Genomic DNA, 144179 nt, shown 5'->3' on the forward strand with positions numbered 1-144179 from the left:
GATGTGGGTGGGTGTTTTATATGGTGATGGGTGTGTGGGAGTGTTGTGTGTATGTGTATCAGGTGCGTGTATTTTGAATTGTCCAATGTGGCTGTGTTTTGTATGGGTGTGTGTATTTTGAGCGCGGCGGTGTGTACCGCCAATGGAATACCGCGGTTGAAAGACCGCCGCGTGGATTCGTGGGTCGTAATGGCATGGGCTTGTTTGTGTTGGCGTGACGGTGGAGGTTTGGTCATCTCCAGTTTATCGCTGACCGCTGATGAGGCGGCCTTCCGTGGATGTCGGGTTTTTGGCGGGTTGGCAGTTGCGGGTCAGAATGACCGTGGCGGTTTACCGCGGCCGCGGCGGTGTTATGGCGGTCTTCTGAACGCCAGTAAGCGCATTTTACCACCGAGGTCAGAATGACCGCCAAAGTCTTTTGGCTTGTCCTCAACTCAAATTCATATGAAACTAATGCAAAATATTGTGAGCACTAAGTAAAAATCAATACACAAATTGTCTGCTTACTTCAGGTAGGGTAACACAATTGCTTCAGAAACCTTTCTGATTTTTCACTGACAGTCTTTTGCTCTAAGAGCTACTCTTTCTTTCTCAGTTTCGCTGATTTGCAAGCAAAATTTGACTCGCAAATTTCACTCTCAACTGGTCATTGGGTCTGTCCTGGTGCACATAGGACTCGTCAAATCTCAGTCGGAAACACTTTCACTCACTTTAACACACACTCTTGAGTGTGTCAACTACACCCGCTTGACCTATTAAACCAGACAAATTTCAACAATAAACCAAGTGTCTCATACAGTTTTCAATACTCCAGAGTCTTAGACCATGCAGGGTCTGTAAACCAACAACCAAGTGGACAATTTTTGAGCACAAAGCGCCACACACGTGTAGTTCGATCACTTCCCTACTCGCACACTTCTCAGCACGCAAACCCCTACAACAACTTCATTTGGAGTAAGCAAATTCCCTAAAGCCTCATTACAATTCACCTGCAATTTGCTTAAGCTGTGCAAGCACAACACCTATTTCATTCACACTGTCACTAGAGTGCTGAGAACATCCTCAACCAAGCATTGGCAAGCTCCAAGGTTCTGGCAAAGTCTATGTAGGTTCTTAGGGTGACATTTTCTTTTCACTGTGTATCATCAAATCTGAAATCGTAACCTTTACCGCTTTTTCTTACCTAATCTGCGGCTTTTGATCTCTCAAGGAAAGTACCCATCCAACTCTTTTACCATCTCTATCCTGCTATCATTTCTAGAATGACTGGCTCGTAAGAAGACAAACCGTCAAAGACTCTATGATGGCACCCCAAGGAGATGAACCATCCTACTCGGTTCTCATTTCTAAAAAGCAAAAAGGACTTTGTGATAGGCTCTTAGGAAGACTGACCATGCACCGGGTCTTTAGATGGGCTCTTAAGGAGACTATCCAGCCTACTCTGCTACCATTTCTGTTAGCACGTCTGTCCTAATTTGGTCTTTTATAGGTTTTGATGGACCTTTTGACTACGCTTGGAGTGATTTCCACCATAAATCCCAAATGCCACACCTTTCATCAAAAATATCAACAAACAACATTAATTAGCTTTGGAGTCAGTAATCTTCACGCACCATGACCCATTAGGTCACAAATAACCATACCTTTATGTAAAGTTAGAATGTTTATTTCCCTATATTAACAATGCTAATGTCGCGTAAATTAGTCTCAACACCATATGGTAAACATACAAAAACAACACTAGTTGACCAAACCTTCTAAAGAATCTCAATTTATTTAGAGCATTTGTCACTAAACATTCGAGAGTAACAGTACAAATGAACAGTAAGAATAACTGACAATAGAAATAGCACACATCTAGGCTCAGCAACTAAGCAACATCAATTGTTATTAAGAAAAATCTGTTAACATATCAGAACTTCCCTTACTAACCTTCTGATTAGAATAGTATGTTTGGGCTTCATGCAAAACAAATTTTAGTCAACATAAATTTGTTTAACATCTAGTTATGGCTCTATCAAAATAGGGGTTGGGACCTAAAAACAAAACACAACTCACATCAAGAAAAATTGCATTTTGTTATAACTCTCCTCATATAGATCAGCAAGCAGTGATTATCTTTCTCAGTTGGACATCAGTTCGGTCAGCATCAGCAACAGGCCATGAAAGGGAATGGTTCAGAAACGGGGACTCTGAGCTATCCACACCATTCAAATCAATATCTAATAATCAGCATTCAGCATCAAAGTCCAAGGAATAAAGTTAAAGATAGAAATAAAGTCATCAGGAACTGTTCAGTTCCTCAGATAGAATAGAATGAGTGCGCTTCTCCTCTGTGCAGTCGGGCTAAGTTAAAATCACCTAAAGAACTTCCCATGTTGCCATTGGTCAAAGAATTGTACATTTACAATTAGTCCAATAAGGATTCATTTCCAAATCTAAGATATAACTAAACTGTCTTTCGCAAGTCGATGATTGGCTCCTCTTCTCCTGTTCCCACCGTCAGGCTCGTCAGGTAACATTTTTTTATCCATCTGTACTCCAGTCAGTGCATCCATTGTTAGCTCCTGGGAACATTGCTGTCTCACGCATCAAACTATACATTGTATCATCTACTAGTACAAGACATTCTAGCAAGCAGTTCTCATGAGAAAGTTAAAGACATCTGCTAACGTTTAGTCAACTCAGTGGAAAACAATACATTAATTAATTTCTCTAGTAATACATTCCCGCAAATTTTAATTGAGCAGTGCAGCTTAACATGAAGCTGTGCAAACTAGGCCCAGACCTCGCTAACTCAAGGCCTACAGTTAAAGAAAGCAAATACATAATGCAAAATTATTAATATATCACTCTACTACATTTTCTTTAATGCAGATACTTCAATTAATATTATTAAGCTTTTAATAAAGACACTTTGTGATTAATTGTGGCCACTCAAGTGGGCACATTTTCCAAGCCACACATTATTTTCTATGTCAGTCAAATCATAATCCAAAATACATAAAATTCTTTAATAATAAATTCAGAGTTCACAACATCAATGAACAATCTCACACCTCCTGTAGAGTTCCAGAAAGAATGCAGATGAGCAGGCAGCCCTTTCTTTATATGCTGAAAAAGCTTTTGATAGATTGAAATGGTACCACGTGTTTCACACTCAAGAACAGAAGGCAATATGATCAATTTTCATAAAAATTATTCTCTGTCTGTACCGCATCCTGACAATGGTAATCATTTACAATGGTTTCCGGTCCAAACCCCTAAAAATGATCAGAAGGGCTTGGCAGGATAGCTCCCTGTCCTCCTTGCTTTTCCTACTCACCTAAGAACCAGTAGCCATTACCATACATGAAAACAATGAAACAGATAGAATGTATCCGTACGCTGGCAGGTAAGTTGAAAAACAAATGTTATACGCTGGTGACGGTTATCTCTTCCAAAATGGGGGGGCGGAGCCAAGCGCCGTGAAAGATGGCGGCTCTTCATTAGAGCCGGGTAGAATGGAGACGGGGAATCGAGCCAAAAGTTACTTCCCCGGCATTACAATCTTCAAAAAACAGGAAAATACTTCATCAGAAACCTAACGGATACTACTAGACCTATAATCCGCGATCCACTTGCTCTGGAACTCCTTTAGAAACAATATAAGTGAGAGTGGAGCCAAACGCCGTGGAATTTGATGACTCTCCCTTAAAGCCAGATGGAACGGCGATGGGGAATCAAGCCAAAAATTACTTCTCCGACAACTAAGCCTTCAAAAAACAAGAAAATACTTAATCGGAAACCTAATGGATGTTATGGGACCTATAAGCTGTGATCCACTTGCTCTGCAACTCCTTTAGAAACGATGTAAGTGAACCAACGTCGTGGAATTCGATGACTCTCCCTTAAAAGCCAGATGGAACGGAGACTGGGAATCAAGCCAAAAGTTACTTCTCCGACAACAAAGTCTTAAAAAAACTAGAAAATACTTAGTTGGAAACCTAACGGATGCTATTGGACCTATAATCCATGATCCACTTGCTCTGCAACTCCTTTAGAAATGATGTAAGTGAGAGCGGAGCTAAACGCCGTGGAATTTGGCGACTCTCCCTTAGAGACGGGTGGAACAGAGATAGGGAATCGAGCCAAAAGTTACTTCTCTGACATCAAAATCTTCAAAAAACAAGAAAATACTTAATCAGAAATCTAACGGATGATATTGGATCTATAATCAATGACCTATTCGCTTTGCAACTCCCTTAAAAATGATGTAAGTGAGAACAGAGCCAAATGCCGTGGAACTTGATGACTCTCCCTTAAAGCCGAATGGAACGGAGATGGGGAATTGAGCCAAAAGTTACTTCTCCGACATCAAATTTTCCAAGAAAGAAGGTCACAATTAATCGGAAATCTAATAGAAGCTAATGGACCTATGATCTGGGATCCTCTCGTTCAGAAGCTCCCCTCTTCCACAAACAAACAAAGAGGAAGAGAAGAAGAAAAAGAAAGAAAGAAAAAACGATGTAAGTAAAATTGAGCAACGAAGTTGAAATGACGGACATATCTGGACTCTAAATATAAGGGCTTTTCATTTCATTATATTGCAAAAATGGGAAATGTGATTAATCTGTATCTACACACTTCGCCTATATATATCAAACACTGACCCCAATTCTCAGAGTCCAATAGGCTTACATTTTAATTCAAGCACTGCTCAACATGGCATGCTCCTAAAATATTTCAATATGCCGTTTTGACTGATTTTCATACTTGGTCTTACCACACAATTTTGGGAGTGAATGCCTTATTTTTTTCTTATTTTTTTCAAAAAATGTGATTGCTAAACATCAAAGAGCAATGTAGTATCTAAGACAAGAATAAATCTGATATACATGTCAAAGCAGTAGTATTCTGACAAAAAGCTGACTATATAAGAATAAGGTAAATGATACATCTGTACAAAGAACTTGAAACATTTTTATCTTTCCTTCATTAAAAAAGATTCACCATTGACCTTGCAATGAGGGTTCTATATTGCTAGATAAACTTTAATAGTTATTGTAAACGAAATCTTAGAAGATAATTGAAGTTTCCTATGTCAGATCCTCAAGCTGTAAGACAATTGTCGTATAGTGCAGCCTTGAAATCCATACCAGTTATCACTGAACCCAAACACATAATGGCTGACCCCATTGAATCACCTTCAACAGCTATGGATACTATCTTAAAAGAACTATTAGCCATAAAATCCTCCATTGCTTCCCTGGAAAATACAGTGCCTACTAATGTTACAGAAGTCCAAGGCTTGAGGAATGAAGTGGTCAAATTTCAATCTTGTATGCAATCAATGGACAATCGACTGACAGATATTGAAATCCGCATGGAGAAGACACCTGAAACTAGCCAAGATATTTGGTATCTACAGCAAAAAGTGATCGATTTAGAGGACTGGAGTAGAAGGAACAATCTTAGTCTTCCAGAGCAAACAGAGAAAGACAATATTCTAGACTTTTTGACTACTTTTCTCCCAACCCTGATGAACATTACTTTTACAATGCCATTAGAATTTCAGAGAGCTCATCGTGTTCGCTCACGTGGAATAATCCAATCCAAAAGACCTAGACATATTTTAGCTTGCTGTTTACGTCATCAACAAGCTCGTCAAATTATTATGGCTGCCAAAAAACATGGTCCAGACGAATATGAAACATCCCAGGTAATAATCACAACAGACTTTTCAACACCTACAAATCTCAAAAGGAAACAATTCTTAAATCTACGCAACAGATTAAAGAAAAGAGATATAAAATATGGTCTTTTGGATCCAGCTACTATGATTGTGACTTTTCAAGGGAAAACCAAAGAATAATCAGACCCCAACGACTTGGAATCCTTTTTGAATGACTTAGATGACAAAGACTCCGAGATGGAACATAAGACTTCCTCACCCTCAACAACTAAACAATTCTCATCTCCTACTGCTCAAGAGGACTAGATCAAGGAGAATGGGAGACTGTTCAACGACAATGGACACATGGTGGTAAATTTAAAGCATAGAAAAAATATCAACCAAGAGATAAATCTAGATCTCCTTTAAAAACTTGAATAGAGAGGAAATACTATTGCTTTATTTACTTTCTATTCATTATATATTTCACTACAAGATCATACTTATTTATGATGTAGGATATTTCATATTCTATGTTTGAAATGGTTTCATTTTCTCCCTTCTCTATTCTCCTCTTCATGACTCTTTGGCTTATAACCCCAGATAAAAGTTTAGGTGTTAAGTGTACAAAATTGTCTTATCACTTGTGTTGGACAATTTATTTGATATTTGATAATTTTAACAAGTAATAATTTTATTTTACTAAATTATTATAAAAGTCACACTGATTTAAAAACTCACCTATAATATAATTGCATATTGACATATTTGAAACTTTACAATTTATCTTATTTTTCTTCTTTCTCTAATTCTTCTCTTTATTCTTCTTCTTCTTATTCATCTTTTTATTTTCCTTCTCAATCTCTCTTATTATTATTAGAATTTAGATTGATATTATTTTCTTAGTTTTCAAATGTCTATTAACAAGTTAAAACTTTTAAATGTTATTTCTCTGAATGTTAATGGTTTGACACATTTTATCAAGAGAAAGAAGATAGTTAATTTTCTTGGACAACAAAAAAAAGATATTGCTTTAGTACAAGAAACATATCTTAATGAATCAGAAAGTGAAAAACTGAAAAGAGACTGGCGTGGTCAAGTTATACATGCTAGCATAACGGAAAATAATTCCAATAATGATGACACACCTATCCGGAAATGTGGAGTAGCTATTCTTTTTCATAAAAATTTACCATACAAAATTATTCAAACATGGTTAGATGACGAAGGCAGATATGCATTTGTTAAAATTCGTATTAGAAATTCTTTTATGATTATAGGCACGATATATGCACCCAATGATTCCAAAACGATATTCATCTCAAAGATTAGTAGATTATTATCTTCCTTTGGGTCTACAAAAGTAGTGATTGGAGGAGATTGGAATGTTACTATGGACCCATTCATTGATAGATCTGGCAAGCCAGATACTCATCATTCAAACGATAGATATATCTTAAAAGATCTTATAGATGATTTTGCAGTACAAGAACCATGGCATCTATTACACCCAGATGACAGAGATTATACCTTTACATCATGTGCACACTCAATTTGCTCCAGAATAGATTATTTTTTAACCTCATCTGCAATGATACAATCAGTAACATATGCAGGAATTGTTCCTTGTAGCATCTCAGATCATGATTTGGATTAACACAATCTCCCAAAGCTATTTGGAGATTCATTACTTCTATGTATAAGACACCTCAAGCTAAACTGAATCTCTGTCAACATGTTGATCAGTTCCTTATAGAGAATAAAGGCTCAGTTACAGATGCTAGCGTATTATGGGGAGCAGGCAAAGCAGTCATTAGAGGAATGATTATAAGAAATTCATATCTTCTAAAAAAAATTGAATAATGAGAGGAACTCATTGGAAAAAGAAGTTATATTACTTTCAAAAGATTATAACAAATCTGAATCACCTGAGATTCTAAAAAAACTGTTATCAGTTCAATTCAGACTCAACAATCTGTATACCTCTCAGGCCGAAAAATGTTTATTTTTAATTCAACAACGTCACGATGAAAGGGGGGAGAAAGTGGGATGTCTTCTAGCTTATCAATTATGTCAACAGGAATCATCCAGAGCGATACCTGTTATTAAAAACTCTTCAAATTACTTATTTACTTTACCAACAGACATCATTACACAATTCCAAACTTATTATGAAACACTTCATACATCATTGAATTGTAAAGATACAAAGGAGGAAGATGATTTCTTCACTAATCTAAAGATCCCAAGACTAACTCAGGAACAGAAATTTAGAGTAGAAGGGCATATATCAAAGGAAGAGATTGCAAAAGCTATTGATTGTTTAGCTACAAACAAAGCCCCTGGAGAAGACGGTTTTCCCACTGAATTTTATCAAATCACAAAAGTCCAAATTATTCTATTATTACAATCCTTCTTTAATGAAGCTTTAAAAAAGGGTCAATTTCCCCCAGAATTTTTGCGAGCACGTATTACTGTAATTCTCAAACCTGATAAAGACCCACTGGAATATTCCAGGTATAGACCTATTTCTTTGATAAATTCTGATATTAAAATTCTGGCTAAAATACTTGCGATACGATTAAATTCAGTCATCACATCACTTATCCACCCTTCTCAAGTAGGTTTTGTTCCATCCCGATCCTCCTCAAACCACCTTCGAACAATTCTACATTTATTATGGCAAGTAAATTAGAAGAAAATATCATACTATCCTTGGATGCTGAAAAGCCATTTGATAGAGTAGAATGGGGATATTTATTCCGAACTATGAAGAGAATGGTATTGGTACTGATTTTATTACTTTAGCTAAGGCAATGTATCAATCTCCCACAGCCACGATTACATGCAATGGTTTTACATCTCTTTATTTAAAAATTCTACGCGGGGCTCGACAAGGATGTCCACTCTCCCCTTTGTTATTTCTTATTGCACTAGAACCCTTAGCCATTGCAATTAGACAAAATGCTAACATACAAGGTATTGCTACCTCAACAGGTGAGGTTAAAGCTTTTTATTATGCAGACGATATTTTACTCACATTATCTAATCCGAACTCCTCAGTTAAAACTTCGATTAATCTATTAAATAAATTCTCTGCATTTTCTGGATATAAGATTAACTGGTCTAAGTGTGAAGCCTTACCAATGAACAATAATACTACTTCATCCGTATTAAGTAATTTATCATTTAAATGGAAATCATCACATCTGAAATACCTTGGGATTCTGCTTAATACAGGATTGAAGAATATTATGTTGGATAATTTGAATCCAATTATAGATAAACTTAAAAGAGATTTTACTAGATGGTCTCAACTGAATATATCGTTAATGGAAAGAATACAGATTATTAAAATGAATACACTTCCAAAATGTAATTACGTCTTCAGTATGTTATCACTTCCTATTACTTCTTATTTTTACAAAAATACAACATCTTTGTTAACTCGTTTTATCAGGGGAGGAAAAAATCCTTGTATAAGTGGTTCCAAATTGTATTCATACTCTTTAAAAGGAGGCCTTAGACTTCCACATTTAGAAAATTATTGGATAGCACAACAACTATCACACTCAACTTATATGATATCCAAAAAGGATAATACGCCCATATGGGTGAAATTAGAACAATTTCTATTGAAAACTACCACCCCATGGCTATTTATTATACTAAATGTCCAAAATTTTCACAATTCTCAAATCCAATCATTTACTCTTCCCAATTGGCTTGGCAAAAAGCACATAGAATTATAAACTGTAATATTCATATACACTTAAATGCTCCAATATGGCATAACTCAGCAGTTATATATAGAGGTAAAGAGCTTAATTGGTTTGTTTGGAAAAATCTTAAAATTAATATTTTATCAGACATATATACACGGAATAATTCCTTGAAAACATTTTCACAACTACAAGAAACGTATAAACTCCCAAAATCACAATTTAATAATTATGTACCATTATTGTCAATTCTTAACCCTGTCACAAATCTAAATATAGACTCTATGATACATTCATCTATCATTCGTCATATCTACATGTGGAAAAACTTCAAAGGCATGGTATCTGGCTTATATTCTTTATTAATTCATAAATCCTTTTCAGATGATACATCTAGAAATTTAAAATTATGGTGGTCAACAAGACTTAATATTACTTACTCAGACAAGGAATGGACTAAAGTCCTGGAGAATTATAATCAGGGCCTTCGTGATGTAAGGTTGAAATTTAATTACTTCAAAATTCTACACCAATGGCATTGGTCACCTTCTAAACTATACTCTGCCAAACTCAGTACTAACTCTGATTGCTGGAGATGTCATCAAACCAACTGCGATATTGTACATATCTTATGGGAATGTACTGAAATACAACAATTTTGGGTACAAATATCACAATATCTGAGAATTGTTTTTCCCAATATTCCATTTCAATCACCTCGCTTATTCTTATTACATGATATTTATGGTCTAGGTAAGCTTTCTTCACAGTTGTTTAGATGGCTTTCTACAGCGATTAGTGTAGCTAAAATTAACATATTACGTTTCTGGAAATCAAATGTTTTACCAACTGTCCAAACCTTGTTAAAGGATATCTTTGAAATTGCACAATTTGAAAGAATGATATATAAACTAAACGATAACCTACAACAATTCGACCACATATGTAATGTATTCCTAAATAACTGAACTCCTTTTTTCCCCTTTTCATCCTTAATGATGATCAATAAGAAATAATGTCTTTCTTAAAGTGTACTAGGATTGTATAAAGTAGTGATGGTTTGCTTAATCACTTTGAAATAATATATTTTATGTTCATTGCTCCTTTCAGTAGTTTCAAATGGATCATAGCTAATATGGAATGAATATGGAAAGTACTTACCTGTTTTTTGGTACACTAGATTTCCTTTTTTCTTTTTCTTTTCTTTTTCCTTTTCTAATTCTTTTAAAATATTCATTGTATAATTTATATTGTTAATGAACATTTTATATTTATTTTATGTTTATAAAAGTTTAATAAATAATTGAAATACAAAAAAATTATATCTCCTCCAAAACATCTATAGTTGCTCTCCTGGAGGCCATTCTTTGCTCTCTGCTTTTTGGATACAAGATAAACTGGTCGAAAAGTGATGCACTCCCCACATCACCACTCACCACAGTGCATTTTATACATGGCCTACTGTTCCGCTGGATGCTGATGAAAATTCAAGTATTTAGGTATTCTCATTAGCTGCAAATTATATGTGATGGTAAAAACAATATGGAAACTGTTCGGAAGCAGATGCAAAGGGACTGCCAAATAGAAATATTTACAAATTACGCTTCGGGGAGGGTGCAAAGAAGTAGTAGTGGTGCCACCGTTTTATTATGTTTTTGGAATGTTACACTTTTCCACACCCCTAAACAACTTTGCCAAAACGAGGACAGATCAGGAAATTTATCTGACAAGGTGAAACCCGAAGATTATCAAAAGCATATATGTGGCTACGACAGCTGGAAGTCTGCTACATTCCAATATAGAACTGTACCATATGGCTACAGTTCTGTCACAACTAAGCTACTGCTTCCACACAGACCTGGAAATCCCTCATTGGGAACTCTTGGACAGTCATATATTAGGGAGCCTCAAAGTCCCCTCACTTATCTCCAGAAAGTATATCACAAAGTCAGCAAGCCAAAGCCCTATTTAAACATGAACTAAAAACAATATGGAAAATGAGTCATCTACAAGGGAGTGGGGGCTCAAAGGTACCTCACATTTTTACATAGCATACATCACAGAGTTGGCGAGACAAAGTTCTATTTTAAAAAGAACTAATAAAATGTGGGAAAGTAGCCAAAAACTTCTACAGCACATGGCCGCACCCATTTAAAATTATACAGTACTCAGAATAGACAGAGAAACACTAAATTACCTGTGCCAGCCAGATCCTCCAGGATGGCACATTAAAAACATTCAAAGACCTGAAGGTGGAATTTCATCGAGAGCCCGCACAATTTATACGATATCTGCGACTAAAGCAAAGTATACTTTGGAAACTGGGAGGTATCCCTGCCTACTTACACAGTTGCCCCGCGTCTATCTGGTAAAGTAGAGAATTTACAGGAAATTACTTTCAGGTCTTCATGAAACTATAATCAATACTCTATATTCCATACTTGCTTAATGCATCTCTACAGGTGAGTCATATTTACAAGAGTCCACTGATTAAGACGACTGGCCTGACAGTTGTTCGTTTTAAAATAATATTTTAATCTTTTTTCTACCATTGTTGTTGAATCTGAATTGTGCCCTGCATTCTTGTACTTTAGACAGGAGCTGAAAAGTGGGAGCAGCTAAAAAATGTTTTACCTAAAAATCTGCCTTTTTATGGGCGAGCGCAAAGCGCTCCGTCCATAAAGTAATCTCTCTTTGGGCTTCAAATCACGCCCAAGTCACGTCAGTCTCTTCCATTGGTTCCTGGGCTTGCTATTTAAGTTCTGCTTGCTTTCATTTGTGAAAGGCATGCATACGGCATGCCTTTTCTGGTGTTTAGCTCGCCTACACAGCACCGGTAAACTACTAGAAACATAAGAGGCATTATGTTTTGAGCCTGGTTTCTGGACTACTTTATCTGTTAATTTTCCCAGCAGCGCGACCACACTAAGGTTTACATAGCGCTCCGTTTTTTTCTTTTCAATTTCAACGCGATCGTGCTGCATTTTACATAGCGCGATCGCTCTGTGTTTCTTTCTTTTAATTTGTGTGGCAAGAAAAGTTAGGTTAGGAGTTTACAACGCAAATAGCTCCAACTCGAGCAAATGTGAGCCCCGTTGCATTTAAAATGCTTGTTGTATATATGTATACAACCAGAGACTCAGTTTTAGGGCAGTGCATGCTCTAATTGTTAGTGACCACGTGAATAAAATTGGGCATGCTGCGCAGACATGCCGGGGATACGCCACCTCCGTGCCAAAGGTGTGTCAAAGGCAAGCCCGTCTGTTCCCGTCCGCGTCCCAGAAAACTTTCAGATCACTTGCTCATCCAGTAGTAGGGACCTTCATCTATGAAGGCATGTAAGAAAGGCAAAGGTCAGTTCCTCGCAGCCCTGATTAATGTCTGCTCGTTGTAGAAGCATGCAGGTAATATCTATGGCTGTTTGAGTGGGGAAACTCTTGATCAGCTGTTCCTGAGAGAGACCTGGCTCTCCCAAACCACTAAATCCCTCCATTTGTATAGCCATTGCTAATGGCTTTAAAATATATACGAAAGATCACCACACCTGCAGGAGAGGAGGGCTAGCCTTGATTCTCAAGGATCATTTAGACTGCCAGTCTTTCTAGATTGAAGGTCTGGTAGGTGCAGAAGCAATGGGATTTTGTGTAACTTTGTCTCATCAGCAATCTGTGGTAGAAGTGTTAGTTTACACGCCACCAGTGCCAGCTGGCCCATTTCTGAAATCTTTAGGAAATGCCGTTGCACATTTAGCATTGAGTTAAGCACACTTCATACTTTTAGGGGATTTTAATCTCTACATGGATAAGGTGGACAATAATGAGGTAAAGGAATTGAAGGAACTGATGGATTGGGTGCCCGGGCCACTACCCCTTAGTGGCACAGCTACCCCCTTACCCTAATACTCTGTTCACCTAGGAAGAAGGTAGAGCAGACCACAGGAAGAGCTTGCCATAGAAGCTAATTCTCATGGCAGACTTGCCCGGTAGAAGCCCTGCTAGGGGAGAGTACCCAGAGATATCGGAGGCGGTCAAGCTAGGCCTTAGTGCAGCCTGCTACTCCAGCACTTTCTAGGCCCACCAGCCAAAGCCAAACCTCCCCTGGGCCTATGCTCGCTTTCCGGCCAAACAATTGAGTGTATGCATGCTTGTGAACCCCTAGACAATGGTCTGCTTCAAGAGGCGAGGCAGCACACGCAGGTAGGCCTGCAGGATTAAGTGAAAACCGCCTGACAACAAAGGCCTAGAGGATCTGCAGAACAGAGCACAACAGGCAGACGTGTGCATGCTTGTGCCCCCCAAGTCTACAGGACAGCCTTAAGGAGTGAGGCAGCTCACACAGAGGGTTAGCTGGCCCATTGTTTGTCAACCAACAGAGTCCCATATGCGCTCCAGCCACCAGATTCTAAACAGGGAACATGAAGTCAGGTAAGGATAGAGGGACGACCTCCACTGCAACCAGGAAAAAGAAAGGATGCAAACTAAACAATGGCTCAAAGTGGCAAAGGTGCCCTTATGGTGACTGCACAGGATATGGAGGTACCAAGGGAAACAGGCGCAGCCAGCGCAGAAGGAGGAGTGATAAGGGTCAAGACATGCAGCCATCAACTGAAAATATATTCAAAGTTCACTTTTTTAAAGGATGCTGGATCAGTGCTCTATTTTAGTAATGATGCGTTTATAAGGCTTCCATCACCCCTGCAACCTAAAGTGATAGACTGAATGCTGGAGGGAAACTCAGGCTCTGCACCAGCCCCCTACATCAACTGCCCCTCCCAAACTCATAGAGATCAGCAACACAGAAGATGCCACAGCAGTCAGTGGCACAAAGGACCACTTCATAGCCCACAATACTCGCATAGCAGAAGAAGCAGCTGAGGCAGTTTCTTTAGCAGCTTGGGGCTCAGAAGTTACCTTGACACAGTGCCCCCCCAACACACGGAGGGGCACGAGGAGATGGGAGTCACTCCTTACAGCCAAAGTCCACCTTGTGAAAGTCATCAAGAATGCCCTGAGGGGCAATCACCAGCTACAGGAGTCCCCCACACAGAGCTCACAGAGCAAGCTAAAAGTATAAAGTGGAAGGTTGCACCCACACTCTATCCTGGTGCCTTCACCCACAGAACCAATCAAACTAAGGCCCATATTTAAAGGAAAATAACGAAGTGCGATGCTGCACCAAAATTGGAAGCACAGCACTCCGTCATTCTCCCAATGCAAGGATGCCCCGTATGTAATTGAATATGGTGCACCCCTGCGTTTTCCCCTGTGCTGGTGTAAATTGAGCTGCCAAGCACCAATACAGGCATCATTGCACCATCGTGCAAGGATGTCTGCATTGAGGAGGAGGATTGTTTATGTGCAGGAAGGGACACCTTCCCACACATATGCAATCATGTCTGACATTTTGTTCTTTCTGTATGTGCTGCAGAATGCAGCACACATAGAAAAAACAAAAAACAAGGAGGAATAAAAGCATTCCTCCTCGTTGCGCCTTACTAACACCACTCCAAGGGTGGTGTTAGATTTTGTCGCTGCTCAGGTTTACAAAAACTTGTAAATCTGAGGCAGCATCAAAATGCAATGGGTGTTGATGTGGCACGCCCACAGCAACACCCCTTGCACGCCCGTACCACGCAAAGGGCTGCATGTAAAGGGGCCTTATTTACAAGGTGGCGTTAAGCCACAAAACGTGGCTTAACGATACTTTGTAAATAGGGTGCAGGGCACGAAAAGTGACGCTCCTGTGGCACTCGGGGCTCATAAACATGCCCCGAAATCTCTAGAGTGCAGCTCAGCACACAGAAGCCGCAACCCCCCACGAATGGAAGAACCCCACAAAAACATCTGCAAAATCTCATACCTAATGACCCAAGAATGGGAGGAACTAGCAGAATCAAATCTACAGAACGCCCTCTGTGAAACAAGACGGCTGCACTTAAAGCAGACTCTGGAAATGTCCTGAAGACCAACTACAAACTGGCGAAGGAACAACAAACCAATACCATTTGGTCATCACTCTTAAACACTATGCAACTCTCAGGAAATACCCTTCAGTATCAGTCCAATAAGATGGACAATCAGCTCTCAGTCCTTAACTGTTTCGCAATCCTAGTTTCTGGAATGGATAGCAAACTTTCAGAATTAAACAGTCTGATTAAACAAGCTCAAACAGATATTCAGGAGTTGCAAGTAGGCTGCTCTTACGCCTGTGGCCCAGTATTAGAAAAACTAATCATGCTGCCTGCTATGACTTATTAACGGAATTAAAATAATCTACAAGCTGTGAGAAGGCTATCGCCCCTACTCAACAATGCCCATTCCATGGTTATTAACATATAGGCTCTGTTCCAGGTTTCCAGGAGGCCCAAGGGTCACAGAGCAGCATCCACCTAGCCCAAGGCAAGACATGGCCAAACGACTCATCCAGTAAAGACCCCAGAACCAAACAACATATCCTGAGGCTGACAAACAAATGGCAATAAAAAGCAACCACTAGCTTAATCAGGAAAGGGAGATAGTGCAATCTGAGCAGCAGAATAATACTGTGTTTCGACGCAAGCAAAAAAGGAAAGGTAGAAACAGAAAGAATTACATAACAGAGTATTTTTAAGAAAACACTACAATCAGGACCGTCATTAGGGAGCCACAAGAGGATAGCATAACAGGCACACCCATAGAACTGGTAGAAGCAAAGGATGGGTCATATGGCAGAACTCTTTTAATGGATGAGGCAGTGGTCCACAGCATCCGGGGCGGACATTGCAATATCAGAACAAGATTTCCCACAAGCTCTAACCATAATCTGGGCCGGGGAAGAAGAAGCCTCATTGTTGGGGGCTGGCAACTTGCTTACTACCTCAGCAGAAGGAAGGGCTCGGCAGGCCACTCAGCCATCAGGGATAGCATCAGACAAGATGCCCTCAGCCCTCCTCAATTTCTCAAACAGGGAATCCACCAGTGCTGATGCAAACTTCCAGATTGCACAGCACAGCATAGTGCAAGCCTGTCCAAAACCACTCCTAGTGAACATCCTAACACAAATATCACACTCTACCTGAATATGAATCACAAGGGAGACAGGACATTTTAAACAGGGGGAACATCCTATGTCTATTAGCAGCAACCAATGACATGAACCACTTAAAATGATCAGACTTGGTGGCGATAGAAATCATACAATCTGGAAACCCATCATGAAAAAAGGCAACTAAGGCCACATGGCCATCAGTAGAGATAGCCAAGAAGATTTTGGAATAACAGGCTCTGTTTAAAAATTGGGGCATAACAGTGGCACCACACTACACTCCTGGCTATACGCAACCTATGCTAGTTACAAAGAGCACAGACAGGGCCCGCAAATTCCAAAACCCACCTTTTCAATTCCTAAGGGAGCGAGGATCACATCTCCGGCAGGCACAATATGGCAAAACCTCCAACACACTTCAAACACACCTACTATGTTCCTTTAGATCTGGGACTGCTTACCAGGTGCAATAAATGGTGTAGCTAGCACCTTATGACAAGGCACAAAAACCACAATAAGTACACTAATCAAATTGAGCTCCCAGGCTTTAGAAAAACAGGCACCCAGCCCAAATTCCCTCAACATGGGTTCCTGGAACATTAACGGTTTAGGAAACAAAACGATCGACAGATAAGTTCTACTCTTTTTACAAGCATTCAACATCATCCCTTCACAGGAAACGTGGATGGAACAGCCATTTCACATGGAGGGCTTTTCGGGATGTCACGTTCCCGCCTGCAAAGGAGCCAGTTTGGGACATTTAGAGGGTGGCACGATCTACACCTCAACAAAAAGCATTAGCAAGGTTAAGGGACTGAAGGTGAAGTCACCTGAATACATTGAGTTGAAAGCAATCAGAGCAATGGTGCGATGCGAAGAAAAGGATCTAGGGATACTGCTCGTAAATGCATACTTGCCCTCCAAAAGCAGGGCAAAGGGTTCGTCGCTACTGATCAACAAAATCAGAAAGGCTGCTGGGAGAAGAACAATCCCCAAATCTTATTCTCTTGGGAGACTTCAATCTACACCTACTGGGCACTATGGAAGATGAATTTCAGTCATCACAATGGTATATTCCACAACAAGGAAAGAACACAATGGGTAAACTAAACAAAGCAGGCAAGCAACTGCTGAGAGAGCTAGGGTTCATTGACTTCCGGGCCCTAAATGGTTGATTCTCGGAGGATAACCCCCCTGCAGCAACATATCATTCTATGAGGGCTATTTCAACCATAGATTATACCTTCACCACCCTGACATTGTTTCATAAAGTTTTTTCCTACCAACTGGTAGAGGATAAATCTCGTGATCATCTCCCACAGGTGTTCACATTTAAAACAAGGCTCGCAGCTGCTTGTAACCGGACTGAAATTCCATGCTCAGTAGATAACTTCAACAACAAAAGAATTACATGTAATATCTTTCCCATAGATAGACTTTTGGTGCTCAAATCTGTTAGTCAAGTGAAGGCCTTCACCAAAGAACTAGGAGACACATTTGCCACTACAGTGAGGGGGCGTAGCACACTTTCATCCAACAAGAGCAAGTAAAGTCACACAAGAGAGTCATAAATCTAACCCTCAGGTAGCTTAGTTGGCACCCATGTGACAATAATCTGCAACAAGAACTGAGGCGGAACAAGGCAGCACTAAAAAAAGCTAATCTGGACATTTAAAATAGAAGGAGAAGAAATGCATGCTCTGGACACAGCTCCTTTGTGATATAAAAAGGAATGACCACTCAAGATTCTGGTGGTAAACTTGTTACAGCGCTATACCCTTCTAGGGGTTAGCTCTCATCTGACCAAAGTTTCTGCAGGAGCACTTCAGTTTTCCTGAGGCGGGGCAGTGGGAATCACAGCAGGCCCCGCCAATAGTACACCGAAGCAGAAAGAGGGAAAGCCAGCAGATGGTCAGCTGTCACCACCGGATCTGATCATGGATACATTTACAGTAACAAGACAATTAATAGGGAAGCAGGTCAGCAAGAGGAGACAGGAGGGGACCCCAGGCTCCACCGGGATATATCCAGCACTCCTTAAGCTGGATGTTAGCTATTGGTCAGAGAATCTGGAGCTGTTATTCCGCCAGGTTCTAGAGGATGCTGTAATCCCAACCTCATGGAAAGGGTCCATCATCTCCATGATTCATAAACACGGCAATTAGAATAGCACAAAAAACTATTGCCTTGTGAGCAACGTATTTAGCCCCGCCATGTAAAGGTTGGTGGAGAGGAGGTGCATGGTGCCTGAAGAGGGCCCCTACACTGCCCATGCACTTAGCATGGGCAGTGCAGGGGCCCCCCTGGCCAGCCCAGTCGTGATTTTAATCTCATTGGGTGCTGCTGCATTGCCATCGGCTCTATTATGAGAAGGTGTCAATGTTGTAGGCCATTTCCCTCTGTGCCAGCGGTCTGAAACTCTATTTCCACCAATTGACCCAGAGGGAAACTCTTAATGGGGCCTGCAGGAAGGGGACTTCACGGGCGGTAACCTGACTGCGGGGATTTGGCAGGCAAGGCTTTTCAATTTGCCAAACTCTTGATGACCCCCTCAGTTGTTGTTCCCATGTGGCAAAGGAAAAGATTTTCCAGGGCAGCTGATTAAAACCTACCTGACAACAGTTTTTCATTGGATGGCGATTTATCAGCTCAAGTGTGATGCTAAAAAAACTGAGATTCTTTTTATCTGCAATGCTTCTCCAGAACCTTGGCAGACTTTCTGGCCCAAATATGCTCCACTTCCAAGCCCTCAGAGAGGCATTGTCAAGAACAATGGGGTCAAATTTGATGATAGCCTGTCTTTTAGGCCACACATGAGGTCAGTGGTTGGCACTTGCTTTGGTGTATTGCATTCCCTGAAAATGTTCCTACACTATTTGTCCTTCAGTGCTTACAAATGGTTATCCAGGCCCTGGTGACCTTGAGGTTGGACTATGGCAATGCCCTCTATGTTGGCCTGCTGGAGAACCTGCTGGAGAAGCTTCTGGTGGTCCAAAGTGCAGCAGGCCATTTTCTTTTGAAATTGCAAGTTAGAGCACGTATGTTCCACTCATCTGCATGCTCTTCACTGGCTTACTATCAGGAAAAGAATCCTGTTCAAGGCACTAGTGCTGGTTGATGGTGCAGTGTATAAAACTGATGCACTCTAACTCAGAACAAGGTTTAGTTTCCATATTCTATTAAGAAACCTGAGGTCTTCAAATAAACTATTAGTAGTGACTCCCAGAATTTGTCGGACTAGAGCAGGTGGTAGATCACTCTTCCATCTTGGACCAACAGCCTGGAATAAGCTCCCTCTTGAGCTCTGCGCTATAAGCAAAGTTGCAATGTTTAAAAAAAGACTTTAAACAGTTTTTTGTGCAGGATTAAAACAACTGGACCTATTTTCATGTTCGACCTGTTCTGAGTGCCGGGACACTCCTTGGAGTAGCTGCATGTGTTACAGGTTGCATTCATCACAATCCTCATCATCATTAATTCCACCCATGGTAAAAGCCTCAGGGAAGCAAGACTTACATTTCTACTTTTTAATATCCTGCACCATTGGCACTGGTCGCCATTTAAGCTGCTTAGAGCAAAACTAGCTCCTAATGCCAAGTGCTGGAGGTCTGGCACATCATAGGACACATTGCAGCGCCACTTTTCTTGCTCCTCTTAGCGCCCTCCTAATGTCACCATGTGTGTGCCATATGTAAGATATGGCACACCATGGCGGTAGTTAGGAAACTAACTTGAGAGTTTTTTACGCTAGTTCAGAGCTTTGCAGGATTAGTGTAAAAAATGTTGATGCTTATCCTGCAAAGCCGATTGAGGCCCATTGTAAACAATGGTGTGCCTCCTTTTAACGCCTGCTCTGAGTATGTGTTAAAAGTGCAGAAAAAAATTACTCAAAGAAATCTCTTAGATTTCTTATCACCACTTTTTCCACCCCCCTAACTGCGGAATGCCCCCTTTGCATATATTATGCCTCGCACAGGCATAATGTAGCGCAAAGTGTTACAAAGTGGTGCAATGCATGTATTACGCCACTTTGTAAATTTGCCACGGTTATTTTTGCCTTGTTAATTCACATTTGCATTAAAAAAATGATGCTAATGTGACAAAAGAAGGTGCTAGGGGCTCTTAAAAATGCCCCATGATACATATCTAATGGTCATGCCCCACAATACAGTTATACTGTGACTCAAATTGGGAAACACTACAGAACACCACAGAACTGTAACTTCAACCTATCCTTGAGCATGCTCTACTGCCTGCCACTCACTGTAATGGTAGGCATAAATAACCACAGAATGAGGTGACTGGATTTATCCATAGCAGTGGCAATTTTATGCATATTGCAACATTAAAAGAGACCTGAGTCCCCAGCGGCAGAAGAACGGTCAACTGCTTACCAGCAGGCAGCATCAGATGGATGGATAATCTACAAACTTAATGATCAGCTGCAAACATTTCAGGGCATGTGGGGGACTTAAATGAACTCAAGTAGTACTACATTTGGGAAGTTGAGTGTAACATACTGTTATGTTTATGACTGATTATGTCTCAGTGTACATCATAACATAATTTCTAAAGAACTGTTATACCTCCACATTGTATCGGGTAGGTGCCCTAGATTTTTGCTTTTGATTGTTTTCAATAACTAGACGAAGTCATATGCAAGGTTTGAATATTGTTCCCAGCCCCTCTCATGTACATATATATATTACCTAATGGCTATAACCAGTAATTGGTTATAGTTAGGACCAACTTTTCCCATATAAAAAATGTTTTTTGTTTTGCTAATATTGTCTGCAACATTCAACACATCTTCACAAAAATTTTAAAAGTAGTGTACAAGTTACTTTAGCTACTGTCTGGACATTTTTGTGGTGATTTGTCAGGCGGATTCCCAGAAAATGAGGGGGTCTCAAAATCCTTTTTCCCCATTGGATGGTCATGGGAATTTTGTCATCTTTAGACACGGCTATATCCTGAACCGCGGAATGGAATTGCACAAATTTAGGCAGGAAGCTAGATCTTGGTTGGCAGATTGTGCGTGTTGTGATTTGGGTAAAACTGTTTAGTAGTTTTGTAGTTATAAAAGGGAAAGTAATATAGATATTTAGGGACATGGAAAAAGTATGGCCCTGATTGGCTGGCCGTAACCTGAAAGGAAACTGTGGCTGCCATTTTGTTTCTTGACAAGGCCCATAAGGAGAAAATTTAAATAATAAAAAACAGATAAGGGGTCAGGTTACCTCTCTAAGGGACCCCTCATAGGCAAACAAACTGACCATTTTTTTTTTTGGGCTGGTTTGTGGATCCACTGCTGCACCCAGCGCTACCTCCAGTATAAATCTGTGATAGATCCACAGATTTGAAGCCCAATGGAAAAAAACTCACTCTCTCACACAGCATACCCCCATTGGGCACGGCCAAAGGCCATGCACAGTATGGTTTTGGGTGCATGTGGAGGGAGTTGGTGGCAAGGCCTGGCCCCTTCAGCCATGCATGGTGGTGGTTGTATTAATGTACAGTATTTATATATTACTTTACGCTAACATAATCATCAAAATTTACTGAATAAAACAAAGGTTACAGGGACGTTATAGTTAGGTTCACGTTTTACCTGCACAAAACCAGAGAAATTCACCAATACTAGTTTCACTTATCTGAAGAAGATATAACTCACTCCAGAAAAAAAAACTTTGGTCAAAAGGTATAGTTTTGAAGCATAGATATAAGTCTAACTATAACAGATGAATTTCTATGGTTTTGTGTGGGTGAAATGTAAACCTAACTATAAAGTCCCTGTAACCTTTGTTTTTTTCAGTGAATACCACCTAGTGGCAGTCGCCACTAGGTAGTTATAGTTAGGACCTAGTTTCTATTGAAAAAACATTTTTTGGTTTGCTAATAGCTCTGGTGCTGTTTGATGAACCTTCACGAAAGTTTCCAGAAAAATACAACGCTCATTTCAGCATCTGTCTGGAACGTTTTGGGGTGTTCTGTCAAACCGGGGCAAAGAAAAAGGGGGAGACTTTAAACGCTTTTCCCACATGCATTTTTCTATAGGGATTTTGAAAAGGAATAGCTCCCGGACAACTGGACGGAATTATACCAACTTTGGCCCAAAGGTATTCTTGGTGCAGAAAGCAAACGTGTTGTTATTTGGTGTAAATCCGTTCAGTAGTTTTTGAGTGATTAAAGAAAACACAAATTTGTTTTTATAGGGACCCCAAGGCTCTGTGCACCCTCCCGTTGCTGTGCTGACATTTTATTGGCTGTCAACACTTCAGCAAGGAAGTTTTGGCAGCCATGTTGGGCCTTAGTTAGTCTCAGAAAAAAAGATTAAAAAAAGAAAAGGGGCCAGGGTAGGGACACCCTGACCCCTTAGCTCTAGTGCTGGGGTTTGCCAGGACAAGAAAGCACCTAAAAAAAAGAAACTTTTTGCCACAAATTTGGGATGAATTTGCATATTTACAGGAAAAACGTTTTTTTTAAAATCACTTGTTTTTGATAAAGCCTCTAGCTGGACCAAGTCCCGGGGACATTATTTAAAAAACTGAGGGGGCGCATGGGCCCCTCTCTTTGGACTCTTGAAGCCCCGAGATCACTACCTAAGCAGGGCTTTATTGAATAAGTATGTGGGGAGGCCATCTGGCTCCCCATATCTGAGGGATGACCACCATCACAGACATAAAGATGACCTTAACACCGAGGGCATCGTGCACCCACCCGCAGCCCCAGGGGCCGCCACCTCTGCGACGCTAAACAATGAATTATTGTTGAAGGCTGCGCAGCACCCTCACACCCCAGGGACCACCCCCTACAGGGGGAAAAGAGGAAACTAATGCACGGGGTCCGTGCAGCACCCCCACAGCCCATGGGACTACCACATCCCCGGGGCAAGGGATGAAATTAATGTGGGGGGCCCAGGCAGCTCACCGACAGCACCGTGGACCACCACTTCCCTGGGGCAATTCATTTCACATTAAGGGGAGGCTTAACCACATTCACAGGGACCGCCACATCCCGGGGCTGAAAAAAGATAATGAAGGGGGTCCATTTTAGCCCCCCGGCCCTGGAGAGCACCACCTCCCAGGGGCAAAGTTTGAGGTTGGAGGGGGCAGAGTTATTTCAAGTAACTATAACTCACAGCCTAAGGTAACTTTAACGCGCGCAAGTTATAGTTACCTTAGGCCACAAGTTCTAGTTACTTGAAATACCTATGACTATAATTGGTGGATTTCTATGGTTTTGTGCATGTAAATTCAGAACCTAACTATAACATCCCTCTAGCCTTTGGTTTTTAAGTATATATATAAAACCATATATATACCCATATGTATAACCAAAGGTTAAGGGGATGTTATAGTTAGGTTCAGATTTAACACACACAAAATCATAGAAATTCACCAGCTATAGTTACCGGAGCTAACTGCAACTTACTCCCCACTATGCAATGCTTATTACCTCGCATTTTACATTACTCATGACATGGTCAGTGACTTCACTTATGACATCCCTGATTACACCCCACATAACATTACTGATGACGTCAGCCATTGAGGGTAACTGCTTTGTACACATTTTTGAGACTTAAAGAAATATACTAAGGCACTAAAAATGTTAAACTAGTATTCTTTCTGTACTACTAATTAGTCATACTATTTCTAACATATGTCATCCGATCGATAATCCTGTTTTTAAAGCAGGTGTATTATTTATCAGTAAACTAGCCTCTACACGTACACATGTCCCCTGATGATGTATGTGTACAGCAGTGCTTTGCGACAGACTAAGCTGTTCGTTGAGAGTTCACTCCACAGTGATGGCTGAGTATAGCTTTCTTTTACGACATACCAACCAGTTTCCTAAGACCTCTCTTGTTTCTGATCAATGACTGTTGTAATATATTACAATAAATTCACCTGTTCACTAAGACCTTTTTAGGGTGATTGCTAAGTGTAGTAGACATTTACAACAGACTCACCTCAATGCTCACACGTTTGTCCAGAATGCAGAATAATTTCACTAGTGGGTTGTGACACAGTGGCCTGTCCGCTAAGGCCTCTTTACTGATTATATATTGTAGTGGTTTGTGTGAATCTGACATTTGCAGTAAATTTTCTTTCCAAGCTCATGAATGGTGTTGTTGTGGTATGCAAAAGACTAGACTATACTTGGGGGGAAGCTGCTTTGAACTCACCTGAACCACGCCACCCCTGTCATCACTGCCACCGCTACCGCCAAGAGTCCAGGGCTGCCATTACCGCGCCAGCAAGTACCATCTCCCGCGTCGCCGCCCCGGGACTTCAACTCCCGGTAGCCTCAGCGGCGACGCGCGGCTCTGACGCGGCGCCAGCGCCAGGAGGCGCCTAAAAATCGCCCAGAGGCCGGCGGGGGGGAAGCTGCTTTGAACTCACCAGAACCACGCCACCCCTGTCATCACTGCCACCGCTACCGCCAAGAGTCCAGGGCTGCCATTACCGCGCCAGCAAGTACCATCTCCTGCGTCGCCGCCCCGGGACTTCAACTCCCGGTAGCCTCAGCGGCGACGCGCGGCTCTGACGCGGCGCCAGCGCCAGGAGGCGCCTACAAATCGCCCAGAGGCCCGCTTCGCGGGACGCGCCGGGCGAAGCCCGGGCAAAGGGCGGGCCGTCTGTGGCTGTCCGGGGCAGGAGGAGGCAGGGCAGGGCCATGGACTATCGTCGAGGTTTTTTGATATAGAGTACCCTGGTCCTTGGGCTGACAGTAACGTAAGCAGCTAATAACATTAATGTTTGTTTTGTGTACGATATAACCGGCTGACGTGTATTGTTGTGGGGGCATTTTGATAAATTGGCAACCAGTCAATTCATTGAGGAATATTTCCATTAGATAATCGATGACTTCGCTGTTCCCATCATGTCCAAACTGAGGTCCTCTAAAATGGCTACAAATAATGACTCAAAGACCTTGGATAACTATCTTTTTAAAGTAGTTAGTAAAATTAACAAAGATAGGAGATCATCATTAAGTAGGGTTAGTCCAGAAACATCTCCCATAAGGCAGTGCTTACCCTCTACATCAATGTCTCAGAGGGTCTCGACTATTTCCAACAATGAGAACGATTTAAATATTGATGTTTCTGTGGTAGAGCAGGTTTGTTGTTCCGAACCTATTCAAGTACAGGATCGGACATTACCATTAAGGTCTCCTCTTATTCAATCTCCCACTAGGAGAGCGGTACGTGCCTGTAGGAAGGGGCCTGTCAAGAAAGCAGGGTGTCGGAAGCCAAAAAAAGCTGGCCCAACAGCTACCAATAGGGGAAATGTCCCTGAGCCCACCAATATTATTGAGAGGACTAGCCTGCACTCAAGTCAAATTGATCTTCTGGTTACAATTTTTGAATCTAAATTGGAAGTACTGATCAGTCCCCTGTTGGCCAAGGTAGAATTAGTGCTTCTTAGGGTTACTAGACTGGAAGGCCTTGTAGAATCTTGTCTGACTCGGTCCACTGTTCCACGGAGTACTCACTTAGACTCAATAGGCTCTATGGATAACCACCCAGTGGGTTCAGTTACACACTCTATAGTCAGTAATAGGGTGGAGGGCTTGGGGGCTACTGTTCAGGCCCCACCTACTGTAAGTGTGCCGACTGCCTCATCCTCGTCTACATCACCAGTAGGGTCAGCTAGTGTACAAAATACTTTTAGTCAACCACGATCAATACAAAGGAGTACTCAGGACACTATAAGAGGGACAGTCATTGATAGAAGAAGTATAACTAGGCGACATAATTCTATTAATCTCCCGCCAGAATGTGCACCATATACTGTGGTTCTAATAAATGTCCCAGAGGTTGACTTGTGCTTGAATGGTTCTGGGGTAGAAACGTATCCTGCCCTTAAAAACAAGACGCTTGCTTGGTTGAATAAGAACTGTGGATTTCCTTGTGCCCTTGCAAATGACATTTTATTTACCCGCAGAGTTAGCTGGATTGGCAATGGCCCTAAAAATAGAGGTGGAGACTGTATTATTATAAATTTTAAACATCCACAACACGTGGCAACAGTGCTTCTGAGAGCTGCAATTTTGCCAACTCTAGAAAATGCGGTTCTTGCTAGACCTCTTGGCTTTTTTTATAATCATGGGGCCAATACTCAATGTCGCTCGTTGTATGTGCAAGGGCAATGTTCAAATGAGAATGGAAGAGGTATGGATGCCTGTACCCCGAATGTATTTGTAAATATGTCCCGGTCTCAAATTAAGGGGGAGTCAAGTCGTCATCAGCTGACTTACAGGCAGACCGTTAACACTTTACCTCTTCACAATCGGTATGCTGCCTTATCTTCTATGGAGGAAAATGATTGACTGCCAAATGTCTTGGGAAATTCTTCCCAGTTTTCAGCATCGTCCATTAAGATTGCTACATGGAACATTGCTGGTTTAAAGAGTAAGTCTGGGATAGCCGAATGGGAAAGGACACTAAAATCTTTTGACGTCATTGCTTTACAAGAGACCTGGGATCAAACAAATAGCTTTTCTTTAGATGGCTTTTGTCATTTTTGCATTCCAGCTACAAACAGTGTGTCAGGAAGACCTAAGGGGGAACTATTAAGCCTTTTTAAACTGGATATGAAAGGCACCTTAACTCAATGCCCTTCGGGTTCAGTAAATTGTCTAATTGTTGAGCTTTCCACCCAGGATAAGGGTAAGATCCTTTTTATAAATTTTTATAACTCGCATGCTAATGATTGTACCAGTCAAAACCTGGATGACTTGGATACATTTTTGTCAGTCTATAGTATAAATGTTAATACTTTTGAGTTAATATTACTAGGGGACTTTAACATACATCCATGTACCCTACCATGTATTAGAAGGGATGAGGAAGGCCCTCCCTTTTCCTCAACTGCTCATCCAGAACATACTAGGCAGGGGGATTATCTTGAGTTTTTCCTCGCTAAATGGAATTTATATGAGTCTGGCTGTGGAGACGGGAATAGTAGGTCCCCTACGTTTAAGGGCAAAGAAAATGGTACTATTATAGATTATATTTATTTGTCTTCTTTTTTGTTAAATAGCGTTGTAAATTATTGTACTGAGGTGTCAGTTTTTAGTGATCATAATCCTGTTGTACTTGTTTTTAAGAACACTGAACTGATTTCTCTCAAATTAGTCGCAGAGAGTGGGGGCTTGAACCTTAAAGTCAAAGACCAGAATCGTAGGTTGAAGTGGACAAAAATAGTCCCTGAAACCTTTTTTCAGGAGGTCTTATCTAAAGTGGAGGATGTAATCTCTATATGTCTAGCAGAAAATCCAGATCCTAAGGAGGTTATAGTAGCATTTGATCAGATTTGCTTGGAAATTAATTGTAGTCTCCAGGCTAAATCTAGCCAGAAGGCGCTAGAGGGCAATAGATGGTTTGATAAGGAATGCTCTAAAGCACATGGTGTACTACGAAAGGCATTAAAAACAATTCCTAAAGATCGATCAAAAATAGTAAATGCTAGGAAAGTGTATAAAATAACTATTCTAGAGAGGAAAAGGACTCTGAAAGATAACGCCTTGGCTCAACTCTTGGATCCAGATACCCTAAAAAACAGTGGTTTATTCTGGAAAATAATAAATCAGCCCTTTTTTTCTGATGAAACTAATACTCCTTTAGAGGCAAACATTCCAGATGAGGGCTGGATAAAACACTTTAGTCAGATATACTCTAATATTGGTCCTCCTGGTGGAATTTTAGTAGATGAAGTTGGGGAAATCTCCCCTGACAAGGATGCAGTTATTTTTGCAGTTGCAGATGTTGAAAGGGCTATAGACCTAATCACAAAAAACAAAGCCCCGGGCCCAGATGGGGTACCTGGGGACGTTTTTAAAAGTTTTCCAAAATTTTGGTCTAAGGTATTATGCAAGGTTTTTAATAATCTTGCATTTGATAAAATCCCGTCTTCCTGGAAGAAATCTATAATTATACCAGTGTTTAAAAAGGGTAATAGGCAAGACCCATCTTGTTACAGGCCGATTTCACTGATTGATTCCTCAGTGAAAATTTTAGGTCGAGTTATTTTAAATAAACTGAACGATTGGTTAACAGAGAAAGGGGTCCTAGCAGATGTGCAGTATGGTTTTAGACCTAAAAGGAGTACTATAGATCAAGGCTTGAATTTGTATTTATTAATAGAGAAATACACGAAGGCGAAGGAGGGTTCCATGTATCTGGGGTGCATGGACCTCTCGTTAGCCTTTGATCTTGTAAATCGATCTAAATTATGGAAAATCTTACTTGACATGGGACTGGACAAGGCTCTTGTTAACCTCTTAGTAGATTTACATACTGACCTAACAGCTTCTGTTAGAGTTACTACTGCGGGGCGATGCACTAGCCACTTTAACTCAGAAAGGGGAGTCAGGCAGGGGTGCATTCTGGCTCCCCTCCTTTTTACTATTTATATAAATGCCTTGGAATCCACACTAAAAGATGCTACCCAGGACACCCCACGGATAGGAGAACTCGGTATTCCGGTTCTTCTATACGCGGACAATGCTGTCCTGCTTTCTCGTACTGATGTTGGTCTTCAACGATTATTGGACGCCTTTGAGGTTTTTATGACTTCCCTGGATTTAAAGATCAACGTTAAAAAGTCCCAGATTATGATCATGGGTAAGGGTAATAAAAATAAACTCCCCAAAATGTTTACTTGTGGGAGGCAAGAACTGTGTAGAGTAGCAATATTTCCATACTTAGGGATCACTTTCGATGAGAAAGGTTCCTGGGGCCCCCAGATAAAAAATAAAAATGTTGCCCTTGTAAAGTCATCTTCTGCTCTTCGGGGTTTTATGAATAAACTCGGGGCGAGGCCAATTGTTAGTTTGCTAAAAATTTATGAAGCAAAATGCCTTGCAATAGCAACGCATGGAAATGCGATATGGGGCTATTGCTCTATGGAAAGTATACAGATCACGGAAAATAAATTTTTGAGATCGGTTCTCTCTCTTCCCCAGTCTACTTCCACACACATTGTCCATACTGAATTGGGTGTGGGCTACATTTCAGACTTGATCAAACTGGCCCCCGTTCTAGCCTGGCTAAAGATCTGGCTGAATCAAGAAATTCCGCTCAACCACTCTATTTTAAAAGATTGCCTGCAGCTGGATAAAGTAAATAAAATAGCGTGGCTAGTTTATATCAAAAATTGTTTTGTTAGATTAGGGAGATCGGATCTTTTTTCCTCCCCGGAATCAATAACTGTTAAAGATATTGGACTGATTAAAAGCATGATGAAAGATCTGTTATGTTTAGAAAGAGAACAAGCTGAATATGAGAAACCATTGGTGCGGGCCAGTATCATTTTGAGTACTTATGTGGGACCTGAATTATATTTGTCTATTGTAAATCAACCCTTCCACCGGTTTCTACTTACACGTTTTCGGTTTAACCTGATCCATCTAACTCTTGGCCACTTTCAAACCTGGTCTCCCCCCGGAAAAAGGAACGCCGTGTAATTGTGATAATTTTTCGATCCTGAATACAATGCATTTTTTGTTATTTTGTGACCATTACGCAGCCTTAAGAAATAAATATTTGTTCCCAATTTTAAAGGAGGAGGGGTTTATACAGGCCAAACCTGCCCTCTTGTTCTTACAGCTATTGCAGACCCCTAGGATTATGTTCCATGTTGCTAGTTTTTTAGTGGGAGCTGTTAGGGTTAAGAAAAAGAAGTTCGCCATCAATTCGATTATTTTATTGTAATGAATTGAGTGATTAATTAACTTTTTATAGGAAAGGTAATTTTTGCGAATCTGGGAGAATATTAATGTTTCACGTTAAATGATGTTTTTAGGATGTTTTATTTTACTGACCCCCCTTTTTAAACATTGTAGATAATATGAATTGTTGATTGTCTGTAATATTTGATTGTACTGTTTTTATGTCTTTTTATGATATTTATTTATCGAAATAAAGTACTTTGACTGACTGACTGACTGACTGACTAGACTATACAGTTAGGCATATTACTTTGGTCATTAGTGTTTAGAGTAATGGTTCAGAAGAGACAGGATTATCCGCTGAGACTGTCTCTTAGGACATAAGAGAATGTAGTAGGTGATAAGGTTACAGTGTGCTCTGTGCTGTACGTCTCTTACCTGTGTCTTTTTACTTCAAAAAAATCTAAATGGTGTTTTATGAAGTATATTGAAGTTTATATGTGTTCTATGTTATTGTGAATAATTCATAGTCTCTTTTCAGAATGTTGTACGTCACAAATCTCCAACACTTCTATCTTGGTGAAGCAAATCTTTATTCAAAAACTTTTCTTATTGATCAATTACTTCATAAAAATATTTATTCAAATTTGAATGATCATGGTAGCCAACGAGTTTCAACCATAAGGACTTCTTGCGGGAAACAAATGTACAACAAACACAACATACATATATATACATACACATGTAAATATTTACAATAAACATTTTCACATAACATATTGCCTTCTAACAATAAATCTCATAGGCGACCGGATATGTTTTAGATGCCTATTTGTTAGGAGCCTCAATAAAAGAAGGGCAATGAACACGTTTAGTGATGTCGACATTCACCATGCCAAAATATTTTTAGTTTATAGAGCACTGAACAGGAGGCAAAGTGAATATTTCATTCTATAGATCTTATACAACATCATATAAACTCATGATTATAATTTCATATTTCCTTAATCAAACCTGGTAAGAAATTTAAAAACATTATACACTCTATTTTCATCTACACAAACTACCTCCCTTAAGTATTAATTTTCTCTTATTCTTATAGCGGCAACTCAACTCGCCACAACCATTAAGAATTATCTCTAAATTTATGTCTTCATTGTATATCCTAAAGTGATCATGAACACCTGAGATTTTTAATAAGCGTCCCAGCAAAACAAAATGAAATATGGCAGACACTATGAAATATAAGGAATGTTTGCTGCTGGGTGTTAGTTTCAGTTATTATGAGAAACTGAGGTGTATTTGGTTGTTCAAAAAACTCACTTTAAATATTATGTATATTTACAACATCAAAGAGATATTGGCCCTCATTACAACCCTGGCCGTCGGTGTTAAAGCGGCGGTAATACCGCCAACAGGCCGGCAGAAAAAAAAATGGGATCACGACCATGGCGGAAACCGCCAACATAGACAGCCACTTTAACAGTCCGACCGCCACGGCGGTAGAAACAAACACTGCGGCAGTAACCGGCAACAGACAGGCAGAGGACAAAGTACCGTCCACTGTATTTCAAGATGCTTATCCACCACCTTTTCTGGGGAGGAACCAATGCGATCTAAAGCACAGCGGAAAAAGTACACAGAAGGGAAAACACTCACCTCTCGACAACCAACGAGGAACCAGGACACCATGGAGCCCGAGTTACAGGTCCTGCCCATGTTGGTGTATCTTCTCATCTACCAGGAGTACGAACGGCGGTGGTGACGACCACCGTGAGTACTGCACCTACAACACAAGGGGGGAGAGAGTGACACACACATGCAACACGCAATACCCTCACCCACAACAACATACACACAAATACATGCAGCAACATTATATATACACCTCCCCACCCCCTGGAAGAACGCAAGGAAATGATTGTAACCAGTGTAATCATGAAATATCAGATAGTCAAAATTCAAAATTCAGTATATACAAATATGTACACCAACTACACAAGTCCGGATAGTGTACCAATCATTGTCCGTGGACCACTGGGCCCAAAATGCATGGGCCAAGCCCACACTAGATACCTGACTGGAAACGGAGAGAACACTGCTGGGGCATCAGTTCGAAAATATACAGGCACCTCAGGGGGAGTGGGAGGGGGGGCAACTCAGCCAGATGAACACACAACGCCACTGCTGCACGAGGGGGCTCCATGCCCATTGCTGTATCCTGGGGAGTGCAAAGCCACAGTCTCTCAAGTCTCTCCAGTGGGTGGGTTGCCCACTGCATTATCCTGGGGAGTGCAAAGCCACAGTCTCTCAAGTCTCTCCAGTGGGTGGTTTGCCCACTGCATTATCCTGGGGAGTGCAAAGCCACAGTCTCTCAAGTCTCTCCAGAGGGTGGTTTGCCCACTGCATTATCCTGGGGAATGCAAAGCCACAGTCTCTCAAGTCTCTCCAGCGGGTGGTTTGCCCACTGCTGTATCCTGGGGATTGCAAAGCCACAGTCTCTCAAGTCTCTCCAGCGGGTGGTTTTCCCACTGCTTTATCCTGGGGAGTGCAAAGCCACAGTCTCTCAAGTCTCTCCAGTGGGTGGTTTGCCCACTGCTGTATCATGGGGAGTGCAAAGCCACAGTCTCCCAAGTGGATGTCATTCTTCACTGGTTCTGGAGGGGGCCTTGTGCCCAGAGTGCTTCATCCTTCCAAGGACTGAGGTAGTGGATGTCATTCTCCACTGGTTCTGGAGGGGGCAGTGTGCCCAGAGTGCTTCATCTTGCCAAGGACTGAGGTAGTGGATGTCATTCCCCACTGGTTCTGGAGGGGGAATGGTGCCCAGAGTGCTCCACGTGCAGTGTGGCCGGGACAATTCCCTCATCTGGGTGTGCGTGCCACGAGATTGGAGAGGTACAGGTAGCATGATACGCCATGGAGGCAGCGACATACCCCACACTGCTACGGCTTCACCTTCCACTTTCAGGTGCAAACAGTGATGGAAGTCATGCCTCATGGAAGCTGCCCAGGGTACAGGAACTCTCCTCCAGCCTTAGACGACTGACCACTGGGGATGGTAGCCGTGTCAGCGGTGGTGCCACTGTCCGAGTATATCGCGGGGCCGGTGGCGGTGCTTGTGGCGGTGTCTGTGGTGACGGTGCTTGCGGCAGTGTCTGTGGTGGCAGTGCTGGCAGCGGTGCACGGGTCAGCACCTGCTGAGGGACACAGCAGTACATCTCCTGCAGCCTCGGACGGCTGCCCACTGGGGAAGAGGCTGGGGACTGTTGCTGAGGCTGTAGACGTGCCGGTGGCGGTGCAGGTGGTGGGGTAGCTAGCGGTGTTCGCCGCCGTACAGGTTGGTGTGGTCGTGGACAGAAGGTGTGACACTGGTCCCTCAGTCGGTGCCACCATGCCCTCTCCTGACCTGCTCTTCTGCTTTTGGCCCTTCCCCACCTTTGATGATGCCTCAGTTGTCTTGCCACTATCCCCTTTTGTTTTTGCTGAGCCCTTGGTGGCTGGTAGTTTCGGCTTCCGCCCCGGGATGTGGGCACCTTTTTCACCTTGGCAGGTGGCGGAATGTCCTTGCACTCGCTACGTGGCACCCTGGCAGCCCTGATGGGTGGCGCACTCGATGACTCTGCAGTTGCTGGCACCACTGTGCCTTGGAATTTGGTGGCTGAGGTGCTGGTCTGGGACCTGGAAAGCCTGGCCCTAGGGGAAGGACGGCGGTAGAGGTGAGGGAAGAGGTCAATGTTAGCCGGGAAGAGGTTTTTAGAGACACTGAGATGGGAAGATGGAGGGGGTTTGGGAGTGGATGAAGTGGTTGTGGTTGTAGGAGGTGTACATCTGCTGAATTTGGGTGAAGGTGCATGGGCCGTAGGCTGTTGTGAGGTAGATGGCTGTTGGGTGGGTGTGTGCCTGCATTTGTGTACTTTGGGTGGAAGGTTCACAGACACACTTGTAGAGGACACAGGGGATGTGTGAATGGTAGTGGGGGTGGTGATTGCACGTGAGCGGTGTGTGGTGATGGGTGTGCTGGTGATGGAGGTAGTGGCTGAGGATGTAGTGCATGCATGTGTGAGTGGAGATGAGACAGGGAGGGAGGAGGAGGACGTGGAGGAGGGGGACACAGTGGAGGCAGTGGATGTTGGTGTGTCTGCATGGGGATGGTGCTTGTGTGAGTGCCTGTGGGATGTGTGGTGCTTATGTTTGCCTGAGACACACTTGTGTTTTGATGTGTGTGCATGCTGGTCTGATGGTGTGCTTGGGATAGGCTGAGGTACAGGGGATTGGGTCTGTGTGGAGGAAGTTGGAGGGGGGAGGCTGGACACAGGGACAATGGCTGCCATCAGTGCTGAGGCCAGAGCCTGACATGCTCTCTGTTGGGCCGCCTGCCCAAAATGAATGCCCTCCAGGTATGCATTTGTTTGTTGCAAATGCCTCTCAACACCCTGGATGACATTCAAAATGGTAGATTGCCCAACAGCGAGGGATCTCAGGAGGTCAATAGCCTTCTCACTGAGGGCAGCAGGGCTGACTGGGACAGGCCCTGAGGTGCCTGGGGCGAAGGAGATGCCCACCCTCCTGGGTGAGCGGGCACGGGACACACACTGAGGGGCTGCTGGGAGGGCAGTGCTGGTAGGGGGTGGTGGCTGTAACTGTTCATGTGGTGGGCACAGAGGTGCCCGCCACCGCAAGGGAGCTCCCATCAGAGGAGGAGTCGCTGTCACTGGTGTATGCTCCTGTCCCTGCTGTGGAGCTCCCCCCTCCATCCGTCCCACTGGTGGCTTCAGACTCCATTGCCTCACCCTCCAGGGCCAAGTGGGTTGCAGCTCCCTCCTGCCCAATGCTCCTCCACCTGATGATGCTATTGCACACAAGAACAGGGAGACCACAAAAAGGGGGGGGGGAGACAGAAGAAAACATGTTCAGTGCATGCAACACCACTACCGTTGGCAGACACAACACACATGGAACAGCGCTCTGCACTACGCCATGCACTAACAGTTCCTAGAAATTTCACCTGACCATGGGGTACGAGGCCTAAGCCCAATTGCTGCACACCTGGAAGTCACAGAAGCCTGACTAGGTGTAGATGGTTCTTACCACTAGTGGGGTTGGGGTGCCACATAGCCTGCCTCACAAGAGACCTTGCCTACCAAGTTCGCCCTGGCCTAGGGGAACCTACGGCCCACCTCCCCCTCCCAGACACCTCGTTATGCGTGCAGAGTCAGCTGAATGAGAGTGTACTCACCCCCTTGTGGCTGCTGTGATGCCCTCAAGTGCCCATCTACCTCAGGATACGCCACCGCCAGGATGCTGGAAATCAGGGGGGTCATGGTGCGATGGGCACCCCTTCCACGTTGGGAGGCCATCCCCAGCTGGGCCTCCGCCGTCTTCTTGCTCCAGCGGCACAGGTCCTCCCATCTTTTACGGCAGTGGGTGTTCCATCTGTGGTAGACCCCGAGGGTCCGGACGTCCTTGGCGATGACACGCCAAATACCCTTCTTCTGGTGGGTGCTGACCTAGAGGAATGGTACAGGGGGAAAGGAAATTACTCACCCATCTGGACCGTCATACTCATTGCCCACCAGTTCTCACCCATGCCCTGATGCACATACACTCACCAGCTGCACATGCAGGCCTCAGCCCCCCCCATCTATCTTCCATCAACACCACTCAAAGCAGGCATTGCCCATGCAGCATGCTCACAGTGTACTTACCTGTTTGTCTGGAGGACAGTTCCGTGTACTGGGGGAGGACCCCATCCACTAGTTTCTCCAACTCCTCCAAAGTGAAGGCGGGGGCCCTTTCCCCAGACACTGTAGCCATCGTCGCTTCCAGACACAGGTCACAGCAGCACTTGCAGTGTAGGTCCTCTCCTGTTGAAGGTCAGGTATCAAGTGAGTGAACAGATTGAAAATGGTGGTCACGTCCGCGGCGGTGCGTACCGTCACCGCCGGGGTACATCGTCATTGGCTCCTGAGACCCATTGGGCCCAATGTTAACCAATGCAGAATTGCGCCGCGGTCTTTGACCGCCCACCGCGACGGTGTACAACGCCAGCACAGTTACCTCATATCCCCTTGCCCCACCTTACAGGTAAGGCAGCCGCCATTTCAGGGGGCCACATGGGATGGATAATAACTGCGTCACACCTATCTAGGCTGGGAATACAGACAGATACCGGCATATTGCGGATTAATAACGTTTATGCAAATAACACATTGTGATACCTCAGTGTTGGATGCCTCTCTGCTCGCTGTTCTCCTCCATAGGGCACGTCTGCTGGGGCAGGTGATGAGATGGCGGCATCCTCTGGTGTACAGACCCCTGGTGGACCTGTCAACAATGGAATAGAGACACATCATAATCACACACAGACTTGATAGTGCAACAATCCTGGAACTGTGTGTCCCAGTTGGAGCCAGACCTGATGTCAGCTATCCTCCATCCCACAGGGATACCCCCTCTAGTGCAGGTTTGGTCTGTACTCCATTTCCTGGCAAGTGTGTCTTTTCAAACAGCAGTGGCCATGGCATCAGGGATGTCCCAGCCAATGTTCTCTAACGTGTTGTCTGTCATGCTAAAACACATGCGCAGCTACATCGTTTTCCCTCAGGTGGATGATTTGCCCACAGTGAAAGGTGACATATCCTCAACATCATTGGTGCCATTGATGAGACACATGTGGCCTTGGTACCCCCGCAGGAGTGAACAAGTGTATGGAAACTGGAAGAGATACCATTCGATGAATGTGCAGATGGTGTGTTTGGCAGACCAGTACATCTCCAATGTCAATGCCAAGTATCCTGGCTCTGTGCATGACGCTTACATTTTGAGAAATAGCAGCAGCCCTTATGTGATGGGGCAACTCCTTAGGCACCGTGTGTGGCTAATAGGTGAGGCCAAGATCCCAATACAGTTGACATAGGTGTCTGGGTATGAGGTTGTCCTTAAGGGTAGTCTAACAGTTGTCCCTCGACATTTGCAGGTGACTCTGGTTACCCCAACCTGTCATGGCTACTGACCCCAGTGAGGAATCCCAGGACAAGGGCAGTGGAACGCTACAATGAGGCACATGGGCTAACTAGGAGGATAATCAAACGCACCTTCGGCCTCCTGAAGGCCAGATTCCGGCGCCTCCATCTGACAGGTGGTTCCCTATACTACTCACCGAAGAAGGTGTGCCAGATAATTGTGGACTGTTGTATGCTGCACAACCTGGCTTTGCGACGCCAGGTGCCTTTTCTGCAGGAGGATTGGCCAGATGGTCGTCTTGTGGCATCTGTGGAGCCTGTGGACAGTGAGGAAGAGAAGGCAGAAGAAGAGGATATCGACAACCGAAACAACATCATCATGCAATACTTCCAGTGAGACACAGGTAAGAAGATGTCACTGCTTCCCACATCTCATACTATTGTTGGAGCTAGCATAAGTCTGCCATTTTCACTCGTGGCCTGCTGTATGCTGCACAACCTGGCTTGGCGATGCCAGGTGCCTTTTCTGCAGGAGGATGGGCCAGATGGTGGTCTTGTGGCATCTGTGGAGCCTGTGGACAGTGAAGAAGAGGAGGCAGAAGAAGAGGATATCGACAACCGAAACAACATCATTATGCAATACTTCCAGTGAGACACAGGTAAGAAGATGTCACTGCTTCCCACATCTCATACTATTGTTGGAGCTAGCATAAGTCTGTCATTTTCACTCAGTGTATGGACACTGACTTGTCACTTTGACCTTCCATTTCACAGATCTGGGTCCCACTTTGTGCCCTCTGCTATGTTTACTCCTGGCCTACAGCTGTGTAACATTGGTATGTGCACAAGTTCATTGACATTGCTATATTTCAGAGATGTTGCAATTACACATTAGTGAAAGCACAGACTGACTCCAGAATGTTTTGTGATTGAAGTGTGTTTATCCCTGTGCAAATAAGTGGAGGTGGTTGTAAAATGGGCTGGGGTGATGGTGGAGGTATGTCCATGGCAGAGTCCAGTCTATTTGTTTCACAGGTGCATTGTCCAAAGGGGCATTGGAAGTGGAGCAATGGCAGTTTAAGGATGGACAGGGTGACATAGTGGGACAGAACGGTGACATTCAGGAGGGTCTTATTTCCTGGTGGGTGTCTTGGCAATGTTCTCTGTCTTGTTCCTGGATCTCAGGGACTGTTTGCGGGGTGGTTCTCCATCTGCAGGGGGTGGGGTGCTGGCGTCCTGTTGTTCCTGTGGCAGTGCCTCCTGTCCACTAGCACCGGCGGAGGTGGAGGGCTGTTCATCGTCCAGGCTAGTGTCAGGGGCCTGTTGGTGTACCACTGGGTCCCTCCTGGTGTTGAGAAGGTCTGCCAGCACCCCTGCAATGGTGACCAGAGTGGTGTTGATGGACTTCAAGTCCTCCCTGATCCCCAGGTAGTGTTCCTCCTGCATCCGCTGGGTCTCCTGAAACTTGGCCGTTACCGTGCTAGTCTCCTGGGAATGGTGGTAAGCTCCCATGATGTTGGAGTGTACCTCGTGGAGAGTGGGTTCCCTGGGCCTGTCCTCCCCCTGTCACACAGCAGTCCTCCCAGCTTCCCTGTTATCCTGTGCCTCTGTCCCCTGAACCGTGTGCCCACTGCCACTGCCCCCAGGTCCCTGATCGTTCTGTGTTAGTGGGGTTTCCTGGGTTCCCTGTAGTGGTGTACACACTGCTTATTGACGTGTCCTGGGGACAGAGGGATGGACCCACTGGGTGGGTGCTGTGCTGGTGTTTCCTGAGGGGGAGGCTCTGTGGTGGTTTGTGACTTTGTCAGGGGAACTGACAGTTCCGAGGTCCCTGATGGGCCGGTCTGGTCATCTTGTCCAGGCGTGCAGAGCTGCTGTCATCACTGTGGGTCTCTTCTGTGGGGGGACTGGATATGTCTGGCACCTCCTGTCCGGTGACGTTGGGTATGGGTCCTGTTGGGGTGTAAATGCATAGTTATTGTATCTGTGTGTGCCATCTTGTACAATGGGTGAGTGACCCTCTACTCCTGTGCTTGCATTATTGGCTTGGTCCTTGTGTGATTGGTGATTTTGGGGCATGAGTGAGTCTCTGTACTGGACATGCTTTGGTGATGAGTGTCAATGCATTGGTGTTACATTGTTACATGCAGGGCTTGGTTTTGGAATGTGTGGGTTGTGCTAGTGGGGTATCTGTGGGTTGTTGGGGTGATGGGTGTGAGGGTAAGGGTGTGGGTATGTGATGGCATGCAGGTGGGGTGTGGGGGATAGAGTAGTAAAGACATGTCTTACCAGAGTCCTGTCCTCCTGCTACTCCTGCAAGGCCGTCAGGATGCATAATTGCCAAGACTTGCTCCTCCCATGTTGTTAGTTATTGGGGAGGAGGTGGGGGTCCACCGCCAGTCCTCTGCACAGCAATCTGGTGTTTGGATACCACAGAACGTACCTTCCCCCGTAGGACGTTCCACCTCTTCCTGATGTCATCCTGTATTCTTGGATGCTGTCCCACTGCGTTAACCCTGTCGACAATTCTGCGCCATCGCTCCTTGCAATGGATGTCTGCTGCACCTGTGATCCGAATAGCTGTGGCTCTCCCCGGACGATTTCCTCCACCATGACCCTGAGCTCCTCCTCAGAGAACCTGGGGTGTCTTTGAGGTGCCATGATGTGGTGTGTGTGATGTGTGAGGTGGTGTCTGTTGTGATGTGTGAGGGGATGTGTTGGTGTGTGTTGTTTGAGGATGTTGTGTAAGTGATGGTGTTGTGTGTCTGTGGATGTTGGTGTTGTTTTAGGTAGTCTCTCTCTCTGGCCTTCTTTCTAAATTTCGGTTGTAAGGGTTAGGGGGTGATGTGTGTGTGTTCTTTATATTGGATTGGGTGTGTGGGTGTGGTGTGTGTATGTGTATCAGGTATGTGTATTTCAAATTGTCCAATGTGGTTGTGTTTTGTAAATGTGTGTGTATTTTGAGCGCGGCGGTGTGTACCGAAAATGGAATACCGCGGTTGAAAGACCGCCGCGTAGATTCGTGGGTGGTGATACTGTGGACGTATTCCTGTTGGCGTGACAGTGGCGGTTTTGGTATCGCCAGTTTATCACTGACTTTTGGAGTGGCGGACTTGTGTGGGTGTCTGTATTGTGGTGGATTCCGAGCTGTGGGTCGTACTACCTGTAGCGGAATTCCGCGGCTGCAGCGGTATGTTGCGGTCTTCTGAACGGCGGAAAGCGGGATTTACCACCAGGGTTGTAATGAGGGCCATTATGTTCTGATTGTTAATATCGTAATATATGTCCAAGATAAAAAAGAAAGAAAAGGAAAGAAGAAACGGACGACCCTCTTTGACTGGTTTCTTAAAAATGTTTACTGCTGTATGTTAGCTTTAGTTATTGTGAGAATACAAAATGTATTTGATTATTCAAAAGACTCATTTTGAATATTATGTGTGTTTGCAACATGGAAGTATGTCAAATTCTTAAAAGAAAAACAGGTGGCCATCATTGACTAGTTATTTGAGTCAAAAAGAATACAGTATTGGGGACGTACAGCTATCTTTAACTGACTTTAGTTGTTTACAATACGATATAAACAATATAAAGTGTCTGTATACACAATTAGGTCAAAGATTCTACAAAATAAGCATAATAAGCAGTCGTGATTCCGTGTTTAGAAGTCTGACAAACAGCTTAAAAACATTGAATACTCTATGTAAGCCTGCACAAGCTCATACCTCAAACATCTGTTTTGTGATATTCTTGCAGCGGCATCCCATCTGATGGCAACCATCTAAAATATTCCTACGGTTATTGCCACATTTTTATGCTCTAAAATAATAATTAACACCTGAGTGTTTGCAAGTGCTGCAGCAAAGCTAAAGGAATAGCGGGAGCCATTTTGAAATGTGATGAAAATGTATGTTTAGAGTATGTATTTGTGTCGTTATGTTAGTATAGATTGTGTTTGATTGCTCAAAGCACTAATTATAAGAATTACATATGTTCACAACGTTAAGCCAATATCATATTTTTATTTTTACAGTTTAATTTTATATTGACTGTGTATTAAGGGCAATATAATGTGTTTTATATATATAATTGCTTGCAATAATATAACTTGTAAATTATGTATATCTCTAATAGACACATAGTATAGATGAAACAGAAATGGGAAATTAGAGGGAACATATTGTTTAGTTGATTAGGAGGATTATCTCTACAAGATCTACTACCTGCAATCTTTCTTATTAAGTTCCTAAAAAAATGATGCAACTCATTGTTGAAGTTCAAACCCTCATGTGCTGTTCATAGACAACCAAATGCACCTCAGTTTCTCATAATAACTGAAACAAACACCCAGCAGCAAGCCTTCTTTCACATTTTTCTTTCCTTTTCTTTCTCTTTTATCTTGGACATATATTGCTATAGTAACAATAAGAACATAATGGGGGTCATTACGACCCCGGCGGTCGGTGCTATAGTGGAGGTATTACCGCCAACAGGCTGGCAGTACCTACCTCCACTATTATGACATTAGCGGTTTGGCCAAAGGCAAACCGCCAAGTCAACACACCGACCGCATCGGCAGTAATGACCGCTGGGCTGGAGACTTCAGTCTCCACCCCAGTGGCTGTCACTAGGCCGCCCATGGAATTTTGACCCCACCCACAGCCATGGTTTCCGTGCTTTCTGTACCGCCATGGAAATCATGACGGTAAGCACTATCAGTGCCAGAGAATTCCTTCCCTGGCACTGATAGGGGTCGCCCCCTCCCCAGAGTCCTCCCCCACCCTCCCACTCCCCCACTCTCCCCCTCACCCTACTAATCCCCCCTCCCCACATACATACACTTACACACACATAGATACACACCCATACACATACATGCATACACACATTCACCCATGCATGCATACATACATACACACTCACTGCAAAACTCACAAACCTACATCCAGGCACACACGCAAGCACACAACACAACATGCATGTACACACACACCCACTCATGCACACATGCATTACACATGCATGCACGCATTCAAACACAGTCACACACACCCACACATGCACACAACACCCCCTCTCCTGTCGAAGAACCTGACTTACCTGCTTGCAGGGGGTCCTCCGGCAGGAGACGGGATGTGGCGCTGCTGCCAGCAGCAGCGTCCACCAGCAAAACACTGCCAGGATACGGTAGGCGGTGTTTTGCTGTCATGGCACTGCTGCTGCCAGCAGCGCCACCTTACCGCTGTCCGCCGCCATGACCATCACTGGAATTCCACCAGCCTTCTGGTGGAATTCCGGCTACGGTCATAATGGCATGGATGGTCAGTAGCCACGGTGACGGTATGTTGGCGGCCGTCGCCGTGGCGGTAGGCGGCATTTGCTGCCAATCTCATAATGAGGGCCAATGTCTCTTTCAGGTTGTAAATATACATAATATTTAGAATGAGCTTTTTAAACAACCAAATACACCTCAGTTTCTCATAATAACTGAAACTAACACCCAGCAGCAAACATTCTTTCATATTTCATAATGACTGCCATAATTCCTTTTGTTTTGCCGGGACGCTTGTTAAAAATCTCAGGTGTTCATGATCACTTTAGGCTACAAAACGCAGACATAAATGTGGAGTTAATTCTTAATGGTTGCGTTGAGATGAGTTGCCGCTATAAGAATAAGAGAAAATGAATACTTAAGGCAGGTAGTTTGTGTAGATGAAAATAGAGTGTATAATGTTTTTAAATTTCTTACCGTTTGATTAAGGAAATGTGAAATTATAATAATGTGCTTATATGATGTTATATAGGATCTAAAGAATGAAATATTCACTTTGCCTCCTGTTCAGTGCTCTATAAACTAAAAATAATATAATATTTTGGTATGGCAAATGTCCACCATCAATTAACGTGTTAATTCCCCTTCTTTTTTGAGACTCCTAACAAATAGGCATCTAAAACATATCCGGTTGTCTATGAGATTTATTGTTAGAAGACAATATTTTATCTGAAAATTTCTATTGAAAAAATTTACATGTGTATGTATATATATTTATGTTGTGTTTTTCGACATTTGTAGCCCTGAAGAAGTCCTCATGGACGAAACACGTTGGCTACCATGATCATAAAAATTTTGATAAATATTTTTATGAAGAAATTGATCAATAAGAATAATTTTTGAATAAACATTTGTTTCACCAAGATATAAGTGTTGGAAATTTTACAATATTCTGAAAATAGACTATGAATTATTCACAATAACAGAGAACACATATGAGTGCTGAGTCTCATAAAAACAGTGGTTTTCAAGGACTTTGTCCTGGTTATTTGAGGACTAAGAGGGCTGGTCCTTAAGACTCGGGCACCACGTACTTGGATGAATTTTGAAATGTATATATCTACCTAGGTGGAAAGGTGCCGCGTTTATCGCCTTGGCCCTTCTTTCTTTTTTTAATATATTGAAGTTTACTTTGCTGGATGATGTTATCAGTAATGTCATTTGAGATGTCTCCAGTGATGTTATCATTGATGTCAATGACCATTTTATGAGTGATGTAATATGTGAGATCATAAGCAGTGCATTTTGGGGGCTTAAGTTATAGTTAGCTCAGGTAACTATAACTGCTGAAATTCTATGGTTTTGTGTGTGTAAAGTCTGAACCTAAGTGTAATGTCCCTTTATCCTTTTTTAGTGAATTTCTGAGATTTATTTAATGCTATTTTCTGACTGTAACAGCCCTGTACTCTTTGTTTTTTTACACTGAACTCCTATGGTTCTTCAATGTTATTTCCTAATTATAACATTCCTGTAATGTTTGGGTTTCTAAGGTTTTTTACATTTTATGTGTGAGTGGCTGTATGAGTCTGTGAGTGATCGTGTAAGTGGCTGCATGTGTCTGTGAGTGGGTTTATGAGTGGCTGTATGGGTCTGTGAGTGGTTGTGTGACTAGCTGTATGGGTGTGTGAGTGGTTTTGTGGATTCATGAGTGGCTGCTTGGATCTGCTGTGTGAGTGGATGTATGAGTCTGTGAGGGGGTGTGTGAGTGCATGTGTGGCTGTGTGAGTGGTTGGGTGGGTCAGTGAGAGGCTGTGTGAATGAATATGTGGGTCTGTGAGTGGATGTGTGAGTGATTGTGTGGGTGTGTCAGTAGGTTTGTGAATGGCTGTATAGATCTGTGAGTGGGTGCTTGAGTGGCTGTATGAGTATGTGGGTGGGTGTATGAATGGCTGTATGGGTGTGTGAGAGGGTGAATGGCTGTAACAATATCTGTATTTAACCTCCGACTCCATCTTGACCACTGACTTCATTTTGTGCTTAGCTTAGCTTCAAACCGCGTCACGTTGGTGGTGCAGGTATTTTTCCACGCACAGCTTGTTAACATGTAGGCACTTTTCTCACTGTAGAAGGGATCATATCCTGGGGATGAAAGCATGATAAGCCTGAATAAGGCTGAGACGTTTATGGTAGAGAAGGGTACAGCTCGGTCTTGGAAATACACCTTGGGATCTGACCAGTCTCTAGTGTGTTTTTTCAACACTGACCTGGTACGGCCAGTGCTTGAATTTCACAACTTCCTCGACAGGAGGGGGGGTTTCTAGAACCTTTCTCTTAAGTTTGTTTGAAGTATATAAGGTGGGGATGCTTGACACTGAGGCTTGATGCTTGAACTCATCTCTGAGGCTGGATGCATTGCTCAGAGTAATCCTATTGGGCTTGTTTTTTTTCTATGTTGTCACGGGTTCCACAGCTTGACGTTGACAGACAAAGCATGATGTTGGTTTCGAGGCCCATGGTGATGCATTTTTAATTCTTAATATCTAGCTTTGCTGTGTTCATGCATAAATATACATAGTCACTATATATATATTCATTGTTGATGTATTGCATTTTCTTTGATTATTATTATTCCACTGCCATGATTAATTTTGAGTGGCATGTGTGTTGCTGCATTCACATTAAGTGATCTTGTTATTATCTTCATGCAACCTGAGAAGTGCCCTAATACATTCATGAATCAGACTAAGAGTGTTGCATTCTTTGCATTCCTTTCATTTTGTTCCCTCTCAGACTGAAGCAAAACAGAACAGTTGGTGGGTTTGTGAGTTGCTGTATGGGTCTGTGAGTGGGTACATGAGAAGCTGTGTGGGTGTGTGAGTGTGTTTGTGAATGGCTGTATGGGTCTGTGAGTAGGTGTGTGAGTAGCTGTGTGTGTGAGTTTCTGAATGGCAGTATGGGTCTGTGAGTAGGTGTGTGACTGGCTGTATAGGTCTGTGAGTGGCTGTGTGAGTGGCTGTGTGAGTGGCTGCATAGGTCAGTGAGTGGGTGTGTGAGTGGCTATATGGGTATGTGACTTGGTGTGTTAGTTGATGTCTGAAATCTAGTACAGCAAAACAGGCGGAGTGTGTAAAAATCAAATCCACCTGTCTACTGTATTGCCTGTCCATCTCCACATAAGTGGAGCAGAGCTAACATTTTGCTCAGTCCGTTACATTTTATCCTTCATCATTTATTGAAGTGCTGTCTGATGGATACAGTGTAAATCAAAACAGTTGGGGTACAATCTTGCACTTAAACAGGCCACACAGGCATCCCACACTGCACCGGATACACTCCTGGGGACTCCTACTATCAACACCACACCAAAGGCCATATAAAGTGCACTGTGCTGAGCCAGGGGACTCTAAGACCTTAAATTGAAAATATATGCATCTGCAAAAGGGCATATTTGTGAGCATTGATTATGTTATGTTTGTTCAGGCTCTGAACTGAATGGGGCTAGCAGCCACACTATGTGGAGTCTCCACTGCCCAAACTACTAGTAGGCAGTAAGAATGCCATGTGCTCTCTTTCAAGCAAGGAAAAAGGGCCTTTCACTCCTGTAGGGGTAGTAAATACAAGAATTATCAGGTTAGGTGAGTTCCAGTGCCATTGAAATTGATGCACCAAATGTAGCTACGCCCTGGAGTTCCGGTACACCGTTTGGCCTTGATGTTTAGATGCGTCAGTGAGTGTGGGCGATTTAGGGGGTCATTCCGACCCTGGCGGTAAATACCGCCAGGGCCGGGGTCGGCGGTAGCACCGCCAACAGGCTGGCGGTGCTCCGCCGGGCATTCTGACTGCCAGAAGCGGAAAGCCGGCGGTGTACCGCCGACTTTCTGCTGCCCATGGGAATCCGCCATGGTGGCGCAGCTTGCTGCGCCGCCATGGGGATTCTGACACCCCATACCGCCATCCTGTTCCTGGCGGTTCGCCCGCCAGGAACAGGATGGCGGTATGGGGTGTCATGGGGCCCCTGGGGGCCCCTGCAGTGCCCATGCCAACGGCATGGGCACTGCAGGGGCCCCCGTAAGAGGGCCCCGCAAAGAATTTCAGTGTCTGCTTTGCAGACACTGAAATTTGCGACGCGTGCAACTGCACCCGTCGCACCTTCCCACTCCGCCGGCTCCATTCGGAGCCGGCTTCCTCGTGGGAAGGGTGTTTCCCACTGGGCTGGCGGGCGGCCTTTTGGCGGTCGCCCGCCAGCCCAGTGGGAAACCCAGAATGACCGCTGCGGTCTTTTGACCGCGGTACGGTCTTCTGGCGGTTCCCGCTTGGCGGGCGGCTCCTGCCGCCCGCCAAGCTTAGAATCAGCCCCTTAGTGTGTATGTGTGTGTGTTTTTTCTATGTGTATCTGTGTGAGTGCACGTCTGTGGTTATGAAAATGTGTTTGGATGTATGTATCACAGTGATCAAGTTTAAATGCCATTGCATCTCTAAACCCTTCCCAGATGGGCGAGTGCCCAGAGAGCTCCCGGCCATTAGCATGCACCCAACCTTCCCCAGTAGTAGAACATGAGTTCTTTGATGGTGCAAAACAGCCACAGTTTTATTCACATCACATGATCAATCAAGGCATTTCAAAAATTTTACCCAAGCACAAAGCATCATTCTCGCTCAAATTGTCGGAAGCTCCAGTTCCATTAGGTAAGTGTTGTGGGAGGCCCTTGAGCCTAACCCGGGCTGCAAATGCCATGTCCGTCCTTTGCTGACCCCTTGCTGACCAATAGCCTGCTCCCCATACCCATGCCATATGGCACACCAAGGACTTAAATAGAGGGCTCCTCCATTGGTTATAGCGCTCCCTATGCTGTCTCTCTGTGCTTCCTCCACCCTCCGCCACCTGATGTCTGTAACTGCAAGGCCTACAGTTTTGGCATGGGTGGGTCAATGGTGAAGGCACATGACCTCCTTGGGGACCCCCCTGTCTTTATAGCCCAGTGGTATTGCCTGGGGGCCCCCTAATGATTGGTCCAGTTGAATCACACTGCCAGTCAATCCATCAATCAATCAATCAGTTTTTGTAAATCACTGCTACTCATCCGTGAGGGTCTCAAGGTGCTGGGGGGGGAGGAGAGGTGCCTCATGCGAAGAGTCACATCTTGAGGTTCTTCCTGATGGTGAGTGATGTGCTTAGTCTGAGGTGTAGGGAGAGGTTGTTCCAGCTCCTTGCTGCAATGCAGGTGAAGGATCGTCCTCCGACCTGGAATTGTCCTGGCTCTGATTCCTCCTTCTTATGGGTTCCTCCCTCGGTAGGGGTTTGTCGCTGGCCCCTAAGCGGTCAGGCTGTCTCCCCAGCCCGCCTTCTTTCTAGCAACTGCCAGACCTCTGGAGAGAACAGGATTTCAGTTTGCAATGCAAAAGAATGCAGTTGCTGTAAGAAAAACTGAATACAATGTGCAGCATATAGGAAACTTGAGGTGGTGCTTATTGCTGGCAGTTATTGAAAGGTGCTAGGTCACCTCATTGGCTCACATTCCTGCAATGCTTGGTCGGAGACCACAGGCAGTCAGAAGGCACATGTGTACAAAACACAACAGGAACAGTTCTTAAACCGCCCACAGCTTTGCTATAATAGGTGTTGGAAAGTGGACCATTGGTAAGGGCATGTAAATACCTTCACCTAGCAAGAAGGTCCTGGCTATCCTGCACCCAGAGGGCCTCACCGGACTCACTGGAGGACTGGACTTGGTAAGTCAACTACAATACCTTAACAGTCACCACACCTATAATGCATGTATCACTCCACCCCTCTCACTACCACCAGGACCCCATCCCCTACCCAGCCACAACACCCACATCCAACTACCCTGCATGCCCAAAATCCCATAAAAAGACCACCATCCAGTCCCCCTGGGCACAGTCACCTACCTCTGCATAGATTCCCAGTGGCACTAAAGCACCCACAATGTACCTCCACCCCCTCACAAAATGCAACTAAATGTACACGAAGGGACCTTGCATGCCATGGCAGTGGAATATAACCATCAAATAGTGCAGAGCAGTGCAGCAATTGCTGATAAAGTACTTGACAATCATCTGTCTATTCCCCCACACACAGGCACCACCACCCATGCCACCCGCATGGAGAGGTCAAGGAGTGCCATCGCCCCACCTGAAGACAGAGGCCCCACTCAGGAGAGTGCAAAGGGATGCCTTGAAATAGAGGACTTCCCAGGCCCATCACACAGTTCTGGACTGTCACTCTCCAGCAGCCCCACCCAGGATACAACGGACACCCCTACCACCCTGCCACCATCGCCACACAGTGTCTCCCGGCCACGGACTGGCAGGCCACATGTACAGAGGCCGGAGTCTCCACCCACCAACAGGCAGGATGATGAAGGGCCCAGTGCATGTGGGACTGCCAGACCTGTGCAGGGGACACAGGCACAGGGGGCTAGGGTCAGAGGGAGGGCATCAGTGGCCCGGGGGGGTGGCCAAAAGATGGATGCAGCAGCCCAGGAGGTGATATCTGAGGTCCTGTGAGCATATCACCATACCCACGATTGGATGTGCCAGATCCTGGCCACCTTGGAGGAGAATCAGAGGCTGCAGATACCACCAGGAGGCCAGGGAGCAATGGAAACAGATCAATGTCACCATGGCCTCCATTGCAGGGGTGCTGCAGCACCAGTACCACAGCCAGTCTGAGACCTCCACCCACCTGCAAGCCCTGACCAATAGGCAGGACACTGCCCTGCCTACTACATCTGCAGCAGCTACTGGACTCTTGGCACAGCCAGAGGACACACAGCAAACCAGCACCCCTACCCCTGAAGCCCAGCTTCACCTTCACAAATGTGCCCTCAAACACCAGCCAAGACCAAGCCCAGTGTCAGGAAGTGACTCTGCCCTGAACTGTCTCCCTTTTGTGCCACTGAGATACCTTGTTGACATGCCACTGCCATCACACCATCTTCCAAAGGCCACATGGACTACCTAGTTCTACCAACAGCTGAGCATATGTACCTGAGTATGTATTTGCACCATGTGCCCACTCCCTTCCACTATCCCAACACTCATGTACATTTTGCCATTCAATAAATACACCTATGCACTCAAATTGTATGTCCCTCATCAATATGAGATATGAATTGTGAGTGTGTGTGCATTAGACAGTTAATCTCATAATCTCTCCTTTATTGAAGGAGGGGATCCAATGGACTGTAGCGTCTGAAGTATGCCACACTGTACACAATATTGGGTTTCCTGGCACATGCCACTTCAGTCATCAGTTAGCATTGTCACTGATAATAGACACCACATTACTTATCACATGAGTCAGACTGAAACTATGCAGTGAATACATCAGCATCATTGAACAGTACCTTAGAGTCACTGGAAGTATAGGCGGATTGGCTGGGTCCTGGAGTTGAGATATTTCCCTTCTCCTTCCTTACCACCAGTCTCATCCCCTCTCTGAGGTTGCAGGGCTGGTTGTACAGCCCTGAAGGAGGATAGCTTTTCTCACAGCCAAGTTGTGCAGCAAGCAGCAGGCCACCACTATCTTACACACCTAGTCAGGGACATAGCTCAGAGATCCCCCAGGGAGATGGAGGCAACAAAATTTAGCCTTCAGGAGACCTATGGTGCGCTCAATCACCCTCCTAGTATGCCCATGGGCCTCATTATAATTCCTCTCTGCATCTGTCCTGGGATTCCTCACAGGTGTCAGGAGCCATTGTAAGTTGGGGTAGCCAGAATCACCTTCAAAAGTGGGCGAAAGAGGACTTGAACAAACTACCTTTACTTGGATACAGCCTGGCTGTTAGCTATGTATTGATCCAGTGTCATACACACTCACCTATGAGCCATCCTCTGTCCCCTTGTAGTTGTTCCATCATGTATGGCACACTGCTGTTTCTCAGGACAAATGTATCATGGACTGATACTGGGAATCTGGCATTGACATGTGATATGCATTGATCAGCAGTACACACCAATTGTACATTCATGGAGTGATAGTTTCTACAATTCTTATACACCTGTTCACTCTTGGTGGTATGAGAGCTAAGTGGGTTCCATCAATGACACCTATCACACCTATCACATAGGGGATTTTGCAAAGGCATAGAATCCTGATTTGATGGTGGGAAGTTCAGTCCTCTGGAAAAACTGGACACATGTTTGCAAGTGTTGAACATAGGCATCCAGGAATTTTGACAAGATGATGCTGAACATTGGCTGCGAGATCCTAGCACCCATGCCCACTGTCACCTGAAATGAGCCCATAGCCAAAAAAATGGAGCACAGATAGCACTTGCACAGTTGTAGGGATGGCATGCTGATTTCGATTTGCCAGTTTCAGAACAGGATCCATTAATGCACAGAGGTCATAAATTGTAGCTCTATTGAGTCTATAGGTGATAATGATGTGACGTTCCTCCATAGTTTCCAGATCTACCAGGGGTCTGTATACAGATGGGGCCCTCCCTCGCCACATGGGTCTGTACCTAGGGGGGAGGAAAAAACACATTCTGTGTCAACTTACACATGCAACCCATGATGTGCAACACGTAGGTAACACACACAAACGGAAAGTAGGCAGTATACCGTCAGGCAAATGTGTGCTGAGTTAAATCTGTCATAATGGCATCACAGTGTGGATACACTTCCAAAAATGGGTACATGTGAGGATTATAGAATCATGTCAGCAAGCGACGAAGGGGAGAGAGATTGGGGCCAGGCTATGGTGACATGGTGGTAGCAAAATGGCAGCCTCCTGCCATCCAGGTATGATAGAGTGGAAGTGACTTTATTCCGCTGGTGTTAGTCAACATGGCGGAAGCCCGCCATGCACCTGATCATTGGATTACATGGATGTTAATAAGGGAACCTGGGCCAATCATGATCGCTGCCGGCGGTTATGGAGCACACCGCTGCGGTACCTACACCATTTTGTCAGACACTTGACTCCTGATTCCCCTGAAGGGTAGTATCCACTGCATGTGCTGCTGTGTCCTGAGTCTGGTTCCTGATATGGCGCAGGTTACAGGGGAACGGGCCCCGGCCTTCAGCGCAGGGGCTGGAGAAGCTGGTGGACGGGGTACTACCCCTGTATGCCAGAGGAGCAGGTGAGTTGGCATCTGTCATGCTTAGATGTGTGTGATTGTGACGGATGCCTGTATGCATGTGTGTCCGATGTGTGACTTCCCAGCTGTAGATTGTCTGGCATGTTCTGCCTGTGAGCTGAAAACATGCCTGTCAACAATGGCCGTCCCATATGGAAAGGGATGGCAATTGTATTTGGTGCACACACTGACGTCTGTTTCTTTGCTCTGTGTGTCCCATGCAGGTCAGCGCCCACCAAAAGAAAGGCCTGTGGCAAGCCATTGCCAAGGAGGTGCGGACCCTGGGTGTCTACAACCGATGAAGCACCCACTGCAGGAAGCGGTGGGTGGACCTGAGGCGCTGGGCCAGGAAGACCGGAGAGGCCCAGCTGGGGAAGGCCTCCCAACAAGGAAGGGGTGCGCGTCGGACCCTGACACCCCTAATGGCCCGCATTCTGGCAGTGGCCTATCCGGATTTGGATGGGTGTTTGAAGGCAGCACAGCAGCCACAAGGGGGTAAGTACTAATGTGGTTGTGATTCCACTTTGGTAGATGAATGTTGGTGCTGTAGTTTGTATGCATTGTAGTGCCAGGCACTTGGACAAGTGTGTTCCTGCAGTCCTGCCCCCTCCAAGTCCCTGGGATGGTGTAAGGGTTAGTTTGGGCAGTCTCTAGAGGCCTATGAGGGGTTCCCTTTCTGTCATCTGGTATTCATTGTGGCCTTATGGACTTGTAAGTGCATTGGCTGGGCATGGTCTTTCATAGGTGTACTCCACACTGTGTATCAGGTTCGCGTTTCATGAGGGTTATGTGGTGTATTCTGGGGTCATGACTACTAGTCAGGGGCATAGTCATTACATCTGTTGTCTGTGCTGAGTGTACGTCATGACCTGAATGGGTGTGTGAGCCAAAATGTACATATTTGCAGGAATTTACGTACTTCTGTCTTTTTTTGTTTCCCCACCCCTGTGCTCTTGTGTCCCTGTGTACATTAGCATCATCTGGCAAGGGAGCTGAGGCACTGGCGAGTGTAGATGCAGCAGCCCACGGTTCCAAGGAGGCAGGGTCAAGAGACGCCAAGATGACCAGTGGGTTGGAGGGCAAAGGGAGTACCACGGGGAGGCAACTACCACTGGAGGTAGTGACTCTGATACCTCCTCCGTTGGCAGCTCTCTGGTAGTGGCGGACCCTACTGGGCCCACACAATCTTTGACATCTTCCAGCACCCCCATACCATAACCGCCCTCCCAGTTGCTCTCCATCCAGTTGCCTGTGCCTTCTCACCCAGGAGGGTGGGTGTCTCCTTCGCCCCAGGGACCTCATCCCCTGCCCCAGTCAGCCCTGTCCCCTCACGGAGGAGGCTAGTGACCACCTGAGAACCATCTCTGTAGGGCAGACAACCATTGTGAATGTCATCCAAGGGTTAGCATCCCAAATGCAGCAATGCATACCTGGAGAGTATTCATGGTGCCATGTCTGGCCTACAGAGATCTTTTCAGGCTCTGGCCTCCTATTTGACAGCAGCCAATGTCCCTGGTCTTTCTAACTCCCTCCCACCACCTCTACCCCTTCCAGCACTCCACTCCCTTCACCCATCTCAAGCACACATACAGACAGCCATGCACACAGATCAACACACAAGAAGCACACTGAAAAACACAAGCACCACACTTCCCGCCACAGTCAGGCTCACACGCAACATACAAAAGCACACACAACAACATCCACTTCCCCTGTGTGTTGACTTCCCCCGCCACCCTGTCTGTCACCTCACTATGCACACCCACACGCACTGCACCCTCAGTCACTGCTGCTGGCCCCATTCATGAAGTCACCACAACATCTGACATCCAGTCATGCACCCTAGACACCACATCTGCACTCACCATGACTACATTGACAGACACTTGCAGCACACTCACCAGAACTGCAGACACCCAGACAACATCCATGTACACTGGGAGTCTGTCTTCTCTCACTGTGCCCACCCCCTCTCCTCCCAAAACACTCAGACATTCACAGACATCCACACCACACACATCCACCACACATAAGCATACTTTACAGGCATCTGCATCCGCGTCCGGCACACCTACACCTGATACGAGCAGTCCCTCAACCTCCACTCCCAGAAGTGCCTCTAAATCCCCTCTAACTGCACCTAAGAAGCTTTTCCTCTCCTGTGTTGACCTGCTTGAACCCACTGGCCCACCACGTCTTGTCCCTAAACGTGCCCATGTCCTTGCCCAGTCCACTCCTTCTTCGTCCAAGCACGCCCCAGTCTGCCCTTCCCATTTCCGTGCCCCTTCCCCAGGGAGGAAGAGGCCACATGTTGCCCCAAGTCCCTCTGCCACCCCGGGTCCAATCCCACTCCCCCTTCTTCCAAGGGCAAGCCCAAAGCCCCTCCACCTCCCAAACCTAAGCACAAGCACCGCCCCTCCAGATGTAAGTCCCCACCATTCCACCCCCTCCCCCCGTTCCCTGAGGTGCGTGGCTGCCCCATTGATGACCCTTTCAATTGGAGTACCCTTTGCACATGTGGGAGTCAAGTTCGGCCTACATTGGCCCTTCTGTGATTTGAGAATAGACTGGCCAATGACCTTATTTGGACATTACGGTTCTTACTTTGCAATAAATTTGAGTGTCCAGTAGTGCTGTTGGTACAATGTAGTGACATTGTTCAGCATTTCACTGTGGGGGGGTGGTGCACACATGTAAGTACTTTGGTGCAGGTCTTTGTTGGCTTGTCTGATTAGTACATTTGGTTATAGTATGTTTGGCTTAGGATGGTGGGTGTTGTTGGGAGTGCGTTGCAGGGTGGGTGGGGTGGGAGTGTAACTGTGCCCTTTCTTCCCATGTGTACTAGGCAGTGGTACTTACCGTCATCGTCTTCGTCATCGGTCACGGTCCTGAAGGTATATGGCAAGGAGCAGCACTGGCATTATTTCCAACTCTCTCTCCATGTCTGCGTCAGCATTTTCTGTGTGCCTTCGGTGAGTGTTTCCTTTTCTATTGTTGGTTTCCGCCACACTTTGGGTGGCAGTGGTTCCCACCCCGGAACTGCTGGCGGTCTGGTGTTTCATTATTTGGTGGGCGGGTAGGTCCTTTCCACCGGCCTGTGGGCAGCCTACTCCATCCTCGTCGGGACTACAAAGATGGCGTTGTGTGGATGGACCGCTACATGTTTTTCATATGCTTCATTATTTGGCGGTCCGGACCATCAGCCTGTTGCTGGTAATTACTGCCACCGCCGGCAATAATTACCACCTCAATGTTTTTTAGCGCATGGAAGCAACTAGTGCTTAAAGGGTTGAAAAAGGTCACACTGAAAAGAGACAAAGTCCAGAGTTCAGACCACCCACAAGGTAACACTGTCACACTTACTTTCAGAAGTGTTTCTTGATTCAGGAAAGTGGTCCACAGCACCAGCCAAGGGTTCAGAGGCTCTGTTTTTTCTCTTGAGGTCTGTCACTACAACTCCCACAATGCACCTCTTCAACTTATGGAATTGCACCAAACGTCTCAAAAACTTCTGGATCTTCTTCCAGAGGTCCGTTTGGGGTCCTTGAAGTGTTCACAACTTGTTCCAAGGTTCCAGAAGCTCTGATTTGCCCCTTGGGAGTTGGGACCACAATTACCAGAGTGCACCTGGTCAGAATCATCAAATGGCCACTGGACGCTGGTCAGCTGGGCTTTGCTTGCAGGACTTGATGTAGGGGACTCTGGTTAGCTCCTTTGTCCATGTAGCAAACAGGGAGTCCCTTCTTAAAGCTGTAGAAGACAAGCAAAGTCATTTTTAGTGGTGAAGCTCAAGAGTGCATCTGGTGCAGTCCTTCATAGTGCAGTGTCTAGGTGGAGGTCTGGGATCCAGGTGGAGTCCTTCTTCTCCTTTGTCTTGTTCCTTGCAGGGATCTGGTTGGGATCTGAGGTGTGGGTGCAGCTCTGCCATACTTATCCTTGCTCCTGGGTGAAAAACAAGGGGGTCCTGGTACCTCAGTCAGATGCAGTGTCCTTCCCCCTGTGTTGACCGCTTCCTGTGAAGTGTGTCAGAAATCAATCCCAGGGAGCAACATTCTTCAAAAATCCATCATGTCTGGAACTGATTTTTGGAGGTTACATCTGGCTGAGCCCGCCCACTGGTGTGGCTAAACATCTTAAACACACCCCAAATCTAATCAAGAGGGCACCTAATTGGGGTTGTAGGATGTGAGGGAGGTGCTGGGCTACTCCAAATGTCCTTCCCTGTCTTTAGAAGACCAGTTTGGCAGCCCTCACTCCTTCCTGGTTCCCCGTCTGCTGGGATAGTTCTCCTCCACCAGGCACATCCTTTAAGTTCAGCCCAGGCCACTTCACACCTCATCAAGGCAGCTGGCCAGGCTGCCAGAGGCTGGCCAATCGAGAAGGGCACTACAGAGCTGAAGGTGGCAACTTTTCAGGTATAGTTTAAAACTCTTTACCTGAACTAGTTATATTAAATCCAACAATTATAAGTTGTGGGAGTGATTATAACAATTAATTTAATACCAAACTTGAGGTATCTGACACTTAAGGGGACTTTGTTATTTAAAATAAAGTCTTCCCATTTTAACCCATGGAGGCCATCCACTACAGTGAGGGATACTCAAATTTTGCTGTTTTGCTTCACCAGCGCTTATAAAACTATTTTATATGGTCCCTGCTCATAGTTACATGGCACTGAACCCTAGGGGCACATAGGGCACACCTTAGGGGTGATTTATACGTAAAAAAATAAGGTAGTTTAAGACTTTGGAAGTACTTTCAATTCCAAACTCGAATTTGCATTTAACTTTAATTTAAAAACATCCAGCAAAGCAGGTCTGCCTTTAAAATGACACTGGGCACCTCAGCAGTGCACCTATGTGTACACTACCTATGCTTGAGGGCCTAAACCTACATGCCCTACCATATACTACGGACTTATAGGTAGGTTAACATAGCCAATTATAATTAGCCTAATTTACATACTCATTTTAGACAGAAAGCAGGCCCTGGGACTGGTTAGCAGTACCCAGGGGACCATCAGAGTCAGGAAAACACCAGCAAAAAGTGAAAGATTGGGGCAAAAAGTTAGGGGGCCTCTGCAATCAGCCCTGTTTTCTCACAATAGAACTAACCTAATCATGCATTATATATTCCATTACGCATCTCATGCTGTGACACTTCAACTTTTAAAAACACCATGCAAAATAGTATCAGTGTAACAGAAAAGTATCAAATTAAACTGTCCTCATAGTCACAGGGCTGAATTTGCTTTTAAATAAGGCTGCAGAGTTTACTTCTCTAATTAGCTGTCTGCACAATACACCTAAGGAAGCATCTTTCCAAAGATAACTCTTGTTAATGATTTTGAAATGTCCCATTTATACCACATTCATGCGCATACCCACCATTGAGGACAGGGAAATCAGTGTGCGGAATAAGCCATAACATGGTAGTCTCCCGTGTGGTAAAATGCTTTCTACAGCTCTACCAACCATTAACAAGTGTGGTCAGGAGAGGCACCTGATTCTGAATGTTAGTTGGATATTAACATAGGTTTCATTCTTGTAATACTCATGACTTCACTGTAACCTGGAAATGCAAAGCTGCAGCCAAGCCACAGCAAACATCTATATCCCGGGGGTAGGCACCCCAGAACATAGCAGGAGCTCCACTTACTTAAAACATTTTTGCCCTGGTTGGGTGATGGTCCCTGGCGTACGGGGGGGGGCGGCGGTCACCCCACTCAGAGTTGTATATTCGCCCTGGGAAGGTGGTGGTCCCCATGGTTGTTGGGGGGGCTGTATGGCCTCCCCCACCTTAAAAAGCAGTTTCCCCCAGGGGGTGGTGATCCCCAGGGTGCGGGGGGCTACGCTGCCCACTCTCTCACATTAGGCCAATTGCCTCAGGGAGGTGGTGGTCCCCGGGCTACATTAAAGCCCAAGGAGGCAGGCCCTATGTGCTGTCCTCCTGTATTAACCCCAAATGCCAACAGGACCTGCCCACCCGGGTGCAAATAAAAAATGAAGCATGGGAGACTGTTTTTTTAAAAAAAATCTTTGAAAAATCTACTAATCCATCCGCTGATTTTTTCAATTCTATTTTGTTTTAAATAGCTTTTTAGCCCTGGTGAGGTCCCTCAAGGAACCCAGCACCAGGGCTAATGGTTGAGGGTGACTCTACCCTGGCCCCTTTTCTTTTTTTTTGTCTTTTATTTCTGGGACTTGGCTGAAGCTTCTCAGATGTGTTCTAATGTGATTTTGTTCAGATTTCAAATGGTGTGTCCCACATATTTCTTTCCACACATGTATTCAATAATATAAATCACACACTTAGGCCCTCATTATGAGTTTGGCTGGCAGAAAAGGCCAGTGTGGTCTCCTTTCCGCTGGACCCATCATGTGTTTCCTGCTGCGCCAGTGGGCGGAATGACAGTTTTTTGTGTGATGGGGCTGGCCATGAGGGCCCATGCACTGCCCCTAGCAAGTGGATAGGCAGTGCAGGGGTCACCATGGGCCCCCAGGACCCTATCTCTTCCAGCATTTACATGGCAGTGAAACCGCCATGTAAACTCCAGAGAAGAGAGGGGTCATAATCGCCAGGGCTGCCCTGGCGGATTGGGACCACCGGCACCACCAGGCCATCTGGTGGCTGAAAGTGGCGGTGCCGGTGGTCTGGCCGTGGTGCTTTCACAATGGTTGTAATGTCGTGGTCAGACTGTCGCTTTGGCAGCGGTCCGTCCGTGATTCTTGCAATCTGGTGACCGCTTGGGTCATGATGAGGCCCTTAGTATTAAGGTGTAAATGTTCTTCTTAGGCTACATGTCCCAAGATGTGTCATTCTAGGCTAAATTGACTTCAGTGATTATATATTGTAAGCGAGGTGGGACTCACACACAGTGACCAAGACTTTTGGAAGTTGAAACCTGTTGGTGTAGAGTGGGAGTGTTGCATATGAAATACAGTAAAATTTGAATAACAACTAATCACCCTGTAGTGCATCGTTGTTCTTGGTAATTTGCATTAGTGGAGCAAGGTCAAGCTCCGATGCAAGCACTGGCAATTTTGGCATCCTGCGACCGCATTGTGAAATCATTATAAAATAAGTGGCAGTGCCCAATGCTTATAATAGACTAAACTTCGAAGGAGGAGTGTTGGCTAAAACCACGAAACAATCATTATCCCTTCACGGAAAGTGTACTCAACTATGAGAGCCAACAGCACAAAGACAGAGCGCTGGAACAACACGGAGGTTGAGCGCCAGACAGCAGGGTCGGAGGGTGCTTTTGAAATGGGAGTCTCCCAAAGGTAAGACGCTACTGTTTTAGCTACATTGTATCATAGCAAGTATTAGCAGAAGTCTAACTCTGGATACTGTATCTGTGCAAGTACACTTCGGTGATTACAACGAGAGAAATAGTATTAGAAGCATGCTCACTCGTATTGTTGACCTTTGGGGGCAAGAGCTAAATAACAATGCAGGCCAGTGCAACACGAAGAACTCAGAAAACAGCACAGAAAGCAGAGAAATTATTTGGCAACATAAACTCTAATATAATAAATGAAGGTGCGAAAGCTAGAGAAAGTGAATTAAGTTTAAAATAACTGTATAATCAACTGAAAGACTACTTAAAACTTTAGACAGAAGTAAGAAAAAAATGGGAAATTATTACCTTAGAAAAATATATTTAGGTAGGCAGAGTCCCAAGGGGCTTAAGAATTTTCAGCATGCCTAACCATCCAGACAGAAAACCAGAAATGCTTGAAGAATGGGGTTAAAATAGCATACAATGTTTAAAAAACATGCTGCTCATCATTATTAAATACATGAAAATAGATAGAGAGAATATTCACAAAATTATTTCAGATATTGAACTGAAGATCAGAGCAAGGAAACAAGAAAAGGTAACTAAAAGATTGAGAAGTATGGAGAAAAATGTGCACAAATATAAATCAGAAGTTGAAGCAAAGAAACAAAGGAAATTCATAAGGTATGAACAAGACTACACAAACGGCAAAATATTTATACTTTTTGACGCAAAACTGCGCTAACGCAGTTTTGCGTAAAAAAAATTAGCGCCGGCTAACGCCATTCTGAAGCGCCATGCGGGCGCCGTATTTAATCAATGACGCTAGCCGGCGTTAGCCGCCGGCGCTGCCTGGTGTGCGTGGAAAAAAACCACGTACACCAGGCAGCGCCGGCGTAGGGGGATATGGAGCTTGGGCGCCAAAAAATGGGGCAAGTCAGGCTGAGGAAATTTTTTCGCCTCAACCCGATTTGCGCCATTTTTTTCGACTCCCAACCCCAACTCCCAATCTTAGCAAAGACAGGAGTCATGCCCCCTTGCCCAATGGCCATGCCCAGGGCACTTCTGTCCCCTGGGCATGGTCATTGGGCATAGTGGCATGTAGGGGGGCACAAATCAGGCCCCCCTATGCCACACATTTTTTTTTTAAAAAGTACTTACCAGAACTTACCTTAATGTCCCTGGGATGGGTCCCTCCAGCCTTGGGTGTCCTCCTGGGGTGGGTAAGGGTGACAGGGGGTGTCCCTGGGGGCATGGGAGGGCACCTCTGGGCTCCTTCCGAGCCCACAGGTCCCTTAACGCCTGCCTTGTCCAGGCGCTAAAAAACGGCGCAAAAGCGTCCGTACTTCATTTTTTTTGACCCGCCCACTACCGGGCGTGAATTTTGCCCGGGAGTGTAAATACGGCGCACATGCCTCGGAGTCAATTTTTTAGACGGGAACGCCTACCTTGCATCTCATTAACGCAAAGTAGGTGTCCACGCTAAAAAATGGCGCAAACTCCATGGACTTTGGCGCTAGACGCATCTAACGCCAAAGTATAAATATGGAGTTAGTTTTGCGTCGGAATTGCGTCAAAAAAAACGACGCAATTCCGGCGCAAACAGAGTATAAATATGCCCCCACCTTTTGTCAAAAGATTTGAGGATTTAAAGAGACAATACTGCACAGGTCAGAAAAGGCCGATAATATATCCTAATGGCACTATGAGTGAATCCAATGCTGAGGTAAGTGTAGGAGAAGGTACATCGCAGGGGGTGTAAACAACTTCTTTTTTAGAGGAGATGCAATTAATGTACGTAGACCAGAGAACATCAAGGGGCAGAGGAAGAGGACAGGTAAGTGGTCAATCAAGAAACAAATTCCAGGATGGAGCAAAACAAGAGGGGGGGAAAAGAAGATATCAACTAAAAAGTCAGAAATTGAACTAACGAATCATCAGGGAGCTGTTGCAGAGGAACATTTAGTGATCAACTTCTCAGGCTATCAATTAAATAAAGAAGAAACAAATCTACTGATCAAAGGGCTGACTTTTTGCCCGGAAGGACATTTTGATTTTGTACTTTTATAAATTTGTGCACAAAGTAAAGCTGGCCCAATATTTTGTTAAAATTGAACTAAAAGAGACAGTAGGAACAAAGGAGCAAATCACAAATACTTAGGGCCATATTTATACTTTTTGACGCAAAACTGCGCTAAAGCAGTTTTGCATCCAAAAAATTAGCGCCGGCTAACGCCATTTCGATGCGCCGTGCGGGCGTCAAATTTATACTTTGACGTACGGCGGCGCAACCAACAGGTGGGAGTCATTATTTTGTGACGCACACAGCGGCGTTACGTCGTAAAGGAAACCAACGTTAACGCGACGCAAATCACTGTGGGTCGATTTACGACAGCGCAAACCGGAAAGCGTTGTTTTTCTTGACGCTATTGCGTCAAATATTAGCGCGAAAACTGCCCTTTCAGCAGAGGAGAGCCAAAATGGATCCCAGAAGCCAGTACAGACCCCAGGAGGATCACAGCAGACCAGGAACCAGCCAGGAGGATCCATACCGGAACCAGGACATTTTTAGAAAAAAAAGAAAGTGTCGCTTCAGTGCAGAGGAGCAGGAAATCCTGGTGAAAGAGGTGACGGAACACCAGCACCAATTGTTCATCACCTCTAAATTGCCACTCAGTAGGAGAGAGGCCATATGGAAACAAATTGTGGACAAGATCAACAGTGTGGCTGAAGAACGCCGCACAGTCACCAAGTGTAAGAAACGCTGGCATGACTGCAAACGTAGGACAAAAGAAAAAATGGCCAGGAACAGGAAGGCAGCAATGCAGACTGGAGGGGGGAGTCCAGCACAACAGGAGGCCCTGGACCACATGGAGGAGATGGTCGCAGCCGTCATCCCGGAGGAGATCGTCACAGGGATTCAAGGACAGGACAGCGCAGACTACCACGAGACAACGCACATGCAGGGTAAGTCGCATGGGGAATTAAATTGCAATAATGGGGACTGTAAGCAGGGGGGGATACCTACTACACAATGCATGTAAGTCAGCACATCTATGAAGTGGCATGGGTAAAGGGGCACGGCAGGGGGGCATGGCCAGCACAGACTGAATCTGGGGCACGACAAAATACAGCACCAACAACAGTCCCATGGGGCCATCCTGTAAGTACAACAATAGAGCCAAGGGAAAGCAGCGACAGGTGGGAAGGCCACTACGTCAAACTCACATCCAGGCACTTGTCTTGCAAAATCTATCCTACATCAACTAGGTCCCTATCAGTAATGCAGTAGCCAAAACAACAACTGCAATGTAACTGCCACAACAGTTGACAAGAACACCTCTCATCTCTGTGCAGCTATAGTACCAAATGGCAGGAACCTCCCCATGGAACATACATACCTAAATTAGGGGGTGAGGATGACATCTGCAACTATTCATAGAAATAATACAAAGGCACCAGTGCACTCAAATGCCGAATGTCCATACTTGACACATACATAAGGCAAAGTAAACAGCAATAGGAGCCACACAGCACTAAGGACACACACATGCTGCATACGTCAGGGTCTCTCACGTGCCTGGCTAACAAGGCTACATCACTAATGTCATACTGCTCAGACAACAACATTGAGGAGGGGACACAGGCAACTGGTCACTGAAACACACCTGCACAGTCTGACAACCAAATAGAACCTTCATACGATAAACAGGCCAATACAATTAAACACGCATGACCCAACATCATCTTCAAACATCAACAATGTTTACATCCATACCACATCCTAACATTGACATGCATAGGATATGCCACGTCACATGTACATTTCGGGCAATGTGAATAAAAAGTGTTTGGGGCAGGTCCTGAGAGGCAAGTGTGCTGCCAGGGCATTCACAACACCCACAGCCAGTCAAAGTGTAGTGTTGTAAGTGTAACGTATACTTTGCGCATTAGCTTCAGGCTTTAGGCCTTTGTGCACCTTGCCCTGAATGTACTTTTACTCATTTGCTCACATCTAAGAGCCTCAGAGCACTTTGCACTAAATGCTTTTTATTGGCTTTCCTATCAGTTAATTTAGCAAATAGCCAGTCCTACGGTGTTGTTAATTAGTCAAATCACACTGTTTTGCCTACTTCTGCACTGGAGTTTGCCAGAACATATTCACTCTGTGTCCCAGTCAAGGATACAGTCTGGTACATTGCCGATAGATGTGGTAGGGGTTAAGATTTGGCATTCCTGCGTAGGGACACTTTGTCATCACAATGACATATGACTCATAAAATCACTTCCTTGTCCCAAGACACGCAAGAGGGAGTTTCCAAACAGAGAACCACAACTAGACGCTGCCTGCCTTGCTGCAGATGCAGAACCAGATCACAGGCCATTGCTCTGATATGAGGGATGATGTCTCCCCAGTGATTCAGACAGGCAAGCTCCAAGCTTAACATGCTGTGCTATAATAGAACAAGCAGAGGGATAGTAGAAACAGTTAGGCTGCATGATAGCTTTGTACAAATGTTTTACTCTCCTGCTGACTATTCCAATTCTAACAGTTTGTATTGTTTGGGTTATTGTGGCTCACACCTAAATATGTACAAGTCAGTTGTACAATGAAATCATCATATTAAACAAGTACTGTCTTTGTCATTTGTGTATGAGAACATACTGGAAAAGAGAGAATTGTGTAGGATCTGAGTGACCACGACTTCCCTGAGAAGTTCCAAAGATGTCATGCGCTCGGATGTCTAAACATTCCTTTGCTGTGGGAGACCAGAGGCACTGCTAGTTAGCCAGAGCAAAAAGAAAGAATCAGGGTGACAGAGTTAATTACAAGTGTGTCAGACTTAGTCCCCCACACCATTAGCTATCCTGCTGCCTAGACAGCCAGTAATCTCATGTAGGATAATGAGAGCCCACCCAACAAAATGTCCCTCCATAAGAATAGTTAAACACGGAGGGAGGAGTAGGACACAAACATGCCCATTCCTAAATTTTGACAAAGCAACACCTAGAGGCGATCAGGCAGACAAGTCTGATAGCTCCATATCATACATGTGACACACAGGTGGGCCATAGGCCTACAACAATGCCCATATGAAGGACAGCAGATACCAAGACAAAAACAGAGCACAAAGTTAAGGCATCCGAAGGCTTGTATCTTAGTGCAAAATTGTCACAACACAGACACACTAATTGTACCCTGTTTCATTGCAGAGGAACATGGATCTCCTGACGATATGCCTGTCCCTGATTTCCCTGATGACATGGATGACGAGCCCAGAAACATTCCACAGGAGACCATCCAAATGGTCCTTGAAAGCCTCCAAACCCCACCTTCAGTCACAAGGAGGAGCACAGAAGAAGCAGCCACCACAGGAGAACCACCCGCCACCCCAATTGTAAGACCTGCCAGCTCCAACACAGCTGAGGACTCTGACGACACTGGCACCAGCTTCGAAAGAACCGTCATTGGGGTACAGCGGGAGCTGGCCAAGGAGGTGCGGGTGGGGATGCAAACTATGGCAGCCAGCCTTGAGGGGGTGCGTTCGTGCATGATGTCTTCTGAGGATCAGGCAGCTGCTATGCAAACCCGAACATCTCTCTTGCAGGAACTTGTCAAAACACAGAAGGAAATCTGCAGAGCTGTCATCCAGTTGACACAACAACTACAACTGCAATCCAGTCAACGTGTGCACGATGCAACATAGAACCCCTCAGGGCCGACCTGGCTGCCTACCATCGTGATGTGGCTGCCATTCTGAAAAACCAGCAGGCCCTCCTTGCTGCAGTACTGCCCTTCATAACTCCACAGGGAGCAGGCCCCGGGATGTCTGCCTCCATGTCTTCTAACACTGAGGTGTGTGTTGCCCCTTCACAACCAACAACAACAAGGACAAACCAGGCAACACACACATCAGAAGAAGAAGACATGGAACAGATAACATTCACACGGAAGAGTACCCGGAAGCACTAGTCCCTGCACCATGGCCTACTTTGACCAAGGTCCTACGTTTTGTCAAATGCCAGTCTCACTACAACTACACTCAATGACTGTTCTGCAATCTACTGTATGACTTGTCCCCATTGCCAGTGAATGTCTCTCTCCTACTATTTGCCAATTCCTGTCCCTCTGCACTGTCTGTGACATCACCCCAGCATGTCAGGAGCATAATCCACACCACTTCTGTAGGATCACCATGTAAGAATGCACCAGAACGGACCCAGCAATCATGGACAATAGACATTTTGCACTACAGCACCTATAAATAAATAGCACTTGCACACCTATTATGTCTCTGTGTTATTTCACACTTCAACTGTGCAGTACATAACTCCAAAGTGCCTGTGTGGCAACCATGTAGCTTGTCAGTACAACTGTCCTGACATCATGTAGTCTGATACATCTGTGCAGTGGCCAGGATTGCATCATAGCCTTACCATCTTGATGAAAATAACTGATGAAGGGACTAACCACACACAATCATGCTGTGTTGGACAGAATGATGCACCATCTATAGCTATTCTAGACAACTAATGGTGGCTGAGAAATGTAGGCACCATGCAACACTAAAATAAGAAATAATGCTGCAAAATGTAAGGAAACATTAACAAAATACACTGCATCAATCACCCTTACGGAGTATACTTCCATGAAGGAAAGTCATGCAGAATCAGTACACACATGATGTAGGTCAGCAATGAAAGCAACAAGACAAGAGTGTGAACAACTCCTCATCTACAAAGATCTCCCTGAACTTCACACTGCTGTCCGACCTCTCAATTTACCCACAATAACAAGTCTGGAAGCACTCTTTGTGAAGTAGGATACATACCAACACAAAACCTTGGTGATCAATGCACACTACCAATGGTGGGTCTCCCAAATGGTGGATACTTACCAAGTAAGCACACGGGTAGCTGGCATGTTAAACCTCAATTTCCTGGGGATGGCGAGCATAGGACACAAATGTCATACTAAAACATTCAGCTACACTGATGTCAAGGCCATGATAAAGTAGCACCTAACGCATCATGTAAAGGGTTAACTATATATTTATTTCTATTGAGTAACACAAGAGGCAACTAAGGGAAAGGTAAACCTACACTAATCTAACCTGACTACTACTAACCCACAACTGTCCCTAACTAACCTAAGCTAAACTTACTCTACACATGTAACGAAACGATCTAAACATCAACCCCCCACCCACCATCATGAGACAGGACACATGCAGGACAACACTTACTAACCTACACACATACTATACTATCCTAAACAAACATATATTTTTTTGTAATTTTTAGAACGTTTATGGGATTTTTTTAATTTTATTTTTTTAACAGGAATCCCAACATTGCCCCCCACCCACCCACACAAAAAATAAAGATAGAAAGAATAAGGACCCTCACCCTCTTCCCTAACACTAACTAAGCTAAATACCTATACTTACCTAATACTAATCCCCAAAACCCAACTAACAGTAGAAAATAGGAAAGAGGAGAGAGGGGAGGGGTAAAAGTTCTACAGGGCAAAAGTCCTACAGGTTCGCCCTCCGTAGTGTCCGCCTGATGGAGAGGACCCGCTTTTTAATATAGCCCATATCCTCCCTCAGGTTGTCCACCTTCTTGACGAGCTTGTCCATTTTTCTTGTTAATGCCAGGAAGGCAGCTGGGTCAACAGGAGGGTCTGAGGTTGTTTGTGTGCCGGCGGAGGTTGAGGTTGTGGCAGGAGTTGGTTGCCCACTGGACTGTCCTGGTATCACAACACGGCTGGGTCCAGGTCTGGAGGAAGAGCCAGGGTCTATTGTTCCCTACATTGCTGGGGCCACTTGGGGAGACCTGGTGGATGTGGTGTTGGTGGCTGTTGGTGGCAATGTAGGGGGAGCCTGTGGTGTGGCCCACCACGCCCCGGAGGCCCGATCCGAATGATATTTGCGGGCCATCCTCCGGTACCCACACTGCACTTGCAGGATGTGCCTGTATCTCATGGCACGCCTCCAAAATGGTTGCGATCTGCGGCACTCATGTTTGCAGCTGTGAAGAGAAAAGGCAAATATTTACCTTTGGAATTGCATTGGGTGGAATAGCACAATGGGTTATTTGTACATTACTAGAAATGTATTGGATGCAGCAATTGTCACAACATAGTTCACTGAAAGGCTCAGAGGAAGTACATGTAAAGCATGCATACATAAGGCCATCTCACACCTAACATATCCATGTCTCTACGTGATGGATGACATCACCCTAAACTACTCATCCAAATTATACCTAAGGCATCTGACGTTATGGCTGCACCTCTTCCGCATACTGACTTCACTAGATATGTCACTCTATGTGATAACTATCACAATCCTCACTCAATGCCATTTGTAATTAGTTGTGTGCTAATATTGAACCCATGGGCCATAACCGAATGTGTACACTAGGGGCCAGATGTAGGAAGTTGGAAAATTGCGACTAGCAATTTGCAATGCAGAACGGTGTCTCCGACACCGTCTGCGAGTCGCTATGGGGTCGCTAAGACCCACCTCATTTACATCAATGAGGTGGGTTCCAAGTTGCGCCCCCTTAGCGACTATGGGCACTCACGGGGATGGAGGCCTGCTGGGAACAGCAGACCTCCATGGCCGTGACTGCTTTTAAATAAAGCTGGTTATTTTTTCCCTAGTGTAGGCCGTTTACCTGAAAGGAAAACGAGCTGCACTTAGAAAAAAATACAAAATCTTCAATCTTGGATTATTTCAGGGCAGTTAGTGGTCCCTTGGACCACTGGCTGTTTTGTACATGATGATTTAGGTCGACTCACAAAGGGGAAGAGTTCCTATGGGGACCCCTTCCAGTTAGCAAGTGGGTTACCATCCACTTCAAGTGGATGATAACTGCGACTCCCTTTGCGACCACGTACTCGGTTGCAAATGGAATTGCATACCACTGCGAGTCGCAAATAGGAGGGGAAAACACCTTCCTATTTGCGATTTGGAAAAGCATTTTGCAAGTATATTCCGAATCACAAAATACATTTCTGAATAGCAAACAGACGTTTGCAAATCACAAAGAGCAATTTATGACATTTGCAACTTGTAAACAGTTTGCTACATCTGGCCCTAGGTTCTAAATCAAGTCGCAAAAGGTCGCAAGTACGTGTAACATACTAGTTGCTACAGTCCTAGGTACCCTGTTTGACATTAACATGGCAGTCTTTGAGGGTGGTGTGGAAATAACAACCAACAATCCCATGTTCAATGCACACCCAGGAGTGTATAGATAGTTCAACAAGTATGTGCCTTCACACACAACACCTATGAAGGGCTAGCAACACGTTGGAGTCAGCCAAACATTGTCACATCCAAGGTCCACACATGTCAAAATGCCATGACTTAGGCCAACATCACATACTATCAGTGAGGCATGTTTTACAACACACACAGAGGAGCAAGAACACCCATTATCATGAGTCGACAGAACACCTAGGCCATTGCACTCAAGTCACACACACTTCTAGTTCGCCTTGTGGCAGTACATGCCCCCGGAAGTTCCAACCTACAGTGTACACAGTCCATCCTCAACTAGGAAGATGCACTTTTCATCAAAGCCATTTGCCAAAGCTATATGGGAGATTGTCAGTCTGATATGCAGACTCAGTTCATGCCAAGTCCCCGACCAAGTCTTACATTGACCAGTGTATTCCAAATGACTCATCCCATTGCCCATTGCGGCCCAACTGGAATGACCTACAGCCCCTAAATCTGAAAGATGGCTAGGTATTGGTTTACGGAAACAGAAGTGCTATTTGATATCCCACTAAAGCAACAATGCCAATGAATGGCCAGCGCATCAAATCATGAATTCTGTTGAACACACAGTAGTCCATCATGCATCACTAGCAAACAATAAAAATAGCACTCAGGCCACACTCACTGTAGGTATCTGGGTCCTCAAAATGTGCCACCTCTCCCACGGTGTACGGGGCTGGTCCACCTGTAAAGCATGAAAGGAAGAATATACTCAGACTGGGTGCAGTGACAAATAATTGCAGTTACAATGACACTGTGTGAATATGACATGGTAATGATACACTTTCCCACATGCTCATACTGCATGGATGAATTTGCATTCAACATTAACATTGGATGAGTCTCCTGCTACAGTTACACACCCTAATACACACATGCAGTGGCCAGGACAGTCAGGTGTTGTCAAAGATACCCCTCCATTAGTATGCCCCAACAATAATGTCTTCCATACATCTCAGCATGTGCATCCCAGAGAGACATCCAAAAGCTGGTTACTTGAGGACTGCATGACCCCTCACAATCAAACAGGCTAGGTGGACATGTTCAACACACAGCAACCAGACACACATGTGACATATGTGTGGCCAACATATCTAACTTCATGTGACGTGAAGGCAACACACATTTATAGCATCATCATGCGTTACAAATTTTCTGTCTAGCTATGGCGTCAACATATGTAGGTATGTTGTTTCTACATGACTTACTCACTGGCCAATATGACCTGTAGAGTACAAATAGAGGCATTAACGTGTTGCTTGTCTGACACAAATGCAACACTACATTACATACAGCTCCTGGCATCTGGTATGTGTTGAAAACATGAGCCATCTGACTGCTAGCATTGGTCTTACTACACATTGTGCAACAAATACACATTAGGGCACATATTTATACTTTTGTAGCGCAGCATTTGCATCATTTTTTGACGCAGAGACGGGGCAAGCTAGCAAAATACAAATATATTTTGTAAGATGGCGCTGTTTTTGCGTGAAAATGTGGTGCTAAATCGGGGATAGAAATGTATAAACATGGGCCTAGGTTTCCCTAGCATTACACACAGTCAGCTACTTATCTAGCAGATTGGGTAACTATCATCACATGTCCCCACACAGATTTCTATTATTCCCATGTAATTGATTTGTACTCACCAACATGGCCACCAATCCGGAGTCCAAGGTGGTCCAGCAGGTCCTGTTCCCTGGATATCAGATCTGCCCAGCGGTGCTTTAATTGATGGACATTCCGCATGCTCCCATACACCCGGACCAGGTGATGGCGCACCTTCCCCCACCGGACTTTCCGTGCCTCCGTGTGATACCCCTGTATCACACGGCCCCCAGCCTCCAGCATTAGTGGGAGGAAATGGCAAACTAGCCAAATGAATCCCCCCAATTCATCCTCACCCATCCTGGAAAGGCGAGGCCTACCTGACATATTTACTGAAAAAATTAGACAAATGAAATAATAAAGTAAAAGTGGGAAATGGGGAAAGGTAGAGTTGTGAAGGAAAAAGAAAAATGAGAAAAATAGCCCAACTAACCCCAAAATTATGCTACCCAGAACAGACTCCCACAGACAATACAAACAAAAACAGGATTAGACAAAACTAGACTAAACAGACTGAGACAATATTATGCAACAAGACTAGGATCACAAAAAGACAAAATACAAGGTACACAGGACACAAAAGCAGTTAAACACAGGACAACACCTTTCACACAACCACACAGTCTAGATAAATCTGAGACTGCAAAGTGAAAGTGAAAGTTAACTCCCAGTACAGATTTAGTAAACAGGATATCCTATTACATCACTTCCTGCATAAAATGGCCGCCGTTTTTATTTTCCCGTTATGCGTCATATTTTCACGCATACACAATGTGTGTCATTTTTTTATGACGCATAACATTGCACATGATGCTGAGTCAAAAAATATTATATGAAAATTAATAATTTAATAAGGTACATGAGATGTCCAACATATTGTCCATGTTGCGTCATATTTTCCACGCATACATCATGGGCGTCATAATTTTTCCACGTACAGGAGTGCACATAATGCAGAGTAAAAAAATATGATATGAAAATTAATAATTTAATAAGGTACATGAGATGTCCAACATATTGTCCATGTTGCGTCATATTTTCCACGCATACATCATGGGCGTCATATTTTTTCCACGTACAGGAGTGCACATAATGCAGAGTCAAAAAATATGATATGAAAATTAATAATTTTATAAGGTACATGAGATGTCCAACATATTGTCCATGTTGCGTCATATTTTCCACGCATACATCATGGGCGTCATAATTTTTCCACGTACAGGAGTGCACATAGTGCAGAGTCAAAAAATATGATATGAAAATTAATAATTTAATAAGTTACATGAGATGTCCAACATATTGTCCATGTTGCGTCATATTTTCCACGCATACATCATGGGCGTCATAATTTTTCCACGTACAGGAGTGCACATTATGCAGAGTCAAAAAATATGATATGAAAATTTTAATTTCATAGTTAAATATGAGAAACATTTATGAACATTTATATTTGACTCTGCATTCTGTGCACTCCTGTACGTGAAAAAATTATGTTGCCCATGCTGTATGCGTAGATATTTGAGCAATTTTTAAATTATGTCTTCATTTTTTAAACTTGGGGAAGGTGATTTGTCATGGCCAAACGGTGCTATGTGATACACATTTGTGGTTAGCTATGACACAAGTCCGTTGTTGTATGTATAGAAGGCATTCACACTGTAATATTTATGATACGTGAAATAATGTATTAACCATATTTGTCCACATATTTTGAGTAATTGCTGATAGCTATTTTGGAATGATGGATGGGATACCATGATGTATTCCTTCTCCAAAATGTGTCCACAATTATGATGGTGATGCTTTTATCTATAGTCCGAACAGGGAGTGCAATAGTCACTTACAGTTTTTATGGGGCTAACCATGTCCCATTATGAATTTGTGTTTCTGATTTTTGTTTTACTTTTGACATGTAGCCCACACATGTGCCTTATGCATGTGTTTAGTTCACAAGCACAAGATTCTTGTATATTTGTGGGGCGGTAGAGGTGGACTTAGGCCCCCAGCACCCTAGGATTTGCCCATCCAGATTAGCTAATGTATTGATAGCTTTTATTTGTTCTGTTATGCAAAACCTGCAGCAGCAGGCTAATGTAAGGCCATATGGTATGAATCACTGTTAACCATTCATTCATCTCATTAGCCCATTTGACGTTTGCACTATTGATGAGTTGGAGCAATCTGGCATACCATTTTCCAATGACTATGTTTGCAAAATCTCAGCGTTCCTCATGTGCTGATGACAAATATTTAGTTGATGTCTGTGGCCCTTTCGGCATTACCTGGTTTAGTGGCATGTTACATTCTTCCTGCTAGGTTCAAACTGGGACACTACTGTGATGGGCTGCTTTCAAATATTTGGTTGATTGGATGAATTATGTGTACATGTGTGTGGGAATGTGGATCCACTATCACCTGTCTGGGTGTATGTTGTCACTGTAACTTCAAGGTCTCCTCATGAGTTAGTGGCAGCTAATGTTGTTCCAATTGGGTATTGCTCATATCACACACTTGAGAGAAGCTATTGATGACATGGTCACGTACACATGCATGGTCCCACCATGTCTCTGAACACATGTGATGAGACTTTCAAAAGATCTACATTTTTGGGCTGGGTGAGAGACTGTCTCAGGTGTCTGGATCAGGCATGTGTAATTGCCACATTTGTACTCCTGTTGGCCTCTGTGTATGGTAATGTATCATGTCACATCCTACCCTCTGTGCATACATTTGTGATGTTTATTTTTGGTGTGATGATTGGTATAGCATTCTTGCTCAATGAGACGACATTCTTCTTCAGCAATTTCAAACTAAAGGTGGTCAGAAATGAATAGGCCAAAGCATGATGTGGTGTTTATTATCTGTGTTGATTTACAATTGTGCAATACGAGTTGTTATAAGAAATTATGAAAAAAAATTATTGACAAGCTGTTGGCGCCTACGCACTGCTGCTGCCGTGTTAGGTTGTTCCCCTCCTGTTGCAGGGCAGCATCCTCCTCTTCGTCATCCTCAGGCATGTCTGGGTCCGGTTCAAGGAGGGGAATGTTCCTTTTTACACAAATATTGTGCAATATGGCACAACTGAGTATGATCTTACAGACCATCTCTGGGGAATAGAGTAGGCTACCGCCAGTTATGTCAAGGCAGCGGAACCTTGACTTTAGGATCCCAAAGGTCCGTTCCACAATGCTGCGTGTCCTCTTGTGGGCGTCATTGTATGCCCGCTCTGCAGCAGTATTTGGGTTCCCAAATGGTGTCATTAGCCAAGGCTGGATGCCATACCCCTGATCAGCTGAAAGAAAAACACAGAATGGGATCAATTAGATGTAGGAGGCACTGTTGTACAGATCTTTGATGGCAGTAGTTGTCTTGTGTTGTCTGTGACTCTTTTGTGTACTAATGTGACAACCTATAGTTGTTGGTGAAAACTTTTGCATTGATTTTTTTTCCTTGGCTGAGCAAGTGTTTGTTGGCTAACCGTTTGTCAGCAGTATGTATTTGTTTTTTCAGCACAGTGTGCCCTCCCTAGCATTGTGACTTGTCATACAGGTGTCCGTGTGTCTTCACTGGGGGTGAGATGATAGTTCCATGCAGAGTTGAAACATGAAAGTGTAGTTAACACGTTCATGTGAAAGTACCCAGGCCATCCCATCCCTTAAAACTTATGCAATGTATTAGTGTACAGGTTATTGTGAGACTTCCAATTTGCAAGGTGACATTTAGGCAACCACACTCATTAATGTCTTCACATTAAGCTGTGGAGTAAAATCAAATGTGTGACAGGTTCAATGGTGACTTCTGAAACATGGCTAGTGATGTGAGTACCTCAGTGTGTTCCTGTCTAGGTGTTGCTATTGTGGTGTATGTGTTGTTTGTCCTAGAGGTTTGCTGTGCAGTGTGTATATAAGTAGAATTTTTGTCCTTACCAACAAGTAGTCCATTGCCATACCGTCCATCCTGGAAGTGTTGGTTGATGGTAGAGTGACGGAAGATGAATGCGTCATGTACACTCCCAGGATATTTAGCCACAATGTTGCTGATCAATCCTTGTTGATCGACTATGGCCTGCACGTTGATGGAATGTGTGTGCTTCCTGTTGCGGTAGAGGTGTTCAGTCGCAGCAGGTGGCACAAGGCGTACATGTGTGCAGTCGATTGCACCAAGGACGTGCGGGAAGCCACTGATGGCGTAGAACCCCTGTTTAGTTTCCTGCTGCTTCTGCAGTGTGTTAGGGAAGCAGATGTGGAGGGGTGTCAGTCGAATGATGGCATCCAGTACTTTTGGCAGGAATGCTGAGAATGATGGTTGTGATATTCCACCAACCAGGGCACCAGTTGTCTGAAACGAGCCACTTGTCAGCAGGTGAAGTACGGCAAGCAGCTTTGTTTCTGTTGGGATAGTGCGGGGAGTCACTAAAGTGGGGGCCAACTGCTGTTCAATATTTCTCAGCAGCTGCTGAATGGCCTGCCAGTTCAACCGGTAACTCTGGATGATGTCCCGTTCCCTGAGGCCATGCAGGGTTGTTCTTGGGCGGAATATCCTCTCCTGCCTTCTGCGCTGCCTTTGGGGTCCCTGCTGTTGTTGTTGTAGCTGCTGTTGTTGCTGCAGGGCTCTGCGTCTACGTGCACGCTGAATCATAATCACCTCCATGTCTCCCTGTTGCTGCTCTGCTGCTCTGCTGCTCTGCTGTTTGTTCTGTGTGTTCTGATTAAATACAGGTGTGTTTGCCCCATTTTAATGCCTGACCTGACCCAGGCGTTAAATTTTTACGCTATTCGTGCTTTGCGTAATTTTTTAGCTCCGCCTACCGGCCTGGAGTCATTTTTGCCCGGAAGCATAAATACGACGCACGGCTGTGTGCGTCGGTTTTTGGACGGGAACGCCTACCCTGCATGTCATTAACGCAGGGCGGGGTGGCGCTTCCAGAAACTGACGCACATTGCGGAATTTTCCTTTGCGCCGGCTCGGGCGTCAGTGTTTAAATATGGGGCAACGTTTGCGCTGAATGTGCGTCAAAATTTTAGACGCACATTCGGCGCAAACGAAGTATAAATATGCCCCTTAATTAACAATTGCTCAGAATAAATGCACCAGAATAGTGTATGATTTAATATAAAATCTAGATGATGAATGACTCATGGAAACACAAATCTTAGAGGAGTTAGAGATACACATAGCCTGTCATAAATATAGTAACCTGAGATCCAAATCTAAATTTTGTCCTATGCTGACCCCTGGTAACACAATTGACATCTGTTTTGATCTAGTAATTTGTGATTTGGAAAAATTGAAGAAAATGAAAAACAAAGGCATGAAGGAAAATCTGACAGAAGAAGAAAGGGATGCACCAGCCTGACTTACGGAAAATAAAACACTAGAAATACAACCAGCTGATAAAGGTGGAAATATATTATTTTAAACAAAACAGACTATGTGGAAGAGGCATATTGTTACAAGTATAAGAAATTACAGACAAATCCTGTAAATGATCTAACTATTGATCTGGAGAAATACTTGAATGTATAACACAATGAAGCTCTCCTTAATGACGAAGAACTACAAATTCTGAAGCTAGAAACCAATGTAATTCCTACCATATATTCCTCACCTAAGATGCACATAAAGCTAGCTAAACCACCGGGAAGACCAATTATCTCTAGCTGTGGTTCTTTGTATGAAAATATGTCTAAATATGTGGACTAAAATGTGTCATCTTTGGTTACAACATTAAGGTCCTCATTATAACACTGGTGATAAAAAACGCCTACCACCACTGCAATGGCTGCCAAAATACTGTCGCCGCCGCTACCACCCATCCACCAAATTATGACCGTATCCGGAATTCTGCCAGAAGGATGGCGGAATACTGGCTGCGGCCATGCCGGTGGATGGAGGTAAGGTGGCGCTGCTGCCAGCAGCAGCGCCATGCCAGTAGACCACCGCAGACCGTATCATGACCCATGATATGGCCTGACGGTGTTCTGCTGGCTGATGTTGCTGCTGGCAGCAGTGCCCCGTCTCCTGCTGGAGGACCCCCTGAAATCAGGTAAGTCGGGTGCTCTGACAGGGGAGGGGAGTGGGGGTGTTGTTTGTGTGTATGGAGGTGTGTGTATATGTTTGTGTGTGCGTGGATGCGAGTGTGGATGTATGGATGTGTGAGTGCGTGTATGTTGTGTTGTGCTGTGTGAAGGCATGTGTGCATGTATGTATGTAAGTGTGTGGATGTGTGTGTGAATGGATGTTTACATGCATGGGTGGATGTGAGTATGAGTGTGTATATGCATGTGTTCGATGGTGCATGAAGGTGCGTGTCTGTTGGGGGGTCTGGAGTGTGAGAGGGTGGGGGGAAACCTGGGGAGGGGTGTCGGGGGTGGGAAAGACCCCTATCAGTGACAAGGAAGGAATTCCCTTTTACTGATTGTGCCTACCGCCATGGTTTTCGTGGCGGTAAGGAAGCCATGAAAACCATGCCGATATGCGGGGTCATAATCCAGCGGGTGGGTTAGTGACGGCCGACTGGCTGGAGACTGAAGTCTCCAGCCCAGCGGCTGTTACCACTGTGACGGACGGAGTGGTACATTAGCAGATTGTCTTGAGCCAAACCGCCAGTGTCGTAATATGGGGAAATGTACCGCCAGCCTGTTGGCAGTACATTTCTCCATTTTACCGCCGTCCGCCATGGTAGTAATGAGGGCCTAAATTCTTTCATAAAAGATATAGGTGACTTCTTGAGGATTCTCGCTGAAACAAACTGGCATGAAGGCTATATGTTAGCGACCATTGATGTAGTATTGCTATACACATCCATAGAACAGGAGATTGGCTTACATGCAGTACTTTCTACAACATAAAAGAACTTCAGCACTCCCAAATATTGTTAAAAGTTATAGAAATGTGTTTGAAGAATAATGTATTTTTATTCAACCATCAAATGTATGCCCAAATACGTGAGCCAGCCATGGGAGTTTCCTTCTCCTGAAGCTACGCAAATCTCACCATGGGTTGGTGGGAGAGAGAGGTAGCATGGAGGGAGGTGTCAACTTACTCCTAAAAGAAGCTTACTCACCCGAGAAGATACCATTTATCACGTAATTGGGAGTAGTAAGAGTGACCTGACTGCAGCTCGAGGAGGTAGAGTTTCTGTAACTCCATCCCCCAGCACAGTGGTCACATGCCCCAATACACCAGTTGTAAACTCTCAAATGAAGTTTATCCACCTGGGGAAGAACACTGGGCAAGTGTGTGTACTAGAATGTGATGACTGCAAATCATAGTGTTCTTTTGTCCAAAGACCCTTGCGTCTTAACCAGGGATGTGGAATTCCTATCGTCCCACACCCAGGACATATTGTTTGGGGTCAAGGACAACAAGTTTTCTTGTTAATTTTGTCCTTGGGGCAAGAAGGCCTAATCCCCTGCAGCACAAACCCTTTGGCTGCCAGTTTACACAAAAGGGAACTGTCTGGAGTTGAGGTAATACATATTCATATTTCCACATTTTAATGCTGTTGGAACTTGTATTTATGATTAATTAATGGAAAGCCTTCATTATTAGGGTGAGCACAGTAAATAAACATTTAAGGACACACTGCACTGGCAGTGATTCCAGTAAAAATAAAAAAGTGTACACACGTTTGAAAAGTCGAACAATATGAGGCTAAGTATAATGCTCCCAGAATGCTTGCTGATTAGATGCAAATGTTTGCAGAAGCTTGTAAGCAAGAGTTATGATTCTTTGTTTTCAAAATAAAATGTTCAGGAAAAAAATGCAAGTAGGAACTTTTTGGTGCTATTTCTTTGAAGCATCACTTAGTTAAATGTGTTGATGCACGCTAGTATTTTCCAAAAATATTCCTAATGGAAAAATCAGTGTAAACATTTTCTACAAGATTATGGGAAGCATGAAAACAACAAGCACTGGCAAAGCCAACATTTTTTTGTGTGTTTTGGTTTCGTCAATGAGTTTCTTGTTTTGACATGGCTTTTGTAACACTTTATTGTTGTGGGAGCTGCCAGGCTCTCACCATTGTAATGAACACTGGCAAACAGAAAAAAAACGTTTTTGGTCTCAAATAGCATACATTGCCACCAGTGGCATGACAAAGGCCCTGCAGCCTCCCTCGAAGGGGCCCCCTCAGCACAGCACCTGCCCTGAGTGAGTCTGGAGGGGGGACCTCCAAGTTCTTAGCAGGGGGCACCCCTCCAGGTTTGTTACACCACTGATTGCCACAGTAGTTCCTGGAACTGAACAAAACCACTTTGGCCTATATTTATACTTTTTTAGCGCCGCATTTGAAATGGTATTTTGTAAGTTTGTGCCACTTTTGCGTCAAAAAGTAACGCAAATGCGGTGATAAAAAAGTATAAATATAGGCCTTTGTGTGCCAATGTACTCCTTGTGGAATAGCGAATAGGAGCACTCACAGTAAAGCCAGATGATAGATAGAGAAGTAGAAGTTTAATAAAAACAAAATGTCTTTGTTAACACCAGACCTAGGGGCATAGTTATACTCCGTTTGCGCCGGAATTGCGTCGTTTTTTTTAACGCAATTTCGACGCAAAACTAACTCCATATTTATACTTTGGCGTTAGACGCGTCTAGCGCCAAAGTCCATGGAGTTAGCGTAATTTTTTAGCGTGGACACCTACTTTGCGTTAATTATATGCAAGGTAGGCGTTCCCGTCTAAAAAATCGACACCGAGGCATGTGCGTCGGATTTATACTCCCGGGCAAAATTCACGCCCGGGAGTGGGCGGGTCAAAAAAAATGACGTACGGACGATTTTGCGCCGTTTTTTAGCGCCTGCAAAAGGCAGGCGTTAAGGGACCTGTTGGCTCTGAAGGAGCCCAGAGGTGCCCTCCCATGCCCCCAGGGACACCCCCTGTCACCCTTGCCCACCCCAGGAGGACACCCAAGGCTGGAGGGACCCATCCCAGGGACATTAAGGTAAGTTCAGGTAAGTGTTTTTTTAAAAATAAAATTGTGGCATAGGGGGGCCTGACTTGTGCCCCCCTACATGCCACTATGCCCAATGACCATGCCCAGGGGACAGAAGTCCCCTGGGCATGGCCATTGGGCAAGGGTGCATGACTCCTGTCTTTGCTAAGACAGGAGTCATTTCTATGGGGGTTGGGAGTGAAAAAAAATGGCGCAAATCGGGTTGAGGAGAAAAAATTGCCTCAACCTGACTTGCCCCATTTCTTGACGCCCAAGCCCCATATCCCCCTACGCCGGCGATGCCTGGTGTACGTCGTTTTTTTTTAACGCACACCAGACGGCGCCGGCGGCTAACGCCGGCTAACGTCATTCAATAAATACGGCGCCCGCATGGCGCTTCAGAATGGCGTTAGCCGGCGCTAATTTTTTTGACGCAAAACTGCGTTAGCGCAGTTTTGCGTCAAAAAGTATAAATATTGGCCCTAATTAGTCAAAAAAAAGTCACAAAAGTGCACCCATGGTATATGTCTTTGAATTAATGGCTTTCATAAATTCACAAGAACTTACAGAAGTAGACCAGGAAATCGGACTTCTAGAAAATATTTGTATTTTAGCACCAGCAAGTATCCATGTGTAGATTTGCTCATGTGAAAATCTATTGAGCGCTTACAAGTTCACTTTCCCTCCATACACTTTTTTCCTAACCCTGAAAGAACTTCTACTTCTGCCATAGCCATGAGTAAATGTCCAACCTTTCTCATTAAGGGAAAAGATTAGAGAAGAGCTGGCAAAAATCCTTAAAACATGCAAGTTAATGGATTTGCAGCCTTAGGCATTCCATCCCTGGAACTATTCTTACTGCTTCCTCCAGCCCCAGAATGTAGATCTGCGGAAAGGAGGTAAAATGAGAAAATTGCTATAGTAGGGATTGAAATTGCAACTATACAAGCCCTACTATAGTAGTATCCCTGGCATAATCAGAGAGGCAATTATCAGAGCTCTTACATAAAGAGATTGCTGTCATAATCTGGTACCACACTACATGGCACCAAAGGGGCAAGTAGATTTTTTTTTACAGGACAAGCAGATTTAAAAAGCAACCTGTCCCATGGACAAGTACATATTTTATTAAATTCCATACCCCTGGTCTTAACTCTCAATTGTAGTGTACTCACCTGGGAGGATGCTATTTGTATAGTGTGTGTAGTACAGGGAGTTACATGACTGCTATGCCCAAAAGGCACTGTTTCACTAACTCAGAACAACAGTCCAGTGTTCAGTTCTACAAATACCTTTCTTTGGAAACTCACAATGGAAGTGTACTCATCTGTGGAGATGACAATTACCAAGCGTATGAAGTAGATGGAGTGACATAACTGCAATGCCAGGAGACTCTGTCTCTCTAACTCCAAACACAAGCCCGGTGTTCTCATGGCCAAATACTCCTGTGTCCTAACTCCCAAATGAATTTAACTCATCTGGGAGGATAACATTTATATGGTGATGGGATGTAGAAAAAGTGACTGGAAAGCTAAGCCCAATAGGCCCTGCGTCTCTAACTCCAACCACGAAAATAATGTTCATGTGCCCAAATCTCTCTATTTATTAACTCTCAATTGAAATGTACTCACCTGGGAGGATACCATTTGTCAAGTGTGTGTAGTATAGAGTATCCTGATTGCAACTCCCGGGAGGCACTGTTTCAGTTACTCCAAACACCAGACCAATGGTGACTTGTTCAAAACCTTGCCTGATAAATCTCAATTGTTGTTTACTCACCTGGGAGGGACCAAGATACAGATAATGCTCAACTCTCAGATGTGTCTGGCCACTTAGCTCCATCTTGACCAGCTAACCCAAGATGAAACTATTGAGAACAGGAAGGACAGCTTACCTAGTGTGCAAAACAATGAGCCCAAAGGCCTCAAGATGCATCACCAGAATGGTATTGGCAGCAGACACATTCACAATGTACTGACCACATGATGACTCCAGTTACATATGCGACAAACACCTGGGTCTGCCTGCATAACAATAAACTAGGCCTCCAAAAGGCCAAAGACATTTCTTGCTGAGCCACTATTTTTCCTGCACTGGTGGTAAGGTGGCATTCCCAGTCCACACATTTTAGCAGCTGCTTGACTTAGATTGAATTGGCATGCATCACACATGTCAGGTCAGTACAACCAATATCAAGGCTACTTGTCATAAAAAGATTATTTGCAAAATAACTTTGTACAAGGTCTATGCTGAATGTAACACTAAATTGATGAAGGTAGATGTCACAATACAACTAGTAACATTGTATCTTTCACATCAACAGGTCGAGCTGCCACTGGGCACACAGAGGCCACAGAAGAGACTTTCACTTCCTCCCTGGATGATGCCCTCAGGAAGAAGACACTCCTGGATATCTAGACATACAGGACAGTTCTAGCCCATCTGGGCAACCTGGTCAGACACCAATAAGTGAGTCTCACTGTGGCCACATCAACACCTCCCAGCCCTGTTACCTCAACATCACAGGCAACCATTTGCGCCCCAACCTGTGTCTCTAGCACGGTGTCTACCATCTCATGCCCTCCAGCCCTGGATCCTGAGTTGCAATGCAACTTGTCAGACAATATGGCTCTAGGACCCAGTGGGAGAGGGCACCTTGTGGCAAGGGCACAGCCCCGTGGCAGTAGAATACGTGGGAGGGATGCTGTGGGCCAGCGGGGTGAGGCCAGTAGGGCTGCTCCTGGCCAGGACACCATCAGTCACATCTGGGGGTCAATCACAAATCCCAAGGCATGATGAGCCAGGTAGTAACTGAACTCTGGGAAATCAAGTAGCTACAGAGGGACATCCGAAGGGATATGCGTGAATAGTAGGAGGCTATCAATTGCAACATGGCCTCCCTAAGGGGAGATGAGGGACAATATCACCACCTTCAGCAGGGCTGTATAACACCACTCTACCACTTCCCTTGTACATCAACACCGGCCCCTTCTTCATTGGTGCCAGCCAGTGGAAGGAAAGCCCTGCCAGAGGAACAAGCCCCAGAAACCCCTGCCTCTGTAACAGCAGATCTCCCCTACCACCTAAGCGGGGACAACCGGCGAAGAATCCAGGAGGTGGAGATGGCAAGACACTCCCACTGCCAGCAAGTGACCTCTTTCTAAAGGAACTAGTGTGTGGCACACATTTACTCTGTTGACTGATCCTGAACTACCTACCAGTTCAAAAGGGAGGAGTATTCTGGACTTTGCACTCTGAATGGTGTGGGATCCACTCCAATGATTTCATTCACCATGACGGACACCTTCACTTAATTATTTTTCCTATTTTTTATCAAACCTTTTCGCATCAGCACTGTGTAAATTCACCCATCACAAACCCATTGTCTGCTTGCTTAATTTCAACATTTTGCTATATAGAGATGTAAGACCCTGTGAACCATATGATGAGGGCATAGCTCAATAGTGCAAGGATTGAAATGTTACAGGTACACAGTGCCCTGCTATAGCCTTAGAACCCGCCGTAGCGGGCTCTACCGGCTATTAAAGGCCCGCTCCCGAGTTAAATGCCCGAGCCGAAGGCGAGGACATTTAACAAGGGAAAGGGCCTTTAATAGCCGGTAGAGCCCGCTACGGTGGGTTCTAAGGCTATTAGAACATTCTGCTACTCAGGGCAGAATGTTCTCTTAAAAAAAACTAATTGCTCACGGAGCCCGAGGGGATTAGAATCCCCTCGGGCTCCGTGAGGCTTTGTTCACAGCTGCTGCTGTGAACAAAGCCCATTGGAATGTTGGCGCTGCGGGCTTTTACCGGCCTGTAAAAGCCCGCAGTACTCCATCGTTTTCAATGGAGCTGCCAACTTCCAATGTTCTAATTAGGATTATAACCATTACACACAAACACATATGTACAAGTTTCTGGTCACACCTAATATTTTATTCCAATGTACAGCACATATGCTGCCATATCTCTGGACCTTTTTGACATAAGAATGTGTGACTCATACTGAGTCAAAGTACATATTCCAGGGTACAGACCCCCTGACCCCAGAAGGGATGGATTTGTCAGACAGTGTTCTGTACAATAGGCAAGCATTAAAGTGGATGATGTCAGCAGCTTGAGCCTTCTCAAACACCACACCAAAGTAACCCAACATCACATAATCCAAGATACGGACAGATGGCAGTACAACAGTCAGTGATCACAGGCCCATCATAATCCAGTTACTATGTATTTAGTGGCATGACACAAACATATGTCAGTGTTGTGACACAGGCACTGTGGCCTGCAATGATGAAACACATCCAAGGCTACATACAAGTCATGCAAGAATAGTGTTTAGCCAATGTGAAGGGTGAATGTCTTGCTCACATTTGATGACCGCATATTTCATGCCGACATGATGACACACATGATGCAATTGACCCTGCACAGCATGCAAAACAAGTGTAATTTACACTTCTGACCTTCCACCCAAACATTGTGCAAGCTGACTTGGCACAGGTCTCATATATCTCAAATCTGTGACCTACATTACCTGGAACAATCCATGTCCACTTTGCATGTCAGAACAGCATCAGACACCTGCCAATGTCACAATTCTGAGATGTCAAAGAATAACTCTTCAAGCAGCCTTTGGTGGAATATTGCAGAGTATCAACTCCCTAGTTGTTGCTAAGACACTCAACTCCACACATTCTCATAACTACGGTTCATTGTCCAGTCACAGTCATTACATCACATGGCATTCTTACACTCTTGAAAAGTAGCTGTTGATGAGATCTTCCTGCAGGTCAGCACCTTCCTCTTCACCACTGTCATCCTCACTTTGCATATCAGGATTCTCACTGGTGGCAGTGCAGGCGCCCCCTCCTCTGGGATGGGATATTCCTTTGCAGGGCAATGTTGTGAAGCATGCCGCATGCCATAGTGATCTGACATAATTTTCCAGGTGAGTAGAGGAGGATTCCACCACTAGTGCTGTCCAGGAGCCTAAATCTGGCCTTCAGTCACTCAAATGCCCGCTCTACTACTTGCCGTGTTATTCCATGGTCCTCATTGAAGCTGACTTCACCTGGCGTAGTTAGATTCCTTAGTGGCATCAACAACCAAGGAAGGTTTGGCCATGTGAAGTCTCCTGTTAAGTAACGGGACATATGTGCAACAATGAGTCACTAACTTCATGATTATAGCACCAGACTTTGCACACACACAAACAGGACGGATGTGAATTACCAACCAGCAAGGCCCTCTCTGGGTACAGCTGTGACATTAGCTGGCATATGGTGCTGTTTTGCATTATGAAGGAATCATGGATGGAACCCGGATAACAGGCACAGACATGTGAAATGTAGAGATCTGCCAAAGAGACAACTTGCACTTGATGGAAGGGAAGTTCTTTCTGTTGTGATATACTTGTTCATTGACCACAGGTGGGACCAGGGCAACCTGTGCGCCATCAATGCCCCCCCACATGTGGGATGCTTGCAAAACCATAAATCTCAGCCTTCACGTGGGCTAAATCCTCACATCGGGGAAATGCATATAGCTGTCAAGGTGTTTCAACATTGCTAAGAACACATGAGAACACCAGACTGAACATAGGTTGGGGCATACCAGCAGACAAGGCTACTGAATGTTGGAAGGATCCCATGGCTAGGAAGTGCAATACTGACATGGATTGGACAATGGGTGGTATGCTGGTTGGATACCTAATAGCTGACATCAGATCTGGCTGATGACGTAAGTTAACTATTGTTTGCCTGTCCAGATGGTAATATGTCATTATGTACCTTTGCTCCATGGTCTGAAGGTCTGGCAGTGGACAGAAGACAGGAGGTTGTTGCATCCTCCCTCCCCCTCGGTACCTATGTGTGACAAGACATGATTTGTAACATTATTCAGTGTGTCCACAGCAACATACATGATGCATGTCAAAGATATCATGTGACCACAACATGTATATGGATCAAACTCAAAGATGTGCCACACAATTTTCCCTCGAAATGTGACTGGATATCCCAACCACCAAGTGGTGGACTGTGCACCTCTGTTAAATGCCATCTGTGCCCTACAACATGCTACAATGGTGTTTGAGTATTAGGACCTACATGACAAGACAAGATAAGGATGTTTGTGAAGTAAAAAATCATTTTCTGCCGTTGTGACGCAGTTTCTAAAGCCCCATGAAGCATTTCAGGCCTCCAATCTAGAGGCTGCCTGACCTACTCCACTGGACATTAGGAACCACCCGCAACCGCCGGCAGAAGTCATCATGGATGTGGATGGCTCCAACCACAGTGGACACAGCCATAGGCTAATGTTGTTGCAAATGGTGGTCGCGCACCTCTGTTCTTACCTTCACACAGGTCGTATTTATCCTTTACATGTGTATAGCAAAAATGACAGCCCCACAGTGCAGACGGTGTGTTGATTCCTGGAAGGCCATGATATGTGACTCAGTAGCTTGGTCTCATGGCAGAAATTGTACAATGCATGCCTTTATTTGTTGGATGCTATATCTGTAGGATAGACATATGTACAAAGGAGTGTTCTATGGTACAGATACATACCACACAACCCTACCCCCTGAAGTGGCATGAGTCTGCATTTGGTAGGCCAGATGTCCACACACGTACAAGGAAGACACATTGTGTAGCCATCATGCCCGCCCCTTGAATGTTACTCATGTGGAAAGTTGAAGTTTGATCTCTGGCAGTTGCCTGTGGGGACTGCATGCAGTGAGACATTCTCACAGAGTGTGAATGTGTTGGTTCACTCATGCCTAAGAAGTCTACCCTTCAGAAGCCATATAGGTGTGTAGCGTTTCATTGTGACTCACATCACAATACAGGTGGTTGGAGCATGAACTACCTATATCAGTAAGCTTGCATACTTATTGTAGTCCATGAGCAGGGTACTCCGTTAGTCTGCAGATACAACTACATATGTCTGTAGTCATGTCCCTGTACGTATTGGCTTTTGTGTTTCACATCTGGGGAGTATTAGCAAATATAAAAGTCCCAGCTTGGTGTTACTGACATGTATGTGACTCAACCATTTGTGATGTGTAATTATAATCTTGTGATTTGTCTTTTGCATCCATGCAGGTCAACGCCCATCAAAAAAAGTAATTATGGAGAGCCATTGCCAAGAGGGTGTGGGCCCTGGGGGTCCACAGCCAGGGAAACACCCCACAGCAGAGAAAGGTGGGAGGACCAGGGATACTGGGCCCGAAGATCTTAGAGGTCCAGCTGGGTATGTCCTTCCAATCTGGGCTGGGTGCCTGTTGGACCATGACCCCCCCTAATGGGCAGCATTCTGGTGATGGCCTACCCAGACCTTGACGGGCATTCGAGAACAGCACAGCAGCCACAATGGGGTGAGTACAAAGGCATATTCCTGCCAGTCACGTTACCAAGAGAATGTTTTAGGATCTGACAGCTCCCCCTGATGGTTAGGGATGCGCCATTTGTAACACAGCAGATGTGTGATTGTCTGGGTTGACATGTCATGTATGCTGATGTGCCTTGCCTATTGACCCAGGGACCTAGAACACAACTGTTTACAGTCCACAAACAACTTGCTCTCCAGGGACGACGTATGGCTGTGTACAGGGATCAATCAAGTACCTATTATTGTTGTAGTAGGTGTAAATTCTTTGCAATAGATCACTAATTCTCAATGTTACAGGCCAAAGGTAAGGAAGTTGTGGATCACTGTCCTCAGCCATGTGTCTGTGTAAATGAGTATTTTGGCATCTGGCACCCAGAAGCAACTTGTCTTCAGCATATGATGGGTTCTGGTGCCTCACTACAGACTGTTAATATGAAAATGCCCATCATACATGTGACAGAGCCTACATTGTACTTTAGGTGCGTCTACCAATCAATACTTTCCTTTGGTAAGTGGTAAATATCCATTGACATGATTTATGTGCCATCACTGTTGCCGACATTCCTCGTGCCTACATGTCAGCATGCGTCCCTTTCTCATTAGCAAAACAATTGGAAGCTGCTGTTTCATGCATGGTCTACTTGTGTTGATGGATGATGCGTGTATTCCCTCACATATATGTGCATGGCAACCTGTATGTGGAATAAGACATTATAATGGGGGTACATTTCTTGTTGTGCCACGTACAGGAGTGTGTCACCATTGTTTATTGGCTGACAGATACTCTCATGCATCATAGCATGTAATTTGGCATATACAACTGCAGTAGCAATAAGGGACATGCCAGGTAGGCTTAGAGTTTTGAGCCACAATGGAACTTTCCATGTCATTGATGTGGCATTGTGTAGAAAAGGGTACTGCACATGTGAAATGGATAAGGTTTGTAACCTGACTGTTGGCATGCATCATGGAGTGACTTGCAGTTATGTTGAAATCACATGTGTTTGGGTACAAACATTCATCCACAGACATCTGGGTCTGATTGACCATAATGGAGACAATTATGTAGCTTCCAAATGGGCAACAGGTTGAGGGCCTTTAACAAGTATGTGCACATCACTGGACCTCTCCAACTCCCAAGGGACTAATGGCATGGTCTGATGATGCACTCAAAGTATATCATTGTAAAGGGTGCCAGATATTGGTGGTGTTTTCCCTGGGGCTTGCTGATTCATTGTGTTGTGGATTTTAGGGACATCTCTCCCTGACATATTGCACATGATGTCTACAGTGTTCATTTCCATGCCACATGTGTGGTTTAGCTGAGCAATATTAGTGCTACCTCCATGACTCCAATGAGACAAATGTCAATTGGTGAAGTGTGCATTGTGGAACTGCTTCCAGTGTGACATGAGTATTTCCATTTCACATTCTCCTGGCTCTTATACTTTTGTCAGCAACATGGCAGGATTTTGGAGCATCATTTCTTAATGTTGGGTCATTATGTATGTGACAAATAGATGTGTGCATGACCCTGTGTGGGATCTGTGGGAATGGAGTTAGCACTGGCCTTCTTTTGTATGACAACAGGTAACTGAGGTCTGCTCCACGGGGCAAATCTTTAAAGGTGATGATGTCTCCTACTAGTTCAATAGTTTCTATGATTACACAACTTCAGCCTTGCTATTGTACTTTCCTGAGATCCTGATTTTCCTGTGGGCAACTGTTGACAGTTCATCTGGCATGCATGCATATGGTATGGCACATGTATGGGCCACTTAGTTGGAGTTTGTTGCTGTGGTTTACTTGATATTATGGTAATGTTTGCTAATCAGAACTGTTGTTCAAGTGCGATCATCGACATGTGATGACCCTATTTCTCTTTGTATTTGCAACATCAACCCATGGAAGTGAAGGAGACAGGGCACAGCTGAGTGGGGACACATCTGACCATGGGTACTCAGGTCAGGACACCATTGACACAAAGGAGCCCAGTGGCCCAGAGGGTAAGGGGAGTGCCACGGGAAACCGGAACATCATCTTCATGATCAGAATCTTCCTCCAGTTCACACTCCCTAATGGTGGCAGACCCATCAGGGCATACTGCTGTACCATCTTTGTCTGCCACACCCCATCCTATCACCAACCTCTCTGTTGCTCCCCACCCAGTGGCAGTGCCTGCTCACACAAGAAGATTAGCGTCTCCTTTGCCCCAGCCCCTGTTGCCCCTGCTGCCCTCAGCGAGGAGGCTATTGACCACCTGAGAAGTATCTCTGTTGGTCAGACAGCCATTGTGAATGCCATCCAGGGATTGGAAACCCAACTGCAGCAGACTAATGCATTCCTGGGAGTCATTTATGGTACAATGTATGGCCTACAGAGATCTTTTCAGGCTCTGACCTCCACAGTGACAGCAGCCAGTCACCCCCCACCTTCTATCCCCCTTCCGCCTCCCTCTTCCCAATCCAAATCCCCCATTCACCTACATGCCCCAAGCACACAGACCGATCCACAGGCACCCACCTCAATACACAAGAGCTACACACACAGGTACACAAGTACCACCAACACACTGGCATGCAAGCAAACAACAGACACCCATATATATAACATCAATCACCACTTCTCCAGAAAACCCCACCACCCCTACCGGCCCACACACAACATCAAGCATACTCACAGGCACCACCACAACAGTCGGTGACACACCAACCACACCCAGCAAACCAGCAGACACAACCCTAACAAGCATACAGACATCCACCACAAAGACCACACCCACAGATGCCACCAAAAACAGACACACTGAAATCCACCACATCCAGCACACACATACCATCCCAACAGACACACATACATCCACCACTCCATCCCCCAGCACCTCTACCTCCCAGCCCCAGGACAGATAAGCACACACACTCCCCCACATAAAAGACACCACCCAACACAAGCAGCCTACTAAATGCGCACACCCACGACATCCACACTGACACAGCAGAAAACCACTTCCTTGACCTCCAAATCCCCACCCCATCTGCTGACCGTCCCATGTTCCTAAGAAAGTTTTATGTTTGACCTTGACCTTACCCTGTTCCCTCCCCGTCCCAAACCCAAGAGGCCCTGAACTACCTTCCAATGTATCCCTTCCACCTCCAAGTACCCCCTGTCACACCTGCCCCTACTGCAAGCACCGATACCCCTCCCCCAAGAAGAAGCCCCCTCCTAAGAAGCAGCCCATCCCTCCCAAACTCTAAACCAAACCCATCCCTCTCAAATCTGACCCCCCCCCCAAAGATGATCCCTGAGGTGCCTGCCTGCCCACTTGATGCTGCTTACTATGGAGGTTCCCTGGAGTGATGTGCCTGTGTAGAATAAAATGGGCTAACCAATGGCCTTGGACTTTTCAAATTAAAATGCAATATACCCAAACAGTTGCTTTTTTGGATATACATTTGTCCTTCAATTCCTTTTCTACCTTTATAGTGGTCCTGAGTGATTTGTGTTATCTCTCTATAGTTGTGTGTGTTTCAGCCTGCTTGCCGATCCATTTGCTGTTGTTTGCAGTATCTGACTTTGTGGGCAGTGCTGGTGTCCCTCCAAGACAAGGGTATATATTGACTGTATGAATCTGTGGCTGTAAGTGCAATGGTCGTGTCATGGTATTGTGTACTGTTTTGGTATGATAAGCATCTCATCTTGTGTTGTCCAATGTGAGCATGTATGGTGTTAGACTTGTCCCCCTGGTATGGATGATATATTCATCTAATATGTGGCAGCTTCAGCTTTGTTTGTGCAGACATGGACTGTGTTCAATTGTGCTACCTTTGTTTGCATTTGACTATGCATGTGTCCATTTAGCTGTGTGTACCTTGCAGCTATTTCATGTAGAGATATGTCCCATGCAGTTGAAGTTGTATGTGCTTTGTTGACTTGCACTTCCACATTGTGCAGATAAGCATGTCATTTGTATCTAGTATTGTTTGTCCCTGAGATAAATGTAGGACCAGTTCCTATGCAAATGTTGTTTAAGGGGCATGTGCAAAGTGGTATGTGTCCCTGTGCAGCACCCTTCCCTAGGTGCTCCTGATGCTGTAATTTCTATTGTGCAGGTATTGTATGAATAGTGAGCTTTGTATATTTGTCTCTCTGACTATTGTTCATCCCATTGTCCTTCCATTGTGTTGCAATGTGGGTAATGTGTGTGTCCATTGTAGGGCTCTTTACTGGTGGTGGTGTTTGTGTTCCATGCACATCAATACATATGTGTGCTGCATGTGATGACAGTCCAGGGCATGTGACGAATTTGAGTGTGTGAGTTATATATTTAGGTGTGATGTTGGTGTGTTTTAGGTGTTGTGTGAGACAACGTTGTGTACACTTCACAGTCCCTGTGCCTGAGATGAACAGACATGTTTTGTGTAGTGTTGCAATGCAGTGTTAGTGACCTGCCCAAAGGGGGTGTATTGTGACTATGAATGTGTCCTTCTTTGTTTCCCGATGTGGGACACAATAAGACAGGTACTTGGTGCCCGTAGCATGACCCCCATATGATGAGACTGATGGTGCGATGATCTATTTTACTTGCATCCACGGCGGCATAGATTTTGTTCTCAATTGATGATAATCGGCAGCGGTAGGACATGTGCGATCGTCTCCATAGTGGCACCAGTCATGTGAGGTTGCCTGCAGGTGAGTGCCTCCCCTTTTAATCCCCATTTCTGCCTGCTCATATGTGGTGGTTGGACCGCAGTGGTCACATTGGCGGTGTGCAACCTCATAATGTGTCTGGTGGCAACACAGGCTCCCCCGTCCTGTTTGTGCTGCCTCGTGACTGCGGCAGTCTGTACTGCCTAGCGTGCCAGCAGGACGGCTGCGGTATTTGCTCCATAGCCCCGCATGACTCGTTATACGACGGTCCGACCGCCAACTCGACGGCAGCCTGACTGGCAACATCACCATGGCTGTCCTCGGACCACCAAGCCCGGAATGAGGCCCTATATCTTTGGTGCCTTTTGATTAAAATGTATGAAATTTTCCCAAAAAGTGTCCCCAAGGGTCTTTTTGTACATGGAAAGTTCCGGGGTGATCTATCAAGTGAGGGCTGAGAAAAAAGAGGGGAGGGAATTGAGGTGCATTTCTCATTTTAATTCCCAAGCGGATTTTGAACATTACTACAGCCCGAACCACTGGACGGAATTGCACCAAATTTGGCAAAAAGGTAGCTTTTGGTTCAGAAAGCACACTTTTTATGTTATTTTTTGTAAATCAGTGCAGTAGTTTTTAACATATTAAAGGGAAAAGAAATGTAGAAATCTAGAGCCACGGATCCCTGAGATCTCCTATATATATGTATTCATTACTTTTTTCTGAGCAAGTTCTTTTCTAGGGATCCCTGTACATGCTGTGGAAGTTGCAATTTCCATGACCACTAGATGGCGCCCTAAGCCGGCATAGAAACCACTAGTACCTACCATGAGGACCGGTCAAGAAACTCAGTGGCTCATTGTTGCAAGAGCAGGTATAATAGCTTGGACTGCTAATGTGCCCGCTGCAGAAAGTTGTGTGTTATCTGTAGACAACAAGTTTAGTCTTGCTAAAGTTTGACTTAACCTGGAAATGCCACTTTTAGATGTCAGTGAGGTATCTCAATGCAGTAAATGGCCTGCTTCATGTATCTTTGTAAGGCAGGACATCAATTTTAAACTCGCTAGGACTGACTCAGCATTTCATCTATTTTAGGTTATTTAAGAATGAGACGGGCAGCAATCACAACTATTGTACAAGACTCATGAGATAATTTAGCATGTTATGTAAATATGTAGCCAGTACTTGTATTATTTTTATCACAAGGTCACCAACTCAGGCCAGTAATGGGCAGGCACTACTTCCAGAGCCCGTGCTTGGTTAACAGGTGTGGAAGACTCTTACCGTGTGCTTCCACAATTGCTTTGCTTACTAGTTCTGAGGACCCCCTCCCACACACACACACCTGCCAATTCACAATTCATATTAGTAGAACCTAGTTTACAGCAGATTCTGTATGCTGGCTAAAAATAATATGTCAAATGACACTCACCAAGGAAGAATGCACAAATCCACCCACACATGCAAGTGGAAAATGAACAGAGATTCTGAGTTCAGTTTCATGAGAGCATGCATAGGATCGTAAAACACACACTCAGAAATCACACACGGCCATACACAGTACAGAGTGCACACACTGTACTGAACACAGTCAGTGGGCAGTGAAGCAAAACCTCATAACTGTTTTAACTAACACACAATCCAACTGTGAATTCCAACGAATCCGGCTGGTGAGTACTAGTATTTTCCAATGAATACATTCATGCACCTTAGACCTAATGGGCCACATCTTCAGAAACATGCTACTGTGTAAAATAATGTATTTGTTTAGGGGAAAAAAACATATCATGTGCTTGGCAGCACCCGACCAACAGACAGGTACATTTCTCTGTCCTGATCAATGACTTTTATCTATCCACCTGCCTGAAAAAGAAATTCTACCCAGCCATGCTGAGTCTGCAAAGCTCATTCACAAAAAAGAGTAGAGGTGCAGTGCTCTCTTCTGAGCATCAATTTTTGTGTGGCTGCAAGCCATTTATAACAGGTCCGCTAATTGTCAAACACGACCCATGCCAGCCACATCTGGTAGAAACAATTGGGCACTGGTCAACTGTCACTTGAATCAGGGTATTCATCATGAATTGCCATTTCACCAGTTTATTTCACAGGTTTTAGTCTCTTGTAGTTGTTTTTAACTTGTGGGCTAGCACATGTATAGTATAATTGGGGTGGGTGGAACTTCCCAGAATCTTTTGGAGTTTTTATGTAACTCTGTGGAATTCCATGGAGTAAAACTCCGTGAGTTTTGCCCACCTCTAATGAATGTGGAGGGCTGGCCACAGGTCCTGGCTGCAGGTCTGGCCTTGTGGCCAGCCCCTTGCTGCATTAAAAGAACCTTATAAATTCACTGAAAAAAACAAAGGTTAAAGGGATGTCCTAGTTAAGAATTAGCATTTAAAAAAACACTGAAATTTGTAAAAAAAGCAAAGGTTACAGAACGTTATTGTTAGGATCAGAATTTACTAGCACAAAACCATATAAATTCAGCTTTTATAGTTTGAGTTCTTTCAAGCCACTATATCTTGTTCACCAAGGTATCTATGACTTGCGCCCTCGCCATGTACTCCTAACTACCCCAGTTATTACATCTCTCATGACATCTTCTTTGACATCATTAATAATATCACTGTAACATATACAGTAAATTTATTGAAGGTGAGGGCAGGAGTTTTAGTTCGCTTAGAGCATGAGTTATATGTACTTGAAATAACTCTTAACAGCTGATTTTCTATGGTTTTGTGCATGTAAAACCTGAACTAAGCTCTAATGTCCCTGTAACCTTTGTTTTTTTAGTAAATATATATAGATAGATAGATAGATAGATAGATAGATAGATAGATAGATAGATAGATAGATAGATAGATAGATAGATAGATATTACACACAATTTGGAAGAAAGTTTGATCTTTGCACGGAAATATAATTTTGTGTAAACCTGTTTAGTAGGTTTGGAGTTATTCAAGAAAAAAAATATGCATATCTAGAAATGCAGATCCACCTTGGATCCACCAAAGTGGATCAATAGATCCACTTGCCAACAACAATTATGTGATTGGCTGGCTGCATCCTGAGAGCAAAGTTGTGGCCTCCATTTTGTGCAATGGAACACGGTCCCGGGTGCGGGGGATGAAACATAGAAGCAATAGAAGGGGTCAGTGTAAGGTACTCTGATCACAAGGGTCTGATAGAGGGGTCTATGAGGGCACCTCATGGGCAAGAAATTGCCCAAAAATGTTTTTTCTGGGACACAGGAGGATTCGCTGATCCACTGTGGCGCTCAGCAGAGCCCCCATGTGAATCTGCGACGGATCTATGGATCCAGACCACAATTAAAAAAAAAATACAACCTATCACAGACCCACTCACACACTCAAACACACACCTATTCACCCACTCACTCACCCACTCACAGACTCACAAACCACTACCACACCCACACCCAGAACCACACAGCCACTCACACAGTCACTCACTCAACCACTGACACACCCACACAACCACTCACATAGCCATTCACACACCCATACTGCCACTCACACACCCATTCACACACCCACTCACACACCTACTCCCAGACCCCCCAAAAACGTTTCACACCCAGTCATAGACCCACACTGCCCTTCACGCACCCCCTCACATGCCTACTTACACATCATATGACCACACACACACACCCATACAGCCACTTGCATACCCATTCCAAGGGCCACAAAACAACTTGCACACCCACTCACAGGCCCACACAGTCACTCACACACCCACTCACACACTCAGACACCCACCAATGCACACATATAACCACTCACACACCCAATCACACACCCATAAAGCTGCTCATACACCCACACACAGACTCACACAATCACTCACACACCCACACACCCACTCACAGACCCAAACAGCCACTCACACATGTACTCACACACCCACAGAACCACTCACACACCCACAAAACCACTCACACACCCACTCACAGGCCAGCAAAGCCACTCACACATGAACTCCCACTCACAGTCACATGCCACACAACCACACATCTGCTCACACGCCCTCAGGGAGACTTACATACTCACAGACCCACAAAACCACTCACACCCCCACTCACAGATCCACACAGCCACTCATACACCCACTTATACACCCACTCACACACCCACTCACACACCCAAAGAACCATTCATACATCCAGCCACACACCCATTCAGCTACTCTCACACCTAATTTAGAGACCCACAAAATCACTCACATATCCACTCAAAGACCCACAAAGCCACTCATACACCCACTGAATCACTGGAACACCCATTCAACTCACACACCCACTCACACACCCATACAGACACTCACACCTACTCACACATGCACACACACTCATACACTCATGTATACTCCCACACAAACACTCACACACCCTCTTACACAGTCACACAACATAACCACTCACACACCTACTCACACACCTATACAGCCATTCACACACTCACTCAAAGACCCACAAAACCACTCACATACACAGTTACATACTGACACACCCACTTACACACCCATAGAACTACTTACACACCATTACAGCCACTCACACACCCTCTCACATACCAACAAAACCACTCAGACACCCACTCACAGACCAACACAACCACTCACACACCCACACAATCCCTCACACACCCATTCACCCATTCACACATCCATACAGCCACTCACACACCCACTCAGAGACCCACAAAACCACTCGCATACCCACTCACAGACCAACATAGCCGCTAATACACCCACTAACACACCCACTTACACACCCACACAACCACTCACACATCCATGCAGACACTCACACATTCACTCACACACCCACTTAGCCATACAACCACACACACCCAGTCACACACCCAAACAGCCACTCAAGCAGCCACTGACACACCCACTCAGCATGGTGTTGGCTGCATGCAGGAGGTTGGCTGCAGGGCCTTGGAATAGGGGAGGCCCTTTGGCAAACTCCCTGCTATTTTTGACCTTCAGCCTTGTGGGAAGGTGGTTGGATTAAAGTAAAGTTATTAAATATTACTTTACTTAGAAATGTAGAAGAATTTAGTTAGGAAATAGGATTTTAAAAAACTTGGAAATTCACTAAAAAAACAATGGTTACAGCGATGTTATAGGTAGGTTCAGATTTTACACACAAAAACCATAGGAATTCAGCAGTTATAGTTACAGTTATCTCAAGAAACTATAACTGGCACCCTTTCCATGCACTGCTAATTACCCCACATATTACATCAGTCATGACATCTTCTATGACATCATTGATAATATCACTGCAACATTTGCAATAAACTTAGCTAGGTCTAGTTTTCCATAGAAAGAGCTTTTTTTGGGTTGCTAATAACTTTGTCTCCATTTGACGAATCTTCACAAAACCTTTTAGAAATAAAGTTCTTGACCTCAGCTCCTGCCTGGAAAGTTTTTGAGACTCTTGAGGAATTAAAAAAAAAAAGCAAAATCGCTGCCAGGCCACATTTATTTGTGAAAAGCAGGTCCAGTGGAATTATGTGGCAGGGTAGGGCATAGTTTAGTTAATTAGGCAGCAACTAAAGGCAAATCATTTTGTGATAGTATTCATTATTTTGTCATTTTTAAACTTATTAACATTGTCTGGGCATTGGTTGCACCTCATTAGTACCTGTTTAACACCCAAATATACCAATAGGCAACAGAAAGGTGATCAACCAATCTTTGCAAAGGGCCTCCTACTGCTCAACAGCATGTGTTGCTGTGTTTTTAGTAGTTTTTGTGCTGTTTGAGGTAGAAACAAAATAGCTTTTGTGTTAAAATCCACAGAATATGCAGCAGATGATTGATTCTGTGGCAAATGTGGCAAATCTTATGAGAAAATTGCCACACAATCACACTATTCCAGTGGCCCTGATTGTAAACCCCAGGGAGCCTACCACCGGGGCAAAAAACAATTTGTATGGGGAGGGTGTGTGTGTTCCCCTCTCCTCAAGCCATTAGAGACCCCAGGGAGCCCATCCCAAGGCCAATCTTATTATTTATTGGGAGTGGGCTGCACAGCACCCCTCTTGAGCATGAAAAGGCCCCTGGGAACCCACTCCTGGGTCTCATTCCTTTAGGAGAGGGGGCAACAACATTATTGGCTCCAAGATGCACATTCCTGGGGCCAGCTCAGCAGCTATGTCTTGGGGTACCCACCCCTAGGAGATAGCTGTTTCCCTGCCCAACAACAGCATGGGCTTGGAAACCTGTATTTGCTTTTGCTCAGCTGGACCATTTTTTCATCTCTCAGCTGGCAGGAGCTTAAAAAATGTTTCCGCCGGCTGGGAGTGGACTTTTCATCTGTTTTCCTGTCTGCAGTAATGCGGGCAGGGAAATAGATCTAAATATTGCTCCTTCTTTTAGAGAGCCGTATTATTAACTGCTGCCTGCTGGCAGTACAATGCCAACTGTGTGCCCCTTTCCTCTTGGAATATGTTGCCAGGACCCAGTGGATGGGGTCCCCGGGGCCCAAATCAGCCAGGGTTGTGTCCCCCCTTCCTCTTCAATATGGTGCTGGCCCCAGAAGGGTGAGGTCACCTGGGCAAAATCAGCCCAGGGAGATGTGCTGTGTGGTCCCCCATCTCCTGGAATATGTTGTCAGGTCCCAGAGGATGGAGTGCCTGGGGCTGAAATTAGTCCATGGAGGGAGGGAGGGCATATGCTTCCTCTTCGAATATGGAGCCAGGCCCATGAGATGGGGGACCAGGGGCCCAACTCAGCCCAGGGAGGGGTCCACATGCCCCATCCCCATTCAATATGTTGCCAGGCCAAGTGGATAGGATCCCTGGGCCATAATCAGACTCTCTTCTTCAATAAGTGCTCCCAGGAGCTGGTAAGAACTTGAGAAGGGGGCTGCTTGGCCCCCTCCCCTTTACTTAACAAAAACAGCACTTGGGGATAGGTTCCCCAGGGCTAAGCCCTATGGACAACCCCCATGTTGTGCACACTCAAAGGCAGTGCACAGCGTGTGGTTTGCTGTAAGGAGAGTGTTGGCTGCAGGGCTGTGCATGGCGGTGGGTTGCATTTACTTGTAATTAAGTATTACTTCATGTTAAAAAGCCCTAGATAGTCACTGAAAACAACAAAGGTTAAAGTAGCTTTATAGTTAGGTGTGATAAATGATCTGTTTTTTTTTAAGCAACCTTAGAATTTCACTGAAAAAAACAAAGGTTAAAGTAATGTTATAGTTAGGTGAATTTGTCAGTGACAATATTAATGCTTTCAACTAAAAAACACAGACATTCACCAGTAGCAATTAGCAGCACTAACTGTAACTTGCACCACCCCATGCACTGTTATGACCTCACATATGACATGACTCATAACATGTTCTAAGACATCATTTATGACATCACTGATGGCATCTGAAATTACATTATTGATGAAATCACTGATGACTTCATCCAAGCTTTGTTTCCTCTCAAATTGCTGTATAAATTACTATGGCATTACATGTGGCATAGTTCAAATTAACAATCAACCGCAGATATATGGCATACCCTCGTTGAATATGGTGTTCAATCTGTTCAGAGAAAGATAAAATAGTTAACACCAATTCACAACCAAAAGCCCTACTATGGGCAGCTTTTATCTGTATCAAACCCCTGACACACACCAAACCTATATTAAGAAATTAAGTTGATATCAATAGAGAACTGATGACTGTAAACATTGTTTACTCTATGTAGAGCGTTCAGACTATACCACACTGTTGATGTACCATTGCATTTGAGATATTAAGAAAGTTCTTTGTATTTTACATGTTGCCTTCTCTTGAGACACTGCAAGACACCCGGGAGATGAAAGACATCCCAAGGAACGATTGTGATTGGTTCATATGGACGTCTTTGTTTAGCAAAGAAAGATTCCATCCTTGTTGCATCATTCGCCTATTGGGTTTTCTCTGATTACACCTTTTTGGCTACCTCTCGGACTTTGTTGATTTTCTGTGATGAGAATGTCATCATCTGATTCAGATTATAACCCTACTCCTGTTCCTACAATTTAACTACCTGAGTCACCCATGTAGTCCTTGTCCTGCAGTTTTTTTCAGATGAAGCCTGGTGGGTATAAATTGTTAGTCAAACATGTAATTTGTAACATATGCAAGAAAGAGTTTAGCAGGTACAGCCAGAACAAGCAATATTCCATAAGTACCACTGGGATGTGGAGACATTTGAGAGGTACGCATCCTGAACATCTTGCTCAGGCTGAGTTAGACCAAGCTGTAGAGTTTGATAACTCCTCAGGAGTTGGCTCATTCTTTAACCTGGTGACAGTGTGCCTGCTGAGGTACTCATCGTACAAGCAGATAACAGCCTGGCACATCTGAAAAAAAGCCCTTTTTTGCTGTTTATACAAGGAGATTATCTTTACTTCTGAGACAAGCAGGGGTGCACAGGATAGGCTTGTCCAGGATCATGAATGCCCAATTAAGAAGTAGTTTTTTAAAACATTTTTTTCTAAATTTCTGTCCTCTTTTTTTGACGGAGATGTTTTTTTACTCCCAGTTTCTTGTTTTTGTACTATTCCTTTTTTTAAAGAATACAAAGTTAAAAATGATGCAAAACACACAAAAATACAGTTGTTCAAGATGTTACTTGACAGGCACCTTTCAGAGCTATCCTGTGCTTTCATTATATATGTTGTTTGTACTATGTAGTCCTTTATTTCCTTCTTGATTGCTCTCGCTAGACACTTGCGAAAAGCATAATACTCCCATTCATAGCATGGATGAGTCTCGGGAGCCTGTCGCGAGAGTTGGGTGGCCTAGTCTTTCGCATCCACTGCGAGGGGGCAATGTTTGTGTTCATGAGCATCTCACAAGGCAATACTTTTATTTTCAAATTTGCATTTTCCCTCAACATATCCTGTTGTAATAGTTATAATTAATATGCCACCAATTTTCCCTACCCCTGCATGTTTTTTTACCTGCAATCCCGCAAGACTCTCGCTAGATCGTAATAACATGTTAGATGAAAAGTTTACATTTTCCTTTCTTATAGGAGTTGTCCCTTACAATCCTCACTATCTGACTATGGGTGAGAGACTGGCCTCTCCTCTGAGACCTTGCCATGTCACGTAGGGTCTCATTGTTCTAATGAGAGTACTGGATTTTGAGCGGCAGAATCGCCTGCGGTTGGGAGTCTAAGTCTGACCCACTACAGGTGACACCTGTCGCTCCAATCCGGGTTTTGCTCCAGCTAACTAGCAGTGCCTCATCTCTACCCAAGGGCTGGATGATTGGGCAGCCGAGTGCATGATATAATTGATTTCTCAGGGAAACTGTGGTCACTCAGTTCTCATCTGTTTCTCTCATTTAAATTAGTCTCATATACACAATGACAAACAGAGGCAGTATAGGTTTTAATAATGCTTTAATAAAGCGACTGCATCATAGATAACAAGGCATGGACTGCCAGAACCAGGAGGACACAGCGTGACAAGATTAAAATTGTGACAAGGAGAGTAAAGCATAGAAATAATGCTATCATATTGTCACTAGAGTCAATGGACAGATTCCTACCTAGGCTATAATAGAGCACAGCGTGTTAAGCTCTAACTCTGCCGTTCGGGTTCCCCTTGGAAGACATCACTCCCCTATACCTGAGCAAAGGCCTGAAGTCTGCAGAAGCAGCTGTAGCGAAGCGGTTCTCTGGCTGGAATCTCCGTCTAACGTGTAAAGGACAGGGAAGTGTTTTTATAATAAAACAGCTGATGTTCAGAGTAAATGTCCCTACGTAAGGATGTGTGTTTCCTATGAATGTCAGAGACAAAACTCTACACCATGTTCACTGGCAACCTGTCTTACTGCAGCCTTGGAAGAGGCACAGAGTGAGCAAGAATGTCTTGTTTGAGAATAGAGTGCTGGCCTAGGCAAAAACTGTTAGATAGAAAGAAAATAAAAGAAGACTGTAAAAGTTGCTATAGTAATAATAATAAAGCAAAGCCGAATAAAATATATCTAGGTTAAAGTGCACAGCGGCAGGCCTAGTATGTTAAAATAACGTGCATGGAGCTATAACTAACATGGCTACACAACACCATCCCCTTGTCGGTTGAAGGTGGTTCAAAGCCTAAGTATAAATAAAAGCTACTAAAACTCAACGTAAGATATATATGTTAAAAAAAAAAATTATATAATGACAAGTTAAAGGGACACAAGAGCATATATAAAAGGACAATGTAAAATGTTAACATGTGGCATAAAAAGGATCGAATTTCAAGAGTCAGAGTTATTTTTCGTATTTCCAATTGATTCCGGGACAATGGAGGACAGGAAATCTTCCACTTCCCCGGGTGTTAAAGTTGGAAAGGCATCGCCGAGAAGGACCAAGGAGCAGACGTGTTCCATAGCCTGAGCCTCAGCCAAGGTGGCATTCCATGGTGTGCCCAATAATGAGTTAAGAGCCACATCCTCCAGGAAGAGCACCTCATAAGCAGCTTCTTGAAGCAAACGCACCCTCAACGCTCATGACTGGTAATGAGCCCTGCCTAGAAAGACAAACTTCTAGTGCGTGTTCAAAAGAGCACCAGAGGCACCGAAACACAGGCTGCACACAATGCAAGACCGGTCTGAATGACAGGGACCAGTCACACTCCAATTGCTCGAGGAGTGTTGCTCCAAAATACTGCATCATGCGTTCATGACACAGCTGCGTTGATGAGAGCGCTTTCATTCCTCCTTGTTGCCGCGGGACAGCCATTGCGCATAAAAATTAACAACAGCAAAACTCCATCTATTATAGCCAAAGTTATTGGAGAATATTGAGCGGATGGCTGATGGTATTAAACTGAATATGGAGGAGAAGGTGTGAACGAAACCAGAACCAACAGTCTTAAAGAAATTTGTGATTCCAGTAGTACTGGACGCATTAAATATTCATCCCACAAGTTCACCAAAGTGTCTCGGAAAGTTGGTACTTAAAAGGGACAGTATCTCTGCTGACGGCCTTGCCACCTGAAGTGCGTAGGTCTTGCGTGCAGATGTGAGAGCCACATGTTTTAGAAACAATAAAGACTTGAGTCTGCTCAACTTGTCAAAATTCACATTGGAAGTAGCAATATGAGGCCAAATGTCAGCTACCTCATTTATTCTAGTAGGAGGAAAAAGTACGTTCCCGCAGCATGTAACAATATTAGTGTCTGAAACAACACAAACTATTCCAGCTCACATCCCACAACAGTATTCACTATTGAGGAGGACATAGCTGCTGTTTGAAAGCACCTGCAACGTAGGTCTAATCAAGGGGACTGGAACTCCCTTCAGATGACAAGCCAAGTTTGCTGCAGACTCGTTACACGCCCCATGCAAGGACAGCTGTTTACAAACCATTGAATGGCTGGCAGAAGCATTACAGTCGCTACCAGTAAGAAAGACTCTTTCATGCCACTGAGACATTTGTACGTGAAGGGCAGCTCCCACACCTCATGGATGTAACTATCTCCCAGCCTTTCATATCTGCCTACCGGAACATGTTTTAAACAGGATGTGAATTGTAATGTGGAAATAGGCAGATTGATAACCCCGTGTATTAACCACTCAGCAGATGGTATTTCAGCCACAGTAAAGGACAACTTCTCTAACTTTTCGATGTTGAAAATGACATGTCACTTCTTTCTTAGCCATTAGTTATTGTTGTCACGTTAAATTAAAAATAGAAAAGATTTCCCTTGCGCTGACATGTTGCCAGGGAACGTGACCTGCCTTCAATGTTTGGAATGTCCAACCCAACTGCACAATGGACCTTAGCTGACTCTGTCCATGATGTAAAGAAGATATATCTGCTTGTATAATGTCTATTGCAGAAGAGACAATGTTACTTAAAGTGTATATCCAGTCGGACAGGGTATTATTCCCATTATCTACAACAGCTAACGTCTTCTGTAAATTTTCTTGGTCTATTTGCCTTAAACGGGCAGCAGCTTCTTGTTGCGAAAGCTTCCAAATTTCTTCATATACTTCATACAAGAAGCACTTGCTGCGTTGTTTTCTGGGGCCTAACAGGATGTCCTGTAAGTCAGTGTTATTAGACAGGAGACTGAGGTGTTCTCTAACCGCATCTAGTGAGGAACTCTTCAACCATGTCTGGCATAGTTTCCCTACACTGTATGTTGTTACTATACCCGCATGTTCAGATGATATATAGCGGGGGTCCGGCCTACTAGTTCTAAAACCCCCGAGGAGTTTATAAAACGTTCATGACACCCATTGGTATCTATTGACCACAATAACCACCCGCCAGGACGTGACAGTGAAATATTAAATGTGCCATTCTGGACCCATTCATCGAGCTGATCTTCAGTTGCATCTATATATTTTTGCAATTTATAAAATTTTGCAGGTGTAGGAATACTGGCGTGTTCAATTCCTTAATGTTTGCTAAGCCTAAACAACTTGTTTGTTGTACAGTTGAATTTTAAAATATCATTTGAACAGGTATCAGGCATGCACTAAATAAAGCTTCCTCCCCCCGTATTTGCCAATGTCTAGTTCCCCACACACTTTTTAAGTCAAAAGACTTTAGCCAATATTCATAGCCCTCTATAGTCAACCGGGAAACAAAGGAATCTGAATAAATAAATGTCCGTTTTGTTAACAATATGCATACATTTTGTGTCAGTGGCAATTTAAAATAATAGGACTCATCACTTTTAACATCGTGCCCAGAAAAATATGTAAACTTTTCAGAATAAGTTTTAGAACTCCCTTGTGGTGGAGTCGGACAATGTTCCCATTGCGTTTAATTAAAAACTGTCTTTGGGGTACTTGCTCTGTGGAGGAAAGGGTGCCCATAATAACTATAGCAAAACATATCACCATAATTCTCTTTAGATTGGTATACATTTTGTTTTCAAAGACAGTGTAATACTGTAATTCAGTCATCATAGAATCAACTGTTTTCACATCCCAATCACCAGAAACAACTCCGGGTATTATTATATTGTGTCGAGTAGAGTGTAACAAGACAACGCCTCTCCATTCACACCTTTTCCCAGGCTCGGTAGCATGTATGGTAGAGTGGGTTTGGCACTTACCTCACATGTAAGACTTCACTATTCCATACTAAGTATAACAAGTATATAACAAGTACTAGCCTTCTTACTGACATCTCTCCACAGGGGAATAACCATATTCATTACTGTGCATGGATTTCCCTGTCCACTCACAGTTCTCCCCAGCCTGACAGATATATGTATATATATATATATATATATATATATATATATATATATATATATGAGTATATATATATATATATATATATACATATATCTGTCAGGCTGTAAGTGCAGAAGGCAATGTTTCCCTATATGCAACTATATATGTATATGTATAGTTGCATGTAGGGAAACGTTGCCTATCTCCACAACAACTTGTATATACAGTACAGTGTAATGAACCAGTGGCATCTGTCCTCATACCTCTCATTAGAACAACAGCGATATGTAGTGCTTGCTGGGTGGGAAGGAAGTCATTTCTCTGCTAACACATCTTAGCAGGGTAAGAGGTGTCTCTAATAGGGCTTGAGAGAAATGTATCTCACAACTAATACATCTTCTAATGGTGACAGGTATGCATAGTAGGTTGTAGGGCGAAACTGCCCTCTGCTCTTTCCTCTCTTCATGATAATGAATTTCATTGGTAGAGTGTAAAATGGAGTATCCTCTCTGTTGACAACTGTGTCTTGCACAACCAGTGTGCACATTTGAATGTGAGGACACACTCCCCTCTCTCTTAGACATCTCCTTATGGGGACAGGAATGTGTAGTTCGGTGTAGACAAAGACAGAGCTCTGCATAGAAACTTCTCTTCAGAGTGACAAGCATATATACTAAGATGTGCAAAAGAACTGCCCTCTTCACCAGCAGCTAGTAGTGCTTAGAATACCATAAGAATACATTCACCTCTGGACCAAAACCTTCTTCTTGTATAAAAATCTTTATTCTACGATGGGAAATAGCACTAATCTCTCTACAGTACCTTAAACACACATATACTTGCAGGAGAACAGTTACAATTCTTGTAGAATGGACTTGCGCTTTAAGTCAGCATTAGAAGATGGAATTAATTTACAAATCTTTAAAAGCTATTAAGGAAAGAAATCAGTAGTGACTTCAAACATTTTATTTAAAATAACAAGTTAACAACAAAACAAACAATAACAACCTTAATAAACTACAACAAGAACAACAACAGTAAAAACAACAAAATTTACAAATTATTCTTTAGCTTTGCTGATTTTTAAAATACACAAAAAGGAGTTCAGCAGGGGCAGCAAGAACAACCAATATAGCATGAGTACCATGGGGATGTGAAAACATTTGTAGGCTAAGCACCCTAAATGCCTTGCTCTGGCTCAGTTAGCCTGTGCTGCAGAGCTTGATAACTCATCAGGGGCATCCACATCTTTGGAACTTGACACTGTGCCTGCCCAGGTAAACACTACTCAAGAAGATAACAACCCTCCGTAGATAAATAAAGTACTTTTTGCTGCTTAATTAAGCAGATCATTTTGTTATTAAAACGAGTAGAGCCACACACAACAAGCTTCACCAATGGTATGTCGCCGTAGTTGTGAAACCAATTGTTTTCCTGACTTTCCATACAGGTACTTTAGCATCTTTCTTCCAAAGCAAACAATTTTTGTTTTACTCCTCCATATATTGTGTAACACAGTATCTCTGTTTTTCAGAGCTTCTATTTTCCATTTTCTCCCTAAAAAAGCCAAAATGAGAACACATTTAAAGCTGCAAACTGATCAGTAATGGATAGCAATGATACATCACTACATTCTCTGAAGATTTCTACATTTTTCACCCACAATCACATATTTATATGTACTGCACAACTTACTTCATATTCCTTTCTGTTAAAAAATCATTAGCCTCAAACATTGCATTTTGTATTCACAATTAAGGTATAACATGCCTTCAAACTTGATACCATAACAATTTGTAGAGTAACACATTCCTCATTATAAACCCTTTCTCACAGTGAGCATTGTGCTTTACTCTAGAAATGGCAATGTCTGCACTCAAACATCTCATAGGGGCAAAATATGTGCACAGTAAGGCTCATAACAACCCTAGGCCTTGTGTTAACAGATCGCCAATGCTTTGTTCTATAATTTCATATACATTGCTTCTTTTACTTACAACTACGTACAGATTTAACGTTTCATTTTTTAACGCCACATCCAATACCTGGTATCTCACCACATTCTAAGGTCTACCTCTCAAAACCTGTATTAATAAACATGTAACTCTACAAACAGATCTTCACTCACTAAACCTTCTATAGAATACATTTACCAACAGTAGTACACTTACTGACAATTCCATAAAGTATATTTGTAATTGCCTGAGCTAAGAGCAGACACCAGTCTGTTTCAGTTCCAATTTCAGTCACTTCTGCTGAGCAAATGCCAACAAGCTTCCCTCTCCTCCGGATCATCAAGAACAATCTGAGCTATCCCTGGGTCCGCACCCAATCACATCACAGCATGTCTTCAATAATGCCATAAGAATGAAACTATTAGTTGAACCTGGCACCTTTTTTTTGCTTTCCCCATATGATCTTACAAGGCAGCCTCATGGCATGCTCAGTAATTTCCCCCGGGCCTCATGAGCCTCTCGCAAGATTGAATGTTTCCATGCAGCAAGCAAGTAGTATGTAGGCCGGAGTATCCGTTTCACTGAGACCTATCTCTTACATAGTGGATGTGTGTAATAGGGTATGGGGAGAGACTGGCCTCTCCACACAGACCTCTGCCTCAGATAACACGTGTATGTAGTAGGGATATTGGAGGGACTAGCCTCTCCAGTGAGGCCCTCTCTTGGGTGGTGGGATTGCATAATAGAGTGTGAGGAGAGACTGACCTCTTCCCGTAGACCTCTCTTTTACTTGAAAGGTATGCATTGTGGGGTGTCTGCATAGACTGCCCTCTCTTTCCACACCTCTGTCTCAAATAACTGAAATGCATAGTAAGGTGTGTACATGGACTGCCCTTTCTTCAGACTTCTTTCTCAGATTACGGGTTTGTATAGTAGGGAGTATGGAGAGAGACTGTCTCTCCACTAAGTCCTCTCTTTCAAATGACAGGTTTACATATTATAGTGTGTACATGGAATGGTCTCTTCTATCAGACCTCTCTCTCAGATGATGGCTGTGCATAGTAGGGTGTGTACATGGAGTACCCTCTCCTTCTAGATCTTTGTCTAAGAAAACAGATATGCGTAGTAGGCTGTTTGGAGACAGACTCGCCTCTACAGTGAGAAAGCTGTCTCAGTTGACAGTTGTGGTTAGTAAGATGTATACATGGACTATCCATTTCACTCTGACCTATGTCTCAGATGATGGCTTGCATAGTAGTGCATGTACATGGACTAGCCTCTACAATTTGACCTCTGTCTCAGATGACGGCTGCCTCTCCGGTGAGACCTCTCTCAGGTGTGCATAGTATGCTGTGTCCAGGAACTGTCCTCCCTGATAACCCTCCTCTCTAATAATTGGTGGTCATGGTAGGGCATGGGAAGAGGCTAACACCCTACTCACAACTCTTACAAAGCTGATTGGCATAAATAGTATACCCTGATTAACACCATCTCCAGTAATCCTCCTTCCTACAGTAGCAAGTGTGCACACAACAGTGTATTCAAAGATCACCTACTTTTTTGTATTGTTCATGATCCCACAAGAGCCTCTTTGTATGGAGGAATCAACAATCTACTCTTCACAGTACTTATGTCTTACACAATTCCTCTAAAAAACAATGACCACAATATGCATTCCTACTAATGGAATGTATTCAGAACTCATCTTCTGCTTTTTGCTATTCACAATCCTGCGAAAGTCCAGCAAGATTTTAAAAATTAGTTTAAACAATATACATTTATGTTTAGCACATTAGTTATTCCTTAGACACCTCTCTAAATCTAGAGGGACAGCATGCCTTTCTGCTGCCCCCTTATTAACTTTTTTATTTAATTCCCACAACACCTCTGATTTTCCACAGTAAGTAGTAAAGGCAGCCATTTTATTACCAACATTCCTCTAACCAGCCAATCAGAGCGATCACTCTTGCGAGATTTGAGGGTGTGTCTATCACCGGCAAGAATGTGGCTCATCATCAGAAAAACGTGCCTCTCGACCAATAAAGAGGCTCCATTTTTTATTGTTCCATCTCATGCGAGGTTTCGTGACTCTCGCAAGTCCAACCCTCAAAATATACAATTATTTTTTACCCTTAATTTCTCAAAAACTAATGAACCGATTTACACAAAACCATAAAAAGCACAATCTGCGGACCAAGAGCTAGCTTCCTGTCAAATTTGGGGTAATTCCGTTTAGCAGTTTTTGCTGTAGTGGCATCTAAAGAAGTCTGTGGAAAATGCATGGAGATTTAGGGGGTCATTCTGAACCTGGCGGTAAAATCCGCCAGGGCCAACGACCGCGGGAGCACCGCCAACAGGCTGGCGGTGCTCCCTTGGGCATTCTGACCGCGGCGGTACAGCCGCGGTCAGAAACGGAAAACCGGCGGTGTACCGCCGGTTTTCCGCTGCCCTGGGGAATCCTCCATGGCGGCGCAGCTTGCTGCGCCGCCATGGGGATTCCGACCCCCATACCGCCATCCTGTTCCTGGCGGTTTTGGCTGCCAGGAACAGGATGGCGGTATGGGGTGTCGTGGGGCCCCTGTAACAGGGCCCCACCATGATTTTCAGTGTCTGCCACGCAGACACTGAAAATCGCGACGGGTGCAACTGCACCCGTCGCACCCCTTCCACTCCATCCTCATGGAAGGGTGTTTCCCGCTGGGCTGGCGGGCGGCCTTCTGGCGGTCGCCCGCCAGCCCAGCGGGAAACCCAGAATCTTTTGACCGCGCAGCGGTATTCTGGCGGTTCCAGCCAGGCCGGCGGCTTCCGCCGCCGGCCAGGGTCAGAATGACCCCCTTAATGTTTCAGGTCCTTCCTTTTTTCTCAGCCCCTGCTTGACGGATCATCCTGAAGGAGCTGAGGTGTAATTAACTTTTGGGGGGAAAGTTTTGTGAAGATTTGCCAAATGGTGCCAAAGTTATTAGCATGGAAAGGTAGTCCTAACTATTGCTACCTACTGACAACCACCAGTAAGTTTCATATATATATATATATATATATATATATATATATATATATATATATATATATATAATATATATATAATTGTATATATATGTCTGTGTGTGTGCATATATATATATATATATATATATATATATATATATACACATACACACACACACACACACATATCTGGTGGGGAGTTGGGGGGAGTGGCGAGTAAAAAAGTGTTCCTAAGCACGTTTTCCCCATTCATTTTTCAATAGGGATTTTGAACAGCAATAGCGCAAAAAATATTGGATGGAATTACACCAAGTTTGGCAGGAAGATAGGTCCTGGTCCAGAAAGAGTGTTTGTTTTTGTTTTGTTTTGATGTAATTCTGTTCAGAAAAGTTTTTGACAAATTAAGGGAAAAACACATTTGTATATCTAAGGATGCGAAGGATTTGCAAACCATCCCGATCTCGTGCAGAGATATGATTGGCTGATAACATCTCAACAACAGAAGTCGCTGAAGTGTTGTCTGCCCATCTTGATACTCGGCTTCAGCCAAATCGCCCAAAAAAATTAAAAAATAAACAAAAGGGGAAGGGTATGAACACACTGACCCCTTAGCTCTGGTGGTGAGGTCCCAAAGGTACCCCCTGGGCTAAAAAGCATTTTTTTTTTATTTAGTGGAGGTGCTGTGGATCCGTGACCCTGCTCATAAAAATTTAAAAAATGAAATGCGGTGTCCCATGCTTGGTTAGTCTATTGCCCCTGGGTGGGCCAAGTCCTGGGGGGCTTTCTTAAAAAAAAAGCAGGGGGGCATCCTTGTCCCCTGCTGATCCCCAGGGACCACCACCTTCCTGAGGCTTACTTTTTTATGAACAGGGGGGCCTGTGGCCCCCTGTGGCCCCCAATGCCCTGGGGACCACTACCATCCCAGGGCTGTTTTACTATGCAGGAGAGACCTCATGGCCCCTACCCTCTGCCCTGGGGACCTCCACCTTCTCGGGGTGATCTCATAATTAATGCAAGGGGGTGCCCTATAGCCCCCTGCACCCGGGGGGCCACGACCCCGAGGCTACACTTTATTTGGAGGGGGGCCACATGACCCCCCCACTGCCCCGAGGACCACCACCATAAGGGGCTGCTAGTTCTTTAGGACAGGGGGCCACGTGGCACTGTGGACCACCACCCTCTGGGGCAAATGTTTAAAAAAACAAAGGGGATCCCTATGGGATTCTTGCGCCCTGTGCCCCGGGGACTATGGACACCCCCCCCCGAGCTACGTCATCATAGGAGGGCAGCACCCCTCATGGAGTCTCAGATGGCACTGGGGACTGCCACCTCTCAGGGCTGGCTCCTGCTATGTCCCGGGGTGCCACCTCCTGGGACATAGCTGTTTGCTGTGGCTTGGCTGCAGCGCTGCAGCCAAGTCACAGCAAACACTTAATGTTGTGACAGTGGGACCTTTAAAGCAGGTCCCGCTGTCAGAATCTGAAGTTTCATCTCTGTCCCCTGGAGATAAAATGCTTCCACAAGCAGGGAGTTGCTGCCAAAGCAGCTCCCTGCTTGCTGACGCATTGGCACTGTGAGGGAATCCTTAAGGCTTCTTCCGTGGTGCCAGGTAGCCTGTAAAGGGCTTTTTAATAAAATATTTTTTTTTTAAAAAAAGTAGGGATCGCAGTCTCACATAGCCCATAAAAGGCTAAAAAAAAATGTAAAAACAAAACCCTCACAGACCTTCACACTGAGCTATGGGGGTTTGAGTCCAGCTGGACTCATTTCCATATATATATATATATATATTAAAATGGGTGCGTAGGTGTATTTGGGACCCACTAGGAATCGCTAATGAAACTCAAATGACTTTCATACATTTGGAATACTGATTTCCTACTGATAGTACACCTAGTCCTTAATACCTTCACATGCAATTCATAACAAAATACAAAACTGCAAAATCTAAATTTATGGGAAAGTATATTGTTTCAAAGTCTACATCCATTTCAAGCTATTATTAGAATGCACCCTAAATCAAGAACATTTGAACCACAAAAATGTGTATGTGCCCTAAAAGGTAAGGTTTACCAGTACATTAAAAAAACATTTAAATTGTGGGAGTACAACACAAATTAGAACAACTGTTAGTTGTATTTGTGAATGCAGTCCCAACAAAAGACAAAACAATTGGCAAAATTGAATAAGAATTTCTAAAATACCAGATATAATTTCGTACCTTCTACAAAACAACATGCACTACAAAAATAAGGACCTTAATGACTTCATGTCTACCACTGACCTGCTATTGACATATACAAGTCAAATTGGCCAATTTGAAAAAATTACTAAAGGACACGCTATAGAAGGAAATCTATTAACACTACAGTATACACCCCCTGCATTCTAGAGCTATGGTGGGTGATGTTTGAGAACTGTATCAAATGAGCCAGGCTACAAGAGACCTAGAGCCTGATTTAGATCTTGGCAGTATTACTGCTATTCTGCAGCAGTGGAGGACCCAAATACACCATCTAGTTCATGGGGTTCTGCCAGTGATATTTAGATGTTACAGTCCTGCAGGCGGTGTACTGGCGACGGATTGCTGACAAAGAGAGATGGTCGCTGGACCCAATAGACATCGTACAGTGGCAGGGACTATAGAATAGAGGTAAGTCATACACATACTGTAACTTAGCCACATGTGTCCCCATGCACAACACACTATACAACACTCCATGTACACACTTATATCCATTGCCATTCGAACACCACACAACCCATACAAGCCGAAAACATACAGTGCCATATATCAATGACACAACATACACACCCCTGACACTGCACCCACACACAACACAGCAGGCAACACAACTATACACTCAGCTACACAAACACACTCACATGAGGCACAACTACACACATTACAACAATGTCAGCCACACAGTGACACTCACCTGAATGTTACACACAGCAACACAGCTCACAACCAACAATATACAACCAAATCAGACCCATATGCATGTGGCACACATACTGACACAACCACATCACCCTCTCCAACTCCCTCCACCACAAACCGCCAATCTCATGGCACACATACGTGCATGTACAGACTCACATACAATATCGGAAGCACAACCTCACAGGTGCAGGTCCCTTTACGATGTGCACACATGGACACAGTTGACAAGTGTGAGTGCACCGTCATTGTGGTGCCAGCATTCATTTGGCAATGAATACTGACATTAAAAGGGCAGTTGTGTATGTACGCGACGTGTCTTGTACCAGTGTGTCCTCATCCATGTCTGACACAATTGTGTTCCCCAAATATGCATGTCAAAGTGATTTAAAAAAATACTGACATGTATATGGCTGCAGTGGTCCTGACTTCATGTGCAGTGCCCACCCAATGTACTTTGGCAATGCGGGTTCCCTACATTTGAGTCCAGCAATGGAGGGGGGATCTGTTCTCTGTGAGTCAGTGGCAGTAGTGACGGCAGGTCTTGTCCAGTTGTGTCCAGCTGAAAAAGAAGTGGAATTGGGGAAAAGTAAGATTTTACCTCATGCCCCTCAATCCACCAACTCAGGTGTGATGTCCGGACAGCCACATTTGACTTGGCACATCCAAATCTGAACAATGGGAAAGGTACCTGGAGTCCACACTCAGGCATATCCAATGGCACAGTGGATGTGGGTGGTGTCTCTTTTGGAGACGGCAGGTCGAATGCGGGCTATGACCTATGATACTGCCAACATTCAAATCTGGTGGGTGGATCGCCAAGCTTGCGAATAGGTTGTCAGTTGGAAAACTGATGTGGGGATCATTACCATCATGATTTAAATCAGGCCCCTAGTTATTATTTGGGAAAGAAACTTTAGAAGCTAGATGTTATCCAAATGTATTTCCTACACGAAAAAGAGACAAATATGATGATCGTCCCATGTTTCAGATGGAACATTCCTTCTATTTTCACACTAATATATGAAAGTGAACTATCGGTGATGTCTTATGCTGTTGCGCATGTGATGCCAACTGGAACTGGATTTTTAATAACTTAACAGCTAAAGACTTTCTGAACAAGGTGGAAAGCAATGACAAAAAAACTAGAGTATAATTTAGTCAACATTATGGCATGTCAGTGTGGTACAAATAAATACTTGTTCTGAAGACATGGAGAACCAAGGTGTATGTGGAGGAATTTTGAACCACCTACTTGGTTCCATACTTTGAGTTGTGCTGAATACCTATGGGATGATTTATACAGTTTCCTACTTGACAGAAACAATAATCGAACAGATTTTGACATTAAAACAACTGGTAAATTATGCTCTTTAGATAAAAAAATGTAGAATTTTATAATCATAAATTCAATACTATGGCCCTCGTTATGAGTTTGGCGGGTGGCAAACTAATACCACCATCTGACCACCGGTGCGGCCAGAAGACCGCTGGCTCTATTACAAGTTTCCTGCTGGGCCGGCGGGCAGAAACCAACAGGAAACAAGGCCTTAACATTGATGCCGGCTCATAATCAGGCAGCACCCGCCGCCCTTGCCATTGCCCATAATTCAGAGAGTGGAAAGCGTGACGAGGCTGTCCATGGGGACCTTTAAAGACAAGGTTAGTATGGGTCCTAACTTAATGATGGCTTTTGTTCACTTATGCATGACAGAAATACTAAAGACATACTTTGACAATCTGTTTGTAGGTAAACATGTTATTGTTTTTGGAGCTCTGCTTTAACTTACTCCTGTAAAAGGTGAGCCACTTTTTAAAACTCTTTCACGAAAACAAACTTGCAATTCATTAGGAAGTATAGGTAATGTTAACATTTGGTTGCATTCCTCATACATTGAGCTCACACACAATATGAGACAAGCCAATGATGAGGGATGTGGAAAAATATTGAATGATATTAGGCTAAGACTTATAACGGGCAAAGACAATGCTTCTATGAGAACTATCTCTTTTTTTATTTCCACATCTTAAAAGTGCGGCAGAAGTTATGCATTATTTTCTTTTGCAGACTCTGGCCATTCTGTGTTTAATGCCAACCCTGAAAGAATACTGTGATTTAAATATAGAAATGTTATCTATGGAAAAAGAAGACATTATACATCTACCTTGTAAAGATACATTTGAAACTCATGGAGTGAATATTCCTATAACTAAAAGCATGTCAGCCAAATTATTAAACAAGGAAAAATCTGTTGTTATGTACTGCAGGTTTAGAAAAAGTTCTGTTGTAAAAAAAAAATCTGTTATTTTCCGTAGAACTTTGGATGTGAACATGGATTTGTCAATGGAGCAGTGAGTCATGTACTACATTGTGTTAATTATAAAACCAGTGACAACATTGAATATGTTATTGTTAAATTTGATCATACAAATGAACCTAAACAAATTACCCAAGCAACATTTTTACTTATGAAAGACTCACATTTGGAGAGAGCATTTTCTTCTGTATTTAGATTATGCAGGCAGTTACAATACACAAGTCTTAGGGAATAAGCTTGGCTTACACATTATTTAACACTGGCTCTACCCTTTTAAAAGAGGATATGGCATATGCCGCTTTATCTCATGTCAAAACATTACCAGGACTGTATATCATAGACCTTGATGAGACAAAAAATAATGCTGACATTTCCTGTGTACGCAAATGCAATCGTTTGCAAAGAACATATTGGAGAAAGTCCAGTTGTGTTGACGCCTAAAATGTATATGTATATATATGTAGACATATGGAGACCGTGACCTTTGATCTCATAGATACACCCATATTTGATGCTACATGAGAGGTCTCATGGCTTCAGCTTCACAATCCACTCATTGATTGGTTCTGTCACATTCTCACCTTGGGTGTCCACTATTATCAAAGCCATTGTTATAAAGAGCCACAGGAAGTTTTATCCCCATTGACATGTGTGGCACTAAAACAAGAATGCACAACTCAAGTTTCTCTAGAGTATCAGGATTTTGGATTTTGTTTTTGATGAACAGAAGGCTATGCAATTACCTTCTCTTAGAGAATATAATTGTAGCATAGATTGAATACCAGGCACAGCGCTTCTTTGCAGTCACATCTATGCTCTCACAGCATCTGAGACAAAACTCCTGAACAAATACTTGGACGAGCTATTAACCCTGAGATTCATCCTGCATTCCACCTCCCCTGTATCTTCAACACTCTTTTTTGTACCAAAGAAGAATGGTGAGTTAAGGGTGTGTATAGACTATAGGGCCTTGAATAAGGTTACTAATAGGAACAGATATCCATGGCCCCTGATTCCAGTCTTGTTCGATCAGTTTCAGAAGTCCACTGTGTACACTAAAATACATCTGTGAGGTGCATACCACTGCATCTATGTAAAAGAAGGTGATAAACGGAAACCAGTCTTCCAATCCAAATTTGGGTTATTTGAAGATACTGTCATGCTGTTTAGGTTATGTAATGTCCCTGGAGCATTCCAGTATTTTATAAACAATGTTCTCCAAGATCTACTGGATGTTTGCGTAGTAGAATACATTGATGACATCCTCATTCATTCCCAAGACATGACAGAATACATACAGCATGTCAGGAAGGTGCGGCAAAGACTCTGCGAACATGACCTTTTTGTTAAACTGGACAAATGTACATTTTAAACTCAATCTGTTAAATTCCTGGGATATTTCCTATCACCAGAAGGTGTTACTGTGGATCTGAACAATGTACAGGCAAAACTGGACTTGCCAGTACCAACCACAGTCAAGGAGGTACACATTTTTTGGGGGTTTTCAAACTTTTATAGGCACTTTATCACCCATTTCTCTGACATTGTAAACCCAATTACCAGACTTTTACGAAAGAGATGCCTTTTGTCTGATCCCAGGAGACCAATGATACATTTAAATTTCTCAAGAAGAATTTCACCACATCTCTGGTACTCAGACATCTAGATCCCACCTTACCATATTTTGTAGCAACGGATGCCTCTAAGGTTGCAGTAGGTGGTATTCTGTCACAATCTGACAGCACTACAGGACCCAAGCATCCAGTAGCATTCTTTTCTAAAAAGTTGATGCCAGCTAAACAGAACGATATAGTTGATGAATGACACCTATAAGCAATTAAATTATGTTTCCATGAATGGCAGAAATACCTGTTAGGGGCTTAACATATCATTACAATATACACCAGTCAAAAGAATCTCCAGTTCTTGTGATCAATAAAGGCTTTAAAGATAGGTTATTGTTGTTCTTCTGTGAAAAGGTGATGAAATTGTATTCACAGAAGAACAACAATCCCCTATCACACAGGCACACAACAGACTAAGGAAGACCTGCTATTTAGGTGGGGTTACTTGAATCAGATTTTTCAAAAACAGGCACCACAGAACATCATAGCGCCTAAAGACATAGTAGGTCTTTGCGAACTAGGGTCATTTTTTAACAGGATTAGGCAAAGCATGAGCCAGGGCAACTTAGGGGGTCATTCTGACCTCGGCGGTAAAAGGCGCTTACCGCCGGTCAGAAGACCGCCATAACACCGCCGCGGCCGCGGAAAGCCGCCACGGTCATTCTGACCCACAACGGCCAAACCTCCAAAAATCCGACCTCCACTGCAGCCCGCCACATCAGCGGCCAGCGATAAACTGGAGATGACCAAACCTCCACTGTCACGCCAACAGAAAAACGCCCATGCCATTACGACCCATGAATCAACGCGGCGGGCTTTCCAACGCGGTATTCCATTGGCGGTACACACCGCCGCGGTCAAAATACACACACAGCACCAAAACACAGGCACATTGGACAATTACAAATACACACACCTGATACACATACACAACCCACTCCCACACAATCAAGCAACTATAAAACACACCCCCACATCACCCACAAACCCCTACGACCACAATTACTGAGAGAAGGAGAGAGAGACACAGCAGACAATCCATAACAATACACACTGAGGCACACTACACCATCACACACACCACATAGTAGCACAAAGCACCACACACCAACATACTCATCATCACATACACCACCCCACACCTCACCCACACCACCCCATGGCACCCCAAAGGCACCCACGCTTTTCGGACCAAGAACTCTGGGTCATGGTGGAGGAAATCCTAAGAGTGGAACCCCAGCTCTTCGGCTCACAGGTGCAGCACACCAGTATAGCTAGGAAGGCGGAGCTATGGCAGCGGATCGTGGACAGGGTCAACGCGGTGGGACAGCATCCCAGGAATAGGGAGGACATCCGCAAACGATGGAACGACCTACGGGGGAAGGTCCGATCGATGGTCTCCAGGCACAACATCGCGGTCCAGAAGACTGGTGGCGGACCCCCACCCACCCCTCCCGAATTTACATCATGGGAGCAAGAGGTCTTCAACATCCTGCATCCTCAGGGCCTCGCAGGAGTAGCCGGAGGAATGGACTCTGGTAAGTCCAATCTCAACTACTAGATCCCCCCCACCCCACCAGCATGCCAACCCACACCCCCACCCTCACCCCCAACCCCCCAGCACACATCCTCCCTGACAATGTCTCACCAGCACAACCCACCCATCCCAACACCAACTCCTGCATGCCAACACAATCCATGGACACCCATCACCCAAGCATGACCACTGCACTTACCCCCCCCCCCACTAACTACCCTCACAACACCTCCCTCCAGGGAATGCCTGCACTGGGGGACGAGGGCACCCATAACACGCACGCTATTGCACACACAGAAACAATAACCAAACTCTCTTACCCCATGCAGGACCCGAACGCCAAAACACCAGCCAGGAGGGTCCAGAAATGTCCATCCCACCCCCGGAACAGGCCCACGGTGAGGACAGCAGCTCTGTCGACACTGAACCTGATGACCAGCCCGGACCATCGGGGACCTCTGGGCAGTCGGTTCCCCTCACCCAGACACAGGCCACACCAGACCCGACCCCCTCTGCCAACACCAGCACAGCTCCCACCCAGCGGGCCCATGCCTCTGTCTCTAGGACACGTCAATCAGCGGTGTGTCTGCCACTACAGGGCACCCAGGCTAACCCAACACCCCAACAACAACAGGGACCTGGGGGCAGTGGGAGTGGGCACACCGTCCAGGAGACAGAGGCCGGGGGAAACCGGGCAGCTCGGAGGGCTGCTGTGCGACAGGGGGGGGAGGAGAGGCCCAGGGAACCCACTCTCCAAGAGGCCCTCACCACCATCATGGGGGCCTACCACCACTCCCAAGAGACGATGGCGACGGTACTGGCCAGGTTCACGGAGATCCAGGCACAGCAGGAGGAACGCTACATGGGGTTCAGGGAGGAGCTGAGAATCATCGGGACCGCAATGGGGACCATCGTCCTGGCCCTCAACAGGATAGAAGACGCGTTGCGGGACCATGTGGCACCACACAGGGCCCCTGTCACTAGCCCGGACCAGGAACAGCCTACCACCTCCGCCGGCGCTAGTGGACAGGAGGCCCCAACACCACGGCAGGCCACCAGAACCCCACCTCCTGCTGAAGAACAACGACCCCGTAAGAGGAGCCTGAGATCCAAAAAAAAGACAGAGTAGGATGTCAAGACCCACGCCAGCAGGACATACCCCCTGAACTCTTCCCACTGTCCCACATTGCCACCCTATCCAACCATGAACTGCCTCTGCTCCATCCTTCCACAGGCAAAAGGACAATGCACCTGTGAGACTGAGAACTGGACTCTGCCATGGACATTACTCCACCCCCACCCATCACCCTTATAATCACATGTACCAATATCTAGCCCTGTAAATAAATCACATATTGCACACAAATCAGTTTGGAGTCATGCTGTATTATTAGCAAATGTATTACATATTACTGATCAATATCTGTTCTGTCAATTAGTGATGACAACATACCAATGTCAATACGCTGTAGTTCATGGGCAAACCAAGCAGAAGTCAGGCACTGAGTCATACAGCACTGAGAAGGGAAGGGAAAAACAAAAGTTACCCAAAAAGATCTGGTGGGAACTACAGAAAGTACAGATGCAGGAGGCTAGAACCAATTGTGAAATGGCGTGGGTGATTCTTACCTGGGTGTTACTGGAAATACTGTTGTATCACTCTGTCCCTATTGTCTGTGTCGTCCTCTGAGCCTTCCTCCTCTTCACTCTCCACAGGCTCCACGGCTTCTACAACACCACCATCTGGACCATCCTCCTGCAGGAAAGGCACCTGGCGTCGCAAAGCCAGGTTGTGAAGCATACAGCACGCCACGATGATATGGCACACCTTCTTTGGTGAGTACATTAGGGATCCACCTGTCATATGCAGGCACCTAAACCTGGCCTTCAGGAGGCCAAAGGTTCACTCAATCACCCTCCTAGTACGCCCATGGGCCTCATTGTACCGTTCCTCTGCCCTTGTCCGGGGATTCCTCACTGGGGTCAGTAGCCACGGCAGGTTGGGGTAACCAGAGTCATCTATTAGCCACACACGTTGTCTCTGTAGCTGCTCCATCACATAGGGGATGCTGCTATTTCGCATCACATACGCGTCATGCACTGACCCTGGGAACTTGGCATTTACATGGGAGATGTACTGGTAAGCCAAACAGACCACCTGGACATTCATCGAATGATAACTTTTTCTGTTTCGGTACACCTGCTCATCGTCTTTTGGGGGTACCAAAGCCACATGGGTCCCATCAATGGCACCAATGATGTTGGGGATATGTCCAAGGGCATAGAAATCACCCTTCACTGTAGGCAAGTCACCCTCCTCTGGGAAAATGATGTAGCTCCGCATGAGTTTCATCAGGGCAGACAACACTCTGCTCAAAATCTTAGAAAACATAGGCTGAGACATTCCAGATGACATGGCCACTGTGGTCTGGAATGACCCACTGGCCAAAAAATGGAGGACTGACAAAACCTGCACCAGAGGGGGAATCCCTGTGGGTTGGCGGATGGGGGACATCAGGGCTGGCTCCAGCTGGGCACACAGTTCATGGATAGTGGCACGGTCAAGTCTGTATCGAAGTAATATATGGCGTTCTTCCATTGTCGACAGGTCCACCAGCGGTCGGTACACGCGAGGATTCCTCCTTCTCATCGCAAGTCCCAGCGTACGGTGCCTAGGAAGGACAACATGGAGCACAGAGTCAGCCAAACCACAGGTACGTACAGACAGCTTGCACAGTTAAAGAATGGCAATGGGTTGAAAGGCGTGTATGTGTGGCAATGCAAGGCCTAGGCCTGTGTGTCGCAGTCAAAATTAAGCCATGTAGGCCCTTGAAATGGCGGCTGCCTGACCTGTGAAGTGGGACAATGGGATGTGAGGTCAATGCGCTGGCGGGGCACACCGTGGCGGTAGGCGGTCGAAGACCGCGGCGCAAAGCCGCATTGGTTAACATTGAAGCCTATGGGTTTCAGGAGCCAATGACGAAGTGCGCCGGCGGTCGCGGTACGCACCGCCGCGGTACGCACCGCCGCGGTACGCACCGCCGCGGGCGTGACCGCCATTTTCTATCTGCTTAATCACTCGAGACCTGATCATCCACAGGAGAGGACTTATACTGCAAGTGCTGCTGTGACCTCGGTCTGGAAGATACAATGGCTGCTGCGACTGGGGAAAGGGCCCCTGCCTTCACGTCTGAAGAGTTGGAGAAGCTCGTGGATGGGGTCCTCCCCCAGTATGCGCTACTCTACGGTCCTCCAGACCAACAAGTGAGTACACCGGGTGCACATGGAATGGGCTATGCCTGTGTGGATTGGGGTGGATGTAAGTTGGTGGGGTGGGGGGCGAATGAGGAGTGCAACGCCCGACAGATGAGAGCATGTGCCATATGGCAAAGTTGGTGGGGGGGGCCAATCACATCTAACATGCAGGTCATTCATGATTTCCTCCTTTCCACCCTGTACATGTCAAATAGGTCAGCGCCCATCAGAAGATCGAGATTTGGCGTGCCATCGCCAAGGAAGTCCGGAACTTGGGGGTCCACAACAGACGGGGCACCCACTGCCGCAAGAGGTGGGAGGACATCCGCCGCGGAACAAGGAAGACCGCAGAAACACTGCTGGGGATGGCCTCCCAACCTAGGAGGGGTGCCAGTCGCACCATGACCCCCCTGATGTCCCGGATCCTGGCGGTGGCCTACCCTGAATTGGATGGGCGCTTTAAGACATCACAGCAGACACAAGGGGGTGAGTATCAGCACATTCTCCTATCTTTCTGCGCAGTGGAGGCGTCTGGGTGGGGGAGGAGGGCTCTCCCTTAGGCATGGCCCTGTGCCCCCGGCCCCCACCTCTGTAGGGTGACAAGTACAGCCATTGAAGGTCCAGCATCTCCCATGTGCGCGTTTGATGTCTCTTGGCCTGTTGTCTTAGTCAGTAGTACTGAGTAGTGTACCCCGAATGCGCGGCTTAGTGCATTAGGCACCTGTGTCTGTCCTCTCCGCCAACGGTGTTGACATTGCATGCACTCAACCTGGTCTTCTTTTTTCTCCCCCCACCCTTTTTCTTCATCTTCTTGTGCATGTGTGCATTAGCATCATCAGGCGGAGGAGATTTGGCATCGGAGCATGAGGGAGCTGCAGGACACAAGGCCCCGGTGGGCCCAGGAACAGACACCGAGGGCACCAGTGATCCGGAGGGCGAGGGGAGCACCACGATGGGGACCGCTGGTGAGAGCAGCGAAAGCGACACGTCCTCGGATGGGAGCTCCCTAGGGGTGGCGGCAACATCCGTGCCCCCCGCCTCTACAGGTACAGCCGCCACCCAGCGCACCAGCCCCGCCCTCCCAGCAGCCCCTCAGTCTTCGCTCCGTGCCGGTTCGCCCAGGAAGGCGCGCGTCTCCTTCGCCCCAGGCACCTCAGCCCCTGCCCCTGTTGCCCCTGCTGCCCTCAGTGCGGAGCTCATTGACCTGGTAAGGACGCTCATTGTTGGGCAGACGACCCTTTTGAATGCCATCCAGGGTGTGCAAAGGGAGGTGCAACAGAGCAATGCGTACCTGGAGGGCATTCATTCGGGTCAGGCTGCCCATCAACGAGCGTTCACTGCTCTGGCCTCAGCACTGACGGCAGCCATTGTCCCTGTTTCCAGCCTCCCTCTTCTTACTGCCTCCAGCCTTTCTCTGTCTCCTGTTCCTCAGCCTATCCCATCCACACCATCAGACCAGCCTGCACACACCTCAACACCCAAGAGCAGCTCATTCAAACACAAGCACCACAGATCCCACAAACACTCACCCAAGCAACACCCAGATGCAGACATGCCAACAGCCACTGCCACCCTGTGTCCCCCTCCTCCTCGTCTCCCTCCTCCCTCCCTGTGACGTCTACACTCACACCTGCATGCACCCCAACATCTACCAGTGCTTCCATCACCACCTCACCCTCCAGTACAGTCCACACTCGTGCAGTCACCACCCCCACTGCCATTTACACGTCCCCTGTGTCCTCTCCCACTGTGTCTGTCACCCCCTCTTCCAAGACACACAAACGCAGGCAGACACCCACCCAACAGCCATCCACCTCACGACAGCCTACAGCACCAGCACCTTCACCCAATGACAGCACACCTGACTCTCCTACAACCACCTCCTCTACCTCCACTTCCATCTCCACTTCTCCTACTCTTTACCTTGGCCCTAAAAAACTTTTCCTGGCTAACCTTAACCTCTTTCCCCCCGATGAGCTCCCCCATCCATCTTCAAAGAGTCCCAAGAGCACCGCAGCCACCACCAGCCCAGCTTCGGGTGTCACTGTTGTGCCTGGGTTCTGGAGCCCATCCTTTGCCAGCAGTGACACATCGATCAGCAGCAAGGACACGTCCAGCCCCCCCCCGGCAAGAGGACCCGCAAAAACAAGGGCCGCCGTGCGAGGACCGACAGGGCTGCCCCCAAGGAGCAATGTGCGGCCACTTCACCACCCACACCATCTAGGGGAGGCAAGGGCCCGAGAGCCCCATCAAAGGAGCGGAAGGGCCGCAGGAGCGCGGAGAAGGTGGACCCCACATGCCACATCCCAGCTGGGAAGGAGGACACTAAGGAGGCCAGGAGTCCGTCCCCGAAGGGTCCAGAAACGTCACGGTCCGAGGGCGACTGAGCAGGGAGTCCAGGCCAGGTCTGGCTCCCTTGACCTGCTGGATGAGCACCGCTGAACAGGGCCCGCGGTGCAGAAGAGCACCGCTGAACAGGGCCCGCCGTGGAGTAGAGCACCGCTGAACAGGGCCCGCGGTGCAGAAGAGCACCGCTGAACAGGGCCCGCCGTGGAGAAGAGCACCGCTGAACAGGGCCCCGCCGTGGAGAAGAGCACCGCTGAACAGGGCCCCGCCGTCTCAAGCACCGCTCCGCTGGGCCCTTCATCTCAAGCACGGCTCCGCTGGGCCCTTCCTCTCAAGCACCGCTCCGCTGGGCACCGCCATCTCAAGCACCGCTCCGCTGGGCCCTTCCTCTCAAGCACCGCTCCGCTGGGCACCGCCGTCTCAAGCACCGCTCCGCTGGGCCCTTCCTCTCAAGCACCGCTACGCTGGGCACCGCCGTCTCAAGCACCGCTCCGCTGGGCCCTTCATCTCAAGCACCGCTCCGCTGGGCCCTTCCTCTCAAGCACCGCTCCGCTGGGCACCGCCGTCTCAAGCACCGCTCCGCTGGGACCTTCCTCTCAAGCACCGCTCCGCTGGGCCCTTCCTCTCAAGCACCGCTCCGCTGGGCCCTTCATCTCAAGCACCGCTCCGCCGGGCCCTTCCTCTCAAGCACCGCTCCGCTGGGCCCTTCATCTCAAGCACCGCTCCGCTGGGCCCTTTATCTCAAGCACCGCTCCGCTGGGCCCTTCCTCTCAAGCACCGCTACGCTGGGCACCGCCGTCTCAAGCACCGCTCCGCTGGGCCCTTCATCTCAAGCACCGCTCCGCTGGGCCCTTCCTCTCAAGCACCGCTCCGCTGGGCCCTTCCTCTCAAGCACCGCTTCGCTGGGCCCTTCATCTCAAGCACCGCTCCGCTGGGCACCGCCGTCTCAAGCACCATTTATGGTTCACTGTGCCCACCATGCCTCCTCCTTGACCAGTGGAGACTGTCATCCACCTGATGGACTGTGGCTTTGCACTCCCCAGGATGGTCCAGTGGGCAGCCCACCCACTGTAGAGACATTGAGAGACTGTGGCTTTGCACTCCCAAGGATGGTCCAGTAGGCAGCCCACCCACTGTAGAGACATTGAGAGACTGTGGCTTTGCACTCCCCAGGATGGTCCAGTGGGCATGGTGGCTCCTCGTGGATCTGGTGTCGTGGACTCATGTGGCTGTGGTGCCCCCCCCTTCCCTTCCCCCTGAGGTGCCTGTAGTTTTTACATCTGATGCCCCTGCAGTGTTCTCTCCAAAGGACTCAGGTCTCCTGTGTGGGCTTTGCCCTTATTTCTCAAGACTTTGGCCCACGGACATGCTGAATTCGTAGGATGTGCAGGACTTGGTACTTCAGTTATACACTGATGTGTATGTCATTAGTTTTGTTGTGAATATCTTTCATGGTTGTACGATAATTTTCTGGAGCTTTTTGGTACATAAATATTTATTCCAAATTTGATTATGTCCTAGCATTTTTCAGGGGTGTTTGGGTGGTGTCACTGTGACTTGGTGCTCTGCATTGGTGAGTACATAGTTGGGGGGGGGGGTCGCATATGTGTGTGCCCGTAACCTTTCGTCCTCCCCCTCCCGTGTGTCGTAGGTGCAGTACTCACCGTTGTCGTCTGCGCCGGACTTCGTACTCGTGGTAGATGAGAAGGTAGACGAGAGCAGGTAGGATGTTTAATTCGGGTTCCATGCTGTCCTCCTTCCTCCTGGAGTGCGTAGTGGTGAGCGTTTTCCCGTCCGTAGTCTGTTTCCGCCGTGTTTTTATCGGCGGTGCTCCCGCCCCGGAAAAGGTGGCGTATTGGTGAGTTGGAATAGTGTGGGCGGTACATTGTCTGCCGCCTGTCTGTTGGCGGTGACCGCCGCGCTGTTTGTTTGTACCGCCGTGGCGGTCGGAGTGTTAAGGTGGCTGTCTGTGTTGGCGGTTCCCGCCAGGCTCAGAATCCCATTTTTTTTACCGCCAGCCTGTTGGCGGGTTGGCCGCCGCTTTAACACCGACCGCCAGGGTTAGAATCACCCCCTATGTATTGGGGGTGGCAATATGATATAACAGTGTCTTCAGGAAAGCTGTGAAGAGAGAGTTAAACACCTAGGGGCTGAATTAGTATTTGCAATACAAGGTACTAAATTGCAATGGCCACGGGGTACCCTCTCTGCAGGCAGGTGGACCTTAACTATGTCAGCAACAGACTCTATGCCTCTCCATAGGTGGCAAACTCCTCCAACAGATTTACAGAGTAAGGGACATCAGAGGTTTGGCCATTCGACTGCCTGCTGGATTTAGGTTGGGTGGTTGAATAGCTAGTTTTCACTAACCCTTACCGTCAATAAAAACCTGAAAGTAAGGGACAGCAAAAATGTTTACATTATTCCTTCCCCACCTCTCTCACTCACACACAGCATGGGACAAAACTCCCATTATGAGGGAGTAATCAGATACAAAAACAAATTAAACGTTTGACAAGAGGCTTCGTTTGACCTGGCTGTCTATCAAACTTTTAACACATTGACAGGAACCCATGTGACAGTGATCCCCGTTAATGTCTAGTGTTGTCCACTGGGTTGGCAGACGACTGTAAATTCAAAACATATGTATTCTGTCTGAGTGAGAGTATTTTACTCCGTAGACCTGAAATAGTAAATACCATCTTCCATACTCAAAATCAGGCTAAAAATAGAATTTTAGGCAGAGTTATATTGTCTTATTTTATAAGATGACTATGTGTCAATTCTTTCATTAACTGCCAGACTAAAGCAGATCCTACTGAAAGCTGATGTGAAGGGATTCAGACCAGATCTATTTTACCTACAAGAAACCAATTTTTCCAGACTGATTTTTTCGGAAATATATTGCTCAAAGCAGTCTTTTTAAATCAGAGAAGTGACAATAATTAGTTGTAATCCATTATTGGTAGTTAGGTCGAGCTTGGTGGATACTAAGGATCAATGTCCCGTGGTTACAATTACTCTAGTATATACATGGTAAATACCATCTGGTTGTTGTAGGGCCGAAATGAAGATGATACCTAGCTTTTATTTTTAGCGATCTGACTTGTGGATCGTCCATATTGTCTCAGATGGTGATAAGAACAGTGGATTTTAAGTGCATTTTACACCTTCAAATACAGTGAATATGCAATATAGGAAAAGAATGTATAAAGTCTGGAATTAAGTCAAATGGTTTACGGAAACCCTACAACTATTGGACAAGTGGAGAATTGAGAATCTGAATGCTCAACCATATACCTTTTGCGTACATTCTTATTCACATTAATAAATGATGGACTACTTCTTAGTTTTTACCAACATTCTAGCCATGGCATACTAGCCCTGGCAGGAGGGTGAGCGGGACCAAGTGATGTGACTTTGCAACTGTTGCTGCGAAAGCCTGAAGCGATTTTACCGGACATTTTTTCGGGCTGGTAAAATTGGGACTGATGTTCCTGCACCTAGGAAGACCTGGTGTGGAAACACCAGGCCATTCATGATTGGGCTGTGCGGAATTCCACGTGGTAATTTAGCTTTCTGCGACTCAAGGGGCTTAATAATTCAATATCCAGGTATTTCTTCTACATTTAGAAAGAAAAAGTTCGTTAATTCATACAAATATATAGTAAACAAAAATATTCAAAAAGTACACAATGAAAACCAGAGTTGTCTCAATCTTCCTAAACATCTGTTTAAGGTCTCTCACTGTTAAAAATATAAAGTACATTACATGAGGTCTTTGTGGAGTTCAGAACTGTTGTTTTTGTGGAGCTCAGAATGTAAAACCGTGTCCTATTATATTTTTTGCAGTTGTAACAATGTTATACCCTTTCCTACTATTTTTTTTAGGGAGATTCACATAGGCCTTGTCATGGACGTCATTTAGGGGTCGCCAGGGGTCGCAGCTGCGACATCTGCTTGCCCTTTGCTACCCATGGCACTGCCTTTGCAACCCCTGGCCTCAAATGTGGCAAATTCAGTGCCAGGAACAGTGTGGCAACTCGGACATCAGAGGTCCACTCTGTTTGTTTACTGACATTTTTTTTATTACACCAATAGTGGATAATAATATATTGTTATTCACTATTAGTGTAATAAAAATGGAGTACACTTAGCTGGAATATGCGCTTTCATGGCAGCGGAGTTAAGTACAAAATGCTTTTAAATGTATGTATTGTGCGTGCTTGGAGGTGAGTATGTGTTTGTATGAAAGTGTATGTAAGTGTGAATTTGTGTGTATGTGTGTGAGTGAAAGTGGAGGTCAATGGGCATGTGATGTCACTTACACTACCCCTAGCATCCAGGTAAATTGACATCCATGTGCCTTGTCATCCTGCTCCTAAACGGATGCTATGGGCAGAGCTCAGATGCTTCCTGAGGATAGTTTTGACCTCCATAAATGGCAAACATAAAAAGAAATGCATAAAATAAATTCAGTAGTGTGCCCTGAGGCAGGTGCAGACCACACCACTACCACTGCCAATCTTTGCCCAAGCGCAAATGGCACTCATGCACATTTGTGAGTGTGCATCTTCAGCAGGCCAGTTGATCTCACAAAGTGGAATCGAGGCTGGGCGATATCAGAAGGCATTTGTAAATAGTAAGCATGTTACTAAAGAGTTCTGCTGAATGTATGCATCAGTAAGTTTCAGCTTCCACTGAAAGCCACTTAGATCCAGATTTACAATTGTTCAAGCAACTGAGTACTTCATGGAAATTGCAGCACTGATTTGCGTGACTGAGGAAAAATTGCAGGGTCAAGTCTATATAGTGTTGCATTTCGATGATGTAATTTGTAGCTCTTTCACTTCAAGTGCCAGTCTAGTGAAAATTTGCACTACAGCGCTAAGGCAATACAGCAATGGCTTGCACGGAACTTGTACTGGGTGTACATCCTCAACTACAAACTCTTCGACAATGACAACCATCAAAGCTACGCAAAATGTGCAATTTTGCTTAAATTACACAGATTATACAGCAGAATATCACATGATATCCGGCCTGTCCGTTTCTTGAGCCTAATTTCATTTGGCTTTAGAATATCACACAAAAATAAGCTATGCCCATTTAGTTGATCGGCTTTGCTTCCAGTCCTACGGCTGTCTATGCTGCCTTCTCGCTGATTAGTCTTCTTTACTTAACTAGAAGTGTGTGGTCCCGAAAACCCAAAAATATTTTTGTTACTTGGTTGGCTCCAAAAATCAGCTCAAAGAATCTTTAGCATGAGAGAAAAGGCACTGAATCGCAGGCATTTTTGCGCACGACATTGTTCAAGCAAGCTTTAGTGAAGTTGGGCCACACTATGCAGGCCATGTCTGCCTTCCTAGCATCTATGTTCTTTATCTTAAATGGATTTATACGTTGGAGGTGAACTACTGCACAAAGATCCTTTTGAACCATTTAATGTTCTGCATTCCATTTAGTAGGATGCAAAACAACATTACTGAGCAGCAGGCTTTAGTTAAATAATGAGTTTGACAGATGTTCTCAAAGGGAAAATGCGTTTTGTGTTTCTCTGGCACACACAGATGGAAATTATTTCCTCTGGTGTCTTACACAGCGAGTCATTCCATTAATGCAAACATAACACATTAGCAAATTGGAGTGCATTTGTGCCACAAATATTCTATTAAATAAAAAACATCAAGGCTATTACCCTATTAAAACCATTCATCTGGCAAATAGACAAAATCAGCAACTACTTTATATATTTGCAGGGAAAATACTTGGCTCCAGAGGATTTTCTTGCCCTCGTCCTTTTCCATGGCCTGAAGCAAATCACATTATTGCCTGAAAGAGACAAAACAAGTACTTGATAACACACTTAGCAGCATATGCCAGTCTCATATTCCCTAAGCCATCTGCCTCGCCAAATAAGCAGTAGCCACCAGAGGCGGCTCCTCCATAGGGGCGGAGGAGCGTTGTCCCCCCACCAGCAGCAACCGCTGTGAATCATTTCACAAAGAAGGGATAATAAACTGTGTTTATTATCCCTTCCTTCTGAAAGGGGCAGGGCCACGTGGGTGACGAGCAGAGGGGAGTGCACTGTGCACTCCCCTCACTGTGCATGTACGTTTGGCCGGCCAGAGACAGCCGGCCAAACATACATGCGCAGTGAGGGGAGTTCAGTAGGGGAGGGGTGGGAGCGCAGGAGGCTGTCTCCAGCCTGGCAACGTTGTTGCTGGGCTGGAGAGAGCCTGCACAGGGTCCCATTCTGCCTGGGAGCACCCAGCCAGGGTGCTCCCAGCCAATCCTGATGCATCTTTGAGCAGCGTCAGGACTGGCCGCGGGGCAAGCTTGGAGCCTGTGACTGCAGCCTTCAGAGGAGCAGCGCAGTGCGGGAGCAGAAGTACGTTTTTAAAAAATGTTATTTTAATTTGAATTATTATGTGACCCAGTCCCCACCCATGCTCTCCCCCCCCAAATCCGCGTGTCGTCCCGCTCCCAGGAATCCTCACGAGCCGCGACTGGTAGCCACTCCAAGACATATTAAATAAATGCACTTGTGAGCTAAACAGAAAATCAGAAAAAAGAAGAAAAACAGACATAGGAGTACTGCTTTAATAATCTACTACTGTAGCCCACAATGTGCAGTTTGATACTCAGATATCACAAAAGTATGACACTTTCATCACCGAGTGATGGGTTATTAATTAGATTACATGTTTGTACGCTCAAGAAACCGAATGAAGCATTGATTATCTGAAGCTCAAAGGCTACCACTGATCCGTCAGTGCATGAGGAGGAGAAAGCGAAAAGGAAGCAGTTGTAACCAGGCCCTCTTCCCCATCTGTTTGCTTTAAAGGATTTACAACAGTCTTCAGTGACAAATAAGCAATATGTGAGGGGAAATGTTACATATTAGCGCCAGAAGTGCATTGCATACATATTTACACCTCAGAATTACCATTAGCCTTTACTGACATTTGTAGCCTTGCCCGACCCAATTCAGTAAATGATCCTGGATCGTAATGTTGGCAGCTAGCCTTCTACAGCCCTCCGTAGTCCGCAGCTAGGCTTGTGCTGTAAAAATATCCACATTCATGATTACTGACATTGGGGCCGATTTAGTGCTTGACGGGTGAAGTAAAGGCAGTAAAGGTGGTGAAGGAATTTACCTCCTCCACCCCACCTTTACTTATAGAGTTTACCGCTGGCCCTACTGTGAATTCTTTGTCTTTGTATGAATCACTGTCATGGCGGCCACATAAAAGTTTGGTGTGCAGCCGTTATTAGTGACGGATGCTTCCACCAAACTTTCAAAGTTTTTACTTTCCAAAAACAAACTTCTAAAACAGGAGTGTGTGTTGGGGGAAGTAATTTTTATGGTCGAGCTAAAGGCGCTCTGTCCCTGGTGTAATCTCTCTGTGGGCTTTTAACAACGCCCATCAGTTTGGTTGGTTTGTGGGCTTGCCTTTTAAAATTAGCTTGATTTAATTAGTGAAAGGCATGCATACGTCATGCCTTTTCCGGTGTTTAGCCTGCCTCAAGTGCACCGCCCAACTACTGAAAGCACACAAGGCTACATGTTTTCCGAATGGTTTCTGGACTACTTTTTCTCTTTATTTCGTAGGCAGTGCAATCTCGCTGGGCAGTAGTCAAGCCCTTTGCATGACATCGACCCTGTTACATGGATATTTGCACTTTTACTGGTTACACGGACAATTGCACTTTTGACGGTTACATGGATAATTGAACTTTTGGCGATACATTTCAATGCGACCGAACTTCTATTTCCTTTTGTGTGTCTACACAATTATGTGAAACTGTTTTAATTTTCATTGGCAGTTTATGTGGCAAGAAAAGTCAGGTTAGTTACGTGAAAGTGTTTTACTTTTCATTTTCAGTTTATGTGGCAAGAAAAGTCCGGTTAGGAGTTTACAACCGTTATTAGCTTTGAACTGGAGCAAATGTGAGACCTATTGCATTGCAAATGCTTGTTTTATTTTTACTGTCCCTCCGTACCATGATATTCCTGGTGGTGGAAAATAATAAACACGCTTTAAATATGGTGGTTGGTCACGTGGCTTATATCTGACAGGCCATATCCCCTTGTGCCATCGGAGGAAGGTTTACACTGATGGAGTACATTTTACTGCATGGGTTTAAACCTGTCAGTCCAACTGACTAAAAAAAGTGAGCTCGCAGAGAGGGACTTTGGTGGACAGGGTACTTTTTGGGGACAGAATACCTTGTCCGCCAAACTCTAAATTGGGCTTATTGTCTAAATCTGGTACAAAGAGATGCGTATATCTTGAAGCTTAACTGAAGGTATCCACAGCGAGAGTGTGTACCTGTGCTTTGTACACAGTCAACACGCCGTACTGCATTAACATGGTGTGCAGTCAATTTGTAACTGCACCCCGATCAAGGATGCCCTTGGCCCAGGAGAAACAGAGCACAAATAGGGAATATGGCAGAAAACGAGAAGGTATGATCCTGCACAAAGAAATTCCCAGATGCTTTTGGGAAAAAGTCGTTATCCTCATGTCCATGTGGTCATAAGGTCCCTCACTCCACTTCTATGACTCACTGTTTGACCTGGTACACATGAACTGGTTTTCATCTGAACTTTTTGCTTTCTACCCTCCTGTTTTTCTGACTTTGTTCTTGCTAGCTTTAGGACTCTGCACACCTTACCACTGCTAACCAGTGGTGAAGTGTTTGCACTCTCTCCTTAAAACATGGTAGCATTGTCTTACACCCAATTGGAATATTTGATTTACTTGTAAGTCCGTAGTCAGATACCACTACCTGTGCCCAAGGCCTGTCAATTAAATACTACTAGTGGGCCTGCAGCACTGAGTGTGACACCCACTTAAGTAGCACTTTAAACATGTTTCAGGTCTGCCATTGCAGCCTGTGGGTGCAGTTTTAAACAGCCATTTTCACCAGGCAAAATAAAGCGTTTGCTAGACCCAAACCTTCCTTTTAATACAAATTAGTCACACTAAGATAGGCCCCAACCAGGCCAGAGGGAGGGTGCAGTGCATTTAAAAAAAGAGACACATACTCTTTCGTTTTATGTCCCGGTAGTCTTAAATCTTAAATGTGTTTTTCACCAATACAAGGCCCACCTCTCCCATAGGCTAAAATTGGAGTTACCTTATTAGATTTAACAAGTGATAAATGCCAAATGGGATCAGGTGATCAGTTCATGTTTGCTGTCTGTGCAATTTTATTTGAAAAATCCTCTCTCATGGAGATGTTATATTTCAAATTACAATTTTGAAAATGTCTCTTTTAGAAAACTGGCCCTTTTCTTCCTTCCCCATTTAGTGCCTGTAGCCTATCTATGGGTCACTTGAATGGGTGTAGCTGGCAAATGGGCTTTGTGCATTCCCCTTAAACAGCAACACACAACAGAGAGCTGAGGTGTGCCTGGATGGACTATCACTGGCAGGATGAGAGGGGTTGAGTTGGGCACAGCCCCTCTTACACTTGAATAGGCTGTGTCCTGCCTTCACACAAAGGGCTCAATACCCCCTGTAGTTGGTCAAGAGCCGGGACAGGGAAGGTAGGACACATGTGGACCTCAAACTGAAACCTCTAGAAGCTTCTCCCATGTCAAAGGAAGGCCTAGGTATAAATATTAGCCTCCAGACACCAACTCTTCAGTACACTTCTGGACCTGAGGATACACTGCCAGGAAGATGGATGTCTGTGTTGCTGAAAGGACTGCCACTTTGCTGGCCTTGTGCTCTGAAGCTCTGATGCCTGGCTATGCTGACCTATCACCCTCTTTCCTCAATGAGGACTTGATGTGCATCTGTTGAATCCAGAACCCCAAAGTGACTCCAAGGGCTAGTTGCTGGTCTCCTGACTAAAGCCTTAAGGACAGAAGACTCCAATAACCTTGAACCCAACATCTGGACTCTGCCATCTGTGAGTCCCACTCTGCCAAGTGCTGCAACCGACCCCAGTCCTGGACCCTTGAAAATGGGCATGAAGGTGCTTTGCCAGGCCCTCCGTGTATCCAGCAGAACAGACTCACTTTCTCTAGTGCGAAGCACAATCTCAATCAGAACCAACACATTGCCTCTGCTGTGAGTGTTATCCCAGCACAAGAACTCCTCATTGACCTTGCAGCACTATCAGAACAACCTCTGTGAGAACCTTCACTGATGCAAGCCCTTGCATAGCAAATCTCATTGACAGGTGCCTCAGCGAAGATAACGCAGGTTCTTGCATTGCAGCCTTGAGCTTTACTGAACCAATACATTGCCCTGACTGCACGGTGCTTCCTTGATGCCAGACTTTGCATCAAAAGCCTTTGTCAACAAGATCCTCGATGATGATTCAGGACTTTGAATCGTAGCTCCAAAGCTTCTCAGAACTGACGCATCGCCTCGGTTACTCAATGCCTCCTTGACGTGGAACTTCAGAAGGATCAGCAACTGGTATTTAAGGTACTCTTGTTCAGCGGGCCTAACTGGGCCCCTGTGGCCAGCCTGCACTCCATCATAGTCGGCCTGAACGTGTGACTTTGTCTCAGTTCTGTGCGACCAGGTATTCACAATTGGTGCTTTTTGGTGCTGTATTTACTAGTTAAACCTGACAGCTCTGTGCCAAGCTATCAAAGGGTTAAGGACAGGTTAATTTGGGGATCGCTTGTGCGTCACATGACAAGAATTGTGGTTGCTGCTTGAGTAGGGGTTCACCCCCTATACCCACAACCAGCAAACCAAAGTCTTACACTCACCTATGATTATTTTTTATCTGCAACTCTGAAATGGGTTGTTTTACATAAGTGTTCTCTGCCTAGCCGTACTGACATTCTTCAGCCCATCGCCTCTTACCCTTGTTGCTATGCTATTGTTCCCTAAATCTTTTACCTCATCTCTTGTGGATTGAAGCTCTGACCTTGTGAATAAAGCTGAGCTTGTAAGAGAATATCTCCATATAGTTGATTGTTATTGAACTTTAAAACGTTATCCAAGAGAGAGCTGGCAACATTACTTCCATGATGGAAACCTAGCTTAATGACTCTTTGGGCCATTACATAGCTCTTGAGATGTGATATAAGATTGCTCATACCAAACACATCGTATGTGGCCATTTACAGAAACAATTTGCAAGTCCTGTCTTCTACTTTTCACCATCCCATCTGTGTTGCATCTCTCTCTGTATTTAGTTCAATAAGTAACTTATTCACAGAGTCTTCCACCCTTCACTAACTCATTACTGAAATATATATCATCTTTAGCTTTGAAATCCAATACCTTCTAATCATATACTCACATACTCTAAATCTAGTGCTTTCTGATACACTCCTTACCACTTTTACCTCTACTTATGAACTGGCTTGATCAGATAAAAAGTGATCCTGTTTGGTATCCACAACTCTCCCTCACCTAGTTTAAGAGATCTCTCTTGTGCAAGTAGACCTTGGCACAAGGTTAACAGGGATAGTTCTAGAGCTTCTCTTTGCTGATACTGTGCCTAAACTTTAGGAAAACAACACTTTCGTGGGCCAGTGACAACTGGAAAGACCTATGCACTGGTTGGACTAACTAGCACCTGACTCAGGATTTACCATCTCACTATACATTAGGCCATCCACTCCACCCAGCCAACATAGCCATTCCTTTGCTTACTTGCATGTTAGACCTGGCATCATTTGCGTGGTTTACCCTAACTTTTGCCTTCAGACCTCCTGCTTTTGCTGACTTTGTTTTGGTTGACCTTAGGATTCTGCACACTTTACCAGTGCTGACCAATGCTAAGTTGCTTTTGATCTTTTTCTAAATCATGGTAACATTTGCATATATACAGTTAGCAGATTTCATTTATTTAAACTTCCCTAGTAAAGTGAATTACCTGTGCCCAAGGCCTGCAGCACTGATTGTGCCATCCACTTAAGTAGCCCTTTTAACATGCCTCTGGCCTGGCATTCCAGAGCTTGTGTGCAGTTTTAAACTGTCATTTCGACCTGCCAAAATAAACCTTTTGCCAGGCCTAACCCTTCCTTTTTAGGATGAGCGTTTGCGTTCGGCCTGCTGTATACTTTTAAGTATATTATACTGTGAGTTCCAGCATTTTCATTTGTTAGTTGAGGGTCCCTCAAAAATCCTTGCTTGCTAGTGGTCAGTTCTGCCTCTTTGTCCAGCCTTTTTTCACTTTGGGAGCAGCACAAAGTACTGTGTAATTACGCTATGTCCTGTTTATCTCTTCTGTAAGGGACTTTTTGTTAACATTTGCCTGTTTCACTTCAACATTGTGGGTGCTTGTTCAGTCCCTCCTCCCCACCAGCTCCCTTTGCAAACATAATAAAAACAGGGGGGGTCTCTTTCAGGGCCAGCTTGCTCTCCCCTCACAGTTATTTTATGTTGTGTAAACATGATTCTGTTTCTCGTGCATATTTTTAAAAGGTCACGGTGAAACATGACCCATGTGTTTATGGGAGTTGAGCTGTAAAGCTTATTGTTATCATCCCCGTGTGCGCTGATCCGTAAAACACAATCCATGTGTTTATGCATGTTACGTCCAGTTTTTGGGAGGAGACATGTACCGCTTATTTTGGAGGCCCGACACTTATTTGTCTCCACATCAGACATTTCAGGAGGACAACAGAGGGAAAAACAAACGAGCATTTTCAATGCAACAGGTCTCGCATTTGCTTGAGTTAGAACTATTAGCGTTGTAAACTCGTAACTGGACTTTTCTTGCCACACAAATGAAAAGATAAAATACGCAGCGCAATCGCGCTGGGGTTTACATATCGCGATTGCGCTGTGTTTTTTTTTCCATTTGTTTGGCAAGAAAAGTCTGGTTAGGAGTTTACAAAGCTATGCTCTCTCATTTTGAGTGGCGGTATTCTACTTGCAGCTTTAACTCCTGTGCTTACTTTGAGCGGGTGGTTGCCGATCGGGAATACCAGTGCTTATTTTTTAGGCCCGGCACTTATTTCTCTCCACATCAGACATTTCAAGAAGACAACAGAGGGAAAAACAAATAAGCATTTTCAATGCTTCGGGTCTCACCTATTTTCAGATCGAGATCATAATGCAGCAGACTGAACACCCATCACATTTGTGACGGAGTATTCAATCCGCCAAGATCGTAATCAGGCCTATAGTCTGAAGGTAAATCTTCTGACCAAGTCAAACCTGGTTTCTGTATCTGACCCACACTCCATTGCGGTTGGTCTCAAATTGTGTCACCACAAGCAGTTGGACGTGGTTGGCATTTAACATTTTTTGGCGCAAATCTTTATATTTAAACATTAAAGATTCAGATCTCTGTTCACCCTATTGAAATTTGTCATTTTTGTTTCACTTTCTTTATTTAATGTACTCACTTTTTCTGAATTGGTTTTGGATTCATCTTGTGTTATGTTAGGACTTTATTTCAGTTTTGGGATTGTCTAACTACTTTACCCTTTGCCTCTAAGCTGAGCAAATCTGCTCTGTGACATAGCTTCCAGTGGTTTTGCACTCTGGTTTATCCAGTAACTTTAGTGATTCATTCTGACAATGATTATGATTTCTAAGTGAGGTCAGTAAGTACTCCCCCCAACTAATACCGCAATTGCTACCACTGGTGGAAGCAGTGGCATCCAGGACATGTTTTTTGCAGTGCCACTCACTGATTTAAGTTGAAATAAAAATGTCCCTTACAATCTGACATCAAAACTTTACTTTTGGATTTATTTAATTTAACTTTTGATTTTTAAAAGGTAAGGTTTAATTTTCCCTATTTTTTTCCATCCTCCATTTGTGCATCTGTGATGTTTGAAAGAATATAAGTAGCTCTGACCATTATGATGGTCCTCAGCACGAAAGAGCTGAGGAAGATGTGTTAGTAGAGGGGCTAGAGGCTGGTAAGAGAGTCCAAGAAAGACGACTATCAGATTATCTTCAGATCTTAAAAGGAGGTATACCTGCTCCAAAAAAACTACAGGGCAAGAGGATGAGGAGAACATGGAGGAAGAAAATGAAGGGTCTAGTGCCAGAAAAGTGTGTGTTTCAAAGAACAGCCACTCTTCCATTGTCCAGAGCATGTATGTAGCAGTCTTTCAGTTTACAGTTTTTCACAGTCAAACGTGGAAGACAGACAGAGAGGGACTTTAAGTTGAGGCTGGCTTCACCAGTCTTGTAAGAGAGAAAACTGGCTGCTGAGGAGAAGAAGGCAGCAGCAGAGTTGTCACGGGAATAGAAGAAATTAACCCTGGCCTCAGAGGAAAAGAAGGCCCTGATGGTCAACAAAGAAGCCAGCAAAAGTTGGACCTGAGAGCCAAGAAGGTTTCTGAGTCTAGTGAAGATGGTGGCAGGAGACAATGAAGAGGCTCAAAAAGGTAAAATAGCCCATATTCCTAGAGACCTGGTGACTAGCTTTATGGTGGGGGGTGGCATAGGTAAGTGGTTTGCAGAATATGAGGTTGACCTGCATATATATGGATCCCCATAGGAGAACTGGGGGGCCAGTCTGTGGAAGCACATGCCCATTGTGGAGAGATATTCCTCATTGGCCCTTGAAGTAGCTGACCAGATTAAATGTGTACCATGACGGAAGTCCTATTCTTTAAGTTTGGTCTGATTCCTGAGAAGTATGTCATGAGGATTAGGGATAGCCAGGAGTAGTCACAACAGTCATGCATACATTTTGTGGATTCTTCAAGTGAGACAGTGGTTGGTTGGGTGAAGGGCAGCAAAAGTAAATGATTATGATGAGCTATTCAATTTTGATGTTAAAAGAACACATTGAAAGAACACATTTTAAGTAAATGTTTCCAATTGCACTAGCACCTGATGGATACCAAGCTCACTGCACCCAGAGAGTTTGGAAAGGAAGCTGATCTCTGGATCAATAGCAGAGTGTCAAGTTGAAGAAGGTATCTGGGGGAACCACAGGTGAACCAAAGCTAATTATTAGGAGTTCTCTAAAGTACCCCAGAAGAATTTCCAGGAAAGGGAGTTCCCTTCTTTTTTTGACCATAGGAAGGGACATTTAGTGAGAAGAGATCCACGGGGCAAGTGCTTAATTTGAAAAAGAATGAGTGCTGGTGCCCAAAGCTTTGCTCAGACATCCATGACCAATGCTATTAATTGTCAGTGATACCAAGAGCTTGGATCCAGGTTGTGCCTCTTCAATCTCTTAGCAGGCATTCCCTGTCCCTTTATTTCACCCTTACAGGGGCCTGTTTTCTCCTATTGTGACTATTTTCTTCATCTTTCTCTTCCTCCGTCCTTCCACTTTGTGAGTTTTCTCTTTTTTGCTCTTAGTAAAAGTCTGATACAGAAAACTAAGTGTCAACCCCCCAAAGATGAGTGCTGGTGGGCCCCACTGGCAACAACCAGCTCAAATTAAGATTTGCATGGGGCTTTACCAGACACAGTGCAATGATTGTCTCCAATCAGGGCACAAGAAGGGTGATATCATCTGTCCCAAGAAGAAGCCGGCCACAACAAATATTACCACTCTAGTGCTGGGGACAAGATTGTGCAGTGCATTCTGGAAACAGTACAGAGGTTACTCTAGTGTCCTTTGGGTGACAATGTGTTGTTATCCAAAGCACTAATGCCTGATAACACTAAAAAGTACAGGAAGAAGTTTAATATATATGGGCAGAGGGTGGAGGTTCTGAAAGACAACAGAGCCAGTATGACAACTACCAGATACCATTTGGTGTCTGTAGAGCAGGTTATCCCCGATGTAGTCCACCAGGTTGTGACAGAGACAAGGAGGTTAAGCACTATCCTGTGGCATTAATTCCCCTGGAAAGGAGTATAGTCTCTTGTTCTCTGAAGGTAGCTGTGAGTTCAGCTATGCCTTTGGACTATCTGCTGTTGAATTACCTCAAAACACACCATCTGAGAGGAGGTGGAGCTAAGGCCACATCTTGAAATCTTCGGATTGCCTCAATCTGTACTCATGACCACACGGTTTATGACAACCTATTCGGGGAGTCAGAAGGACCTGAAGCACTGACCCAGGTGCCTAACAGAAAGAGAAGGGGAGGGGTGTGAGAAAACAACCCTAGAAATACCCATGATCCAGAAGAAGGCTGAAGCCAAAAAGAAGTCTAGAGTACTTACAGGGGAGGATATATGGGCTAGAAGAGACCTACCTGAGCTAGCTAGGTGGTAAACTGCAGGAGAATTGTCACAGGAAGTGTTCTACAAGGTACATAAGGAATACTCCACTTTCAAGTGCCTACGGCAGCAGGACAAGGCCCAGAAAAATGACAACATCTATGGTGATCACCTATCTGCTAGGAGAATGGTCTCCTACATATTGAGTGAAGGTTCATGAGCCTGATTCAACCACAGCATTGGTAGTCTTCCAGTGCTATAGAGCCTTTCTACTAGAGCTGGCTCATAATATTCCCTTGGTAGGACACCTGGGCAAGCCAGAACCTCTGGCCGCCTGGTCACCCACTTTTGTTGGCCCCAGATGAGGTTCAAGTCAGATGCAGTCTGCAGATCCTGCATAACATTTCAGAGCAGTGACAACTCAGGTGGGAAGTCCAATGCTCCCCTCCAGAAATTCCTGTGGTGAGAGCAATCCCTGGGATGGTGTATGTAAACTGTTAGAAATGGGGTCTGTAGTTGGCAGAGGTAGTGACAGTGTCCAAGTAGGAACTGCAATCCGAGTCAGGGCAAGTCAATGACACTTCATATCTTAGCCTGTGCTCATCCTCTGGTAGCTTGGTGCAGAGCAGAGAGGCCTAACCTAGAAGGCAATGTGTAAGTACTTGTCCAACACACACAAAAAAGACCAACACCACAAGAGATACACCACAGGAAAAAAAGTTCACACGGATGTAAAAAAATAAAGCTTGCTTCTATGGTTATTTTCAAGTTTGAACACGATACAGATCAAATTCACAAATACTAAAGCGTTGGCTTTGTAGGCTCAAAAGTAGTAAGATGAATGCGCAGAGAGTAATCAATCAAAGGGGTGGTGCCAGGGACTCATAGGCATGGGTGTGTGATGTCCTTGGCTGTGCTCCTCTCGGAGAGTGGGGTGCAGCTGTGCTTGGCAAAAGCTGCTCAGGTTGAAGTTAAAGGTGAGCAGCAAAGGAAAGCTGGGCATCTCTAGGCATGTTACAGATGCAAGCGGTGAAGCAACTTGGCAGTAAGCTGCTCTGGTAGAAGTTGAAGGACAATCACTTTCAGGAAAAAAAGATAATCACCCGTGAGCCCCCAAACATTGCTAATCTTCAGAAACAAGTATGCAAATTTGTTGAACTCCATTCTTCACTGTCAACCACCAGGTACATCAGTCATCACCAACAAATTTGCAATCACTCAGTTTATCACCACTCATTGATGCAATAGTTACTCAGTAGTTACCTCTTCCAATCCAAGCACAAAGATTGAACAAAATATCTCCTCTTTGATGGTATCAACACATTGGAATTTGGCATTATCACTGGCAGAATCTTAATCAATGATCTTTTAGGGCAGCCCTAGTCCATTCTGTAAAAATATAGGATAGGCAATGGCATGTGAAGGAGACAGGCATAGTCTCCAATGTCTTGAAGAGTATGTGGGGGCTTCTTCATTGTACACGGGTCCAACTCCAATCCAGGCTTATATGTGACAATAAAGCGGTGGTGCAGCATAAATCTGACACAAACATAATGTTCCACTATATATATATATATTTATGTTTGCAAAGAAAGAAAGAAAAAAAGAAGTTCAATGAGAAATAATAAAAAAAGTTCTTTGGTGACACTGGCATACTCAGTCTAGGAATTGAAGTTCATCATCAAACTCTGGTGGTTCTGCCAGAAGGTTTTCAGCTAACATGCTTGATTCTGACCAATCATCCTCTTCCTCCTCCTGTGGTGTTTCGGGGACTGTGTAATTAGGTTGTATAAAATGTTGTTCCATTTTGTTCATGGTTAATCTCTTCATGTTTTGAGGTCAGAGACTGGTCCTTCTTACTGTAGCAACTGCATTATCTGCACTGAACACATGCTCAGTAGATACAGTGGCTACAGGACAAGCCAGAAACTTTATTGCCAGACTGCTGAGCTCCGGCCATTGGCACACCTTCCCATAACAATACACCAATGGGTGTTGAGCCACATTCATCTCTTTCATGTCATCCAGATATTCCTGTAACATCCTTTGAATGGTCGTTGGTGCTGCCACTTTCTCAACTGCTTTTGCCTTCAACTCTGCACTGAACTTAAGACCTGCCACTTGAAACCAAGCCAGTGCAGAGGTTGGTACTGATTCTTCTGTTGCTGTTGTTGCTGGGTCTCTTATTGGTGGGGTTGGCGGATGTGAGACAAGAAAGCCCTCTCTGGAAGTTGAAGGCACCAACCCAGAACAGCGTAGTGGGACTCTAAGTTCCAGCCGTTCTTCTTCCAGTGCTCCTGCCTGCTTAACAATCAACCTCTTGCATTGCAAAACATCCACTTCAGAAAATGGAATGAAAATGTGAAGAATATTTCTGTAGGATGGATTAAGTAGGGTGGCACAGATTAGGAGAACATAATGCCATTTTGCACCCTTGCATTACAAGACAAGCAATAGCTTAGGCTCTCAACCAAGGCATGCCCTTCTGGATTTTTGTTTGAACCGCAAATCTGAACCTTTCAGACACCTCCTTTAGCTGCTCCTGTAGCAGATGCAATAATGGGATAGCTTGGCCCATTGTACAGTCTTCCTAGCTAACTCCCCTTGTGAAAACCTAAAAAGGGAGCAGCATCTATGTGAGGCATTTGACTACACCCCATTTGTCTGCATCCATGGTCATAGCTTTCCCCATTGCATCCCCACCTCTTTGAATGACATAGTCATTGATCTGTTTGTATTGCTCAAACAGACATTGCAACATATAATAAATTGCATTCCAACATGTTGGCACTTCCTGTTTCAGGGCTTTAACTGGTACTCTGTTACCACGCTGAATAATCTGCAACTGTTTCTGGCCTTTGAAGAACGTCTGAAATAAGTGCAGATGCTTCTGCAGGTGGCCAGTATGTTGCTGACTATGTCTTCTTTTTAAAGAAAGTCTTGCACCACCAGGTTGATGCACTGCTCCAAACACAGGATCCTGAAATAGCCACTGTCTGCAATGGCCTTGACTATGTTACTGCCATTGTCCATGGCAACAAACCCAATTTGAAGACATCTGCATTACAGCGATTCAGACACCTTGCTACTAAATTCATCCAAGATGTTTGCAGCTGTGTGTGATTTCTCCCTGGTGAACATGGCTACGGTTGCATGCCGCAGAATGCTTTTAAAAATGTCTTCAGGGCCAAGACTTCTAGATAGCTTCTGCTTTACCCACACAAAAGAAGTCCAGTGTGGAGTGATGGCCATGTTATTAGTCCCCTGACAACTGGTCCACATATTTTTTATCAGTTGGATAGTGTAGAGAACACTTGGCTGCAAAGCTTGTCGAACCAATTGCAACTCGAACAGCAATTCTGGCAAAATAGGTCAGACTTGGAACCTTCCGATTTGGGCAGATTGCTCTAAAAATCTCACTTCTTCAGCAAAAGAAAAAGGCAGGATGTTCAGAGCTAACATTTTTTTCCAGCTTCCCATTGTACAAATATGCCATTGAGTGGTTGTGGCCGTAGGGCCCCTCCTGCCTAAACATGCCTGTAATAATAGCCTGGATTTTCTCCTTTTCTGGGGACACTGACGTAGTCAGTTTCCGAGAAGTAGTAGGTGGTGGTAGATTTGATGGGCACTGTTGGGCAGTTACTATATGCCATTGTGTCTCCATCTTAATCTGAGTCTTCATATGGCATTCTTAGATCGCTGAGGTAGGTGATTTTAGCGCACTGCTGGGCTGCTTCACATGAGGATGATGTCATCCTCTTCTTCTTCATCGTCCACCGTGATTTGACCAGTTGTAGAGGATGTTTCCCAGCTCTCCTGACTTTCACCACCGCAACCACATTCAGCCATTTTTAAGGTGCTCCTTCCACCAGATTATGTGTGTTTGTTTTATATGGGTCACCTGGCCTCCAGTACCATGTGAACCGGGCTTACCTCGATGAACACTCACATGCCAAATGGAGCATATTGCAATGTTCTCCTCCTTTTGGCTAATCGTAAAAAAGTCCCAAACAGGGGAGGAGCACTATCTTATTGGGCCAATGCCTGAAGAAGAAATGGAGGCAGGTGGGTGTGTTTATTGCCTCTCTGAGGTGCATACTTCTACTGAGGTACGGGTTAGTGCAGGTCTCTGCTGGGACCTTACAAATATGGGTGCTGGCGGTGCTGCCTGTGCCACATTCCTCAGAGCATGTTGGACAATGTTAGATTCCTCTGTGCCAGCTTCAACAATGACTGGCTCATCATCATCATTCTCTTCATCATCATCCCCTTCCACGATTCTAAGGCTTTTTGTAATTTTACTTTTCCCTTGCCTCTCCTGGATTCTCCCAGACTCTGATGGTGTCTACTCTATGTCCCTATTGTTGTCATCGGAAGTGGTGTTTGGAGAAGATGGTGGAGTAGTACCCTTCCATTTTCTTACTGGAGATCTGGGAGCCATTGATTCTAAAAGAGGAGGTTCTTGCTCGGCAGGAAGCTCGGCCTTTTTTTCTGCTCCAGCTTCGGGAAGATCTACTATTGCTGGACACAGCTGCTGTGCACTTTGCTCAGTTTCCTGAAACGATTGGGTACTACTTTGTGAAAGGGACAAATCCAATTCAATGTCTTTGCTTGCCAATGTCGCATTGATTGCAGTGGCTGCCTCACTGACAAACATGGTCTTAGGCTTAGGTTGGGGTGGTGCTGTTGATGCAGGAGTGCTACACCCAGGTCCCTCCCCAGAGCACAGTGTGGCAGGCACATGTCTCCCGAAAAAGGTTGTAGTTGGCATGCCACTGGTGGAAAGCTACTTCTTCTCACTGGCCACTATCTTGGGAGCAACTTTCTTTTGGGCCATCTTAAGCTCTAGGTTGGCAGTAGCACTAAGATGCACAAGTGAAAACATTTGGGGGGCCAAAGTAACTGTAAGGTCTTCTCTGTGGTAGTACTGCGGGTGATGTGGGGTCTTTTCTTGTGCTCCTAAAAACAACAAAGCAAGAAAACATGTACTTAGTGAAACATGGCATCATTGCAGGTTGAAAAAGTACAGATAAATGCAATCCTAGTGCAGTTGTTTACTTATGTAATCAATGCCAATTTAATAAATTATTGCAAAGTCAACCTACACCATCACATCATAAAAAAAAATACATTTCAAATCAGACAGCACAACATGCAGATCTTGCGCTCTGCTTTATCTCCATCTGTTTTAAAGGGTACGCCGGGGTAGTCAGAGAGAGGTGCATGGATAAATGGATGAATCCTTTAAAAAAGCCTGTGTAGCAAGGTGGCCCAGGGGAAATGTAACAATCATTAACAAAATGAATCATGCTATTGATTTTTCTGTAGTGCTC

Source organism: Pleurodeles waltl, chromosome 3_1, assembly GCF_031143425.1.
Source record: "Pleurodeles waltl isolate 20211129_DDA chromosome 3_1, aPleWal1.hap1.20221129, whole genome shotgun sequence".
Classification (NCBI taxonomy): Eukaryota; Metazoa; Chordata; class Amphibia; order Caudata; family Salamandridae; genus Pleurodeles; species Pleurodeles waltl.